Below are 124,259 nucleotides of genomic sequence, written 5' to 3'. Positions count from 1 at the left end.
ATAGTAGTAGGATAGTGTATAGAAGAATATATGGCTGTTTTTTTATTTAAGGACGACCAAGTCTACAGGACAATCAAACAAGACCTTTCCAAAAAATGCTGCTAAAATTTGTACAGTTGGCTCCACTAGTGGGATGTCAATGCCGCAACCGTCAGCGATGTGACCTCACACCTCCGGGGTTGTGAGTTTGGAGTTTGCATGATCCCTCCCCGTCTTGCCCCTAGCTCTCCGATTTCATCCTGCCATCCGAAAGCACGTACACTAGGTGGACTGGCGACTCTAAATTGACTGTAGGTATGAGCGAAATGTGTGTGTGAGTGTGTCACCCTGCGGTGGGTTTGACGTTCCACCGAGGGTGAGTCTCCGCCCTTTGCCCTAGTGAGTGTGAGTAGGCTTCACTATTTACTTGATATGATGGGTTGGGGCTTGGGAACGTCTGACTGAACAGCAGGTACAGCATCTCACGGGTGGGCAGGAAGTCCCTGGGGCTGAAGTGGTCTCAGCATGAAGACGAATAGGATCGAACTGAAACCATGATCTTGAAGCAGTGTCCTGAAGCAGCTTTTCTTCTTGTCCACAGGCCCATGTGTTCCCATGAGCAGAGCGGAGCTGCTTTCTCTCACACGCCATTTGTGCTTGAGCAACTAACGAGCTGGTGGTTTTCAGAAACCACCACAGAATGCCTCAAAACCTCTTGCGGCGTTCTCGCTGACGCACGCGATTACAATGCATGCCAGCAGCAATGAGTGCAATATGTGGCCTAAATGGAGCCTGAGAGGAAGGAGACTAGGCGCGGTTTCGGTGTCGGGCCTTTTTTGGACATAGGTATTCAGCAAGCAGGAGATTTCTGCACCTCAGCGGTGCGGAGGTGTTTGCCCGCAGCTGCCACGCAACCGTATGAGCTGTGCTAGGGGATATCACATAGCTAAAAGCAGATGGAATTATAATTATGTGCTTTATAGTGGAACAGTAACCTGCAGGCCATATTAAACGTGAAAGATCAGAGAGATGATTATTTTGCTGTGTTGGTCTTTAAAATTGGTTCAGATTCTGTCTTTAAAACACACACACAAATGGCAACGGTAATAGCAATTTTTAATTTGTGACTTTTTTTTTTTTTTTTTTTTTGGCTTGATCCAGATTTCTTGTTATGTGTGCAGCTTCAGTTAAAACCACCAGTGAACACAAACAACAAAAAGCGATGCCAGCATTTTACTGTAAACCAGATCATTTTCACTGCAGTGAAGCACGTTCTTATGATAAGATTCAAGATTGGTTGATTGCCAGTACAGCAATATACACAGTATAATGTGTATTTAAATAAGGTTTCACACAGACCCCCATAGTGCAATCATAAAAGAAAAATATATATGTACACAGACACTAAACTAAACTATACTAAGTAAAACTAAAACTTAAATCCTGTACAGGTAGAACTTTTCTGTGCAATGATCAGGTTGAACAGGACATAACTGGAAAACATCATGTGGGATGCTTGTTTAAACAGGACAAGACAAACATGTGCAGAATGTGGAAAAAGGTGTATAATGCTGGAAGTGTATTGTTGTTGAGTTTATCATTTCATTGGTGATGGCAGATGACAGTAACACACGCATAAGAACTTGTGTTTACTCTGCATGTTTCCGGAACACCCATATAATAAAGTTCCGTGGCGTAATTTTCACTAATTATACCCTGTGATATGACTGATACAGATCGGTTTTCTCTGACCAGAGCTGATGGGAGAGAAAAAAGCTGCATGTTTTTCTCCAGGACAAATGACTATAATATAGACAGAATTTAGACTATGAATCTTGTGGTGGAGGTCTCTTAACTGGTCAGGCCAAAGCCCATACTCTAAATATGTAATTTTCAATTATTTCATAGTAAATCATCACTAATGTGGTAGTAGCCTAGTGGGTAAGACACTCGCCTGTGAACCAGAAGACCCGGGTTCAAATCCCACTTAATACCATTGTGTCCCTGAGCAAGACACTTAACCTTAAGTTGCTCCAGGGAGACTGTCCCTGTAAATACTGATTGTAATACTGATACTGATTGTAAGTCGCTCTGGATAAGGGCATCTGATAAATACTGTAAATGTAAATGTAATGTGTAAAATGGTTGAAGCACAGACTAGGTTCTTAATTCACACCATGGATGTTTTGAAGCTTTTTTCAGATCTTTATTCTCCCATTTAACTGTATATGTTTGCAGAACATTTTTTTTCATACTACATGCCTATGTTATTAAAATTTCCACATTTGGTGCTTCTGATGCATTTCTGCCAATAAACGTTAGAATTGAGATGAGTGAGTATATGCATACTGCTTTGATGTGAAAATATATACAGTGGGGCAGCCACTGATTGGGCAAGTTGTCCCACTTAAAAAAAATGAGAGTGGTCTATAACTTTAATTATAGGTACTCTTCAACTGTGAGACAGAATGTAAAGAATTGATCTTCATATGGAACAGAATTATTTGGTCAATAATTAAGTTCACCTCAGTAGTTTACTTTACTTTAAAGTGAAGTGATTGTCACATGTGATACACTGCAGCATAGCACATGGTGCACACAGTGAAATTTGTCCTCTGCATTTAACCCATCACCCTGAGTGAGCAGTGGGCAGCCTTTACAGGCGCCCGGGGAGCAGTGTGTGGGGACGGTGCTTTGCTCAGTGGCACCTCAGTCGCACCTTGGCGGATTGGGATTCGACCCGGCAACCTTCTGATTACGGGGCCGCTTCCTTAACCGCTAGGCCACCACTGCCCCTTACTTTGCAGATGCTTTTATCCAAAGCGACTTACAAGAGGAAGACACCAGCAATTCTCGTTCGATTTCTATAGATTTCAAGTTTACAAAACTAAGAGCCCTGATAAGGTCTAACTTGTCAGAAAAAGAACATGCTTGGAAATTGTTAAGTGCTAGATGAGGAAATTTTTTCATTTATGCAGTGTGTGTGCATATGTGTGTGTAAGTGTTAGATTCATCTGATACTTTTTGAATAAGTGGGTTTTCTTTGTAATGTAACTTTGTAATGTAACCTTGGTTGGCAATGACAGAGGTCAACGTTTCCTATAGGTTTTCAATAGGATTGAACACACTGTAGCTCGTATTTTGGCCAGTTCTTCTGTGCTGATCTTCTCAAGAGCTGTGATGTTTTGGGGCTGTCGCTGGGCACAGATTCTCTGGATTAAGGTCTGTAGACTGACTCGGCCACTCCAGAACCTTGTAATGCTTTTTATGTAGCCACTCCTTCGTTGCCCGGGCTGTGTGTTTGGGATCATTGCCATGCTGGAAGATCCAGCCACATTTCATCTTCAGCTCTCTCACTGATGGAAGGATTTTTTTTACCCAAAAAACTATTTGTGGCCCCATTCATCCTTTCCTTAATACGGATCAGTTGTCCTGTCCCCTTTGCAGAAAAGCCGCCCCAAAGCATAATGTTTCCACCCCTATACTTCACAGTGGGTGTGGTGTTCTTGGAATGCAACTCAGCATTCTTCCCCCTCCAAACACGACTTCTATTTTGGTCTCATCTGACCACATTATATTCTCCCAATCCTCCTCTGTATCATCCAGATTGTCTGTGGCAAACTTTTGATGGGCCTTGACATGTGCTGGTTTCAGGTCATTGACCAGTTCCCCCCGTGGAGTTCTGGGCTGTTTCCTCACCGTTCTCAAGATCATTTGTACCCCACAAGGAGAGATCTTGTATGGAACCCCATGATTCCATTTTCTAATAATTGCTCCAACAGTTGATCTCTTCTCACCAAGCTGCTTCCCTGTTCTAGATGTGCTCATTCCAGTCTTGAGGTGGTGTACAATCGTGTCCTTGGGGTCCTTAGACAGCTCTCTGGTCTTGGCCATGGTTGAGGTTGGAGTCTGAAAGTTTGAAGATTTGGACAGGCGTATTTTATACACATAACCAGTTCAAACTGACGGCATTAATACAGATAATGAGTGAAGGATAGAAGAGCTTCTGGTCTGTGAGGGACAGAATTCTTGCTTGTTTGTAGGTGCCAAATACCTATTTTCTGCAACATATACAAATAAATTATTAAAAATCATACAATAAGATTTTTTTTAAGTTCTGTCTCTCACAGTTGAAGTGTACCTATGATGAAAATTTCCTCAATTTTATGTGCCACAACTTACACAATCGGTGGCTGCCAAATACTTTTTTTGCCCCAATGTACATGAATTTATGATTAGACATATATTGCTATGGAACATTATGCTGAGGTGATTAATTTAACAAATATTCCCAGAGAGTGGGTGGAGCTTCACAGTTTGATTTCCAATGGGATCTCCTGTTCCTCAAATGTATATTATGTAAAAGCTCTCTTTTACATGAAGGGACAATCTTTGAAACACCTCACTCAAACAACAGGCTTGGTGTGTGTGTGTGTGTATGTGTGCAGACTTAATTTATATCCTCATGTGTCTTGATTCGGGTTAATCCTGCATGTCAATCGCACAAAATGACTTACAATCTTATTATCAGCTAAACTCAGATCTCTACGAAGATCCGATTATCCGTCAGTGTTAGTTTTAAAATAAATCCCCCAAAAACACGTTGCCCAGTGACAGACACACAAAATAAGGAATTAAACCTATAATATGATCCATGCATCCGGCACATGTTCAGTGAAGCTGATCACCAGTGTCATTTAATTGTAAAATGTAATTTTCCATCAGGATGGTTAATTCCAATGATTAAGCCTTTAGGTTTTTTTGTTTAATTCATGAAATATAAAATCATTTCAAATGAAGATGAAGGTTCATTCAAGAGGAACAATTCATTTAAACAGGGTATTATAAACTGATGAAAGACCATGCCACACAACAAGCTTCGTACCATTTCCACAATAAAATGACAAGGGCGCTTCTTCTTTCAGGTCTGATCCTGGATATCAAAGTCGGCTTTAGATCAAACAGGGAAACCCACAGTGGAAAAAGGTCCAGCTTTGATAATTCTCCTTCTCTTCATCTCTTTATCTGCACTTCATCTGTCACTGCAGCATCTTGTTTTCTAATTGACTATCTGGAGGGTTGTCTGGCAGATAAATTCAGTAGAACAGTCATGATGACATCACATATACACTGTGCAAATTAGCCACATTCATTTTTTATAAAGAAAGAATTAGTTTATTGCTCTAGTCCGAAGTTGACCCTGACAGATCATCAACAATGCAAACCTCAAATCAGTACTGGCAAAATTCCATCGAAACATTCATTTAGCAACAGCATGTTAGACCTTGTTTACACAAATATCCAGCGTGCATACAAGGTTACACCCCTCCCCCACCTTGGACCACATCTCCATACTTCTCACACCAGCCTACAGACCCATCATCAAGCAGTTCAGACCAGCCATCAGAGAGGTGAGAACGTGAGAACATGTCCGCCCTCCAGGACTGTTCTACAGTCTGTTCTATTCTACAGCCAGAGCCATCCTGTCACGGGCCATTAAGGAGGCAAAGCGAGCTTCTGCAGAGAAAATCAGCAGCCATTTCATGTCTTCAAAGGACACACAGCGCATGTGGCAGGGGATCCAGACCATCACGGGCCACGAGCCAACAAGTCAGGCCTGCAGCAGCGACCCCTCCCTGCCAGATGAGCTGAGCGACTTCTTTGCACGGATTGAGGCAGAGATCAGGGAGCCACCACGAAAAACGACTCCCTCTCCAAACGACCAGGTCCTCTGTCTTTCCATGGGAGACATCAGGATGACCATCCGCAGAGTCAACCTGCGAAAGCAGCAGGACCAGACAACATTCCTGGTCGGGTGCTACGGGAGTGTGCTGACCAGCTTGCAGACATCTTCACAGATATCTTCAACACATCGCTGAGTTCAGCCATGGTACCTACCCGCCTCAAAACCACCAAGATCATCCCAGTGCCAAAGAAGTCAACTGTGTCTCATTAACGATGAGTCTGCTTACAGAAAGGAGACATCTGGTGGATTGCTGCCGGAGCAACAACCTGACTGTCAATGTCACCGAGACCAAAGAGATGGTTGTCAACTTCAGGAAGAAACCGACTGTCTCCACCCTACTGCACATAGATGGATCTGCTGTTGAGATTGTCAGCAGTGTGAAGTTCCTGGGTTTGCACATGACAGACGACCTCTCCTGGAGCCTCAATACCACCTCCACCACCAAGAAAGCCCAGCAACGTCTCCACTTCCTCAGGACGCTGAAGAAGGTCAACCTCCCTCCTCCCATCCTCACATCATTCTACCAGGGGACCACTGAGAGTGTCCTCTGCTGCTACATCACTGTCTGGTAGGGAACTGCACTGCCGCTGAGCAGAAGGCCCTGCAGCGGATAGTGAAGACAGCAGAGTGCATCATCAGGGTTCCACTTCCACCATCTCCCAGCTCTACGAGAAACATCTCATCCGTCGAGCTCGGAACATAATGAAGGACTCACACCACCCTTTACATGCCCTGTTCTCCCTCCTACCGTCCGGCAGATGGTTCCGCAGCATCAGAACTGCAGCTGCCAGACACTGCAAGAGCTTCTTCCCACAAGCAGTCAGAGCTCTCTATGCACCGCCATCACCCTCCAGGGGGACTGTCCCTGTAACTACTACCTTATGCACCTGATTTTTACACATCTCAACTCATTTTGCACATTCCTGCACATTTTGCACGTTTGTCTCATCTTTTGTGTCCTGTTTGAAATATCCAACATATCCACAAGCATCCTACATGATGTCCAGTCATGTCCTGTTCAACCTGTTCATTGTACATAAAAGTACTACTTTTCGCCTATAGAGACAATCTGTACAGTATTTAAGTTTTAGTTAGTATAGTTTAGTTTAGTGTGTTTATACTTTCATATTTTTCTGTTATGATTGCACTATGGGGGTCTGTGTGGAACATTATAATGTGTATACTTTTGTACTGACAATAAACCAATCTTGAATCTTTTTTTTTTTTTTTCGATTTTGCACAACCCGGGAAAAATGAAGTGTGACATAATGAGCTTAAATTGACAATATTACAACAGAATGAAATGTGCTTTATTTGGAAGCAGCCCACCCTTTCCTTTAGACAGGTGTGAGACTTCAGCCCAGCAGCAGCAATTTTACATTGAAATGTCTGTATTCATCGTAAATCTATGTGCACATAAGTCAAACAGGTATTAGTTGATATTATTTCTACACATCCTATTTTACCCTTAACAAGTGCGTTTATTTTTACTTTTTTGGTAAAAGAACGCCATTCATCAATAATGCAGTTTCCAATTGTGTCGGGCCAGACAGCTAACACTTGAAACCATTTCTAATAGTTCAGGATGTTGAGTGGGCACAGAGATCATCACCATATACAGATTTAAAACCTTCTTTATCTCTGATAAGGAGCTAACTTCAGTGAAAGTGAAGTGATTGTCATTGTGATACACTGCAGCACAGCACACGGTGAGACAACAAAATGTGTCCTCTGCTTTTAACCATCACCCTTGGTAAGCAGTGGGCAGCCATGACAGGCGCACGGGGAGCAGTGTCTGGGGACGAAGCTTTGCTCAGTGGCACCTCAGTGGCACCTTGGTGGATCAGGATTCGAACCGGCAACCTTCTGATTATGAGCCGCTTCCTTACCGCCAGGCCACCACTGCCCCTGTCATATTTTACTGGTTATTAGATGCCGCTCCAGCCAGTCAAGAGAATCTCCTGCTGCCACCCCGAAGCAAAATGAGGGCGCTCTTACTCCCCGCGCATGGGGAATAGAAAACTGATCGGTGCCCATGCAACCATGATGTCAGGGCAGCACGGTTCCATCACAACGCCACCCTGTTGTTGCCGGTCCCATCACAATGCCACCCTGGACAAATGCCCATGTCACCTATATCAATAACCGCCACTGAACCAGGCTTTAGATCGCACATCTCACCTTCTTCTGACCTCACCTCGAGGAGGGCGGGGTGTATCACTGGTGTAAGACTTCACACATACATACATTTTTTGTAAATATGGCACATGATGGCACGGTAGGATCTTCTGTGCTTTTCCAGGTTTTTAATGTCCGTAAGCACCCTGATGTATGATGTCTACAAACACATATTTACATATTACACATACAACATCCTACAACATAAATAAACCAAAATCGCCAATTATCCTCCAACCCAGTTTCAAATCAGCACTCGGAAATCAAATATCCCATATGTATTACTTTTAAAAAATGTCATGAAATTTACAGTAGATAATGTACCATTTATTAATGTCCATTTATTTCTACATTGTAAAAATTTATGGAGATTTTTTTAGTTTGTTTAAAAAACTGATTTTCTCTTCAGTTATGTTATACATTGGAAAAATGGTCTGAAAAAGAAAGAGGCATAAATTGGTAGGTATGTCCTGGTAAAGCACTGTCTCAATTTCTTAATAGCTACCATTTCCTCCGGTTCACGCACACCTGCTCCTACCCGAGTGGGATCATAGGTTCTCTGTTTTTGCGTCACACTGATTGGCACAATAAATCTGTCCCTGTTGCTCGGTTCCACCTGTCACTGTGCATACCCTGAAAATCCGTAATGGATACCTAACAGCCAACACAGAGGATCTGATTGACATATTCCACTTGGGTTAAAAATTGCTTTAAACCGGTGGAACATCTACGAGATCTGAGTAGGGTCCTTGTGTTTTCAGCGCAGCATACTTCCAGATGACTCCTCCTCTGGGTCCTCATCTGGGCCCTCTAAATGTCCCAGTGCATGCTGGGCATGTATCTGATGGTCCTCTCCAACCAGCGACCCAAGGGAACCCAGGCCAGAACCACCAGGGCTGTCCACCTCCGACCCCAGCAGCATTACCCCGGGGTCATCAGAGGGGTCGAGGCTTCGGAAGGAACGGGTCTGTGACGTCACCGCGCGGCTTCCGACGTCACCGTCCCACCGAGACGGGGTTGTGACGTCATAGCGGAGCTCCTCTGACCTCAGCGCTGTACGATTCGCACCGACCCGTGAGACGTTGCCGGTCGCGGTTGGTCCAGTCAGGGAGCCCGACGCCGGTTTCCACACCAGGCTGTAATAAACGGCCAGTATGACGGCGGCGAGAGACACCGACAACACGTAGGCGAACACGGTGGCCAGTCTCACCCACTTTTTATTGGTCTTAGCAGCCATTCGTGCCTTTTTATCCCCTGTGTACGTGACGGGTTTTCCCCGCATGAAGTCCCGGTCTCGCATGTTGCCCCCTGTCCTGGTTCAAGACGCTCCTCTCAGTGTTCCAGTGCCTTCAACATGTCCTGGAAAACCGACCCTCAGTCCCGCCGGGTCCCGGTCGAGCTCTGCTCCCGCCGGCGCTGCAGCGCGGTTTATATCGGTCCCGGCGGGCTGCCAGATCTCGCGAGAACTTCAAGAACTTCGTATAGCGTACATATGCTTATATAACACATCTGACTTGGTGGTTAAAAGGTTTTCACCTGAAAACAAATGATCTTCCATAATACGTATCTAAGACAACAGGAATGACCAACAATATCCAGACAACTGTCTGCAATACTGTAAAGCTGCTAAACTAATTTTATAACAATCCTTCTACATGTCGGTTTTTAACACTGTATAATAAGGGCATGATATAAATAGTAAAATATTAAGTTTCTGTTAATTGTACAGATGCAAACAATAACACTAGCCAAAACTCCAGGGTAGACATTTGGACATCTGGCAGGATCTTTATAGTTTTGATTTTATTTTTACCATATTGGGGACCATCAGGGAGTACGTGTAAACAGGTCCAAAAGATCTGTGCTTCTAAACACTTTAAAAGGGCTCCTAATCCTTGTACCAAATCTCCATAAACAGATGTGTGCTGTGAACACCCTCCTCTGCCGGGTGATGCTGCTGTGCGAGGGCATTGTCCATGATGCACCCGTCGAAGGTGGGATTTATTTCACATGATTTCATCATGACAATTCTTTTTTTTTTTTTTTTTTGGTTGCTACTACTCAGATACAGAGGTTGGGTTTCTAGGATATTTTGGCCCGCTTTTCTTCATGCAGGATCGTGCAGGACTGTGAATGGCATATTCAATTATTTAATCTTGTGTTTAATCTCCTGTTCAATCTTACAAATAAAAAGATCCCCTGCTCCATGCCAAAAACACTTCAGTCCTCCTCACCAGCCTACTTGTCAGAAAATAAAGCCACTCTGCCCTTTTCTAACCAGAGAGTCCAGTGCAGTTGTAGGGCCTGACCACCTCCATGTGGAGCCATCTGATGGAGGCAGGCTGCAGGTGGACATCCACAACATCTCACATCTCTTTGTTCTTGGAAATGTACAGCTGCAAAAAAGAAAATGCAGTTTAAGAACAGGCCTGACATAAAACATATGATACACCAGCCCCACCACAGTCATAATTCTTTTGAAGATTAATAGAATTAGAGGTTATTTAAAATTAATACGAGTTCCCCTAAGTAGTTACTCGGTGGACTAAGTAGTTCTTAAAATATCATTTATGTCAAAAATGATTGATGTCTTATCGATATAAGGTAAAAGCGTGTGATTTATGTCTTCCTTCCCTCTCCCCTTTCTCCCCCCTGGACACCAGCACATCCTCTCACATTCTCAGATGTCATATAATTACTTAGACAGGCTTTAAAAAAACAGATGTCTTATCACTTCTTTACAAACTAAACAAAATAAACCTACCATTAAAATGATACTGTTCTGAGACTTTTCATTTCTTTGTCATTGGACAAACTTACAAAATCAGCGAGGGGTCAAATAATTATTTCCTCCACTATATATATTTTATTTAGATCTCTCTCCATCCTCTGTTATGTGAGCTGACACTGACTTCAATTCTCCTTGAATACCCTGAATAGCACATAGTAAACATCAAATCTCGATGTAAAGTCCTCTTTTATCGTGTGAATGGCATATCCACAACCTTATCAGAGCTTTCTATCTGTGCTGGACTCGAAGAGGCATCTGCTTTAATCATTTTCAATGGCTGTTAACAGCATTTAGATATTATTTCAGTTTACACACAGATGTGGCTACTCATTCATTTTAGGGTCGTCCACCTATTCTTTTTCAGATGAGAGACCTCTGTCTGGCTAGGACTTAGAAGTGCATTTTGTTTGACTTATTTTTCCTTTTAATATTATACATTGTGGTGGTATTGTGGATTGGTAAATACATTTATTTATGAGTTTATATTTTGCTGAACGTTGATGCATTGTAGGAATTAGTTTTGGATAAAAGTATTTGATTCCAGTAATTTTATCAGCACTAAGCAGACTGAAGAATCCACTGGTGCTGCCCCCCACCCCCCTGGGTGCCACTCGAAAGATGGCCATTTTCTTCACTGTTTGATTTGTGGTTATGGGTCAAATTTATTTGAAGTTACTTGATAATAATATTAAAAATCATGTCTAAAATATATATGTCTGATATGAACTACATTAAAAAAGTGGTTAGAAGTGTGTAGTTATATTTTTCAATATTATCATTACATAATCCATAGTGGGAAAAAAAACATGATTAAAAAGAATAGTGGTTTTCAACGTTTTAAAGTAGGATTTGAATTTTTTTTTCTTGTTCATAAATATATCAGTTTTATAAACAGAAGTCTGTGTGTGGTTCAATTAAATAAAAAATATAGTTTGTTAACATTTTTGTGTGGCATATCTGAATACCATAGATGAGACACCTTTGGAGAAAGGTTTGTTCATAAAACAGCGTTATGATTAGTTTTATTTTAGCAAGAAAAAGAAAAAAGTCTGTTTGTGTGTGTGTGTGTGTGTGTGTGTGTGTGCGTGCCTGAAGGCTATGCAGCTTGTGTCAGTGATGTGATGCCTCCTACATACCATTGTGTGATGTATCTTTTGGAAAAACCACTGAATGAGTTGTATATTTAAAATAAGTGTTGTGTTTAAACATGTTTTGCTTTAACTAGAAATTCTTTTAAACCATATATCATTAAAATATGGTTTTAAAAAGTCTAAGTGTGTGTGTGTGTGTGTGTGTGTGTGTGTGTGTGTGTGTGTGTGTGTGTGTGTCAATATGAGACTCTGCAAGGTGTCGGGGAAGAATGTGAGATGAAACCGGGAAGGGAAGTGGTGTGGGGGAAGGGATGGCGTTGGGAGAGATGGGGTCATAAGCCATCAGCAATGGCCATAGTTGTAAACGAGTGGTAAGACATCTGTTTTAAAAGTTGGTCTAAGTGTATATGACATCTGTAATGCGACACAAGGGAGAGAGCGATAGAGAGGGGCGAGAAGGTGGTGTGATGCTTCCTACATACCATTGTGTGATTGTATCTTTCAGAAAAATGGGGATTCTACCATATTCAGTCAGTATATGAATAGCGTATGCGTCGTATTTTTAAAATAAGTTTTGTGTAAGTATTGTGTTTAAATGTGTTAAACACTGAAACAGTATGTTGAGTAAAACCATACACTTAAAAACAAGGTTTCTGGTTTTAAAGAATGCTTAGGACTTTAATTAAAATCATATATTAACGATTCTGTGAAATTATACTTTATACATAGTAAGTGTATGTGTGTGTGTGTGTGTGTGTGTGTGTATGACATTTGTAAGGCCAAACATTGATTCAGTGTTTGCGAGAAAGGGGTAGAGGTATACTGGTTTATGACCTCTCCCACACTAAACAACATATAAACATCCATAGTTTGTGAACAAGTGATAAGACATCTGTTTTTTTAAAGCCTGTCTAAGTAATTATATGACATCTGAGAATGTGAGAGGATGTGCTGGTGTCCAGGGGGGAGAAAGGGGAGAGGGAAGGAAGACATAAATCACACGCTTTTACCTTATATCGATAAGACATCAATCATTTTTGACATAAAGGAAATTTTACTAACTACTCCCCTAGCCTGTCTATGGTCCTGTAAAGATTGCTTTGGTCATTCTGCATCACCATTCAAAGAGCGGCAGCTCAGATGGTCTGATCTGGAATTTGTCCCCTTATGTTGTCCTAAGGGGAAATGTTACATGCTGTCCTGTCTGCACCAAACATTGTGGTTGGTGAATGGTGTTGATGACGTCATTTCCGCAAATGCCCCCTCAACTTCTATAGGCCACCCTCCTCCTCGTCTCGCCTCAGACTCGCCTTAGCCCTAATTTCCATAATTATATGTAGGGGAAGTGGTGGACTTGCCCTGTAATCAGAAGGTTGCCGGTTCAAATCCTGATCTGCTACTGAGCAAAGCTCCGTCCCCCCCGGGCACCTGTAATGGCTGCCCACTGCTCACCAAGGGTGATGGTTAAAACCAGAGGACACATTTTGTTGTGTCACTGTGTGCTGTGCTGCAGTGTTTCACAATGACAATCACTTCACTTTCATATTTAAGCAATTTCTGACTACTTGTCAGCAGCATTCATCAAATACATTGTATGATTTGCTCTAAGAAAGAGCAATATAAAAGCTTATTATAAAAATGGTGACAAGTTCCTGTTGAAAGTTCCAGGTTTTGTCACTGATTGTTGCAGTGAAAAAGCTCAAATATATTCATCAACCCTGAACTGTCTGCTTTGTTAATTTAATGAGTAATTAGGTTCTGGCTACATGGCCACCACTCCCGGAACTTCAACTTAACTCCTGGACCACTACACCCCTCCTTCTGGTTGTGTTCTTTGTTTGTCCGAGTCTTCCAGAGAGTTGGCTCTAAATGATGGATCCCTTTGTATATTTAACACTGGTGAGCGTCGACAGCTCTGATCCCAAGACTGGAATAAAGACTGATTTTTTTTTTGCTTTATACAAATGTAAACTTGATTCATTTGTAGGATCTGATTGATCATGTTATACATCTTTATTCTAAAAATAAGAAATATCGTTAATACTACAACGTGTCATTATTAGAACACAGCTATTCATAATCGACGGGGCTATACTGTACAGTTGCGCCCTCTGCTGGACTTTTTGGTATTTCTTCTATAAACTTTTTAAATGTCTTCTTCAGATTCATGCTGTCCTGGGTTCTTATAAGTTGAAAACCTAGTGCAGGTCAAGAGGGCCATTTTGAACCGGGCAGAATTCGTGCTAAACCAGAATGAATCCAAATCACTTGGAAATAAGACAACAAATGAACCTGAACTTCAGGTTTGCATCGCATGACTTATTTTCAGTTTTTTGAAACGGTGAAAGTGATTGTCATTGTGAAACACTGCAGCACAGCACACGGTGCTCAGAAAGAAGTGTGTCCTCTGCTTTTAACCATCACCCTTGGTGAGCAGTGGGCACCATGACAGGCGCCCGGGGAACAGTCTGCCTCTGTCCAGTTTCAACCAGTTAAACATTTATATACCTCAATTTTGACATCCTTAGACTTCATATGGTATAATATCAGTGCAGACTACTGTACTTAAAAATTCAAAATTATCTCACAAATCCCGTGCATGCGTGTAAATATGTGAAAATATCACTTAATATCCTGCCAGAATGCATGGAAAGTCACAAAATGTTGCACGAGATCCTTTGATATAGGCCAGGTACAAACATTTTATACAACGTGACTCGAACCTGCAGCCTCACCGGACGCGCGTGTCGTCGCACAGCTATTCTTCATCCGGAAATTAAAACTGCGTCAGACAGTAAAAAAGCCACCAACTTTAACTGCATGAAATTACTTTAGGCGTCGCTTACACTTGTGATGCGATTAAAAATAAAAAAAATCTTTACATTCATTTCCTTGTAACATTTAATTACCCTGCTATTTGCATTGCTGTGTTTTTTTCAATAATATAATATTTTATTATAAAAAAAAAGTCCAGGTGCATCCCTTTTCAGCATGCGGGTTCCTGTCTAAACCTTACTAGAGCGTCCAGAGAACGTTGCGTAAATGTTGTCAGGAGGCTTCTCAAAAACTTTCCGGCAACCTTTAGAAACCATTCCGCGAACGTACCTGTTCTTGATCGGTACCGGTACCGGACTTTATTACATTTTACGTTGTACAGATGTATAAAGTAACCAGCTCGTTTTTTTTTTTTTTTTAGAAGAACGCCGTCGGCCTCGTGACGTCACGGCGTCGGTGCGAACGGGTCCGAACTCGCCCGCCGGAACAACCCCGCCCTGCCGCGGGCGAGTTCGCGTATTTCTCCGCCGATTGTGATGGAGCCGTGGAGCGTCCGGAACGCGACGGGCTCCTGCCGCTCCAGCGGCGCCGTGAAGCCCGGCAGCCCGGCGCTCTCCGCCTCCATGTTCGCGGCCGGCCTCGCGGGGAACGTCCTGGCTCTGGGTCTCCTGGCGCTCCGGAGGAGGAGGAGGAGGAGGAAGAGGAAGGGCTCGCCTGTCTTCCACGTGCTGCTCGCCGCGCTCGTCGTCACCGACCTGCTCGGGACTCTGTCCACCAGCCCGGTGGTGCTCGCCGCGTACCTGAGGAACGAGTCTTTAACCGTGCTGGGAGGAGGAGGAGGAGGAGGAGGAAGAGGAAGAGGAGGAGGAGGAGAGGTCTGCTCCTACTTTGGCATCACCATGACCTTCTTCAGCTTGGCCACGCTCTCCATCCTCCTGGCCATGGCCGTGGAGCGCTGGCTCTCCATCGGACACCCCTACTTTTACGAGAAGCACGTGACCAAGAGGTGCGGGTATTTGGCCGTCCCCGTCCTTTACCTGCTGTCCCTGTCGTTTTGTGTCCTGCCGCAGGTCGGCCTGGGGGAGATCGTGCAGTACTGCCCGGGCACCTGGTGCTTCTTCGACATGCACCCAGAGACGGCGGCGCACCGGGCGTACGCCGGGCTCTACGCCCTGGTCATGCTGCTCATGATCACCTGCACGGTGCTCTGCAACGTCTCCGTCATCTACCACCTGCTCGCCATGTTCAAGAGACGCCGGCCCGGAGGGTCCTCTCGGCAGGGATCCGGACGGAGGTCCGTCTCCAGGGAAGCCGAGCATCTTCTCCTGCTGGTGGTCATGACCGTGTCCTTCCTGGTTTTCTCCCTCCCGCTCGTGGTAAGACACCTGGATTCATGGTATTTAGCAGGCACCGTGTTCTCAGGGACAGGGACAGTCCCCCTGGAGACACTCAGGGTTCAGTGTCCTGCTCAGGGACACAATGGTAGTAAGGGGCCTCTTGAACCTGGGTCTTCTGGTTCATAGGCGAGTGTGTTACCCGTTAGGCTACATCCACCCATGGGGGATGTGGTGTAAACGTTTCGAATCGGCGCAAATGGCAAGTAGTAAACGTTTGCTCAGTGTTGTGCCGGTTCACATAAAGAACTAACAAGTGACGCCGGTTCGTACAAATGAAAACGAACTTTGAGCTCTACAGTAGGACTGAGCAAATATGGGGGACTGATTGGTAGTAGTCACACAGATTTCTGATCACGCAGATTAAATCTGGTCATGAGGCTTCGGCTAGCGCGAGCCAGGAGAAAAAGCACAAGGCGAAGCTGGACGCCATTTCCAGGTCTCAAAAAGAGGACATGTCATTTGACATTTGTCATGGAGGTAAAAAAAATAAAAGTTGATGAAAATAGATGCAATCATTTAACACAATATTCGCTCACTTGTTGAATTGCTTTTTCCTGTTTTTGGATTTGGGAACGTTCTGTTCAAAAGTAATGCTGACGCCAACAAAAAGCTGGTTTTAATGCAGGGGCGTTTACGGGGGACTGATGTCCCTTCAACCCAAAGGGCTGGACCACAAAGAGCCTGGTGCAACATGACCAGCCAAGAGTCTGAGTCTTGTTCATCACTGTAACTGTTCTGTAATGTCGGGAAGTAGCTGGTGGAAGTGGTGTACCAACGAAACGTTAGGAGAAAAAAGTCGGAACATTTCACGAATACAGGAGCAGTAAGTGTAACATGCCTGGTTTAGTGCGTATAATACCAGACGTGTATATGACGTGGGAGCAAAGTGAGGAAGCTTGGTGTGTGAGAGAGCTGTCAATCATATCTACAGGCTCCTCCCCTTTTGTTTGTAATATCCACCCTTATTTCATCCAGTCCATCATCTAGGTGCAATAAGTAACAAAAAGGGCTGTGTGGGCTTTAGATACAGACACATTATCACTAAGTGATCTTTCGCATCAGAAGCCTATTCTAGAATTAATGAATCATTAAAAAAAGTTACATTTAAAAATGTTAAATAAAAACAAGTGTCTATAATTGGAGTCGTTTGAAGACTGACTGGATTTTTTCTTTTCCCCCCTAGATCCGAGTCTTTGTAAATTTTTCCAGGATTGAAGGCGGATATGAAGTAGACCTCAATATGCTGCGTCTCCTCTCCTTCAACTCCATCATCGATCCGTGGATCTTCATTTTACTAAACCCTTCTGTTCTGCGGTTCATGTGGGGGAAGATATTCAGGAAGAAGAGGGTGAAAATTTCCCGGGACAAGGTCTTCCAAGTCCAGTCTGGCCTCCTTTAAACCAGTCTCAGATTGGTTGACTGGTTTAAACGTTGGGAATGTTTCTTTCTTTTAAGAGTGCAGCCCTTTCTGGCTGGTCCAGGGGGAAGCGGTGACTGACAGAAACAGATGATGACATTTGTATTTTTTTATTGTTCCTATTTTAAATATATATATATATATATATATAATGTAATAGTTTGTATCCACCATATTGTCATTTAATTCAGGTCATTTTAGTAAATTTTTTAATCTAATTAATAATTCTGTATGTGATTCAACACAGGAACAATAGAGGGTCAACTCTATTGAACACATTACATAAAATGGATAATATTTTATGTAATTTTGTGGCACCCCTAGTATGTTTTAGTTAAAAGGTTGTCAATTGGATAATATTTTATTTTTGTAATTCATTATTTAATTTAATTTACCATCTTTATCTGTGAACATTTTGAAATTTTATGTAACAGCCTTATTCTAAAATTGAAAAAAGTTTTTTTTTCTTAATGCAAAATTTTACACACAATACCACATAATGACTAAGTGAAATAAAACATAATTAATCACAGCCGTTGCCATGACACTCAACCTTCAGATGTTTCTCTGGACCTCGACTGGCCAAAGGTTCATTTTCCAACAGGACAAGCAGCCAAGATAACAAAGGTGTGCCCTGCCCAGGCTTGACTGAACATCTCTGGACAGATCTGAACATGGCTGGGACACAATTTCTGCGAATCAGCGTGCTAAGCTTGTGGCATCATATTCAAAAAGTCTTGAGGCTATAATTTCTGACAAAGGTGCATCGACGAAAAAAATGTATCAAAAGAAATGTAAAGTAAAACTTATTTTTTCACTTTAAACTATGTTGTTGTTCATTTAAAACAAAGTATAACAAGTCTCTTATAACAAGTCAAATTTAGATATTTTATGCATTGACTTGAATGAACTAACATCTAACATCAGCTCATATGGATTTTCGTACTCTGTGCTGTATGCAGCATGTTGTTTCGGTTCACAGCAGCTCCATTTCCTTGATTTCCTGGCATTTCAAGTCTTTCCAGTCTTGCTGATTAATGTTTGCTACATGTAGCTTCCTGCCAAAAGTAGGTTGCAGACTTTCAGGCTAAATGCAAATTGCTTATTTCTGGAGTTCTACATTCGTGCACAGAGAACTGTCGGTTTTTGAACGTTATTGGCTCAGTTTGGCCGGTCTTTGCTTCTGTTTATTCATCCTTCATTCAGTTAATTAGGCAGTTAGATGGAGTCTCCTTTTAAGGTGACAGCTCCTATTCGGACTCTCCATCTGTCCATTACGGACTTCGTGTTTATCTCATATGAAGTATGCTAGACCTCCCTTGAGCTGGAGAGCAGGCTGAGAAAAGCACGGTTCTATAGCTTTTATTCAAATTCATGTTATTAACACACCAGTAAATAAGGTTATACAATTATGCAGCAACCATCTCAATGCAAAATGTGTCGGCAGCTTGTTTAATATTGTGTAATATTACACACCGTGGTGCAGGGTAGTATATCTGCTCAGTCTACATCTGCATTCTCATACTTCTAGTACATGGGAAAGTTGAGTGTCTCTGTGGTCACCGGGGAGGCGGACAAACTGGGGTCATGTAAGCACCAACAGCATGGTTTATGTTACGCAAGAACAGATGCAGCTCCTCAAAAGTGCACAGGACATGCCGGCTAGTGCTGCTTCTGTTAACACTGGGCTTTATTTAACAAACACGCCCCGGTGGCGTTCCCATGGACCTCCAGGGCTCCGGTATCATCGAGCGTAGACGACTTAAGATGCAGAGCGATCAGATGCTGTGGGCTAGTTTCATAGTTGGTTCATTACAGAACACAAATTTCATTAAAGCTTCTCAGATTTATTGCCATGCAATTAATTTTTGTCCTAAACTTGTTTTAATTTGCCCTAGAACTCATGACTGTTAATGCTGTGAATAATTTGCAAACTTTATCAAGCATGCAGATGCAGGTTCAACAACCAGACCAGAGGAAGCCCCTGACATGGCGGCCAGGATGGCATAGGAGAGGGTGGTAGTAGCCTAGTGGGTAACACACTCGCCTATGAACCAGAAGACCCGGGTTCGAATCCCACTAACTACCATTGTGTCCCTGAGCAAGACACTTAACCCTAAATTGCTCCAGGGAGACTGTCCCTGTAACTACTGATTGTAAGTCGCTCTGGATAAGGGCGTCTGATAAATGCTGTAAATGTAAATGTGTAAATGAGAGTCTTCCATCGTCAAATGTCAGCCTGCTGTTTGTGGTTCCGAGCAGTCTACAACAATGATCAACAATATTTGGTTGAGACTTTTAGCAGATTGTTCTGTTGATGTTGAGAAGAAGGTGAAAGCTCCCATAGTGGGCATTGTGGGTTTTTTTTAGAATACCAAATGTGGAGCTCATCAATAAACTAGTCAGTATTCAATGCACAAAATTGGGCAGGACCAGGACTATATAAAGGCAGATAAATGAGTTGATATCTTGACCAGGTTATGTATTATTGCTGTTATTCATTACATTTCATCTATAACATTTATCAGTCCCCCGTGGAGACACTTGGGCTTAAGTGTCTTACGTGTCTTACACAATGGGCCAGAGGGGCAGTGGTGGCCTAGCGGTTTAGGAAGCGGCCCCAAATCAGAAGGTTGCCGGTTCAAATTCCGATCAGCCAAGGTGCCACTGAGCAAATCACCGTCCCCACACACTGCTCCCCGGGCGCCTGTCAAGGCTGCTCAGGGTGATGGATTAAATGCAGAGGACAAATTTCACTGTGTGCACCGTGTGCTGTGCTGCTGTGTATCACATGTGACAATCACTTTACTTTAAACAATGGAAGTAAGTCGGATTTTAACCTGTGACTGTGCTTTCTGGTTCATATACACTGCTAAAAAAAATAGGGAATAAGGGAAAACTTAAACAACACAATGTAACTCCAAGTCAATCTCAATTCTGTGAAATCAAACTGTCCACTTAGGAAGCAAGACTGACAATCAAGTTCACATGCTGTTGTGCAAATGGAATAGACAACAGGGGGGAATTACAAGCACTTACCATGACATCCCAAGGTTCTGCAGGTGGTGTCCTATGCTTTCTGGCTGATGTTTTGGTCACTATTTAATGCTGGCGATGCTTTCACTCTAGTGGTGGAATGAGACGGAGTCTACAACCCACACAAGTGGCTCAGGTAGTACAGCTCATCCAGGATGGCACATCAATGCGAGCTGTGGCAAGAAGGTTTGCTGTGTCTGTCAGCGTAGTGTCCAGAGCATGGAGGCATCACCAGGAGACAGGCCAGTACAACAGGAGATGTTGAGGCCGTAGGAGTGCAACAATGGTCAGACACAGACTCCATGAGGGTGGTATGAGGGCCCGATGTCTGCTAACAGTCCACCGTGCAGCATGTTTGCCATTTGCCAGAGAACAAGAGAGATTGCTTCTGGCGCCCTGTGCTCTTCACTGATGAAAACAGGTTCACACTGAGCACATGTGACAGATGTGAGAAGAGTCTGGAGATGCCTGCTGCCTACATCCTCCGCCAGCATGACCAGTTTGGTAGTGGGTCAGTAATGGTGTGGGGTGGCATTACTTTGGGGGGCTGCACAGTGCTACATGTGCCCACCAGAGGTAACCTGACTTCCATTAGGTCCCGAGATGAGATCCTCAGACCCTTGTGAGACCATATGCTGGTGTGGTTGGCCCTGCGTTCCTCCTAATGCAAGACAATGCTTGACCTCATGTGACTGGAGTGTGTCAACAGTAAGCAAGCAGTAAGCAGTCAGCAAGACGAAGGTTTTGATGCTATGGACTGGCTCGCCCGTTCCCCAGACCTGAATACAGTTGAGCACATCTGGGACATCATGTCTCGCTCCATCCACCAGCACCATACCCACAGACTGTCCAGGAGTTGGCGGATGCTTTAAATAAAATAAATAAATAAGTGAAGTGATTGTCACATGTGATACACAGCAGCACAGCACACGGTGCACACAGTGAAATTTGACCTCTGGGGACGGTGCTTTGCTCAGTGGCACCTCAGTGGCACCTTGGCGGATCGGGATTCGAACTGGCAACCTTCTTATTACGGGGCCGCTTCCTTAACAGCTAGTCCAAGTCTGGGAGGAGATCCCTCATGAGACCATCCGTCACCTCATCACGAGCATGCCCAGGGTTGTAGGGAGGTCATACAGGCACGTGGAGACCACACACTCTACTGAGCCTGGTTCTGACTTGGATCAACCTGTAGTATGTTTTTAATTCTCCAAATCCAGACCACCATGGTTGATAAATTTGATTTCCATCAATTATTTGTGTGTATGTGTACTATGTAAAGTGTCTATATAAAAGTATTATTATTTTATTCGCAAACAGGGAACGCTTGCAACGTACAGCTCAGTAATGTGAAGACGTGACTTTTATTTTGATACAGTTTCGCTCCGTCTTCACCGGAAGTCATCATATCATTGATCGTTTCGGGACTTCAGGCTGGTTTGCTTCTACACGAAAATAAAACCGAGTAAAAACGACAACTTGATGCGCGCAACGAATTTGCTTTAGAAAAAGCGTCCGAAAGTAACGCGTTTCACAAGCTTCAAAGGTCGAAACGTTTGTTTTGCACAGCCTGGGATTCTCCTCTTCTCCTCGGTGTGAGTGTTCTCATGTCGCTCGTGTGCTCTTCCGAACGCATTTCTGACTTCAGTTTCATTTAAAATCCTCCCAGAGTGCTGCTGCTGCCGGGATGGCGTCTGCCGCAGCGCAGCAGCCCACCCTCACCGTGGAGCAGGCCAGGGGTACGAGCGTCCGGGTAAAATCTGTCGGTGTTGTATTTTTTTTTTTTTTTTTTAATCCCTCCATTTCTTTATTTTTTATTTTTGCAGTCGTGCTGAGCGAAGTGATCCAGGCCTTTTCTGTGCCCGAGAACGCGGCTCGGATGGACGAGGCGAGGGAGAGCGCCTGTAACGACATGGGCAAGATGCTGCAGCTGGTCCTGCCCGTGGCCACCCAGATCCAGCAGGAGGTCATCAAGGCCTACGGCTTCAACAACGAAGGCGAAGGTGCCCACCCCACGCGCCCGACACCGACCCCACGCGCCCGACACCGACCCCACGCGCCCGACACCGCCCCCACGCGCCCGACACCGCCCCCCACGCGCCCGACACCCGCCCCCACGCGCCCGACACCGACCCCACGCGCCCGACACCGCCCCCACGCGCCCGACACCGCCCCCACGCGCCCGACACCGCCCCCACGCGCCCGACACCGCCCCCACGCGCCCGACACCGCCCCCACGCGCCCGACACCGACCCCACGCGCCCGACACCGACCCCACGCGCCCGACACCGACCCCACGCGCCCGTCACCGTCCCCACGCGCCCGACACCGACCCCACGCGCCCGACACCGCCCCCACGCGCCCGACACCGCCCCACGCGCCCGACACCGACCCCCACGCGCCCGACACCGACCCCACGCGCCCGACACCGACCCCACGCGCCCGACACCGACCCCCACGCGCCCGACACCGCCCCCACGCGCCCGACACCGCCCCCACGCGCCCGACACCGACCCCACGCGCCCGACACCGCCCCCACGCGCCCGACACCGCCCCCACGCGCCCGACACCGCCCCCACGCGCCGACCACGCCCCCGCCCACCGCCCCACGCGCCCGACACCGCCCCCACGCGCCCGACACCGACCCCACGCGCCCGACACCGACCCCACGCGCCCGACACCGACCCCACGCGCCCGTCACCGTCCCCACGCGCCCGACACCGCCCCCACGCGCCCGACACCGTCCCCACTCGCCCGACACCGTCCCCACTCGCCCGACACCGTCCCCACTCGCCCGACACCGACCCCACGCGCCCGACACCGACCCCACGCGCCCGACACCGCCCCCACGCGCCCGACACCGACCCCACGCGCCCGACACCGACCCCACGCGCCCGACACCGACCCCACGCGCCCGACACCGACCCCACTCGCCCGACACCGCCCCCACGCGCCCGACACCGCCCCCACGCGCCCGACACCGCCCCCACGCGCCCGACACCGACCCCACGCGCCCGACACCGACCCCACGCGCCCGTCACCGTCCCCACGCGCCCGACACCGCCCCCACGCGCCCGACACCGTCCCCACTCGCCCGACACCGTCCCCACTCGCCCGACACCGACCCCACGCGCCCGACACCGACCCCACGCGCCCGACACCGACCCCACGCGCCCGACACCGCCCCCACGCGCCCGACACCGCCCCACGCGCCCGACACCAACCCCACGCGCCCGACACCAACCCCACGCGCCCGACACCAACCCCACGCGCCCGACACCGCCCCCACGCGCCCGACACCGCCCCCCACGCGCCCGACACCGCCCCCACGCGCCCGACACCGCCCGACACCGCCCCCACGCGCCCGACACCGCCCCCACGCGCCCGACACCGACCCCACGCGCCCGACACCGCCCCCACGCGCCCGACACCGCCCGACACCGCCCCCACGCGCCCGACACCGACCCCACGCGCCCGACACCGCCCCCACGCGCCCGACACCGCCCGACACCGCCCCCACGCGCCCGACACCGCCACCACGCGCCCGACACCGCCCCCACGCGCCCGACCCGCCCCCACGCGCCCGACACCGCCCCCACGCGCCCGACACCGGCCCCCACGACGCCCGACACCGCCCCCCACGCGCCCGACACCGCCCCCACGGCCGACACCGCCCCCCGCGCCCGACACGCCCGACACCGCCCCCACGCGCCCGGACACCGCCCCCACGCGCCCGACACCGCCCCCAGCGGCCGACACCGCCCCCACGCCGCCCGACGCCCGCCCCCACGCCGCCCGACGCCGCCCCCACGCGCCCGACGCCGCCCCCACGCGCCCGACGCCGCCCCCACGCGTCCGACGCCACCCCACGCGTCCGACGCCACCCCACGCGTCCGACGCCACCCCACGCGTCCGACGCCACCCCACACCGGCTGACACCACCTCCACACGCCGACACCGCCTCACACCATCCCCACACGCCCCGACACCACCTCACAGCGCCTCACACCACCTCATACCACCCCCACACGCCTTTCACCGCCCCACAACGCCTTACTATTACTTTAACTATGCAGTCAAATTGTGAAATATTTTGACACATTTTCAATTATTATTTTTTTTTTTTTATAATTCATGTCATATTGAAATAATTTTATGTTTTAAATAAGTCACGTCACATTTAATAATTGACTCATTAATTTTGGCACTCGTAGCCCTCTATAGTTCTGGTTCATGATGTCATTGTTGACTTTTCCAGGCGTTCTTAAATTTGCCAGGTTGGTGAAGATGTATGAGACTCAGGACCCTGAAATTGCAGCCATGTCCATCAAACTCAAGTCTCTCCTGCTGCCCCCCCTTTCCACTCCTCCTATTGGTGGAGGCATCCCTGCATCATAGAAACAGGTTTGAATGGAGTACAGTGGTGTATCTCATTTATATATTTCAAATTGAAAAAAAAAGTCAAACTTGAACTCTGGTATTGAAACTTGCTACGTCAGTCCAGTGTTGTCATTGTCATTGCCAACCCCCCTAGGTCAGAAGATCTCTACATCTCTGCCTTTCTCTGTCTTTAAAAAAATGCCATACTTATTTCAGGAAATTCAATTCAGCAAATGAATTATATGAAGTTATATTTTAATATTTGGTGGATCTGGGTGCGGTCCAGTGCTAAAGAACCATCTATTGGTTATAAACCTTCACTGTTATTCTTGAGAAGACATATCATTATGTGTAAATATTCCTATTAGTGACCTTGTCAGCTTCTCTCCGCTTCTTTCTGTAAGAACTCGATACTCTTCCTACTGGGACCTGGCAGTTTTGACACATTAACTCGGCTTTAACCGAATATGTTGATTAAATGAGATATATATTTTTCCCTAAATGTCATCGGTAATAACAATATAAGTTTATACATGTATTTATACAAGTATGTACACAACATACTTATATATTACACATTAAAACTAAAACCTTAAAAATTGGGAATAAATCTTTTTGAAATGTAATATGTACTTTGCCATATCATTGTCATGAAAGCTGATTCTGCCTCACCTTTCTTAATGTGTCTTTTATTATTATTATCTCTTTCTCTCATGTACCATTTGTCATATGCTTTATTTCGTTGTCCATAAAAATAAAAAGTCTTTCACAGTGCTGTTCCCGATGATCTGTTGGAGTAAATTTCTAATATCTGATTCAGTAATGAGTTTTTCAGGATGCCAGCGGTTTCGAAACTGATCAGCCCCCTGATTAATAATAATGAACGATACGCAGCAACCTGGGGTTGTAATGTGTAACTTCAGATTTCAAGCCGCTTCTTTTTATTTCATTTTTTCATACCTGCATATCATCCGTAATAAACCGAATTCGATGATTTTTTTTTATCTGCATCCACTTACAGCACATCATTTTACTCAGAGGGATTGGAGGACATCGGTTCTCGGTGTTCCGGATTGTGACATTTTGTATTTGGTTTTTGGGAAATATTCGTGAAGGGGAATAGGTGATGAGGAGCCCAAATCTCATTTAAACATGTTGCATATGCCTGCAGTTAAATACCTTTTTTATTATTTATTTTTTGTATTTTGCTGCTCTTTTAGATGATTTTGTGATCTGGTATCAGCCTGGGTCCAAGAAATTTCTAACACTTCACTTGCAAACAATGGTAATGGTCCAAAGGTTCTGAAAAGGTGAGTTGATCTATTCACCCACACACTCACCTTCGGTAACCACGTAGTTCTGTTACTTAGTGTGGCAGCTGCTGGAGCCCATGCATCTCCTAACTGGACTACCGTAACGCACTCCTGGCTGGTCTTCCTCTTCCCTTCAATCTCTGATTCAGATCCAGAACCTTGCAGCCATTCCACCGCTACGTTCACTGCTGCAGTGAAAGGGAAAGTTTATTAGTTGTCACGTGACACCACAGCACAGCACACAGTGAAATGTGGTCTCTGCATTTAACCCATCCCCTGAGGCAGCAGCAGGCAGCCATGAAAGGCGCCCTTTCTTCTGTAGCTGCCCACATCAGATGCTCGCCTACAAACCCAAGGAAGGGTCACACCCTCGTACCTCAGGTCGCTCTGCACCTCAATCTCTCCGATTCTCCAGCCCTGCAACACTGGATCCACCAACGTTCGTCTAGACTCTTCTCTGTTTCGGAGACGAGGTGCTGGAATGAACTAGATGTTCAGATAGCGGAGTCATTAAAGATCTTCAAAAACAAGCTAAATGTGAAGGCCACGTTGCTAACCACCATGCCACCATACAGGTGGAGTTGATTTTTACACAGTTTAAAAAAAACTTAAAGCTGAGAAACTGGCACATAATTTTATTTTTACTCAAGATTTACAGGTTACAGTAATGCATGGCTTTTTATTTTATTTCATATTATTATATTTCATATTTTATTGTTTTGTAATCTGTTATCAGTTGTAAAGCTTCCTAGAATGACTTGGATTTGGTGTCTTGTGTCAATACTGTGAATAGACCAAATCCCACCATCTGTGGCCTGCATGTTCCCAAAAAACATCTCATTCCTCACAAAATGCAAGCGAAAGACTAGTCCACGGAGCTGACTGAAAATAATTATTGTCAAATAATTGTCTTTATGGATTGTGACACCAGGCTTAATGACACCAAAAAGAATACAAAAAATGTTATTTGTGAAGTCCACCTCTGGCTTATAACTAAATAATTACTTTAGGAATACAAACCATATACAAGTTACATTTCATAAGGCTGTATTTAGAATACAGTTATTAAAAAATGTATATCATCTGCTTCATGTAGGCCTGTCAAAATGTGCATGTTAATCACTGCAATTAATTTATAAATACAAACACATCATAACCTGTTAATGCAATTAACGTAACATGTTTTGTGGGGTGGGGTTTGACCTTTGACAGTGAAAGGATTTAGGCCCGCGCATTCAAGAACCAAGTACCCCTGTCTGGACACCTCAGTTTCAGGCGGTCGACGCAGATGGTGGAAATCAGGCACAGCAAAATGAGAATATTACATAACATAACATTAAAATATCTATATTTAAGTACCATATACAATGATTACACAGCGTTTTGGGGTCATAAAAAATTATTGTGATTAATTTGTTAAATTGTGTGATTAACTGACACTTTTAGTACCATGTACAATTATTACTCTCTACTGTATACCAAAGACATTTCTGGAATTTATTCAGTATCACCTACTTTTTCTAATTAATTTTTTCCAATCCTGGATATGCTTAATCCACACTCATACACATTCACTTGAACCTTTTTTTAATACTTCCTCAGGCATTATTTCCTAGATTAAAATAGAACTGTTGGGACCAAAAGGCCCCCAGTGGCACCAGGTACACAGGTAAGGCAAAATGTTGGCCTGAGGTCACTTCTCATCTGAAATATTGACTTGTACACGGCGACCCCTGGTGTCAATATTGTAGATTACAGCAGGCGCAGGAAGGGCTTTCACGTGAATTAGAGACTGAACGACTCAGATAGGAGGATGGATTGAACCGGTAAGACCCCTGTCTCATTTCCCCCCACATTAGAATGAGATGATTACTCAGTCGGGGGGGGGGGCTGATGGATGATGTGCTGCTGCAGTTAAAAAAAAAAAAAAAAAAAAAGGTGGGGTGGTGGGGGTGGGAGCACGAGTGTGAGAGCTGCAGAATCCTGAATCCAGCCGCTCTGGCTCCCACGTTTTGCTGCCAGCCAGTGGTGCCTGTGGAACATGCAGTGGACGAATCGGTCTCTCAGTCTGCTGCAGTGGAGGGGACAGGCACGCCGCTCAGCGCTGGTCCAGGGGCGACTCGGCATCACACGGCTCTCACGACTCTCAGGGATCAGACCACATACGGAGGAAGGGAGGGGGAAATCGGGGGGAAAAGTGCTTGTCATTATTTCCTGCTGGGCAGAGACTCGGTGGCTCCCCACGTCCATGCCTTCGGCTCTTCTGCTGTGTGAAGACGCGGCTCGTGCTCTCTGATGTCTCCGGAGCGGTGTAGTCAGATTGTGAGGTAAGGAGTGATGCTCTGCATGTCAAGTTGGAGGTGCGGTAAGATGAAGGGTCTCCAGTTGTGCCCGACTGTGGTCAGTTACAGGTACCTGTCTGGGGCTGGAGGGGGGGGTGGAGTTGCCTGTGCAACAGTCAGTTGGCTGAATGAAGCGATGACCTGAGTGACATCTGAGCATCCCCCTCCATCCTCGGAGATCTGTCAGCATCCCCTCCACAGTATGACGGCAGGCAGCGTCCCACGGGCGTGAGGGGCCGGGAGCGAGATGAATGGGTGACAGACACGGGAAGAGGGGTGGGGGTGGTGGGGGGTACATGGTGGTCTGGTGGTAACCCTCCCCCATGCAGCTGTGATTGGGGGGCTTCCAACTGTTTTTGGGGCTGTGTGTGCCCCCCTCCATGCCAGCTGTGGAAACTTCACGCTGCTCTGTGCCACAGAATCATCTGTGTTATACAAAAAAAAAAAAAAAAGAATAGAGATAAAGGTCCAGAACGCGTTCAGAAAGGACACGCTCTGCCTCTACATCCTCCTCTCCGTCTCTGACAGTACACAGGATGGGATGAGCCATGCTCAGCCTGTTTCCATGGAGATGTTGAGGAGCCGTAGTGGGTCTTGTTTATTCCTTTTAGGTCCGTGCATTCCTGCGAATGCTGCTGAATCTTAAGATTGTTGCAAGATCATAGATTCGGTGAGCGGAGGTGGTGGTATTACTGAGGGTAGGTGGTGTGTGTGTGTGTATGAGAGAGGGGGGAAACACTGTATAAATTACCGAGAGGGGGTGGTTCCATTTCATTTTAAGGTGAATGAGTTGATGCCCACATCAGTGGGAGGGTCGGAGCTGGTATCCTATGTGGATGTGTATGTGTGTGTGTGTGTGTGTGTGTGTGTGTGTGTGTGTGTGTATGTGTGTCTCAGTCTGCTGTTACCGCTCCAGTTGTGGCATATGTAGCCAAAATGTGAAATTTGCCAGATCTCACCACTCCCGGTGGCCACATCCAACATTAAAAACGCCCGTTCCCACCGCTACCTGCATGCCGGCGTACCAATCCGCGTGTGAGCAGTGGCACAATTACACTGAACCTGCGTTCGCCCCAAAATGCTGAGGTGAAATATGCAAACCTGGGTGATAGACCTTGGCTATTTTACAGATGCAGAGTGCAGGGCGCCCCCTGCTGGCCATAGCCGGAACGAGGATTTCTGATGCAGATTTCTGCTGCCCACTCAGTTTCATCACAGATGCCGTGCTGCCAAGTGTACAATAATTACCTCATTTTATGTGTTGTTGGGTATATATGGTCTTCTATTAGGCTTCCAGATTATATTTGTCCGATCCACTGAAAAACGAATGCAAAAACGCTCTTCAAGAACAAATTGTTCAATTATCACAATAAATATAATTTCTTATATAACCTGCACGTCCCTGCTCCCACTTGCACTGCCTTCTTTCCCGATTGCAATGCAATGAATAGAAACAAATTAACGTCCAACTGTCGTGGGTGAGGTGCGGGTGATGAATTTACAAATTTGAGTGCAAAATGTGAGTAAGCAGTACTGAGGTGATCAATCCCAATCTAATCAATATAGTTAATTGTTTATTAGTTAAATTCTGAACTCATCCAAGGATAGTTTTTTCATTATTCCAGAAAGGGGAATCAGTATTTTATGCAATATTTGACTCCTTTCTATTTTTGAAAAGATCATAAAGCTTTACTGGCACAAACGATTATAACAGTAATTTAACAGCATTCATACAAGAAGAGACGTGAAAGAGAAAGTGTCTTGACGAACCCCTGACAGTCTGAGCTGAAACTTGATGCATCAGTGATGTAGCAATGCAGATTATTGTGGCCCGTGCACGTTCCTGTGGGAAGAGCCTCTAATACACATATCTAATACACATCCGGCTTCTGATTATATTGAAGCCATACTCTACTTTTCTCGCAGGATTCTGTGCAGGTTGCCAAATAAATGGAATTGTACTAATTAAAGCAAATATTGTTGTGGACTATTTTATTACATATTTTACTGTCGTAAAAGCATTTAAATTTAACCCCCAGAGATCGTGAAGTGGATCCTATAAATAGCACTAAACATACAACATCCTAAATCAGAATAATTTGGGAAAATAAACGAACAGAACTTTTTTGTTTTCCTCATCAGGCCGTATGGGGAACATTCATGTCAGGACCGCTGGATCTGCGGTCTGCAAGGCCGGCTTATTTCCTGTGTACATTTAAGATGTAATTGGGTGGGAGATCAAAGCATGAACATGAAATGAGATTGCCACTAACTTCACTTCTTCTGTGATCATTTCCAGGGTTAGGTAAAAGACTAGACATGGCTGAAAACTGAATACATTATTACTGTATCATTCTATGTTCATTTTTTATTCGCAGTACTTCAGGCCTAATTTCTTTTATGTTTTTTTTATATTTGCATCAACATGAGCATTATTAATGATTTACTGTTATCCACATTTGCATTTGAGTGTGTGAAGAAGAAACCTCAGTCCTTGTAAGAAGCCACATCAAACACTCATTAAATATGATTCTGTCATGGTCAAAATAAAAAAAATGAAAGTGTAGATGGGAGACGTCCTGGCTAATACACTACAGATAGCAACAAGCATACAGCATCAACATGAATAAAATATACATGAATATGATTAGTTTCTTTACTGTGATCAATGTGTGACTTGCAAATACTCATAAAATACAAATACTCATTCAGGATACAAATACATACATATTTGTATCCTGTGTCCTGTTCCATAACAGTCCTGTGAATTTCAGATCACTGCTCTATTATTCTTTTTCATCCCATTTACAGTATATTCTAATGAAAAGTAGAACCTTGAGTAGAACCCTGTAGGGGCTGCGTTCCATGTTACAATCACTGCTGATAGTGTCTGTCCTCCTCGAGCACCTGACAGTTAAGTTGTTTGCTAGGACACACAATGGTCGTAAATTAACGTTCAAACCTCAAAGTTTTATATTTATTAGGCTCCTACCATAATGAATTAGTTATCAAATACATGTTTTTTTAAATGTGTGTATTTTTTTGTTACTTTAAACTACTGTTTTGAACGTAACATGTTTTGAAACACATTCGGCATAATGATACCATTTAAATTGTGCATGATGTTATAAAAGTGCTCTATTACCAAGACAATTAAATGTAAACCTTTGTATTATGTACTATACAGTGGAATAATATATGCATAACTTATACAGAAGTGATGTGCTATTCAGAAACAAACTTGTCTGTTTGAAATTGTCTTTACAGTGAACTGAACATACTGATTCGCTGGCCAAAATTATTTGTTTGCTTCAGTCCACATTGGTGATACAGTCTTTATTAGGAAGCAGATTTTCACTAAATAGCGTAAGAAACACAGTCATAAAGATACCTCTCCAGTAGACAATCGAAAGTTCAGCCGTAATATCCAATCTATAACAATGATCTATTTACTATCCAAGAATCAAGACTGTGACATCTTTTTACTCTACCAAGAGATGTTGTTAATGAAATTGTTTAAGAAGTGAGAAAGCAGTCACTGTGCTGATACATTTCAGGGGTCTTGACAATAAAATCATCATCTTGCATCATGCACCCAGTCTCTTAACCTCATCTTTGTAGACTGTTTTCCTCATTCAGTCCCACAATAGCATTTAGAGCTGTGGATGAGAGTCATATGTAAAGATTCAACACACGAGTGAACTAAAGTCACAGCCTTGCTTGTTGTATAGAAAATGTGATGAGCTCTTCTGGCTGGGGTCTGCTTATAAGAAATTCCCTAATCCATAGATCTCTGTCAACCTGATCATGTTGTTCAGGGGCTTTTGCGATGTCCGTTCTCAGTTTCCCTCTACTTTTTGGGAACCCCTTTACCGACTTTCTTTTTGCCGTCGGTCACTGTCTGCCAAAGACTTTTTTCGGATCCACTTCCAAGTGCCTGCAGTTCTGGAGCACCCTACAAATTGCTTGCACTTGGTGATGTAAAGCTTGGACCCAGCTGCTCGGCCATGGAAACCCATCCAATTAATATGTCTGTTCACTGTTCTTGAGCTAATCTGAGGACCCGATGTGAAGTTTGAACGTCTGTAGCTATTGACCCTGCAGAAAGTTGCAAACATCTGTGCACTTCAGAACGCGCTGACCCAGCACTGTGGTTTTACATGACGTACCACTTCGTGGTTGAGTTGCTGTTGTTCCCAATCGCTTCCACTTTGTTAAAATTCCACTAACGAATGTGGAATATTTAATAGTAAGTACATTTCATCACATTTCATCCATATCATCTGCCATTGGTGGCATCCTATCACGGTACCAGGCAGGAATTCACTGAGCTCCTGAGAGCGGCCGATTCTCTCACAAATGTTTGAAGAAGCAGTCTGCATGCCAAGGTGCTTGTCTTTATACACCAATGGCCATGAACATGAATTGGATTTTTCCACTTCAATCCAGTAACATTGTGCTGTTAAAAAAAGACCCAAAGCTAAATCCAAAAGATGAATGATTTTATATTTTCTCCATAAAGGCTGCCTATCAATTGTATGTAGCTGCTTTGCGAGCACATGGACTTTTATTTTGAACAAGCAAAGCTAAGCCAGAAGTGAGACGGATCTTGACAAGATCTTTAGCAGTAGATGAAGTAAAAAAGCATATTAAGTTGGGGAGTTTTACCAAGCTTAATAAGAGTCCTGAATGTCGGTCTTTTCCCTGTTGGTTATGGATGGGATTCTGCACCACCATTCCAGTTAACAGTTTATAGGCTGAATGGTTTCATTCTTTCCCTTAGCCAGTGTAGTAGGGCAGACTGAAATGCCATCATGTTGTGGTTTGTGTGGAAAAGTCCATGTGAGGTCTTCAGTGCGACTGACTCTCTCCATTGTAGCAGTGGTTATTGGGACAGGAACAATGGTGTTGCTCTTATTGCACATGGGGACCCAGGAATTGGTGAAAAATTCACCTGGCTGGCAAATGAATTGAGATTGCATAAATGCATTTGTACATGTTTTTTTGTAAATATGTGATGTGTTTTTCACTGGTTTTCTGTTGTGTATTTTTTGAGTCAGCTCTGAACTGGCTCAGTACCTTATGTGCAGAACATTCACATTAAACCTACACCGGTGACGTGTTGATGCATTTCCTAGCCTTTAAACACTATGCATGGAAATGTAACCTCTTTTGATTTTATAAAGTGTTAAAGCCCCTTGGATGTCACTGAAATGGACTAAAAGAACAATGAGTGTTACCCAATCTTCTCTGTGAATTCAGTGTCATTATTCTATGGGTGTAACATTTCTACAAGCACCAAATCACTGGGTCTGTCAGTTACTATAGAAACTGCATCTTTTGAAACCAGATCTATTTTAACCCTTTTAGTCAGTTAACATTGGATCCTATTAAATGAAGTGTCACATTTATTTTAGGATCAAGCTACAGATATGATTCTAGATACAATTAATTTTATACCCCACTTCTGCACAAAACTGCAAAACCAGGTTTTCTATCCAAAATCCTTGAGCGCTGTGTCTACAACCAGCTATCACTCCATCTATCACAGAACAACCTCCTGGATCCTAACCAGTCTGGCTTCAGAACAGCTCATTCCACCAAGACTGCCCTTTTGGCGGTTACCGAGCAGCTACATGCAGCCAGATTGGCAAAAATGTCATCGGTTCTTATTCTCCTCGACCTCTCTGCTGCATTTGACACCGTTAACCATTGGACACCGTTAACCACTGTCAATCCTGAAGAAGCTTGGAATTCGGAGAGGAATTCGGTTTGCTTCCTACCTTGATGAGCAATCTTACCAAGTGACTTGGAAAGGATCCACCTCTGCCTCATGTAGACTCTCCACTGGTGTCCCTCAAGGCTCGGTGCTAGGTCCTCTCCTTTTCTCCCTCTACACGAGATCACTTGGTGAGGTAATTTCCTCACATGGATTATCCTACCACTGCTATGCTGATGACACACAACTCCTCTTCTCCTTTCCTCCCTCTGATTCCAAAATCTCTGCATGTCTAACCAACATCTCGTCTTGGATTGCAGCCCATCACCTCCAACTCAATCCCACCAAAACTGAACCAATATTCATTCCAGCAGTTTCTTCACAACATCAGGATCTTGCTGTTTACCTAGACAACTCGCAGCTCTCTCCTTTTTCAACAGCCCGCAACCTTGGCATAACAATAGACAACCAACTCTCCTTCTTGACTCACATCAGCAATCTTTCCCGCTCATGTAGATTCCTTCTCTACAATATCAGACAAAAGCCTCCAGTACTGCTCGCCTGGTCCCTCCATCTCTGAAGGTAAAAGGAAGACACTCATCTAGACTCTTCTCCGTCTTGGCCCCTTGGTGGTGGAAAACGTCCCCTCGAGGTCAGAACAGCTCAGTCACTGAGCACCTTCAAACGACAGCTCAAGACCTTCTTCTTTAAAGAATATTTAGATTAAATTGTAATTTTCTTGTTGTCGAACTTGTGTACAGAATCTACGACAGAGTGAATAAAATTGATGTTTTCATAGTTGGGGTCCTAGTGAACTGGAATTGATCTCTTCATCGATGGTAACTTAAGCACGTTGTAAGTCGCTCTGGATAAGGGCGTCTGCCAAATGCCGTAAATGTAATGTAAATGTAGGTCACACACAACCAGATGAGTCTTAGATCCTAACAAGATATCCTTATACAGAAAACAGAGCAGAACTTGGATTCATGGACATTTATGAAGTCAATCAAATCGGCATTAACTTTAATTAGTCATGTGTCACTTCTGAGAAAATGTTCTGAAATTATTTATTTAATTAGGCTGCTGGGAATGTAAACTGGAGGAAGTTACACACAAGCCAGGATCAAATCCAAAGATATTTAAACACACAAATTCAACATCGACTGCAACAGTCTAGAAGGGTTCAGAAGGTCAAAACCGTGACAACGGTATACACATGAGCATTCCAATACACTGTACAAACCTGCAAAATGTCTGTTGAAAAATGTCAGCTTTGTAGATTCCATTAGTAAAGTGAAGATTAATTTAACATTTTTTTATTGTAAATATGGAGGCTTTCCTGTCTTGTTGTAAAAGAAGTATTTTATCAAAGATTGATGAATTGCAACAATCTTCTCTCTTGACTGGCGTTCATGACATCTATATATATATATATATATATATATATATATATATATATATATATATATATATATATATATATATATATATATATAAGTTAAATGAACTCAAATTCAATTTCTTTTTTACAATCATTTCAGTTTAATAACTTCACTTAAAAAAAGTTAACCTAAATCTTACACTATCGCTCATGTCACCCTCAGGTTAATCTGCTTTTGTATTTTCACTTACATACTTTTTAGTTTTTTAAGTTAAAAGTATTTATTTTAATATTCCATTTTCGTACTTTGATTCAAGATACATCACTCCATGCATCTTAGTTAAACTGTTCCATTCCATTGTCCAGGTTTTTTTTATATATCGACTGTTTCATTCTTTTAAGGTACGACACAGCAATGGCTGAAAAGCTCATGCAATGCTGCATCAGTGCAACCTGGTGTTAGCAGAATACTAATGGTGCACTTCTACACACTGTCACAACATTACATGTGAGTGTGTCGTGGAAGTCTGACAATAAACCAACTTCTGGTCATCTTCTAAAAATAACCTATATCAGGGGAGCACTCTCAGGATTTAGACTGGTTTTGTGATCCTGTAGGAAGGAAGAGTCCTGGCATCCCAACTGAGGAGCTGCACACTGGGAATTTTTCCCAGACCCGGCAGACCTTCTTCATCTTATAAGCATCCAAGCTGCTGGTCACATAGGCCTATTTACTTTTTCAGTGTGTATTTGCTACCCTTCAGCCAGACAAAGCAAATTTCTAATATTAGGATACCAGACTGTGCAGGGATATATAAAAATGTGTGTGTGTCTGTGTGAAGGTACTGAAAAGCCATTGTGCAAGCCTGAACTTAGGAATTCAGTTCTCCGCTGAGATAATTAATGAGATAATTAACGATAAGTCGGATAAGTCGGCTGGTTTAAATACAATAAGTATTAAATTCAAGCAGGTAGTTTATGTAGTTTGTGTTTTCATACATCATTGCTGCAGATCTGTAACTGAAACGCTGAGTTCACCTTTCTGGAATAAAAAGTTCTGTTGTGAAGCTAGTAGGAACCTTGCACTGGACACCGGAATGATAAAACCCTGACCGCAAAAAAACATTTGAGCATTTTAAAACAGGATGTAGAATTGAATTTCATGCCCAATATTGAGACCAGACTGTACAAATGTAAAAGTGTTTATTTAACTCTTGTGTGGTGTTCATATTTTGCAGGTCCTATTGAGGAGGCAGTGTACATTTATAGCATTTGGCAGATACTTTTATCCAGAGCGGCTTACATAAGTGCTTTAAAATGTCCATCATTGAAATCCATCATCTGGTTCACTAGGAATCAATCTGTAATACCAATAGCGTAATAACTCAAAACCCAAACTTTTTATATAATATATAAACATATATATATAAACCACAGTCTGTAGAAGCCAATAAAGCCAAATGAAACCAATTGAAATAAGGACAGACAGAATTAATCAAACTCCTGTTGAGATCAATTACTGAAATTCCTGATGCATTGTATAGATTATCTTGCCATTAGCTTTTGCCCACAAATGGCAGCTCAGGGCACCATATGCAAAAATGTTCCTCATCATAATGAATATTGGATTTCTTGCAGATGCATGGAGTCCTTTCGTCTTGTACGAAAGGCATTCAACTTTCTGAAATGCACCAGGAAAAGTAATTGCGAGATATGTAAATTATTACAAAAGTAATTTTATTGGTTTGCATGGTACCACTGTGGTTAGTGACGTGGCCTCAAGATTGTGGCTCAGACTCTATGTGTTGAGTTTGCATGCTCTCCCCACTGTCTGAACCGGTGACTCTGAATTTTCTGTAGTTGTGCATGTCTGAGCGAATGCTGTGTGTGTGTGTGTCTGCAGTGGGCTGGCGCCCCGCCCGGCACCTGGTGTCCTGGGATGTGTTCTGGTGGACACAACCCTGGTTGTGGAAAGTGAGTGAGTGAGTGTAATTGTATTTTTTTTATCTAATCTTAAATTCAGGGTGCTGTCTGTACTGCAGTTCTAAAAGGTCATGAGCACCATAAGTGGAACTTTATAGTCCGTTAGTCATATGAGACAATCGAGGCACTGATATTCTTTTTTCACCATAACAGGTATTGGGTGATGAGAACTATCTCATCTAGCAGTACTACTATCATTATTATCTTAGTATATTGTATACTATATACACGAAATATATCCATACACTGATATATTATCATATTGCTACTTGTCTGTCTGGTTTGTCTAGTTAGTCTCAACCTGCACTATATTATTGGTTGGAGACAATTCCCTTTGTCATGTTTTTGTGTTTCCACTTGCACTTTGTCTTTTTGCACACCGTGAATCCCCCAAGCTTTGCAATCTTGTGTCTCTGTGTACTTTTACATGGTGAGGTGACAATACAGTTTACTTTGACTTGACTTTGACTAGTGTTGTTTTCATCAACAAACCTTATTGACATTATGGAAACAAGATGAGACGCAACGTTAATAAAATATATTATGCAATATTGTTGATGAATAAAAACAAGGCTAAATATAGTTTACAAAATAAACACTGTACTAATATGTCTCTTCATTTTAGTTGACAAAAACGAGACAAGACATTATATCATCCTGTTTTTTTTACTAAAACTAGACTAAAATGGTAATGAATAATTCTGAGTAAAATATGACTAAAATGCTCAGACATTAAGTCAATTGAAACTTGACTAGACTAAAATGAGTCTGGACGTGACTAAGGCCAATAAAAAATAAAATGACAGCTTGAGGCAAAAGCTAGACTAAAACTAAAATTAAGACAGGCTGACAAAACACCAAACTTTTTTAATTTGCCACTCAACCCACCTGGGCTCCATTTATGCTTAGAAGATGCAAGCTCCTTTACGGCTTTCTGATGAGGTCCACCATTTGCCTTTCTGACGTTCAGTTCCATGTAATTCTCCTTACACCAGGCTATTGATCTCTTGTTGTTTTTAATGGCATGGCTGTGTTATTTTTCAAAAATTTTTGGATATTATTTCTTTAACAAGTTTATCACTAAATAGTATCTTTGAAAATATACTCTGGTGTCTGAAGGGGTTGACTACACACCTGCATACAAGCACTGAGTCACTAAGAAAAAATAGGACACAATGTGGCAGAGCGATAAAACGATTAGACACCTTGCAGTGGAGTAGACACATCACACCCCCATAACCCAACCCATGAATCTTATTGGAATTCACAAATATGGGACACCCTACTAAAATATCCTGTGCATTATCATTCAAACTTCTTATGTTGTATGTGCGCTGTAGTGGTGTGGTGTGTGACTCAGCTTCAGTACAGCAGGTTAAATGCAAAGGCTTTTGATGCGGATTGGGATTTGAGCCGTAATGCCCACCAAACTAGACTTGGCATAAATTAACTAAATGCTCTTACAGGCACCAATGATTAATTGTTATAAATAGGCATTTAAATAACCAGGAAAAAATACCCTTCAGCAGGTAAGTAAACCATTACAATAACAGTCCACCATAAATCCTGTGACCATCTTCCGTTTTGTGTTTGTGCAAAGTCTGTTTTTTTCAGCCATCAAAATTACAGAATGGACTTGCATACGCCCATTAATGTTATTTGCATTTTTCTGTCTCATATTATATTTTAGATTTCTGAAACACAGATTAAGGCCCATGAAAGCTATTTACGTAAGCTGTGGCAAGTGTCTATCGAGTGATTGTATCTGATGTTTAAGATTACTCTCCCATATGTTCTTTTTTTCTTTCCTTGTCTCATTTTCTGGACAGGTCAGCAGTAATTTGTCCACTAGTCGTCTTCACACTTCGATGAAGACCATTACTTGCTCCCAGACAGAAAGATGAAGGGCTTATCTGGCAGTCGGGCACTGCGGCAGATCCCTTCGCCACACGGATACGGCCAAGTGGAGTATGAGCGTCGTCATGACATGCGAGGCCATCGCGGCCTTGACTCTCGTCACTCCACATACCTGCTCAGTCCCACAGACAGCGGCTACCCTATGGACTTCCACATGCATTGTTCCCCTCGCAGCTCTATCCATTCTGACTGCATGGCAATGTCCCCTGGCCTTGGCCCCTCCCCTTCCTCTGTAGGCATCATGGCCTCTGAGCATGTGTCCAGTAGCACATTTCCAAGAATGCACTACAGCTCACCCTACTACGACTCAGTTAACCGGGATGACTGCGCCACCATTGCTGCTTCAGCCACTTCAGCCTCTGCTGCCATCGCGCCCACGTCTTCTCTGCATCACGTTGGCTACAAGGGCAACCGTATGCCATCCAGCCTACTGGACCAGTTTGAGAAGCAGCTGCCTCGTCACCGAGATGGTTTCCACACACTCCAATACCAGAGGACCTCCACCACGACCACCTCCACAGAGCAGCGCAGTGAGAGTCCCGGCCGCATACGCCACCTGGTGCACTCAGTCCAGAAGCTTTTCACAAAGTCCCACTCGCTAGAGGGGTCCTCTTCCAAGATGAATGGCACCAAAGGGGATGGCGGAGGAGACGGCCATCACCACCAACAATCAAAACACGGCAGCAAGCGAAGCAAGGTCAAGGAGCGCAAGCATCGCTCCGGTGGGTGGTGGAGCTCTGATGACAATCTGGACAGTGACAGCATGCACCGATTACATGGAGTGATGACCAGGCCTCCCCAGGCCACACATGGTTACCCACTTGTGCACAGGCACGGTGAGCATTCGCTGAGAATGTCCAAGAGCAACAACGATGTCAAGTGCTTGGCGTGTGAGAGCATGGGCCTGTTGCCCGATGGGAAGATGAAACGGAGCTCATGGTCTACGCTCACGGTCAGCCAGGCGAAGGAAGCCTTCCGTAAGTCCTCGCTCAATTTGAACAAACCCTCCACCTTACACGCAGACCTCAAAGCTTCACGAAGATCAGCCCACTTACTGCAGGTAAGTGCAGCAATTTACACAAGGCTTTACTGCTGATGTCTTATTATCTTCTTCTGTAGTATTGGGTTTTACTATGTTTTGTGCCATGTGGTAAAAATATGGGGACTCTTAAGACGGATATGGTTGATATTTCCAAAACTGTTAGAAGGTGGACCAAACTGAGGTGGTTTGGGCAGGTCATAAGGGTGTCTCCCATAATGTTGACTTTTTTGGGCACATCATACTGGGCGGAGAGCCCAGGGAAGGTCCAAGAAGCACTGGAGACATTATGTCTTCTGGTTGTCTTGGCAGCACCTTGGGATCTTTCAGGACTGTTTGGGGAAATGGGTGCCTCTATGGAAAACTGACTGACCCAACGACTTTTGATTAAATATTTAACTCGTGTAAAAAAATATGTTGACTGTAAGAGAAATCATGAGTGGCTTGAAGTCCAGGTGTTGTTCATCTGATAAGCAGAGTGGACCAAGTAGTACAGATGTCCAGCTGCCTTGTTCTGAATTCTCTGTGGTGCTTAGATGTGTTCTGCTAACTGACCCCCAGAGATTTGTACAGACATTACAGGGGACATTTCACGGTGGAGCTGCAAGAACAAAAATTGGTAATGCTGAATCTATGTCACATTTCAGGAATAAATAAAGGTGACAGTCTGTAGAAACAGCCTTTCCAAAATGGCCAGATTGGTTGGCAGGTTAGAGGAGGAATACTGGCAACGCTTTTAAAACAAACAAGTCATCAAAAGTCTTTCTCCACCAAACTCCCTCACCCCCCCTCACCCAAATATGTAAGGCGCCCACATGTTTTCTGCCTTTTGCCTCTGTGGAGGCTTTGGGATGATCTGGTGGGTGGTTGTTTGGGTGGAGGAGCATAATATTTATTGTACTTCCAACGAGGAGCAGAAAAGTAGTTACTTGGTTAGTAGAGATGACCATTGCCTGGACCAGTAGCTGGGCATGACCCTGACCTGTTTTTGTAAAAGATGTAGTCTGAGAATCATAGGGTTTGATAATTGTGCTGAAAATATATATTGGAGAGCAACATATAAATCCAACATTAGAGGTGTGAACCTTCACTGGTTGTGATATACCCCCAAAATTTTCTACATTACTTCACATCATATTTCACAAGAGTCACGTTCACCTATGTAGATGTTTTGATTTGCTACAATGAGCAGAAAAATTGCCTTCGTTCAGTCCGCACTCACCTAACACCATAAATGCTAGAAAAATGCCTGGTTCATATGTCCGTGGCATCAGGTGAGCACAGACTGCATGCCAACCTTCTTTTTGCTCATCATAGCAAATCTAAAGCCGCTTTCACAAGGAATGTGGCATGCGCTGTGCTTGCTGCAAGGTTTGTGTTTCTTAAATAAAAAGCGAGTTGAGCTCAATGCGCCACGCTTGCCGTGGGGCTCAGCATAAAAAATAGGCATGGTTTTAACTTCTGATAATGTTGTGTTTTAGATCTCTGGACACTCAGAGACTGATAACATCACCTTTCCTCCATTCCCGCTTTGTCTGTGTGTTTCGAAGTGGCAGACTAAACACTAGCTTGCTTCAATTCTACTGGTGGGGTTCAGAACTCGCTTCCATTTTCACATCCAGCCGCATTGTGGGGCCACAGTCCGCAACTACTTTTTAATGAGAATTTTTATGGTGCCGCCAGAATATCACCAAGCAACATCATTATGATATAATCTTCACTACATCTCTGCAATATCGTCCATGCCTGCATCGCAATTCTTCGATTATGTAAATAATTTCAACACCCCTACCCTACCTACATGTTTTTAAGCCAACCCTTCATTGGTTACCTAGTCATCAGTCACATTGCCCTATTTCCACACTCATTGTCACCTCTCTTCTATTCAACCACATCCATTTCACAAACTTGCCCGTCAAAAGCCCTGGATCATTAGGCAGTGGGAACCCTACTAGCGGACTCTTGATGGTGGAAGTTGATAGGTTGGTAGCCCCCACATTTTCCTGCTGAGTCGGTGTGAACGTCCGGGAGAAGAAGCAACATGCATGGCATTTCTGGTCCAGACTGCATTGAGATAGGACAGCGCCAGCGCCAACATCTGAGGCATCTACTTCCACTATGAACGGTAGTGCAGGATCCAGGTGCTGGAGGACTGGAGCAGAGGTGAAGTGATAGCACAGTGAAAAAAAAGCCTGGATGGCAGCGGGAGTCAGGGGAAATGGTTGTGCAGAGGTCTTTGTGAGGGCAGTCAGGGGTGCGGTGACTGCACTGTAGGCACGGATGACACGCCGATAGAAATTAGCAAACCCAATGAACCGTTGCAGTTGTTTGAGCATCATGGGAAGGGGTCATGACATCACTGCCTCGAGCTTCTTGGGCTCCATGGCCACTCCCTAGGGCAAGATGGAGAAACCCATAAATGTGGTGGAAAGCACATTTTTCCAACTCACAGTACAACCGGTGGGCGAGCAATCCCTTCAGGACCGCCCTCACATGCTGGGTTTCCAGGGAAGGTGAGTAGATAAGAATATCATCAAGGTACGAGTACACCCACCGTCCGAGCATGTTGTGAAGAACCTCATTTACAAACTGCTGGAAGACGGCAGGTGCATTGCAGAAACCAAAGGGGATGACCATGCTTTTTTAATGACCAGTGGGGATGATGAATACAGTCTTTCACTCATTGCCCTCTCGGATGTGGATCAGGTCGTAGGCCGACTGGATGTCCAGCTTGGTGAAATAAGCTGCACCTGCTCACGAAGCTGAGCCTGCTGGGCCTGAACACCTCCCACTCTACTGGATCTTCAACTTCCTGACTGAGAGCCCTCTGTTTGTCTGGATCAGATCTCCAGGACCACCACACTGAGAACTGGAGCTCCTCAGTCCAATGCTGTTTACCCTGTTGACTCACAACTGTGCAGCGATGCACAGCTCCAACTACATCATGCCATGACATGACCGCGGTGGGTCTCACCAGCAAGAACAATGAGTCAGTGTACAGAGAGGAAGTGCAACAACTGATGGACCGGTGTAATGTATGATGGTGTAACAATCTATTTCTAAACATGGACTAAATAAAGGAGATGATTGTTGACTTCAGAAGACAACAGAGGGACCACTCTCCACTGAACATCGACGGATCTTGAGTGGAGATTGTCAAGAACACAAAGTTCCTCGGTGTTCATCTAGAGGAGAACCTCTCCTCGAATATCCTGTGGTGGCTGAAGAAAGTCCGTCTCCCATCACCCATCCTCACCACCTTCTATAGAGGGAGCATTGAGAGCATTATAACCAGCTGCATCACTGTCTGGTTTGGGAACTGCACCATATTAGACTGTAAGACTGCGGAAAATGAGGACGGCTGAGAAGATCATCGGAGTCTCTCGTCCCTCCATAACAGACATTGGGGCAGTGGTGGCCTAGCGGTTAAGGAAGTGGCCCCGTAATCAGAAGGTTGCCGGTTTGAATTCCAACCCGCCAAGTTGCCACTGAGGTGCCACTGAGCAAAAGCACTGTCCCCATACACTGCTCCCTGAGGGTGATGGGTTAAATGCAGAGGACAAATTTCACTGTGTGCACAGTGTGCTGTGCTGCTGTGTATCACAATCACTTTCACTACTTCATTTACAACACATGCTGCGTCAGGAAAGCCACCAGCATTGTGAAGGACTCTACACACCACTCACATGCACTCTTCACCAAAAAAGGTACCAAAGCATTCGGTCCCTCACTGCCAGGCCATCAGACACCTGAACACTCGGGAACTTTCCACTTTGGTCTGACACACACACTACATCTGTTATATTGAGTTTATATTATATTAATATTATTAAATGTTATTCTTGCACTGCCTGTGTCCCCTACTTGCACTTTATGCAACCCAGTTTGTCTGTGTTACACGTGCACTTTATGACAATAACTTTGTTTAATTGTTCAAATTTTACATGCAGAACCAGGTTCCGGAGAAGTGTTATTTTGTTTCACTATGTACAGCCTAACACGAATATATCTGAAATGACAATAAAGCTCAGCTTCAACTTCAACTTCTTGGAGATGAAAAAGAACCCTGTTGTGGCTGGTGAGAGAGATTGTCGGATGGTCTCGTTCTTTGGCGCCTCCGATAAACTGGGGGGCACATTTCCCAGATGGACAGGACAGACCGCTCGGTGATGAGAGGGGGATGCACAGTATGCGCAGAGACCTTCTTGGTAGCGCCTCTCTCACTTCGTGGCTGGCAGGGGGGTCCGGCCAAGCTGCTATGGTTCCCCCAGGTGTTCCGGTTGACGATGAGAGGGTCTGGGTGGTGATGGCAGAGGCCGAAGGGTTCAGTGCACTAAGACAGAGCTGATGGTCCTGGGGTTCGAGGAAGGCATATCCCGGCTGACCATTGCGCTCCTGATGCGCAGAGCCAGATCTTCTTAGACTTTTTTATAATGTTTCTTGAATATTTCTATTATTCCATTGAAGATGTTTATGTACAAATGAGAATATTTTTTTCTATGTGGACAACGTTTTCAGACATCTCACACAAGCCTGGGACAAAGTTTCTTTTTTTTCTGACCTCAGAAAGTGTGGTCATGGTCATAATCCTCAGAATTTCATCATGTTTCCACAAAATTGACAGTTCCTTTTCAAGAACATCAATTTCACCCATTTTAAGAATTGAAAAAAATAAATCAGCAGGCCCACATGGGTCCAAATCCTTTTCATTCTGTCCAAAAAGTACATTAGCACAACATTACATTTAGCCATTGGCAACTATGGGATACTGTTCTCTCAACAGTGCAGGAGAAGAATGAAGCCATTTGTTGGCTGCAAGGCCTGGTTCATCAGCAGAAGCAAGTTTGCACCACCCATGACTTCCACCTGCCCAGTTCACTGGCCTTTGCTGGGTCCCCCATCAGGTCAACCCAGTCACAGTCACGCTTGACTGTCACACTCTTTCTGTGAGGCTTTGCAAGGCTCCCATGACCAATTCATACTCTTTGTCCCAGAGGCTTCTGAAGTTCTGCATATTTTGGTATGGTCCAAAATAGGTATGGTCCACAGCCTTAAACTCCCTCTTTTAAACAGGATGTGTCATATTTCATATTTCAAGTATTACAGATTGTGATGGTTTTATCTAGCCTCTGAGATCATTTTTCTGCTAAAGTATTCACAGCAGCTAATTTAATAACCAAATTCAACTGCATGACCATTACTAAAAAAATGTGTCACAGTATAATCTGATTATTTCCAAAACCTGAAGCAGTGGATGAAATGTTAAGTCTAGAGTCTTATCATGAATTGATTTACATTTTGTTGTGTTGGACAGTTTAGTATATTAAGAAGCCTTAGTTCCAGCTAAAACTGGCTAAAATATATTATAATATAATGTAATTATATTATAGCAGGAGGGATATTAGTTGTGATTAGTTTAGATTAGATTCATGAGAATAAATTGCATACTGATAAATATGCATAATGCATGCTGTGTATCTTAAAACTCTAGGCAGGTACAAAACTGCCAGTTTTGGATGCACCCACTCTGTGGCAGGTATGGAGCCATCTTGAAGAATCCAGTATGTTTGATTAATCTGTTCACCTCTTCATGGCTGCTTTGTGCACAATTGTACACAAAAGTCACTTCATAAGATCCTCATTTATAAGAAAGTGTTCCGTATAATCCATCCCCATTGTCTAACTGTGCTTTTTGTTGTTGTTGTTGTTGTTGTTTATTACATATCTGTACATGTGTTTTTTCATATTCCTATGTCTTCTGTTTGGTTCTGTTTCTTTTGGATGGAGTTTTTTGCTGGATGCTCTTCCTGACGCAACCCTCAACATTTACAGTACCTTGTCTTGGAACTGTCATGAAGAAATACACTTTCACAAGACTTACAAATGAGTAGGCACCTCTAAACATTTGACTGTTAGTGTAACTAACAGTCTAATGTGTAGACTAGTAAAGCTAGTCTATCTACCCCCTTGTAGAGAAGTTGTCTTAGAGTACAGTCCGATCTTGTTGCTTGTGTAAAAATTGACCTCAAGTGCTACGGAAATATATTTCTAATCTAATCATATATTTCTAATATATTTCTACAAGAAATGGCTCATTTTATTCCCAACAGCTTTTGTAATAATGTTTCAGTGCAAAACGAAACTGTCAAAAAGTATTCTAATATTCAAAGCTCGGTAAAGCCCATTGAGTCAATTTTTGCAAAGACATATGTGTTGTCGTCTTGTCATATGAGTATCAACTGTGACTAATAATGGATCAATTAGGTCTCGGGTGTGTATAAAAAGAACCCCAGAACACTAGATCTTCACATCAACTGCAACTAGACCTCTGCAAACATGCCTAACATTCACCCTGAGACTAAAGTGTTGATTATCAAGAGCCTGAAGACCAGATCCACTGCTCATGTGGCAGACACCTTCAATGTGTCTCAGTGTAAAGTACAGAGGATAAAAAAAAAGATCTGAAGAGACTGGAGACATTTTTGACAAGCCCAGGTCAGACAGACCCCACAAGACAACTGCTCGAGAGGACAATTTGTTTGCTCAAAAATCCAAGAGCAGCCCATTTTCCACTGCAGCAGAGTTCCATGAGACCTGGTCACCTGAAGTCCCTGTGTCACCTGAACAGTTTGTCTCGATTCTGTCTCGAAATGGCCTCCATGGTTGAATCAGTGCCCAGAAGTCAGCACTAAACAAAAGACAATTGAAAAAACGTGTGGCATTTGCCAAGGCACACAGCCTACTAAAAGGATGGGCGCTGAAAAAGTGGCAGAAGGTGGATTTTTCAGATGAATCTTCTGTTGAATTACACCACAGTCGCCACAAATATTGCAGGAGACCTACTGGAGCCCGCATGGATCCGAGATTCACACAGAAAACAGTGAAGTTTGGTGGCGAAGAAATCATGGTCTGGGGTTACATCCAGTATGGGGGTGTGTCAGACATCTGCAGGGTGGAAGGCAACATCAATAGTCTGAAATACCAAGAAATCTTAGCTACTTTTAATATTCCAAACCATAAAAGAGGCCAAATTCTGCAGCAGGGTGGTGCTCCATCACATACTTTCATCTTCACATCAAAGTTCCTCAAGGCAAAGAAGATGCTCCAGGATTGGCCAGCGCAGTCACCAGACATGAACATCATTGAGCATGTGTGGGGTAGGATGAAAGAGGAAGCATGGAAGACAAAACCAAAGAATTCTGATGAACTCTTGGAGGCATGCAAGACTGCTTTCTTTGCTATTCTTGATGACCTCATCAATAAATTGTATGAATCCTTGCCAAACCGCATGGATGCAGTCCTTCAAGCTCATGATTTAGAAGTCATACAAGATATTAGATTTGGATCTCACAGCACCACTCCTTAATTGGCTGACATATTTTTTTTTTGCAGTAAGTTTGTTCAATTTCTGTATAGGCGACAAAACGTTTGTCTTGCCAAATTTTGACCTTCTGTCTCTTAAATTATAAATATTTTTTTCAGTGAAACTAATTCCTTTCAATGCATTAAACATAATTTGGTAGGGTTTTAGTTTAGCTATTTATATGAGCTATTTCTAACAGCAATTGATTAATTAAAAGTCAGGTTAATAGCAGGTGTTGAAAAATAGATAAGCGACAACACTTTTGTCAGGGACTGTAGTCCCAGTGCTCCCCACAAAGGTCCATTCCACAGCCAACCATTAATAAAAAAAACAATGAACCAGATCAGTTGAGCTACAAATTCCCTTTCCTTCTTTTTGGTTTGGATTAGATGATGGATTGACAAAAGATCCAAAATGTGGTCTGCTTGAGATCTTTCTCTATGTGAATTCCACCTGCTGGAGCATAGGGGAACATCTGTAGAGCACTCTGCAGATCCACTAAGTGCACATGGGCAGTGAATATGCACTCATTGAGTTATCGTAATAAAATCAGAAGCATTCCAACCTAATTTTATGGCTTTCTTTCAGAAAATGTGTTATGGTCCAGATAAATTGATTTAGTGTAGTAAGTTCAACCAATTTAGAACTTTATTTTCAATCCCCTTGGTGCAATTCACACACCAGAAATTAGATTTTTCTCACTCTAAATCAGTACCACGTTTTCTCCTTATAACATTTTCATAATGTTTTTGAAAAAGTACCATAACGATGGTTCATTTGTATAAGTGCATTTTTCAATCAAGCATGTATGAAAGAGCTAGATCAGGCATACATTGCTTGTGGTAGTAGTGCACTTTTCCTGCATTATGGAAAGTGAGTGGGTGTGTGAGTGTAATCACAGACTCTCAAACAGGGTCAACCGCGATGTGCAGAAGCGCATGTTTTCTTGCATCTCTGGTGTAGCTCGGGTTCTTCTTGGGGATGGAAGGTGTAGGATCACCAGTAAAAGAATTTAAAGTGGCTACCAAGATATCACCCATGAGGCCTGGATGCGTTATGCAAAGATTTCACCCTCTGTGTTTCAGAAGGGAAGATCTGGCCAGAACTTGTCATTAAAGTAACAGTCATTTTTGAGATTTATTATTTTACATTTACATTTACAGCATTTATCAGACGCCCTTATCCAGAGCGACTTACAATCAGTAGTTACAGGGACAGTTTCCCTGGAGCAACTTAGGGTTAAGTGTCTTGCTCAGGGACACAATGGTAGTAAGTGGGATTTGAACCCGGGTCTTCTGGTTCATAGGCGAGTGTGTTACCCAACAATGTGCACATAAATTTCATTACCTTTTTTTCTTAAAACTTTTTGCCAAGCTAATCTTTTAGTCATTATTAGTAGCAACAGATATTTTGTGGAAACAAAAAAATAAACATTTGAAAATACCAAAAGGCACTTGTGAGAAGGTTTCATTCATTGGTGACTTGTTTTATTTGTTCCTTATTATTACCAAGGTTCGTTGTATCCACTGAGCTATATAGTGGCATAAAAAGTACAGGCTCTAAAACATACTTAAAGTATAAAGTAGTGGTGGGCCGTTATCGGCGTTAACGTGCTGCGCTAACGCGAGACTCTTTATCGGGCGATAAAAACGTGCTGCGTTAATGTGAGACTCTTTATCGGGCGATAAAAACGTGCTGCGTTAATGTGAGACTCTTTATCGGGCGATAAAAACGTGCTGCGTTAACGTGAGACTCTTTATCGGGCGATAAAAACGTGCTGTGTTAACGTGAGACTCTTTATCGGGCGATAAAAACGTGCTGCGTTAATGTGAGACTCTTTATCGGGCGATAAAAACGTGCTGCGTTAACGTGAGACTCTTTATCGGGCGATAAAAACGTGCTGCGTTAACGTGAGACTCTTTATCGGGCGATAAAAACGTGCTGCGTTAACGTGAGACTCTTTATGGGGCGATAAAAACGTGCTGCGTTAACGTGAGACTCTTTATCGGGCGATAAAAACGTGCTGCGTTAACGTGAGACTCTTTATCGGGCGATAAAAACGTGCTGCGTTAACGTGAGACTCTTTATCGGGCGATAAAAACGTGCTGCGTTAACGTGAGACTCTTTATCGGGCGATAAAAACGTGCTGCGTTAACGTGAGACTCTTTATCGGGCGATAAAAACGTGCTGTGTTAACGTGAGACTCTTATCGGCGATAAAAAAAATATCGCCGTTAATCTATTCACAAAGTTGGGTTGGGAGCTGGGTCTATACTACGCAAGCTATTGTGCCGGAGTTAAATGGTTACACTAGATTTATAAGTATATTTCTTCTTTCTTGTGTCTTTTAGTTTCTTATTTCCTAAAGACCTTTATTTTTTATTTTGTATACCCAGCGCGGATGTATACCTAGCGGATGTATACCTGCACTGTAGGGGGCGAGAACGAGTCTTCGAACTGTGAAATTACTAGAGCTGTAATACTCGGATCCTTTTTAGGATTCGGCTCCCTCTGAGTCACTCACTAAACTGATCCGGGTGTGTGAGTCACTTGAGTCACTTGAGTGGAGCGCTAACCCGCTCTCTGATCCGGGTACGTGAGTCATTGAGTCACTTGAGTCAGTACGCACCCGGATCAGAGAGCGGGTTAGCGCTCCTGGCGGTTAACTTCCTCTACAACCGGACTCATGTTAGCCAATATATTGGAGTTTACAATTTAGACATGGTGTAGTTAGGACTCGAATGATTCGGTTCAATGGAGACCTCAGATTCGTGACTCATGAGTCATTTGAAGGACCCGGGTGAGTCATGAATCGCACAGCTCTAGAATTTACCACATCACGTGTCGTGGAAACATGGATGCAGCTGTGAAGCCGCCGGGTTTGCTTCAGGGAAAAATTTTTTTTTAAGATTAATCTAGATTCATTTAGATGGCTATAGATTAATCTAGATTAAGAATTGCTATAGATTAAAGACTACTGTGAGATTAATCTAGATTAAGAAAATTAATCTATGCCCACCTCTAGTATAAAGTAACTTTTTGCAAAGGACAAAACCACCATCTTTTCCAAGAGCAAGCAGAGAAAGTGAAATAAATTCAAAAAGCTTAGCTGGCCAATCTATTCTAAATACAATCAGGGAAGGCAAGAGAACGACACATCGAGTGATGTGGTTTTTAACTCTGAATTTGCACACATCGTCATTCAAAATTCCCTTTTAAAAACAGGCCAGTAACTACACAACCACCAAAAACCACATATATAACTTTACATTACAAAACGTGGTGTGAAAAATGTGTAAGAAAAGAAAAGTCTTAAATCAACAGCGTTTCCACAGAAATCTGAAGCCCCTTGTAAAACATCAGTACCAGAACCCTTTTTTTTAAATGTGTCTGTATGTGCATTGCCAGCACACACAACATTAACTACCTCAAGAAATGAATGCCACAGAGTAGTGGACTGGTTTTACATACTTATTTCTCTCTCTGGCTTTATGTAAATACAAAGGAGGTAAAAACTAAGTTTTACGTCTATGGAGGAAAGCTTTGCAGAGAGTTCGTATTCCGCAGATTTTCACAGCATTTAGAGTAATGAACCTGATTTTAAAAATGTAGGGAATAGAAAGTACGAGTGCTCATGCTACATTGTACAAAGTAAAAGTTGAAGGTTGTCACACAAATAGATACCCGAAAATTCTACTAAAGTACAGTTACAAATTATTTCCCATCTCTGGATGTGTGTGAACAATTGGTGTGATTTTAACATGGCGTACAGCTGACATCTTGATCCAGTCTTTTCATCTAAATGGGACCTCCTGGTAAAATAAAGGTAATTATGAATGATTATTGATTGCTGTTGGAGTGCAGCATCTATCTTGGAGTAATTAAGAGAAGCTGGACCCTCATTACTGTGTACATTCAGTGGTCTCTGGCAAAGATACCACAAAAAAAAAAGATCTGAATATGGATCTGGCTGTTGGCAGGAATGGTGAACTGCAGATGCGTTGTCACAGGCTGCTAGTAAGGAGCCATCCTCAACCAGCAATAATCTTATGGAAGAGAGAATCACCTAAAGTATATACATGGAGCGATGGATCCCTTGAGTGAAGACGCAGCTCTAATGTGCCAACGTACGTTCTAACTAGCGCTGCACAAATGGCAGATTGCTTTTGAACCAGTCCCTGTGCCAGCGCGAGAAAAGGCTGGGCCAGGTTGATCACGTGTTTCATACACGGTGGCACATAATCCACACTGTTGGCAGGAGAAATGGGGACAATCATTCTTAAACACACTGGCAGGCGGGGCAAGCCCAGACAGAAAGAGTGTCTAATTTTACATGGAATTCCTCGAAGGCCGACGTGGAGGCCATCGAGTTGATTGTTGACAAGAAATGTCCTGGAGCACTTAGCGCCACTTGTGACAATGCACCGATTTATCAACTAAATGCATTCAGCAGCCTGCTGCTGTGGCAAGCGTTTGAAGTGAAACGGCGTTGAGAATGTTCAGTTTAATGCTCAGGGGTCACTCAAAAGACACTAAAATTACAAGTTCAAGCTGATTAACCGTTAACCCCTCAAACCCCAGAACTGAGCTCACCACAGATCCTTCATTTTCTGCTGCGCGACCCAGTAACATACTGGTTCTTACACCTCTTAACTTAACGTTGGGCCATGATCTGTGTTTTCTTGATCCTTGGTGATAATAGACAGCTGCTGCTGTGCTATATAGCAACAGGGTGTGCTGTGGGGTTGTGAGCATTGTAGAATGACGTTGGTGCTGAGTTTCTGTTGTAGCCAATCATGGGACTGAATGATTGCTTAATGTTGTTGATTTCCAGGAGCCATAATGTTTATCCCTGCATTGAATTATTTATTTCCAATTATTTAATTTTCAAGTTTGACTGTAATGTATGATAGTGTTTTGCTTTTTCTGTTTAGGTTCCTCATGACGAATGGGGTGGCTACACTGGAATGGAGAAAGAAGAGGAAATCCCATGTCGTAGAATGCGGAGCAGCAGTTATGTGAAAGCCATGGGTGATGATGAAAGCATGGTTTCAGACACCAGCCCAAAGACCTCACCTCAAAAGTCTATCAGACCAGATGCTCTTGTCCTCAAATCTGCCATTCAGAGACCCCACATAGACAGCCACAGGTAAATCCCACAGGGATTGCTAGGGTGGTGTGAGGTGGTCCTGGTAGGAAGATAACAATAAATCACATCCTGAATGGGAGAGGAATTATGGACTCTGAGGGGTGAAGGAAAAATTAATTTCTTTTGCACAACAGAAATAGAATCAGCCAAACAAGCCTGAAAAGGGTGTGTCTTTGCCTGCATAGTCAATCTCCACAAGTCCTACGCCTTGACTGAGTTCAGGAGAACGTCCCAATTCACTGGTAACGAATAGTCCAGGAGACTCACGTGACTCTACACAATCCTAATTGAGACAAGCAGAGACACACTTTGTTCTGAGCACAAACACGGGACACACAGGAAACAGCTCTGTGTTTTAGGATCACACAGGTTTAAATAGGGGAGCAGAGGAGACATAACAGCTTGAGGATTGCTATCCATGCCGAAGGGTCTTAGGAAGGGAATTTACTAGGAAGGGACTTACTAGGAAGTTGGCGTCAGGGAACGACGCGATACGCAAAAATATTTTCGGTGATTCCATTTTTCCCACAGATTCCACTTTCATCACTGGCTGCTATATTAGATCATGTTAAAAGGCTATTACACCTAAATTCCTTTCACAGTCAGTGCTTGTCAGGACACCTCACTTCTCTTTGCTGATCTTCAACCTTCCCAAATTCTGCCACACCGCCCCTCTGCTACGTTCCCTCCACTGGCTCCCAGTAGCTGCATGCATCAGATTCAAAATACTGATGCTGGCCTACAAAGCCAAACATGGAGTAGCCCCATCCTACCTCACAGCCCTTATTATACCTCACACTGCACCTCATATACTCCGAGCCTCCAGTACTGCTCGCCTGGTCCCTCCATCTCTGAAGGTAAAAGGAAAACATTCATCTAGACTCTTCTCTGTCTTGGCCCCTCGGTGGTGGAATGAACTTCCCCTCGAGGGCAGAACAGCTCAGTCACTGAGTATTTTCAAATGACAGCTCAAGACCTTCCTCTTTAAAGGATATTTAGATTAACGTGTAACTTTCTTATTGTCGAACTTGTGTACAGAATCTACAACAGAGTGAATAAAAAGATTGAATTCATAGTTGGGGGTCCTAGTGAACCGGAATTAATCTCTTCATCGATGGTAACTTGAAAGCACATTGTAAGTCGCTCTGGATAAGGACGTCTGCCAAATGCCGTAAACGTAAATGTAAATGTAAAACAGACGTGCAGACAGTTGAATGGTGTTTGGTTTTGGAGGCAAGAGAAGAAGATGCTTCTGACCAAACCATGGATCTTCTGTGACTGTACACTTCCTCAAATGCTTCTGCCTCTTGTGTCTTGTTGCTGTGTTTAGTCCTGCCATGGTGTGTGACCTGATCTGCTTCAATGTTTGAGTTGAGGAGAGGTTATATGAGTAATATATAAGAAAGAGGGAGGTGGTCATGCCTGCTGTAACACATCCGTCAGTGCACACTGACCATGCCGGCGGAGCTGAGTCCGGCAGCAAGGGAGGGAGTGGGGTGTGTGTTTGGCTGAGCGCAGAGGTCAACGTGAGCGCGTTCCAATCACCACAGTGATAAATGGGACAGACAGAGAGAGTAGTGAAACAGGCAGGAATCAGTCAGTAGCACAGAGAGAAATTCAAACTTCGAGTGATGGTGCTTATTATGGTGGATACGTGTCTAAGTGAGCAGTAGAAGAAGGCATTTATGCATTTGTTTAAATTGTACAGAATAGGTAACTTTTTTCATGGAAAAAAAAAATTATTAAACAAAAGAATTGTTTTATATTTATGCCAGATTTGCATAATAATATGCAGACTTACTGACATCTTATCAGAACAGAACTACATGTAGGAGACGTTGCCAAGAAACAGTTTGTTCTTTGGACAGCTCAGATTATGCAGCTGACATAAAGGTGGTTTTGTGGAAGGGAAACATGCATTTGAGAACCTGAAAAAAGAACTTTGAACCACATGAATACTGACGTCCACATATTAGAAAAAAACAAAATGTGGTCCGCAAGTGGGTGAGAAACCTGAGTGGGTGGCATGTAAAATACAAATAATAAGAAAAACAAATGTGCAGTAAAATCATTTCAATGCTCATCATATCATACGGACGTCAACTCATGAGCTCATGAAGAGATTTCACTCAGTGTGGCTGTCAGGTGTATAAAAGCCAGCTTGAATGCCAGCACTGGCTGAATAGTTGAATTACAACAGTTTTATATAAGTTGGGCAGAATAAGCAAAACTCAATTCATTAAAAAATAGTCACATTTTATTATAATTATGTGAGTGCTTTAAATCAAAGTACTAATAAATACAACATAGAAATACTCATGAGCACAAATATAATTATTTTTGTGAGCAATTTAATATGTTATTAAATCTATTACACTTAAATGAATAAAAATGCTTGGTTCTGTAAGTGTTGAGTAAGGTATGTCTAATGAACTGAATACTCAAATCTTTTCGGCGAGGTACTTAATGATATTCCTAACAGATATAGTAAAAAATGGATGTATGTTGAAACCATAAGAACCGCAAAGCGATCCTGCATTGCATGTGTGCATCACTTCCTGTGTCTCAGGAGTGATCAGGGTAATATTCCACAATGTTTTTAAAAATATATATGTCTTCAGTGCTTATATATCACTTTCAGTATTCAGACTACTCCCATTTTTTCTCCTATTTTTTTCACTCAGCCAAGGCTACCATCTGCAAACCGCACGAGACATGCGAATCAACCCCAACGTAACCCTCGACCTGGCAACTCACTACAACCCTCCCCAGTTCCGTTCCCGAAACCAGAGCTACATGCGTGCAGTCAGCACCCTCAGTCAGGCAAGCTGCCTCAGCCAGGTGAGTCTGATCAGACCTCTTCACAGTGCTGCTGAAACTGGCCTGGACACCAGGGCAACGTCTGCGGAAGGTCATGGTACTACACCCATTCCAGTCTGATAATTCAGGATCAGGAACGTCTGATTTCTTTTATTTTCCTTTTGGGTTGAGGATTCATTGTTATTCTTGTTTAACATGTACTTCTGCACACCAACAGCAGCCGTGCAACATGGATCTCGAAATGCGCACGGTATACTTTTCAACTTTATAATGTGTTAAAATAAATTTGCACTGTGTGGGGTCTGACCTTAGGCATTGATGTGAAATTCATTCTAGCCAGAGATCATTTATACAAAAAAACAGATCAATTCTCTCAGTCTCCATCTGTAATAGCTTTAATATGCATTATAACAAGCTTTTGTCTTAGAATACCTATGATTCATCATAATTCGTTTGTTGCGAAATGTTTGATTCATTTGTAGTTGATTGACAGCCAAAGCTACAATATATTTGGATGCCCTTTAACTACTTTGCGAGCTACTTTTAATTACATTGAAATATGAAAAACAAGCATTTCAGAAGGGATTTAGCACCACTGTAATAACCCATCATCTCACATGGCCGTCTTTACATACCTGTTGGCATTAAACAAATACACTATTAGTGTAGAGGTGCCTTAGGGATTTATATTTATCAAAAATACTGAAACTGTAAGCCATATAAGGCAATCATACTACTGTTCAAAAGTTTAGGGTCATTTAGAAAACAATTATTTCTCCAACAGGAAACTGATAAAAAAAAATCCTCATAAATAACTGATAAATAAAAAAAACATTGTTAATGTTATCAGTGACTTTGGTAGCTGGAACTGGCTCTTAATGAATGGAATATCTGCATAAAAGTGGTCAGACCCATAAACAATTAGTGGTGATCATGCCAGTGTGTCACTTTATTCATGAATTGTTACAAATTAATTTTTAATGATAGGTACAGCTGAAATCTGTTGTTCTGATTTAAGCAATAAAACTGAAGGGACTGAAAACGTCAGTACCTGGTGTGTTCATAATTTTTTTTTTTATTCCCCCGAGTAGCTCTGATTTTTTTTCTCTCATTTTCAAAACCAAAATTGACCCCAAAACATTTCTACAGTAGTTTAAATGTAAACAATTACTGACTCGTTGACTTTTTTTGCTGCTAACCTTCCTTCATATTTATTGTACAAAGGGGAAGAATCAAAGTGAAAAAGAGAAAGGAAGAGGAAAAATTAAGGACTGCTATTCCTGTTTTTGTCTCTCAGGTGAGTGAGACTGAGATCAATGGCCAGTTTGAGTCAGTTTGCGAGTCCGTTTTTAGCGAAGTAGAGTGCCAGGCCCTGGACCTGCCGGGCGCTTTCCGCACTCGAAGCAACAGTTACCTGCGTGCAATACAGGCTGGGTATTCCCAAGACGACGACTGCTTGCCGTCACTGACATCCTCCACTGTTACTTCAACTCTCAGATCCACAACAGGTAACAGTAAATCCCCACCACCCCTCCCTCAGAAAACGACTCCGGCGACTTGTCCTCATGCATCATACATGCGTTAACACACCTACACGTGCGCAGCGGGGTGCCCTCGTGCTTGAAGAGGTTAACTGTCGGCGCCTTCAGCTCCTGTTCTGAATGCCTGTTCCACTGTAAATCAGTGTTGGTTGCTGGGTTAGGTGTGGGTGGCTGCCTTGTGCGTCCCTTTCTGCACGAAAGCAAACACTTCATGGGCTGAGCTTTTGCTTGGTGATTTGGGGGAGTGAGTTGCGTTGGGTAGCTGCAGGCTGGCTTTATTGTAAATTCAAACACAAGTGCACAGCATGCATCTGCAGAGACCAAGTGTTCTGAGCATGTGAAACACGCTGGGGTGTTGGTGTGGTTTAGTGTGTTCCACTGAAAGTGTCGGTCGGGAGACTTTTTCATGTTCTCAGAACAAACAGCTCTGAAAACACTCATCCCCAAGAACAACATTCATAACGCACAAAAAGCAGGCATACAGTTGTTCTCAACTCCAGTCCTGGAGACCCCTGGTCTGTAAATGTTATTCGATGTTACTAAAACTCAAATGCCAAATGACAGTTTTAAAATTTGTCCTCCCAGCATACTAGAACATCATGTGACCTGTAAATTCCAAAGCAGTTTTGCAAAATGTGCCTTATTCTGAAATACCATCTCCTTCAAGCATGCGAATATTCTTCAGAACATATTGCTAAAAGGTCTTTAAAGACGGTCTTTTGTTTACCAAGGCAGGTCCTCAGGACTGGCGCTGGGAACCACAGTCCAAACAACTGAGGATCCTTAGATTTCACATTTCCTGTCATTATTAGAGCAGTCAAATTGCAATTTACTATTGGATAACATAACATAGCAACACTACTTTACATATCAATATGTGGCCAGTCAGTCTGTTGTGTTACGGGAATGGTAATGAGAAATATTTTTTCATGAACGCACCTTCAGACATATTTGTAATCCAATCAAACGTCTAATTATTATTAATAAATAAACAATATTCCTTCATTTCTTGGTTGGTTAAGATTAGCACAAACCAAATCTCATCTCTGTGACGAGTAAACCTATGAACCCTATTGAAGTAGGACATGATGATATGTCTTCAGTTTGTCTTCAGTTCTCCTTCTAAGGTCAGGCTGGACATTGAGGAGTTTTTTATTGATTAGCATATTTTTCTTGCTTCATTCATTTCGATGGTCATGCTCACTTGGGTTTGCTGGATTCAATCCCACCGTCTTACCAGCTGAAATCAATTTTTTTCCATCTACTCTGAGCATCAACAACGTCCAGTCGGCTTCCTAAACTTAGATGACCCTAACACTATAACCGATTCCAGTCTCAGAAGACAATACTACAAGGAACATTCCTGTCTGAAAAGAATGCAAGGATGAGGAAATTGTATCTGGCAATTAGAAATCTTTCTTTCCTTTTTGTTTTTTTCCATTTTTTTTTTTTGGAAAAGCATCAAACGCTTCTTCTTCTGGGTGGCTGTAAGCCAGTTCTATATGAAGGAGCTAGCTGACCCTCAATGATTCTGTAGAGGGGCAGACGAGTGCCACTGCTCCTCCTCCCGCCATCGATCGATCTCTCAAAGGATAACCGGGGGACAGAGCAGCTGGAGACTACAGTGGTGCCTGACAGGTATTTTAATGTCAACACGCATACATATATCTATGTATATGTGTGTTTTGCACTGCCTTCTCAACTGTAATAATAGCAAAAAAAATAGGAAAAATATTTTTTATACATATATCTGCTTATTCTTTAAGTATACACACCGAGGGTCTCGTTCATAGAGGTAGGTTGCCAAAAAAAAGTTAAAGTGGTGCAAAAAAAAAATGTCATTTCTGGTCGGATTTAATTGAACGTTCTGATTTTTTAATAAAAACCGGAGAAGGAAATGCCCCATAGAGGTCATCAGCCGACTAGGACAGTGGGATTGCAGCCCCTCCCTGTTGCACGTCCTGGTTAAACAGCCTCTTCCAACACCTCTTCACCCTCAATGTGTCCGCACGGACCATTTTGCCTTATAAAGGAGGACCTGACCTGTTCAATAGGGTTCATATTTACTCGCTCTGTCCTAGCATGGTATTTTTAATCTTTTGTTTGGTGTTTTTTAAAATAATCAATCCACCAGACTGTTTTGGTTCAGCGTTGGAATCTTTAATTTGGAAAAAAAAAAGAGCTTTGCATGTTTCCAGTGGACTGTCCAGTGCAAAGATGGAAAGACAGTGAGAAGGCAGTGTAAAACCAACACAAACGAGTATGTGAGACGGACGGGAATGACAGCAGGATTGGCTTCATTTACACAAATAGATTTTCATTCATGTAAGTTTTAATGTTTTTTTGTGTACACATGTATACCGTTTATGGATGTTATATATGTTTCTCTTTTGTCAGCATGTACAGTGCTACATCAGTAAGTAACCATTATAAATGAACCATAACTGGAAAGTAAGTATTCATGAAGACATTTTTTATATCAAGATATGTGGTACAAACTTTGAAAAAGATTATGTAGATTATGATTTATTTTTTTCATACAGTCCTGTATGATGACTTGGTGCTCACATACTCAAGGCTTGGGATGTCCAATCATGTTGTCTGAAGCCCAGTGTCCTGCAGGACTTTGGCTGATCAGCATGTTATTGGGCTTCCATGCCTCAGACATAGATATTATTTATGCTGCTAATGCCTGTTGACACCTGGTTCAGGCATCAGAACTCTAGAACTGCTCCGTTCGTTTGATTATCCTCTCTATTTGCATATTTAAATTTGTCTTCCAGAGGGATATGACGGCCTGGAAGGCACCTCTTTGCTAAATGAAGACATGATCGAGGACGATGACGGTGCCAGCTCCTCGGCCTACCAGGAGCTGGAGAACCTAGAGAGGGAACACGCGGCCCGCAGCCAGCACAGCACCAGCTCCACGGTCACGGCCATCTCCGTCCCACCCACCTCGCCGCCGGTTTACTGCGTGCCCCCACCGCCGCCTCCTCCTGCCCCCGAGCCACCGGTACCCCAGGCCATCCAGGCCTTTAAAGAGTCGGCCAACATGGTGGCTGCTTTCAACATGCAGTGGAAGGAGGAGATCTCCGCCATGCGTTACGAGCTGGCAGAGCTCAGGCGCGACGTCTGCTGCGAGCTTAAGACCTTCAATAGCAACTTCTTCAACTTCACCCAGTGTTACAACATGTGGACCATGTGCCGGGAGGCGGCAAGCGGCTGGCAGGCCACTGACCGCGTGTCTGTGGGCATCCAGGCAGGCACCAGCGGCCCAGCCAAACACAGCACCACCGACGCCTCGGTCATGTGTCAGCCGGAGCCCGTGTCCTTCAACATCCTGGACTTGATGAAATCTCCCAGGAGGTCAAAGGTCCCCGAGGTCAAGGTTACTTCGGAAAGCCCCCCCGGATCTCGCCAGCCTGACCTGTCACCGTGGGAGCCCATCAAAAGGCAAAAGCAGCCGTGGGCTCGGACATGTGGCAAGCGGAGCGCCAGCCTGGAACTGTGGAGCAGGAAGTACACCAGTGGACCCATGTCATACCTGTCCATGTCATTCTGACCCTCCCAGTCTGAGTCGTTCGTCCGTCCTGGAGAAAAGAGAAGCGAAATAGAGAAAGAAACAGCCAGACCACACACACAAACACACTAACACACACACAGACACAAAGAGGTGCAAATTCAAGACAGTATTCTTATTACAGAAGTATACCTATGGACAAAGGCCAATTAGACAATTGTGGCCAAATAGAATAATTTCACTGTTGAAAAGAGGAAAAAAGGAAAGAGGTTATTTTCATTTATCCTGTGCTAGAAAGACAACGCCTGCTGCCGCTTGGAAAGAAAGAGGAATTTCAATTCAGCCCCCAAGTAGCTTTTTTTAGGCGACATTAACCGAGTCCTCCTATGTTTCACTGATTCTGAATCAGCCGAGCGGGGAGAACGGGGGAAGAGATCACTGTGTTCCTTTGGCAGACAGCATATCTGGAAAAATGTACAGTCTTACATATACGATGATATATTTTACATTTAATAAAATACTATCTGTATTTGAAAGAAAAACACGTTTAAGGGAAATATTTAAAGCAGTCGAGGGACTGAATGAAACAGAACAAAATGAGCCCCTATTTTTGTAACCGTGACACTGTTTCAAGAACACAGTTATGCAACGATGGTGCATCTGAGAGGCGCGGATGTGGTATATTTCTTATTCCCAGCATAACCTACAGAAAAATGAATGGCTACTGCCTGCAATATTTTCCTCCTGAATCCAATTCCATATTTGGTAAGTTCGAGGCAAACATTCTATTGCTCTTTAGCCCATCAACCAAAAGAAATTCTGAAATTATGTATTTGGTGCCATTTGAAGTAAATTTTGTTATGTTGATGTGTTTTAGAGTTCATTTACTGATTTTATGCTTTAGACCTGGCCAAATTGTAAAATTATTTTTTGTTCATATGCACACAATAGTCTTTTGGAAACACTGCAGATGAGTAATGTTGAGGAGAAAATGTTGGAGCAGCCTGAGCATCATGCGTATTTGCCCCTCGACACTAGAGCGGGATTCATGCGATATTCTTCCTCTTCCTTCGCTGTCTATCATTAGAGGTTGCCACAGTGGACGATTGTCCAATTGAGGCCACAGAAGATTGAAATGAATCCTGCTGAATGTGGTTAAAGGAACCTCCAAAACTGACAACGTCCGTTAAATGGTCCATATCCAGCGACATCTTGTGGCTGTTATGTGAGATGCAACAAATAGATAAACAAATTAGTAAAAGTGGTTTTTGCTATGACAAGTTACAGACTGTGATCTACAATGTGTTAGCATTTAGACATAAATATAAATATTTCTATTATAAATATTTTTCTACTCATAAAGTTGATAAACTAAACAATATTGATGTCAGATTATTATAAAACACAACATACCAAAATCAACACAAAATAAAAAGTTTTAATAGTAATCTAAACAAAAGTATTGTTCTCATTTGTAAATTCAGTAAACTAATATCTGTTTGAGCTGAACTACATCCCAGTTGGTAATACATAGACACACGCACAGATCCACAGATGCCTTCTGGAGCTTCTGGTGGACAACCACAGCAAGAACACACAGAGAACACTTCACTTTGTTCTGTTCCTACTCAATGCTTCCAAGATGGCCATTGTTAATGTCCCACATTAGGTAAGATTTTGTTGCTTGTGAAAGACTAACATCACAGCAACCTCGCAACAACATTTAGTCTTCTGCACTGATGAGCTAGTTATGTATTTTGTAATTCCTTTGAAAGCAGTCCTTTTCTTCTCAGACTTGTACAGAAGGCACTATGCACCATGGGTAAATACCATGGTGTGTGTGCGTGTACTTTCTTTTCTGACCCTGATGCACCCATCACTCAACAGGAACAGGGTCAAAGTGTACTTTAGATTAGATCACGTGACCCTTTTATAAGGATCAAGAGTCCAATCTTTTTACACTTAGGTTTTTTTAATTAATAGGAGGGTTCATTATTCCTTCCCAATCTCTTATTGCATATTGCGTGTGGAAACATTTTAACTGGTACTGGTTCTGAATCCTTCCATATTTTAACATTGCACTTTGTAATCTCCTTTTTTTATTTGCTCAATGCAGTGCAATAATTTTACATGAGAAAATTGGTAAATATGTAATCAGAAGACTTTCCCTGATTCCCTTTATGTATTTATATATGTTCCGATTATGAGAAATGTTGCGGATTTAATATACACAAAATTTTTACAAAACAATTTAAAAAATTGGAGGACGCAGAGAAGAAAGAAGAATAAAGTCAAACTTGTCCAGTCTGACCGTTCTGTCACCTACATGCCCATGCATTCTATGTAAGAATCAAATTCAAAACTTTTTACATGAACATAATGTAATTTGGCTTTCAGTAAATATATTGAGTGGAGGTGCATTTTTGAAGTGTATACGTGCTCTTTTTTTAGTTTTTGGGCATTTCGATTTTTGTGTCGAACCACAAAAAGAAAGTCAGTCTTTAAAAGACTCAACTAATTCAGTAAGGTCTCTTTGTGACTTTCTGTTGCAAATTGTGCCTTGACATTTCACTGTTTGACGACGGCACTACCGAGCACAGAAATGGAGATAATATTCTCTCCTCCGGGCTTCAGAATATCACAGAGAAACATTATCATCAGAGATTGTAGGACGGTGCTTTGTGAAGCACTGGGCCGCTCAGGTGAAGTAGGTGCACATGGGTAGCAAGGCCAAGGCTCGTCGTTCTTAGTTTACTGGCAAAACATGGAAATGACCTACAGTCTCCTGCTCGAGGTCTCGAGACCAGCCCTGCTTGTTTTTGACTGTATAATTTGACCTGACAATTTGATCATTTGCAGTGCTTCTGGTAGATTGCGCTGGTGTCAGATGTGAAGAATAATGTTTACGACCAATGGGCCGTTTAAATGGGATACAAGCAAATTGCAAGACTGTTTATTAAGTGGCTTGATAACTGGCTTGTTCAACAAGTTCCACTAAGTTCAGAGGGTTCAACACAGCAGCAGAGCCGAGAGGCAGGCCTGGGTCATGGCAATCGATAGATGAGCAGCTGTAATCTGTAAGGGTAGCAGTGAATCACATCAAGCAGAATCATTTTTGTGCATGCAGGGATGGTCTAAACAAAGAGAAAACAATATGTGTGAAAAAAATAAGGTATTACTAAAGGTTAATTAGATATTTACTGTATTGTGATAGATATTTACTGTACAGTAAATTTTGTGACGCTATAGGTCACTCTTCGCATCTGTCTGTGGATTTTAAAATGCCTATTTAAACCAACTAAATATAGCTTGACTATTTTATACCTTGTATACTATACCTTGTAACTCCACTGAAACCTTAAACCTTGCATTTCGACCCCTTCTACTGCCACATAAGTGCTATTGCTCTAACATATGATTACATACATCTGCTAGTACTTTACACACATCTGTGCTTTTCTGCTGCCTGACCTACTTGACCTGAACACTTACTCTGCACTCGCCCTGCATGCATTTATGTGCTCCAGCATTACTATTAATAAATGGCAAAGGAATATATCCAACGCCCTATCCACATCCGCATGCTCATTCCTCTCTTTTAGGCTTTTTTAGGATGCCGGTCTGAGGTCAGCAAAGTTGATTTCATCCCTAATCAGCTTCCAAACAAATATATTTTATATTAGAATCTCTATAGTGGTCATTTATTATCCACCAGGACAGATGAGCTTATACTAGCTAATGGGCAGTGGTGGACAGTAACAAAATATGTCAATATAATCCTTGCTGAGTCTATCCACAGTTATGAATATTCAACGACAAGCTGCTTATGTTGTATTTTTGCCCTGGTGCTATGCAAACGTCTCGTAAACTTATTTTCAATCACGATGCTAGCCGTATTTTTCATTTTGTGGGAGGGAAGAGTGAGACTGATATAAATAAAGGTGCAAATCAGTAATTTCAGTCACATACTGAAATTGTAGTTACAAATGCTCACCACCAGATGCCAGAACCTGTGCTTCACTATAGTAGCTTTCATAAATCTTTCAAGTGTGTCTTAATAAACAAGCCTGCATGCAATCTTTTTCCATAACCGCTTAGTCCTATTACTGTCGCGGTAGCAGGAGCTCATCCTGGGACACCCAGGGCAAGGTGCACACACACACACACACCATGCACTCACACACACCTACAGTCAATTTAGAGTCGCCAATCTAACTAGTGTACAGGCCCTCGGATGGTGGGTGGAAACCGGAGAACCTGAAGCGCCAACATAGAGAGAGCATGCGAATTTATAATCTTGGAGATGTGAGGTTACGTCACTGTGCAGCCACAGTCTGCATGCAGTTAACATTAAATAGATGTTTAAATAATATAAGTTTAGCACAAATGTCTAGTGTCTGCCACAGTTTTACTTACAGTATACACAAAGGATCCTAATATCGGCAGCTTCACTGAGGTTTCACGAGAGCTCAGTTCCCCAACTGCATTCCAGTCTTTTCCCAGACAGTAGCATCTCTCAGCACCAGTGGGAAATAGTGAATAACATTTAACAGGTAGAATTGTCAAGTACTCTCATATAAATATTTTCATATTAGGTTCTTAATATTAGGATTTTTATAACAGAGCAGAGCTCTGTTAAATGCAGAGCTCACATATCTGTACGTACCCTCTAACGCACTTTCCACCCCCTAATGTTTTAATGGTATAGAGGTGTGCCTGATTTAAGAGTTAAAAAACAATGTAAACTAGTATTTAAACTAAACTAGTATTTCAACATCCAACTTACAGTGTGCTATATAAATATAGAATAGAATCTCTAGAATCTATGCAATAAAATTGCACACATTTTGTTTAGCCTTTTTATATTAGCCTTTTTTATTAAATAGTATCTTACATTTAAAGTTAAGAAATACTCAACCAAACGAGGTAAAATCTAACTAACACTGCATATTCTTAGTAAATAGTAACTTATTCACAGTGTTAAGAAATACCTAAACAAATTAGGTAAATTCTAACTAATACAGTAAACTATGTAACTAAAACTCAAAGAAAGAAATTGAGTAGTTTTTACACATCCAAGATATCTAAAGATAGAAATCTTTTGAATCCTACCTACTCCATGCAACTACTCCATACCCATGCAAAGAAATACCGCTCCACATTTTGGTCCAGAAAACATTCAGTTTGGGTAAATTTTATTCAGTTTTTCATTTTGCAACTGCTCTTACACTTAAAAATTAGTGTGGGTATGATTTACACAATTATTTCAAATTTAGCTCATTGACTGATATAATTAAGTGTATTTTACTCAACTTAAATTGATCATATTTACCTCCGGAAATTCTTTTTACAGTGGGGTTTGAAAATGTCTGTGACTTTGTTGGGTCTGCCTGTTAATGACCCTGAGCTAATTGACACTGTTGGTCATTATTGCTATGAATCGACTGTGTCTGTGGTAGTTCAGCTTTATTGTAGTCAGAAGTGGGCAGAAACTATAGCCTGTTTAATAAACCTTGGCCAAAAGTGCTTTGTGTTTATAGACTTAAGTTAAATGTCCATCCATCTGAGCAAGATAATTCAAACCTAAATTTTATGGATCCCTCCCAGAGCAACAAGAAACCAGGTGCTGGATTTCACAAAATGAAGTTCTGGGATATGATGGGTTTGGCATTAACAAGACATCAGGCATCAGCATGCAACTTTATGTTTATGTTTAACCATTTAACAGCTCCGTAGTTATGGCCAACACTACCAGCATAGCACTACACATGCATTCCTACAGTTTCTTGACTGTTGGGCATAGTGGGAAGATCTTAAGTTACTATGTTACTATGTCAAAACCAAAAATCTTCAATTAATGCAGAGTGTGCTAGCCACTGGACATAATTATAAAATTATTTATTTTTATAAATGTAGAATTTTTTTAAGATTTGTAAATAGATTTGTTTTTATTGAACAAATAGCGACCTCATCCTTAACCAAAACACTGAGACCTATATGTAGACAAACACACACATTATGTAATAATTTCCAGATTCCATCATATTCTTTCTAGCAAACTGATAGTACTTTTCGGCTTGCTTCGTCTAAAGATCCAGCATTGTCAGCTTCCATCTTTTTCTGTTGAAACCTGTGACATGACCAATTAGTGTGTGTCTTATTAATTGCCTGCTAAATTGAACAGTTTGTATATGTGTGCCCTTTCCTGTCTATGATCCTTAAAAAGTATGCAAATCTATTATTCATAACAACCCCTTTAGTGCTGGTTAGAAATGTATAATTGCATTTTATATACAGTGGGTACAGAAAGTATTCAGACCCTCTTAAATTTTTCACTCTTTGTTATATTGCAGCCATTTGCAAAAAAAAAAAGTTATTTTTTCCTCATTAATGTACAGACAGCACCCCATATTGACTGAAAACCCCAGAATTGTTGACATTTTTGAAGATTTATTAACAAAGAAAAACTGAAATATCACATGGTCCTGTCACTCCATGGTCATGAAGTCACTCCTTCGTGTGCTTAGCGGCATTGCCTTCGGCCCAGTCCTGGGCACTCTAGAGAAGGTTTTCGAAATTTTTTCTATCAAAATGTGAAAAAAATGTATCAAATTTTATCAAATGGCTGCAAATTACAAAGAGTGAAAAATTTGAGCGGGTCTGAATACTTTCCATACGCACTGTATATGCATAATATTTTATTTCCGTGTTATGTTTAACTGTATACATTGTATGCATTGTGTAGACTGTTTATTGCTATTATAATATACAAAACCATGCATATGACAGAAATGGCACTAACTTTGAAATGAAATTAGTTGAAGACTGGGGAGGTAAGACCAGTCACTTGATCTGCCTTCATGTTGTGTGTTACATTAACAGAACTCCCCTGCTCTTTGTAGGGATCCAGTTTCGTCTCCCTACTTCATGTGCTGCAGACAGGACTCAACCATCCTCATCAGGTATTAAAATCCAGCTTGTCCTGTCTGGTGTTTGGCTTGCTGTTATTGCAATAACCATTAAAAAATTCCAGTGGTCCCGGGATTACACAGGTAAAGTGTGATCATCTGGATTGGCAGGTAAATATGGAGGATTGGGTTAAATGAAAAATGAGTCCTGGAATGAAAATACAGTAAACAGTGTGTCTGTCACACAGATACTGATGTCTTTTAACTAGTACAGGGGTCAGTAACCTTTTACACTCAAAGTGTCATTTGGACCCAGTTTCCACAAAAGAGAAAACACCGGGAGCCACAAATGTAAAATGAAGATAACACTGAATATATTATTTTTACTTTTAAGATATATATAAAAAAAACAAGCTAGAGTGTTTCTTGTGAAATTTTATTTACGCAAAAGAAAAATATTTCGCTTGCACATGTGCAGATGGGTTGAGGGGTGAATTACTAGCAGGAATATGCGTGTAGAAGCCAATGACATGAGGAATGTTTAATCCCCCAGACAAGTCTAAAAACAACGTAAACAATCAGAAAGAGGGACGGAAACACCACAAACGTTTTAATGATGTCATTTTAATTTTAAAAAAAAGGACAATTCAAGCCTTGACACCAGAAAACAAAGTATACAGGCCATGAAAAAGCACAGGGTAGACTACTGTGAACAGGGCATCTGTCTGGCGTATTTCCCCCCTTTTGCCTTCTCCCTTCTCCCGTCGCAGCAGACCCACGCCCTCTTAAACGGCCTCACTACGATGGGAGCGCAAATCAGAGTCAGGTATGGGAGGAGTTCCGTAAATGACAGGCTCCTCCTACTAAAAAGGAAAATACAAACAAGACAGAGAACGCAGCCAGAAGATCACATGACCACAGGACGTAACACTGACCCAGATACAATTAATGTGAAACTCACAGAGGTGTGGACTCGAGTTACATGACTTGGACTCGAGTCAGACTCGAGTCATTAATTTGATGACTTTAGACTCGACTTGACAAAATGTAAAGAGACTTGCAACTCGACTTGGACTTTAACATCATTGACTCGTGACTTCACTTGGACTTGAGCCTTTTGACTTGAAAAGACTTGCTGTTTCCCAGAAAACCCAAAGATTAAAACGTTCTGTATCTTTCAATGTCTGTGTATATGTGCGTCTGTGCGCGTATTTGCTGTCGGCAAGACATCCAATTAAATTAGATCCACGTTGTTTTGAGCCAACAGCATCCATCCAATCAAATTACAGGACAACCAATGCAGTGGAACTCTCAAATAACGCGCCAGTTAGACAAAATGATACCAAAGATAGTTTCGTTCGGATATAAAAACTACGAGGTGGTCAACAAAAAACGAATAGCAGTATGCAAAACATGCGGGTCGAAGATTACAGACGGAGATGCAACAACTTCTAACTACGTTCGACATTTGAAGTTACACAAAGAACGGTAAGTTCTGAGTGAATGCTAACGCTTATTTGCTAACTTTTCTTTGCTGTGTAGTTAAATCAGTGAGGCTGTAAACTCGCTGTTAACGTCGCAAACTGGTAATCTGTCCACTGCGAGTTCACTCCCTTAATTCGTACACTTATAAAAGTGATTTTTTTTAAACCTGGTAGGATGAGGTACTTATACATAACATTAGTACAGTATCGCACACAGTAGACGGCGGTCAGCAGCAACGTGTATTTTAGCCACCAACAAAGACATACAATACATACATATTAGTGGTGGGCCGTTATCGGCGTTAACGTGCTGTGTGAGACTCTTATCAGGCGATAAAAACGTGCTGCGTTAACGTGAGACTCTTGTCGGGCGATAAAAAATATCGCCGTTAATCTATTCACAAAGTTGGGTTGGGAGCTGGGTCTATATTACGCAAGATATTGTGCCCGAGTTAAATAGTTAGATTTATAAGTATATTTCTTCTTTCTTGTGACTTATGTTCTTATTTTCTAAAGACTTTTATTTTGTTTTTGAGATCCGGTTCTCTTGGACACATGGCGTGAGCTGTGAGAGGTTCGTGGGGTTTGTGTGCAAAAAGTTATTTCTTTCATTTTAATTTATGTACATATTAGGAATATTTTGCATGTGTGTTATTTTGTGAATATTTTTTATGTTCTTTTAATACTGTATATTGTAGAGAGAGGTGCAGAAAGACGCGATGTTCTGACGCAACCTTGCTTTTTGTACAGGAATGCAGTATTGTAAATTGTGAATGCTTTATGTTAATGTTCAGTTCTCTTGGACACATGGCGTTAGTTGAGAGAGAGAGAGAGAGGTGCAGAAAGACGCGATGTTCTGACGCGACCTTGCTTTTTGTACAGAATACACTTTGCACAGAAAATCTCTTGGGTGTCAGCTCATCAAGAAACGAAATCAAAAAGTTACACAACGCAGAAGAAGAACCGCTACACTATGATGACTTTCACCTTGATATTTTAGCGCGGATGTATACCTAGCTGAATTGCACTGTAGGGGGCGAGAATGAGTCTTCGAACTGTGAAATTACCACATCAAACGTGACGTGTAACATGGATGCAGCTATTTAACTGAATAAACAGTTGGTAAACACAAGTACATCTTATTTTCCACTTCCCACGGTTAAGTCTGTTATGTTCATGTATTTGTTACAGGACAGGACAAACTGCTGTGGAACTAATTGAAATGCAATATGTCATGGAAATACAATGTTAGCACTTTTTGTTCAAATAATTACAGTTGCACTTGTTTTTTCAAATGCGTTTATTCTGTAAAGCAGTGGTTTAAAATGAAGAATATTCTTAAAAAATATGAGTTAAATGTTAAAAATGAAGTTAATAGTGCAATGTCAGCACTATTTATTTCTGCAGTTTCAATTGCACTTGTTTTAATAAAACAATAGATTTTAAAAGCATACACGATCGGTGAAAATATATTATTATTGTGCGGTTGAAAAGACTTGAAAGGACTCGAAACTCAAACTGCAGGACTTAGGACTTGACTTGAGACTTATCAGTCTTGACCTTGGACTTGACTCGACACTTGCCTGTCTTGACTTGGCACTTGACTTGGGACTTGAGGGCAAAGACTTGAGACTTACTTGTGACTTGAAAAGCAATGACTTTGTCCCACTTCTGGAAACTCACATATAAAAATGCTAAATATGATTATATGCTGGTGAAATGATTATAGTGGAATATAATGAATATAATGAAAAAAGCACAACAGTAAATGAATAAACCGAAAATGGATATAAATTACTAAAGGATAACATAAAATGAAACATTATTCTCTAACATTATTGCTATATGCATGTACTTGTTGTAATTATATACAATGTAGTAGCTGTTAGCATACTAATAATGAATTTTAGCATTTATAGTAGTTTAATTTATGGAAAACAATAAATGTGATACACAATAAACAATGTAAAAATCATACTAAGATGAAAATATATTATGAAACATAATCATCCAGCAGTAATTATCCAAAGGGAGTCTCTCTTCTACTTGATTTAATAAACGTTGTGGTTTTTTTTTTTTTTTTGGACAGACATTTTAAATATAAATACGAACCGGTTCTTGGCATAATGCTGCACTTTCGAAAATAGTGACAATAGAGACCCTACAATCAATCATTAGTCTAATTATTAACAAATCCCATGTGTGTGAAGGTGAGGTGACCAACAACAAGGTTGAGTTTCTGCTTCACACACGCATACAACCAAGTATTGCAAAAGTAATGAATGAACAAGTAATGATACACAGCAGAAACTGTTTTATTTGTATTTATTATAAAATGTACTGCGAAATTTATGTATATATTACCAAATATAACAATAAATGTATTCACTATTCATGGATTCATTCTTTTTCAAATATTCTTTCCAGCTCTCTCTGCAAAAAAAAAAAAAATTCCCTCAAAAATATACTGATAACACATTGCATTAAAAATGTAGAGCCTCTGCATGAATACTGTAGATCTCAGGTACAGTTTTGTCTGCTGAAAAGAATGTCTGTCATGGGAATTTATAACATCTGCCAGGCACTGAAGCATTTCATTCTCAGAGAATGTCACAAAGCTTTTGGGATATCGTGTGAAGGCTTCTGTATGACAGCTCACAGTGTTCTTGTCCTCTTGTCCCTAGTGTAATAGAAAGTGTATGCATAAATATTACACAAAAAATACATGTGAAATCTTGCATGCTCTTCAATGAAGGGAAGATTCTTCACCACCACCAGGGGCTGTTAAAGGGAAGCAACCATTTTAATGTAAACTGTAGTGAAAAGTTGCGACAAAAGTTTTTTTTTCCTGGGAAGGTTGTACAGGTGATCAGCAACAACGTTGCGTTCGGTACAAAACAGTGTAACGGGAAGTGCAAGCGTGACGTTGGTGTCAGCGAATTGGCGCGTAGTGGTAATCTAGTATAGTAATAGTTCCTGAGAAGCAGGTGTGGGTGTGTTTTTCTGTGACGAGTCGCCGGCCTAATATCGAACTTGAGTTCAGCACCATGCGATTTGCCAGTAAAGCGTACAGTACATAGAACAGTATTCCTGTTTTGTGGTCCCTTTCCACACTGACACAGCAGCATCTGTACACCCATAAATCCGCCCAGTAAGCCCAGTGAATATTGACCTAGCCGCAGCAGATATTATTTTACTTTACTTTAATTTATTTTGCAGACGCTTTTATCCAAAGCAACTTACAGGAGGACGACACCAGCAATTCTTTATATTATAAAGAAAAGATACACACAACAATAGTTTACCCCCACTTTCAGGCAGAACACTTGGAAACTGTTGTGCTCAATCCTTGGCGGAACTTTTTGAGGGTAAATGCGCAGCATTCCTGTCTCATACGTCTGTATGTGCGGTAACAAAGGAGTAAAGTTCAGCGATAGGTCAAAATAGCAAAAAAGTTTTGGTTATTCAAAAAAAATGCAAAACACAAAAAAATTGCGCTGATTGGCTGAATTTGCGATCGCAACATCTCAAATTTCTGGAGGGACTGGTCCATTCCCTTTCAAAGACACGTAAAAAAACATCCACTAACTAAGATCTGAGAAAATGAACAATGTCTCTGAATGTTTGGAAGCGATGCCCCACAGAAATGAAGAGATTTACATTTACAGCATTTATCAGACGCCCTTATCCAGAGCAACTTAAAATCAGTAGTTACTGGGACAGTCCCCCTGGAGCAACTTAGGGTTAAGTGTCTTGTTCAGGGACACAATTGTAGTAAGTGGGATTTGAACCTGGGTCTTTCTTGTTCATAGGCGAGTGTGTTACCCACTAGGCAAATGTGTAAACGATGCAACTATACGTGACTATTCTCCCTCCAGCACCAAATGTTGTATATATCTATATTGCTTAATCTAGAATCAGAAACACAACGTATTTTTAATCAGTAGTTACAGTCCCCCTGGAGACACACAGTGTTACGTGTCTTGCTCAGGGACACCATGGTAGTCTGAAGTGAGGTTTGAACCTGGGACTTTGTGGTCATCTGGTTCACGTGTGAGTGTGTTTTCTGAAACTGCCGATATCATTAAACATACCTCTAAATTTAGGTAGTGAAAATGATTATTTCCCATGTGACACATCACAGCACCCAGTGCACAAAACGAAATGTGTCCTCTGCTTTTAACCATCACCCTTGGTGAGCAGTGGCACCCGGGGAGCAGTGTGTTGGGACGGTGCTTTGCTCAGTGGCACCTCAGTAGCATCTTGGCAGTTCGGCATTCCTTCTGCTTATGGGTCTGTTTCATTACCACCACCCCATAATGTGTTAATGTGTAATGTGTTAATACAAAAATGTAACAGAAACACAAAAACTCAATGTATGAAAAAAAGATTTTATCTTACTTACATCTTCAAGTACATACAACTACAAGTTCTCCAGTATCGTGGATCGCTTTGCAGAATATCCTGTAGAATCGCATATTGCTTCTCTTATGGCATTAAGGCCAATTCAGAATAGCCAGAGGGTTGTAGTGGTGACTTTAACCTCAGCTTTAGGCATGCTGTCTACCAACTTCAGCAAATCGACTACAATGAAAAATATTGGTAATTCATTACATGCGGTGTTAGAATGGGAAAAGATTAGAGAGTTGATAGACAAAGTAGATGCACATGTGACAGAAAGTGAGTTGATGGACAAACCACAGGAAACGCAGAATGTGTATGATAGCACTTCTCACCATACTTCCAGTTCAGTTGAAGGTCTCCCAAAACCCTTCATCAGTCTTTGTGTAACAAGATACTATGAGTATCTGCCGAATTTCAAATAAAATTCCTCAAGAAATTGGCAGTAGGAGAAAATTTGCACTTCAGTCAACACATTAAACAGTTAAATGTTTTGTAGCATGAATAGTGCTTAGCTGGTTCAACAGTTCCATGATTTATCTTGTCTCCTTGTTCCATTGTTCTTTCTCATACCTATCCTCCTCTCGCCTTATCCTCTTTACAGTGGTGACATACACTCCAGGCTACAAGAAGACGCCCCCTCCTGTTCCACCCCGCAGCGTCACCAAACCCATCATCTCAGTGACAGCACAGAGCAGCACGGAATCTGCACAGGACACTTACCACGAGGGTCAGCACCCGAGGGGCGTCCTGTGGGCTCCTGACGGTCGCGCTCTGTACACTTCCTCCGAGAGTTTGGACAGCGCCAGGGCTGTGAGTCTGGCAATGGAAATGGGAGCTGGGAAGCGGCCAGCCTTCACAGGGAGCCACACGTCCGTGCAGACGTGTGACAAGGCTGTGCTGGTCTCCAAGGCAGAAGAGTACCTCAAAACCCCACGTTCCTCTGTTGGAATACAAGTAAGCCTCATTAACATTAACACGTCTCATGAAAATGCACTCGAGTTCGAACCCTACTAGTTTACGTAAAGAGCATGTCATCAAAATAAGAAATCTTTTTGCCAGGGTTTTGCGCTGTCTGTGGCAGGGCACATCGTTAGCACCACATATACACCACATATACACCAATTGTGCAAGTTCTACCACTTAAAAAGGTGAAAGAGGCCTGTAATTTTCATCATAGGTATACCTCAATGAGAGACAAAATGCAAATTATGGGGGAAAATTAGTGTTTGGTCACTGACAAACAAGCAAGATTTCTGACTCTCACAGACTTATAACTTCTTCTGTAAAAGGCTCCTCTGTCCTGCACTCATTATCAGTATGAAAGACACCTGTCCACAACCTCAAACGCTGACTGAATGAAAACTGAGCTGTTTTATTTCATGGAGGCTGCAATGTAATGAATTGGCATTTTATGTGAGAATATAATCCACAATATAATATATTCTGTTTATATATCAGGTTGAAGCACTGACTGACTCAGACCCTGACAGCAGAAGGTTTCCTCTCTTTCACTCTGTTGGAATTCAGGTGGAGGACACCAAACGGTATTCCTTCCAAATCAATGACATTTATTTTTAGGATGCTTTGAGCGCTATTTTAAAACCAGCCCTGCATGCTAAGCACGGGATTTGTTCTCTTGTGTAAGGTCAAAGGTCATCCTATGGATATGCAAGAAAGAACAGCTTGATAGTTACCTGTATCTATTTTTGGAATTACCTGTATCCTTCTGGTGGTGTGCAATTCTTTATGTCACCCAGAACATAGCCATTAATGTGGGAGGAGACAGATGATTGACAGCTCTCATGCATGCTACTTCCTCGTTTGGAATGATTTACACCTGTGCCCGTCAACATGTCACATGCATAATTAAACATGGTTTCTGTCCTCTATTTATTTATGCAAATTCTGAGCACAGTTATGACCTTACACTAGTGAACAAGCCTCACATTTAGTGCTCTTTGAAAGTAGTGCCCTTTATCATATTGTCATTTCTTCAAAGAGTCAAATGTTCTTCATTAATTTACTCCACTGCCACGTGTCACTTGACTAAGGCAAGGAAGGCTGAGGCGATCAAACAGCGTCACCACAGCGGTACAAGCTGACTTGGAGCTGGAGGGCTTCCCATCCTTGGAGGACAAGAGCCTTCAGTATGGCGCCGGCTTTCAGCGGCACTCTGAGCCCAGCACGCCCACCCAGTACAGCGCTCTACGCACTGTCCGCACACAGGGCCTGTTCAGCTACCGGGAAGACTACAGGGTTTCCAGTGGACCACCTAGTCCTCAACCTGAGCCATGGTTGGGCGAGGCCGTTCAGGAAGAGACAGAGACAGGCAGGGTGTCCCCGTTACATCTAGATGGGAACTGGTTCATGCAGCTTCTCCACAACGAGACCAAGCAGTTGGAAGAATGGTGCAAAGAGATGGAGCTTGAGGCTGAGGAACATAATCTGACAGAAGACAGTAAGTGTCAGCATGAGCTCCTAGAATTTTCTCTAAAATAAGAAGATAAAGAAATTGTTGTAGAAATGTTGTGAATAAGAAAAAACATTTCTTTGCCTATTTTCTGTACATAAGCCTCCAGTACCCAAATCAATATTAGTGATTAATATCCAGTTGTACAGCTGTCACACGTTACAATGATAAAGATTACTATGAACATTTATGCCGGTTCGAATCCCGATCCGCTGAGGTGCCACTGAGCGAAGCACCGTCCACACACACTGCTCCCCGAAGGGTGATGGTTAAATACAGAGGACACATTTCGTTGTGTCACCGTGTGCTGTGCTGCAGTTTTTCACAATGACAAGCACTTCACTTTCACTTCCACTGCCAGAGTCATGGGCTGTGAACACAAAATCAAGAGCTAATAGTTTTGAATCTAGGGCTGTTAGCTTTAACAGGTATTGATCCATTTGTGATCCATTCGGAAAGCGTGTTAATGTAAAATGGACCAAGGACACGTCAGCCACAGCCTGCTGACCAGCTGCCCGCCCCTTAAACTGCAAGAGCTGAAGACCCCGAATATGTTTTGGGAGGATGTTGGGACCAACGTACAGAATTAATTGCTGCTGTTTAAAGATGCATCAGATGCATTAACATATTGCCAGTTAATCCAAGACTGTTTCTTTTTTTTAGCCAGTACTGAAAAACATTTACTGCCACACGCTACAGGGATCACAGAAATTGTTATATTAACCCTGTAAGACATAAATATAGAAAAAAATGAGCAAAATTTTTTTTGACCTCTCAGATATTGTTTTAGTAGGCCTCTGAGGTAGGAATTGAAGATTTTTCACATTTTTTATTTTCTAGTAAGTTTTTAGGGAAATGTTGTAATATTGCAACGTTGGGCCTAGTTGTGAGCAGAATTTCTGTATTTGTACTCACTTTGCCTGAACTGGGATACAGAACATTTAAGCATTCATTTGCAGGGTTGTTCACTTATTTAGCTCCATAGCAGTATATAGCATAAGTAATAATCACATAACAATCATATTTTTATGAATAAGCATTTATTAATAAAAACATTTGGAAATAATTATTTGGTCACATTCAGTGGGGTTTGAATGAAGTCTGTGTTTATTTGCAGTGATAGTCCCTAAGACTATCTTAGAAGCACAGACGAAGATTGCACTTGCTACACAGTGTTTGATGTTACTGAAACTCCCCTTGAAAGGAATCATCATTTCATCCACAGAGTTGTTCTTCAGGTACCACCTGCAGGCATCTTTCCCTAAATGAATTTAGCCATGGTCTGAGTTTCCAGAGTTTGTCCTTCTTTTCCATCTCTGACACAGTTAAATTGTTTATAAAGTGTAATGAAGTCAACAGAGATTGGAATCTGTTCTGGGACATCACATCAGAAACAGGGGTGTACCGTGTGTCTGTCTCCCAATACATTCGGACTCAATTTCCTTATTATTGGTGTTTCTCAATCATATCTTCCGTCACAAACTTTTGGAAGTACTCCAGTGGGGTCAGGAGGGAGGTGGCATCATTGGTGATTTCTGAACCAGAAAAATATGTATTAGGACTGATAAACTCATTTTTCAACCAACAAAACCTGTCACGAGGCACTGTGTGTTTTTTTGGTTAGGGCTTGATGTCCACAGCATCATTAGCTTGGCAGTCAATGGGTTGGTGGTTTTCTTTGTCCATTTCACCTACATCCTCATTCTCTAAATCAGTGTTTTCTCAGCATCAGTGTCATCCAAGTCCATTTCAAAATCACTCTCTCCATTTTGGACTGCAGCAATCACATCCTGCACACTGAATATATGACCTTTCTGCATTGGTGGCATTCTGAAACTGAAAAGGTTTGGAAAAATGTAATTAAATATGTGAATAATACATATAGATCTTATATTGTAGCCGATAAACAAAGAATAGACAGGGTAGAGAGCTAAGTATTATCCATCAAAGTATAACCATTTCAATGCAAAAGCTGATCAAAATTCCACTACATTCAAACAATGCTGTCTAATTGGCATATTATAGTCTTATCATACTAAAAGGGACACATGCATCCCCCCCAGAGCACTAACAGGTTCATATTCAAGACCATTCACACCTGTCCCTAAACAATGCAACAGGCTACCACTCTGACCCAATGTTGTAGAATTATAACATAGACATTATAAGCTCTAAATCAAATTTGATCAATGTTTTCTAAAATAACTAAATATGTATATGTTCTAGACATTGTAATAAACACACAAAAAATATTTTAGAGATTTTACTTACTTAATTCTTGACAAATCCAGGCGTGCAAAAACAAGAGATCAGCTCAATGCGAAGTTTGCAAGTAGAATAAGTTCACGGCAAGATGACCAGACCTATAAACACCTTTTCCATCCAATAGCATCATGAGTACAAACAATAGGACCCATTAAATATATAAATGTGGTTTTGAGAAAAACAAAAACATTTGCTAGCCTTTTTTTAGAATTGTTAAAAGTGGGCTTTACAGGGTTAAAGCTACAGTGCCTTGTGCAGTTCAGCATTTTTTACATTTCAATTTCATTTAGGCCACAGTAATCTGAGTAACCTACCATTTTTGTTGCATGATAGATTTAGATGATATTGGTTACAGTATGCTTTCCCTGAATCAATATTCTAAAGCAGGAGCTGGACAATAGAAACATCCCATTAGCCTCGCAGTGCCTGTGATGTTACTGTGGTTTTCTCTTTCAGTTCTAGGAAAAATTCGGAGCGCAGTGGGAAGTGCACAGCTTCTCATGTCACAAAAGTTCCAGCAGTTTTACTGGTTATGTCAGCAAAATCTGGTATGTATCCTAAACATTTCAATACAGTTACTGCACTTGCTGTGTACAAAAAAACTTTTTATTAGTTAATTTCCTCATGTTTTTTTTCTCAGGTTCTCAGCTGTGTAATACAATGAATAACAATTTATTCTATATTCTGAACAGTGTTGGGCACATTACTTTAGAAAGTAATAAGTTACTAGTTACTACTTTCTAAAAGTGTTAGTAACTGAGTTACAGCATTATGAACTACTTGGGAAAGTAGCTTAAAAGGTTCAAATATGTCAAAAATGTGGATGTCGTGGCTCCGCCTCCTCCTTCCTTAGCAGAGCTCATGTTTCAACTTCCAGGATCTTGGCCATTCATTTTGATGAAGCGTGAGATGATGAGAGGAGCTTCATCAAATTTGAATTGCTCATTACTGACGTGGATATAGTTCCATGGCATAATGTGCCTGTGTGTGTGTGTGTGTGTGTGTGTATAAACGCCCATCCATCTCTGCGTCTGGTTGGCAGACCATGAAGTTTAACTCAATATTAGCTAAGCATCATCATTTGAAAATTTAAATTGTGGGACTAATAAAGGATTGTTAATATTATCACTTTTGAAAAGAAAAAAGCTTTGCTGCTCCTGTGACTGGTCAGATGAAAACAGCTTAATTACAGTAATGTGCCGCATATTATTTTCAGTAACGGTTATGCAGTTGTAACCATGGAAATAGTAATTGGTTAGAAAAATTACTTTTAGTTACTAAAATCATTTTCATAAGTAACTTTCCTGATTGTAACTATGCTGGTCCATAAAATTTTGTAGGTCCTTTTATAATCACCCAGGACTCATTTTTTCTCATGCATTTTTCTTAAAATTATTACGCAACATTATGACAGGCACTTTAAATTAACCTTAAAAAATGTGTTTTTTAATATTATAAACATCTAACAACCTTCCTGCAAAAGTCCTCATCTGCTTCTCATATCTCTTAAAGCGTATCACTTAAACCATCAATGGGACGAAAATCATAACCACAGTTTAAATAACACAACACACTTAATTCCACGTGCAGCTTCAGGCATTTGCGGGGGAAGTGTTTAAAACTGTTCCAATATGAACATGCAGACAGCATGGTGCAATGTTTTAAAATTGCGTGTCCTTGCAGGACCCCAGCGCAATGCCCAGACCCACCACTCAAGACCTGGCTGGCTTCTGGGACCTCCTCCAGCTGTCAATTGAGGACGTCAGCACGAAATTTGAAGAATTACAACAAATCAGAGGCAATGACTGGAGACTTGTTGAAAGCCCAGAAAAGAAGGTACAATTTTTCTTTTTTTCATCTGTGCCAATGACGTGCCAAAAGCAGGAGAAATGTGGCATGTCCAATGTCATTTAATGCAAAGAAACAAATAAAACAAAGACATTGTGCCCCTTTGTGTTGAGGCGTGAGCATAGGCAATTATAACATACACAAAACAGGCATGGTGGCCAAAAACACAAACTAGGCACTGTCTCAGCTCATAAGACAGCCGGTTAACATAGCAGATGAGCAACAATGGAGCAGGGCTTTAATAGTAACACCAATTAAGGATCAATCAGGCTGGAACAGTGACAGAACAGAGATATAGTTCCACCAGAACAGCCAATGCATGACAAAATATGCATTCCTATTATAGATTGTGACCATTGTCACATTCTGTAATGGCTGCTTTGACAAACTCAAACTGTTGTTTGTCATTGTGATAGACAGCAATAAAGATAATAAAGTGAAGTGATTGTCACATGTGATACACAGCAGCACAGCACACAGTGCACACAGTGAAATTTGTCCTCTGCATTTAACCCATCACCTGAGTGAGCAGTGGGCAGCCATGACCGGCGCCCGGGGAGCAGTGTGTGGGGACGGTGCTTTGCTCAGTGGCACCTCAGTGGCACCTTGGCGGATCGGGATTCGAACCGGCAACCTTCTGATTACGGGGCCGCTTCCTTAACCGCTAGGCCACCACTGCCCCTGGAGCAAGCACAGCACACGGTGCAACAACGAAACGTGTCCTCTGCATTTAACCATTACCCTTAGTGAGCAGTGGGCAGCCATGACAGGCGCCTGGGGAGCAGTGCGTGGGGACAGTGATCTGATCAATGGGACCCAACCCTTCTGTTACGAGTCTGCTCGTTTACTCTATTATGTAATTACAAGTAAACAGGTAACACAATTTTTTTTTTTTTTTTGGTGTTTTTTTTCTCAGGACACAAAATGGCCACCACCTCTACCCAAGCGGGCCTCTAAAGGCCGTGGTGCTGTGATTCGTGAACGTTCCCTCGACCTGCAGGACCGGCAGCGGCAGGAGGCTCGGCGCCGGCTCATGGCAGCCAAGCGGGCAGCTTCATTCCGCCAGAGCTCCACCTCCGAGCGCGCAGACAGCATTGAGATCTATATTCCTGAGGCACAAACGCGGCTCTGAGCGACAGACTGTTTCACACCCCGCATCTCACCATCTGCTTCATGTTTATATCCATAAAACAATATTCAGCGCATACGGTTTATTATTACTATACCAATAACAGTTACTCGATCTATAACGGAACATTTCACAATGCAGAATAGTATTTATTTTCTTTATCATTTCTCTAAATAATTCTATATGAATTGCCTACTTGTATAGCATTTGCTGCTTTTTTACACATCAGAAAATACAGTTATTTCCTAAATCTCACCAGCCATGGTCTTCGGTGCTTCGGTAGAATGAATGAAACAAAAAAAAAAACCTTTATTGATTGATTTAAGATGGCTTTCAGCCTTCATGTATACCTGGCTGAACAGCGGTAGCTGTGTTTCACCTTAGGGCTCTTGAGGAAATCTTGAGGACACTTTTTTTGTGGAAGGTTTTTTTTGTAGCCATGTTGACGCACTTTGTTGAAATTTGGTCTGTTTTAAAACAAGCAATTTATCGGTTAACGGTCAAATATTCTCAGATTGAAAATAATACACATCTGTGGATTTGTCTGATGTAGAACCTATGTGTAAAATTATAACAACCCCCCCCCCCTCCCTAAAACGCCACACTCAAAGCAATAATATCTAGACCGAAAATCGAATAAGGTTACATCTGAAGGAGCCAAGATGGCCGGAAAATGTCACATTTACCTTCCTGAAATATTTTGCACCATCTGATCCATTTAAAAAGTATTAGTATACTTCTGCTATAGTCAATATGAAAACACAGATTTAATATATCAAATATTTGTATGAGAATACAGACGTCTCTACATTTTTCAATAAACAATAATGCATTTAATGCTTTATTATGCACCTCAAGTGATAATAGGTACCTGCTCATATTTCCAAGGGAAATGTTAGTATTTTATGCTGACTTAATATCATTGCAGTTAAATTGCAAGACTTGCTAAGGAGTCGTCTCAAGGCTGGACTTGTTTTTACCAGTCCGGTCTCGACCATTTCATGTCTTTCACCCAAAGTCGGTCAAAGGGGGTCATTTTGTTAGAAATAACATTAGTTTACTTCGTGCAGCTGTACACCTGACAGACTGGCAGAAAACCTTATGAACTGTATCGGACAAATAGGTGCAAAAGACATTTTAACTCAATGAGTGTAAATGGTGCTGCTTTTTATTCTCAAAAGTTTGTCCTTTACCCAACCCTTTGTCCACAACAGCTTAAACCTCATACAAACTTTTTAACAGAGACCTTTTTCTTACCTGATGATTCCCATGCTTCCGGGATCAATGTAACAAGGACAAACAATGAGGACATATTTAACTGTTTTATATACATTTCCTTAGACAATTAAAGCATTATGAAATGTTTAATTATTGTTTCTACCAATCACCCACCCTCCCCATCATCTGTAAAAGGGAAAATGGATAAAAAGCATGGTTAATACAGTAACAGTGCTAGAGAAATCTGTCCATTCAATATGATATTTCTGTTATGCTCTTGTTTTCATGTAATACTATTTAAGAGTTTATTCAATGTAGGCAGTCGAATTTAACAGAAAGTAAATATCTTCCATATTTCAGTCATCCATACGTGACAATATGTTGTTGGATGTTTCAGAATGAACTACATACTAACCTGTGCATGATCATTTACAATGCTACTTCCATCATGGATTTCATTTAAATCAGGCTCCTACATTGAATAGCACTCCAAAATAGCATTCAGGTTGTTTTAGTTGAGAAGCCATGTGGCTTTCTGTAATTTTTATGGATTTTTTTTTTCAAGATTAAAACAATAAATTCAATTATTTTGTACCAGACAGCCTTAACACCTTTTAAAGCAAAAATGTTTATGAATGTATTTCACCTGTTATTGCAAAAATAAAATAAACCATTGGATGCAAATACAAACGAGAGACATAAGGGACACTGGTAGGACACTGAGGTGGAAGTCTGTAGAAGTTTGGTGTGCTGTGATTCAAATTATGGTGTAGTCTGTTGAAGATTGAATGACGAAATACATACAGATTCATGTATGGCAGGTGCCACCTATTGTTATGTAGGAAATGCACAGATTTCACCTTGTCGCTGTATTCTAATGCTAAAGGCCAGGCGATGCATAAGAAAAAGCTTTTTTTGACAAATGCATTTATTCTAAAGCAGTGCACAAATTCCACAAATTCACCTATTCCACTCATGTTCTTATCACCACATGGTCCACACTTTGGACATGCTTGCACAGGTCCATAATTTTATAGCTTATAAATATGTGTCTTTGGTTTAAAGACACGATGAAGGTCGGCATGATCTTCTTTTGGTTAACAATACATAAGTGTATGAATTAATTACTGTGTATGGATTACGATTTGTATGTGCCTTTTCCACACAATTTTAGTGTGACAGTCAGTATTCAGAAGGTCTGTGCCAATATTCTATATAAACTATATAAGATCACAGCAGTCTTCGCAGGCCGGCTTTTGTCGTTTGAATTTTAAATGTTCTGTACTGGACAGGGACCAAATCGGGCCTTTTTCAATTATTCACTTGTGATCACTTGTGAGATTAATTGTCTGTATTTCACTCATCCAATAATATGTAGTATTCCAAACAAAACAAACAAACTCTCAGCATCAAAACTAGAATCACATTTATTAATTATGACTCATGAAATTTGGCTCCAGACAGGTGATGTCGGCCAGACGATCTGTATTACACAGCTTCATAAAACAAGCAGTAAATTTAATAAATTAAAAGCTGGCCAAATCACACAGAACAGAAAAGCCACATAGCATTGACAATGCAGGACAAGGGTCGTGAGGGAGAAAAGCAGCTTATAACGAGTTGTAATCTCCCACACTGAATGAGCTGCAGCTCGGGAATGGTACAACCCTTGTGTGTGTGTGAGTGGTGTGCAGCACATGGCTAGTCCAGGTTTGAACCTGTGATCATTTCATGCATTGGAGTAATTATTATAAAACCTGGGTCCTATTTGGAGGTCCCTGGTTAAAAGTTTTACACAGAGTGATTTATGCATCTAGAAAGGAGCTGTGGCAGCTGCAAACCTCAATCGATCCAGGGTACATCATCTTAAGCTTAACCTGTGTCAGAAGACAAGTATCTAAGTGGACTTTTCAAACTGTCCATTTTGGCACCATATGTGCCATTTGACATTTATTAGGACCCAAACTCATTTATATAACTTTACTCGTCACTGTTGGAGTGTCACGTCCGCGAGGTGATGGGGTAAGGAAGCGCAGAGGTGGGACATTCAGGGAAATGAGACATATTAACAAACACAAATCAAACCGGCGCGAGGGTCGAAAAAACAGGGGAAAAAGGGCGAGAATAATAACTAAACCGCAGGCGTGTGGCGATTGCCAGAACTGAAAACACATAAATCATACGTTGTATGGTCCACAAAAATGTCGCAGTCCCAGCCGGCTGCTCCAAAGTTCCTTATAACCACCCTTCTGATAGATCCCAGGTTTGTCTCCAGGTGCAGCCAGTCCTGATATGGAGTTAATCACTCCATCTATTACAACCTTTTTAGGTATTATAATATAATAATTATTTAATGAAAGTTACAGTAAAATAAAAAAGCTTTGCATCATAAAACAATCAATACAATTCAATAGAAAGAGCGCTCCCCGCTGTGCACTGGTCGTTCTTATTTGTAATTTACATCGTTTGATGCTAATGTAACATGACCAGTAGTGCTTCTTATAGCTTTATTTCACAGTTGTTCTCTTTGCTCTGAAGTGATTGGAATTGTGTTTCGTTTATGCAGATTCAGTTTTTTGGAGATTCTGCCCATTAAATGGAAATGTGTTCAGTGGGTGTTTAAACCACTTAAATGGCAGCACCTCTGCGCTGCCCCCAGGATCTGGGTCATTAGGCCCAAGGGGTTTTAACAAAACTCGGTATTTTATAACTGAGTGATATTTTTTTGTTGCTACTTTATTTGTGCCATAGTGAACATAAATAATAGAAGTGGGGTTCAAACGTTGTGGCAAGTTGATTTAAATGTCCACTACCCCCTGGCGGACTCATTTTGACACCCGCGCTCCACCTTATTTTTTACCTGTTCCACCTGTTTGCACGATATCGGAAATTTAAACTATTGTATCGGTAATATTTCTAACTTGCTGTACTGCCTGCTGTCCTGGCTTGTACTGTGGTAATAGTCTGTGGTTTCCAGGGGTGTCTCTGTCCCCAAGCGTTAAGGTTTCAGCCCACACGACAATGTCACTGTTTTTATTAACGACAAGTAGGATGTTGAGGCACTTGAAGGAGTGTTAACTTCATATCTAACAGGGGCAAGAGTGAGATTCACTAGGTTGGCGGAGGGCAACAGGAGACCCTGCCTCCTCGGTTGCCTGGGAGCCTGGCAAGGGGCAGGGATGGGAACTTTTTGGGGGGGCTCCGATGTCTGTGTGGGAGGGACTAGTGGAGAAAGCGCGCACCTGATTGTCGAAACGGTGACGGCTACTGTCCTATAGACGCCTATAGAGTGTTGGTGGCTAAAACCTGACTGCTTCATCTTTGTGGCATAAATATACAGCACTGCAGCCTCCATTAGGACCGGTTCAGTGGATTCAGAAAATGCTGGCGGGTTTTTATTTATGCTTGGCACCTTCCACTGTATGAAGGAGGGCATTGCCTGGTTGACACCAGAAGCAGGGCTTTTCATCTTCTGGCAGCTCACTTCATTGATGACTTCATTGATGGTAACATGAAAGCATGTTGTAAGTCGCTCTGGATAAGGGTGATCCGGAGGGCCGGCTCTGTTCTAGGATGCCCTCTGGACCAGGAGAATGGTGGACAACATCTCCCACCCCATGCAGGAGACCCTGTCAGCCCTGAGCAGCTCCTTCAGTGGCAGGATGTGGCACCCACGATGTGGGACGGAGAGGTTCAGAAGGTCTTTCCTGCCAACCGCCAACAGATGACCACACATCCAGTACACCATCTCCACTTCACTTAAGTGCAATATGTCTAAAAACAATTCATGGTTTTATTTAGCTATTTTAAGACTATTAATTTGCTTATTTGTACATTGAACTTTTTTGTATTTTACACTCAACATATTGTCTGTGCTATTGTTTTTTTATTTTATTTTTTATCTTGTACTGCCCACTTCCTACCGTGACAATGTACATTTCCCACTTGTGGGACTATCTTATCTTATAAAACGACTCTTTTGAAATAAAGCTGAATTTGTTCTCCCCGGTCCAGTAGGTGGCGCGACTGCGCTGCACGCCGCCCGCCGCAGCCGCCACCCGCCGCCGAAGAAGCCGAGTTCGGCCGCTGTCGCTGGCGCGGCGTCGCTTCTCCAGCCTGCGCGGCGTGAACGGAGCGGCCTGCTACTCGCCGCCATGGCGGAATACAGCCAGGCCGGCATCTTGACGGCGCTGCTCTTCTTCTCCGCCGTCACGCTGCGGGACGTGTACCTCGGTCGCGGCGTGACTCAGCACCAGCAGCAGCAGCAGCAGCAGCAGCAGCAGCAGGCCGCCGAGGTGGCGCCGGAGAGCCTGCTGGACGAGCTCCAGCCGCCGAAGCCGAGCAAGCACAAGATGTACGCCGGACCCGTGCTGCGGTTCCAGTACTGGTACGCGAAATGCGAGCGTGAGGCCATCACGACTCGTGAATATTTGATGGCGGTCCGGATTTAGAAGCGGCTCCGCGGTCGGCACCGCATGCACGTTGTCTCCCGTTACAGGCGCCGCGCCGGGGAACGATTTTCCCCGCAGTGTCGCCCACTGACGCGTCACCGAATTAACGAATTCATTCTGGATTACGTGGGAAGCAAGAATCCTCCACGCAGCGTGCCACGCTATGGCGTCAAAACGCGTTTACCGCAACACAAAAAAATCAGCTTTTTTTCTCTAGTTTTTGAAGTAAGTGATATAAATTATTATATACTCTCTTTTGTTTCATTCCCCCAGCATATCCTGAGGTTACAGCAAGGTGTTCCAGGAGTATTCCCGGGCCATCGGCCAGGTGTACCCGGACATCAGGATAGAAGGAGACAACTACCCCCCCAAAACCTTCAACAAGTGAGTGTCCGTGACGAAGGGACCGAAGGACGATCTGTCGGTGGATCGACGGGGACCGTTGTTTTCTTTGCCCTGCCGCGGGAATGTGTTTTTCTCGTTTAACTGTTATACTTCCGCGTGTAACGTGTCGCGTTGTGTTGCATCGTTGCCCCTGTAGGTACATGGCAAACTTTGTTTCCTACTTCAAACTTCTCATCATCGCCCTGGTTGTAAGTGGACAAAATCCTTTTCAGATGTTTGGAATGGCGACGCCAAGACTGTGGTCATGGGCCCAGGACAACAAGGTACGTGACCAACCAACCACGTCCAGGTTAGTGGGAGTAGCCTAGTAGGTCACACGCTCGCCTATGGACCAGAGGACCCAGGTTCAAACCCCACTTAACCCTGAGTCCGGAGGGACCGTCCCTGTAACTGCTGAGCGTCTCTGGAGGGAGCGTCCCTGTAACTGCTGAGCGTCTCTGGAGGGAGCGTCCCTGTAACTGCTGATTATAAGTCGCTCTGGATGCTGTAAATGTCAACTAAATGTTCATCACTCATCAATTCAGCAGTAGGTTGTAGTTGTAGTTTTTCCGTGCACAGTGGTAGAAAATAAGATTATTCGAACAGACAGAGCAGTGGAGAGCGAAAGGTTAATGATGAGTTTTTTTGTGAAATACTACTCTGTGGTTATGGGACACTCTGTACTGACATTTTGAACCACTTTGTCACATGATCATGGGTGAGTGATGCTTCAGTGCATTTTTTCCTTGTTTTGACGTTACTTCCCTGCTTCTCAAATTAAAAAAAAAAATTTTCATTGGATTAAAAATCTTTTTCCTTTTCTGTATTATGTAGTACTGATGGTCTGCAAAAGTGCAAATAAAGAATTATTCGTATGTGCTACGTATGTGTATCCGTACACAGTTGTGTTGTTAACGTTACTTGCATCCGTACTGTGTTGTTAACTGTAGTGTGTACTCCTTACCACCAGGGGTCAGTGTCAAGGCCACAAACCATGTATATGAATGAATGAATGAATACCTGTATCTGTTGAGTGTGAATCTCACAACACTGCCCCTATAAAATTACACAGGTACTGCATCCATATCTGTAAACGTTGTTTATGTGCACAAAGAACACAGGATTCGGACTGCGGATGTATGTACATATGTAGTTAACAGCATGCATGTTTCTGCCTTTAGAGTCATTGAAAAAATCATTGAAAAATGTGTAAGAACCTTGATTTATAATATTGAGTTATCTCTTTTCATCTGGATTTGTTGCCCTTATCCAGAGTGACCTGCAATCAGTAGTTACAGGGGACAAGTGTCTTTCTCAGGGCCACAATGGTAGTAAGTGGGATTTGAACCTGGGACTCTGGGGAGTTCATAGATGAGCATGTGACCCGCTAGGCCACCACCAGTTTTGGACTCCACTAGACTTTGGAAGTTTTCTTGCAGTTATAGGAAAATGTATGTATTGGAATATCACACTTATAATGTGTTTTATGTTTCAGATTTTCTCTTGTTTGATGGCATTCTTCCTGAGTAACATGCTGGAGACCCATTTTCTGTCTACTGGAGCTTTTGAGATCACTTTAAATGGTAGGCACAACTACCAAAAAGTTGGTGTCCTTATGGTTGTGGGGCGAAATGGTCAATTTGGTTGGGGGAGGATACAAGAAGCTACTTTCAGGTAGACTGACATGTTTTTTTTTATTTATTTCTTTTTCCCTCTTTTCTTTTTGTTTCCAAGATATTGTCGTTTGGTCCAAACTGCAGTCAGGCTATGTACCCAACATCCAGGAACTCTTCCAGATACTTGATAATCATCTGAAAATGAGCCAAGGCAACTTTCAGTAGTAGTGCTGTGAATCTCCAAGTAAAATAATTGGTAAGTGAATGGACATGGTATATCTCATGCACAGAAGTCATGTGATCTGGCATTATTATACATGTTCTTGTCTGCCTGTGGTTTATCAGTGTAAAATGCAGCAAGCAAATGTCTTTTTATACACATAAACACTATAGGGCTTTATATAATGTAGAGGGGGTGTGGTGGCCTAGCAGGTATGGAAGCGGACCGCTAATCAGAAGGTTGTCGGTTCAAATCCCGAGTTGCCACGGTGCCACTGAGCAAAGCACCATCCCCACACACTGCTCCCCGGGCGCCTGTCATGGCTGCCCACTGCTCACCAAGGGTGATGTTTAAATACAGAGGACACATTTCACCGTGTCACTGTGGGCTGTGCTGCAGTGTTTCACTTTCTCGTTATAGCATGTAATATTAGTAAGGATCTATGGAAATAAAATGAGAACACTGCAGGAAAAATATTAATTTGATTTAAATTTGTCATTAAAATGGTTGTAAAATATGGTACGTATATTCTGGAAGGAGAAGGGACTATATTTATGTTTGTTTTTTTTTTTTTGTTTTTTTATCCAATCCCAGGTAAGATGTTTCCTGATCAGAGCTACTGTTTTGTGGAGTTATGAAGGCCTTCAACGCAAACAGGTCACCTGTGGGTGAGGGCTGGATGTCCCTTCCACAAATACAAGCTTCCTCTGCTCCGGGAAATTATCTGTCCAGCCCCCAACCAGCTTCAGCTTCTGCTTTTTTGTTATTTTCTATCTTTTATATAATGTAATAATGTAATGTTAATGTAAAGTTTTGACTTGAAGTCTGCACTGCTGTCAAGAGTAGAGCAACCTCCATCAGTCCAGTCTTATGCAAAATGTGTTTTCGTGGTTAGTTTAAGGGTGTGGTTGTGATAGTACGTGGGTTCATTTATCACTTTTCCAGCGGAATCAGGTGATTTACTGTTTGAAAATGGGAGAACTGTTGACCTGAATGTTCCATGTCACAATTAAAATCTCATTGTGAAATATTTCATGTTCAGCGTGACTGACATTTGAGCACAGTGTAATCTTGTCTTTAGCTTATTTCTGTACACCAGATAGGTTCCACACTTACCGCCATACCGCCAGTTTAAAAGTAGTGCCCTTTGTGAATATTCCTTTAGTGTTTGGTTACAGATATAAAACTTTGTTAGTTATGGTTAGTCATGAAATATGCACGATCACCGGTTCATATCACAGCATTTCTACGTTTCAATCAATAATTGCATAACATATTTTAACCCAACTGAAACGCATTTCAGAATTCTAAAAATATCAAGAAACCAAAACTGAGTGTGACTGTGACAGTACAACTTTATATTTTAGACAACACATTTTGGTAAATAATTGCACACTATAAGTTCTAACTAGATTGTTCATTCACAGTTCATAACCAGGTTGGACATTAAACCTCCCGATTAAACTTCCCGTGTTAGTGTGTTAACAATCTGCTTGATGAGTGATTATTCTCTCACTTTTAAACACTGTATTTTTGAGCGGGCTGCAGCTTCATTTAGCTCACGGAGCCTGTCCAGCATATAAAAGACTGGAATTCCGTTCTGACCCAAGCTTCTCTGTGGCTTTTGCGCTGTGGATTTTCCAGCCCCTGCAGCACTTCTGGTCTGCTTTTACACCGTCATTTACAACTAAATTCACTGTAAATGCATGTGCGCTCCACCCTGTGTGTGGTGTGTTGTCTGTTCTGTATTTGCCCTGAGTGGCCAGCAGGGGGCAGCATTCCTGAGCATCGCTTACCAGGTGTTGCCAATATGGACCCAATTGGAGGGAGCTTTAAATTAGCTTTAACAATTTCACTTAATGAGATGATTTAACATTAATACGAGTTCCCATAGCCTGTACATGATCCTGCAGTGGCTGAATTTCAGAAAGAGACTTAAGATACAGTATCGGGACTAACTAAGACCGATAAAAAAGCACAACAAAAAAAAAACGGGACCTTTAATTTGTCTGCCTGCTGATAAATCAAGGCATGAAGAGATATCTGTCCAGTATTAGTTGTTAGCACTTAATATTTAGTGCATTTTGCTAACTTTTGTTGCTCACTGTAAGTTGCTCACTTATGAAATTCATTTTTTTCCATTTGAATTCTTTTGAATTCCATGTCTCACCTAAAACTGTGATTATGGAGTGGATGGGAAAAAGAACTTGCAATTTGATAAATCACAAAAGACAGAAATATGAATAAGTACAGAATGATTAAACACATACAAACAGCACATTCAATATGACATTATATGTCATGTACATTACTGGTCAAAAGCAGTTTTTTTATGGCATTTACCAGACGCCATTGTAAAGAGCGCCTTACAATCAGCAGTTACAGGGACAGACGCTCAGTGTCACGGTGGCAAGTAGGTGGGGTTTGAACCTGGGACTTCGCGGCCTTCTGGTTCACTGGCGAGTGTGTTACCTGCTAGGCTAATACAACAAGTTCAACATCTCATTGTACTCTAAAATGAAAGCACCAATCAAATAAACAAGTGAAATTAAAAAAAAAAAAAAAAAAATCAATTTCTGAGGCAGTATGTTGGTGGGAGGAGATTTTTCGGGGCAGTGGTGGCCCAGCGGTTAAGGAAGTGGCCCCGTAATCAGAAGGTTGCAGGTTCAAATCCCGATCCGCCAAGGTACCACTGAAGTGCCACTGAGCATGTGCCACTGACATGTTTTTTTATTTATTTCTTTTTCCCTCTTTCTTTTTGTTTCCAAGATATTGTCGTTTGGTCCAAACTGCAGTCAGGCTATGTACCCAACATCCAGGAACTCTTCCAGATACTTGATAATCATCTGAAAATGAGCCAAGGCAACTTTCAGTAGTAGTGCTGTGAATCTCCAAGTAAAATAATTGGTAAGTGAAAGTGAATAGACATGGACATGGACTGGTATATCTCATGCACAGAAGTCATGTGATCTGGCATTATTTGGGCCTGTCAGAATGACAGACCATTTACTATTGTGCTGGGAACACGTTTTTGGCTCCCTGAGGCTAACCGCTGAAGCTAGCGACCTGAGGCGCTAGCCCGGAAAATTGGGAAAAAGGCAAAAAAGGACATGTCTTACACTGAAAGCTGCCACGCAAAGACCATGAAATGCACAGGAACAACGGAGATGACATATTGTTTGTTTTGGTAGGTCGTACAGCCCACCCACAAATCGGGTTCAAAGTGTCAAAAGTACAGTTTACTATTGTGCAGAGGAAGAGGTTTTCAGCTCCCTGTGACCAGCCGTAAAAGCTAGAGACACGTGAGGCGAGGCGAGGCCGAAGGCACACAATCTGACATATTGGATGTGTTGCTACCACCAAGAATTGTCAGGAAAACTTAGAAAAAAAGGAAAAAAGCAAAAAAGGCCATGTCTTGCATTTGTGGCTGCCACACTAAGACCGAGAAACGCACAGAAACAACGACAAGGTCATGCCGAAGGCCTGACCCCACCGCACGAAATGACATATTGGTTGCTTCGTTGGGGACCACAGGACGGCCACAATTTGTGACAAAACTATTAAAAATGTGAAAAAAATTGGTTTCTTAAAATTTTGCGATGACATGGTTCACAGAACACACATGACTATTCGTTCCGCACAGTTTGACATATGGCTTGGCTCGGTCAGATTTACGATCTGCGCGCAATTCCCCAAAAAGCGTTTTCGGAACGCGTTTATTATCCTAGTACAAAATTTGACTTTTTTGGACTTTGTGTCCAAATGGTTTGACATACAAAAATGTTTTTCATGTTGTCTCGTAGATCTCACCAAGACCGACGGTTTTACATATGGGTTGTCTCTGTCTGATTTATGGATCAGCCACAATTTAAAAAAAAAACAAAAAGTGCCAATGGGCAAAAAAAAATATTTATTATTATTTCGGACTTTTTTCGGCACTTAATGCGGGTCCTACCGAAGCACGCACACATCACAAATGCTACATATCAAAAATTACTTTATTGTGCGAGGTGTGCTATTACTTTTATAAGCGATCGGACTGGGCGTGGCCAAGCTATTAACGTTCAAACAGGGTCATTTCCCATTGAAATGTATTGAATGCTAATTTTAGCATTGAAAGTGAAAGTGAAAGTGAAGTGATTGTCACACGTGATACACAGCAGCACAGCACACAGTGCACACAGTGAAATTGGTATCATTTGTAAAATGGGGCCCCTTTTAAGTGGTACTGCTACTGTGTCATTGCCAGCAAAGGGGTCCTACAAGGGGTACTGATACAGCAGCAGCGCCAGCACTGTGATTCAATGGAATCTCAAACCAGCAGCTTCATTAGGATGCCAATCAACCACATTATTAAGACCCCTAGTCCTTCAGCCAGTTTATTAGGGATGCACTGTCCTTCTGACACTTCATTAGAGACACCCTGTCCTTCGGCCGCTTTATTAGGGATGCCCGGTCCTTCTGCCACTTTATTAGGGACGTCCTGTATTTCGGCCACTTTATTAGGGACGCTTTGTCCTTTGGCCACTTTATTAGTTACGCCCTGTCCTTCGGCCAATAACATGCTACGCCTTGAGCTAACATGCAAATTTTTTCAACATTGTCCAAACGTCACCAAATTTAACATGACGCATCTTGGCCACGCCCTGTTACATTCTTGATGTTAGCATGCTACCATTAGCATGCTAACATGCTTATTTTTAAACATGCTCAAAACATCACCAAGTTTAACGTGACGCATCTTGGACACACCCTCTTAGCGTTTTTTTTATGTTAGCATGCTAGCATTAGCATGCTAATTTTTAAACATGCTCCGAACGTCACCAAAGTTACAGTGATGCATCTTTGCCTTACCCTGTGACCGTTTTTGATATTAGCATGCTAGCAATAACATGCTAACATTCTATCTTTTCAACATGTTCTAAACGTCAACAAATTTCACATCACTGCCTGCTCTATCGGATACTTTAATAACACCGCCTGATTTCACAGCTGAGACCAACGCCCGGACAGGCCCAATGACTTCACTTCACTTTCTCGAACATCTCTGGAGAGATCTTAAAATGGCTGCACCAATGCTTCCCATCCTTCAGAGGTGCTGCAAAGAGGAATGGCCAAGGATAAGTGTGCCAAGCTTGTAATATTCAGAAAGACTTGCTGTAATTGTTGCCAAGGTACATTGACAAAGTACTGAGCAAAGGCTGTGAATACTTATGTACATGTGATTTCTCAGGTTTTTTTATTTTTAAAACATTTGCCAAAACCTCAAGCAAACTTTTTTTCATGTTGTTATTATTGGGTTAGTGTTGTGTGTTGAATTCTGATGGAAAAATGCATTTAATCCATTTTGGATCAAGGCTGTAACATAGCAAAATGTGGAAAAACAGATGTGCTACAGGCTACAGACACTCAGCGTTGAAAAGCTGATGCTAATCATCTGGGCAACATTCGCTAACAGCAGTCATTTGTGTCAAACAAATTGTGAATTTGTTATGACATTAAAACAAAAGATGACTTACTTTGTGCTTGAAGTGATGCGTGCAGCAACATTCTTTGGGTCAGCAACATTTTAGGGAGATTTCATTATTTAGATTAACTTGTAACCTTCTTATTGTCTTACATTTGTATAGAAACTACAACAGTGTGAATAAAAAGATTGTATTCATAGTTGGGGGTCCTAATGAACCAGAACTGATCACTTCATCGATGATAACTTGAAAGCACAATGTGCAAAGCACGCTCTGGATAAGGGCGTCTACCAAATGCCACAAAACCCCCATAAAATTAGAAAAAGTAAAGAGTAATCTTTATATGACAACGATGGTAAAGCATTCCACTCACCTGTTTATAACCTACAGGACCGATTAATTAAATAAATTAATAGAGCTGAATTAGATACTAGTCTACATTGCTCTAAATTATGTTGCAAGGATAATAATATATATTGAAATGTTATTGCGCTGGAAACAATTAGAAGTACCTGGCAACTGGTGAAGAAAACCGCGCCGAATTCACACGAGGCGTTTTACTGCCTCCTAGCGTATCGTAGTGGTACAACACCTGCTTAATTATTATTAATTATCATTAAAGTGTGTAGTTATGTCTGTAATCTTTGTATTTATATGTGTATAAGATTTAGACTATGTCGCATATTGATGTTTGACTGTTGTGCTTGAGAGACACCATCGACTGGAATCAAACTGCTTGTATGTGTTTGCTCCCAGATTCTGATGATTTCACATAACGTGCTGTAAGGTCATGTGGGGCCGGGTATCGTGTTGGCAGTGCAAGGAAGCTTGAGAACACAGACAAAACTAATAAAGGCTTTATTATCCAAAGTGGAACTTTGGAATAACAAAAGCTTCTTTAGTTATAACCAAACGTCCAGTTATAAATATTATAAAATATTTAGATGTAATAAATAATAGTTTAGATTTTTTGTGTGACATTTTTGTGTGACATTTTGGCTTTGAAAGAAAAAATATAAATTATAAATAAACTATATACAAATTACAAATGTACATGGTTAGGTTAGGTTTTATTTGTCACATACATGATGTACACGTGCAACATGCAGTGGAATGTGTCCTGACCGCGCCATACAGACTGTGTCTTACGGAAATAATATATATACACACAAACACTCACATTAAGTTTGGGAAATTGTTATTTACATGAGTGCTTTTCCTATTTGCTCTGAATTTTAATAAGTAAAAGTTCCCTTTTATGTTACTAATAATGTGTGAGAAAAATACAGCATTTTAATTAGTTTAATTCTATTTATTACCCCCAAAATTTAGACAACAACAGGGATAACCCCAAATAACAAAAATAAATGTTGTTGAGGCAATGCATTCCACTCTTCCACAAGTGCTACACACAGTTCTGCCAGGTCACGTGGGGGTGGGGTACATTTACATTTATGGCATTTATCAGACGCCCTTATCCAGTATTTACAGGGACAGTCCCCCTGGGACTTAGGGTTAAGTGTCTTGCTCAGGGACACGATGGTAGTAAGCAGGATTTGAACCTGGGTCTTCTGGTTCATAGGCGAGTGTGTTACCCACTAGGCTACTACCACCCCATACGATCGTTCGTCGTACGTCAGGTACGATCATTCAGTCTCTGCTTCAACTGGTCCCAGACCTGCTCTATGGGGTTCAGGTCAGGGGACAACCAACTGAAATCGAGCTGTGACAATTCTGCCATGATGTGGTTGAGCATTATCATCTATGAACAGAAAGTCAGGGCTGGGCTGGTGGAATTGGGGGATGATGATGGGTTCTATGATGTCTCTGAGTTAAGAACATGCAGTGACTGAGCCATGTACAATAACCAAATCTGTTTTGCGCTGACTGGTAATGCCTGTCCAGACAGTGGCACCTCCTCCAACAAAGTAAACCCTGGGGACCATGGTGACCTCAGCTTATCGCTCACCTCGCCTTCTCCAGCAAAGCTGACTACCATTGAAATTGATGTCACATTGATAATGTGTTTCTTGGTATTGGCCCCAATTTAAAGCGCACCTGTACACAATGAGACCATTACATGGAAAACACAGAATGAGGTGTGTCACTCACCCCAATACTATCCCAAAAATGTCTGAAGTGAAACAAACACCGAATGTATGACATCCACTATGTCTCTCACAATATCCCTAACTTATTGTGAGTAGTGTATATAAGAAAGTGAAAATGAAGTGATTGTCATTGTGAAACACAGCACACGGTGACACAACGAAATGTGTCCTCTGCTTTAAACCATCAACCTTGGTCAGCAGTGGGCAGCCATGACAGTGTTTTAATGTGACAAATGTGACTGTTTACCCCAGATTTACCTGCAGCACCTTCAACTCATCTCTCAGCCACACACCCAGCCATCCATGCAATATTTATTCATCTCAGGTTTAACATTCATTGTATGAAAGACTGTGTGCATTATTTCCTACTATTTGCAATACTATTTAATGTTCTTACCAGGTACTAAAACATTGAAACATCATATGTAGTTCTCTAAAATCACATTTTCACTGATTTCTCATTACGCAATATTGCTTATTTTTGTGTGTTGTGCCAGTAATTACATAAGCAATTTTCTTCATGGATCAATGAAGTATCCTGATTCACAGCTCATCACAGGCAGAGCGGATCAGGGTTAATCTTGAATAAAGTCTGTTTTACCAGATCTGGCCGAATTACCTTGTCCTGTCATTGCTTTTGTTTAGGGCCTTGTTATGCTGTTAAAAGCCGTTTTCCCTGAACTCCGATTCCCAGTATCCCCGGGGGCATGGGCCTCCGCATCTGGTCACCTCGCTTTCCCGTACCTCGGTTGAAACATTTATATTTATGGCCCCATCAACCAACCTGGTTGCTCGGCTAGGTTCCATAGGAAATTCTACATTGAATGACTTTTCACAAATGAGGCCTGGAGAACAGATCCTTGCCACGTTCTCCTGTACCAATGCTTAGACCTACAAATATTTAATCACTGGAAGGTCATTTAGAAATGTTTTTTTTGTTTGTTTTTTTGGATGGGAACCATTTTAGGTGCTTTAAGAAAAAAAATCTAGATGTTGTTCTGTTCATGTTGTAGCTGGAAATGTCTGCTACTGACGGAACATCTGCATATGTGTAGACAAGAACTTAACCAGCAATTATTAGTTCCAGTGGAATGCGGTTTATTAACCCAAGTCTGTCACTTTTAAAGCTCCATTCATTAATTAAAATGGGTTTTCTCTATTTTAGAATGGCTGGAAGCAGATTTACAGAAGCAATAAAATGGGCTAACTTGGTCAAATAATATTTTGTATTCTTTTTTTTCTGTTTTCGTTATGGAAAACAAGGACATTTCTAAATGGCCCGAAACCTTTAAATTGTACTGTACATGATTGTTACATGATTGATCATGGTTAGGGTTGTTTTGATGGATTACTGAGCGGCTTTCTGCCACATAAATCATTTAAAACGCATATTTTTGTTGAGGTTCTGGGGATGTCGGCATGATGGAGAACAAGACCGAACACGAGTCCGCAGATTTCAAGATGTCGCAGTTTAACGTCTGGCCACTGGGTGGCAGCAGGGCGCGAGGGTCCGCGTCACGACGCCATGCGTCACGTTCTCTTCTCACACGGCCACGCAAATTTTATTACTCCTGATAATGCAAAGAAAACTATTCATATTCATCCCCCCGATGCCGCTGGTTTCATTAAAGGAAAAAAAAAGTTTATTTCCAACCCTTGCTTTTGGGACGGCGATTCAGCATAACGGTGCCGTACACACGTACTTAAAAAAAACACTTTCAGTGTAAATCATCCATTGTATTACGGTTACGTGATATCAGTGCCACATTACTGTATTGGAATGCAGTGTGACGACAAATGTGTGTAATCAATTATTTTGCCAGACCCGTTTAAGCGTAAGTGGCTTTAAAAGGCCGTGCGGGTGTCTGAATGGAGTGGATGACGTGTTAAAAAACTTCGCTTTTTGCTGCAGAGCTTGCGGAATAGCAGTTTTGATTCTGAACACACACACACCGTCTTATTTTATGCCGCCGGGCGACGCGACGCAGCCCTGCAGCCGCGCGTTCCGCGTAGATTACCGCACTGCTGTGTTGCCAAATCCGTCTTTTCTACGCGAGAACTGACTTTGACAAACAGGGCTTATTAGGCTGGTAGCAAAGAAAAAAAGTCTTCTTCCCTTCTTCTTGTCCAGTTTTGATGACCAAATGTTTTCTCCTCATAGTGTGGTGCCCCTGTGAGTAAGCATGTTTGGATAAAATAGTAAAACATAGACATAAAAAGGCTTGTTGGCTATTGGAATGGCTGTAACACAAATAAAACATAAACATTTCTGTTGACTGATATCTGAATTTAAGCGATAACGTTTTATTTTGCAACAATATAAATAATTTAAGTTCTGCCTTTCTGTATTATAAATCCTGCGTGAATACAGAGTACATAATTCTTGCTTGCCAATAGTTGTCACCGTCACATGTGTAACAAATCTCGCGTAAAAAAAATAACACGTGTCTGGTGTTCTACACACGTTGACGCTCACGTCGCGAGATCTGGCAACACGGCGCGATGAACTCTCGGAAGCAGGGGAAAAGCCAAACGAGGTGACGGCCGCGATCCGCCGGCGCTAGGACCGCGCGGCCAGCGCGGCCATTCGGGCGCAATTCAGACCGACGGTTCCTCCGCTTTAATGGGAGTACGGAGTCGCTCTCCGGGCTTCTCCTTCGCCGAGCCTCTCCATGGACGCCGGGAGCGCGCCAGCAGCGAGACGGAGTCGCCTGTGAAGAGCTGGGCCGGTAAAGTTGGGGAGTCCCGTGTTCTCGTAGTAGCCCGGGGTGTTCCCCGTTGTCGTCAATGGGATGCGGCAGCTCTCTCTCTCTCTCTCTCTCTCTCTTTAAACACCGTAGTTATCGTCGTGCCGAAAAGAAAACCCCTCTAAATGAAACACGCCGGACGTGAATAGACCATGCGTCCCGGTGAGCGTCTCCGAGTAACGCCGGTCATTGTACAGGGGGCGGAATCGAGTGAGTTGAATTGAATCGGATCGCTGAAACGTTACTTTGCGCCAGTTCGGCCGAGAGCCGAATAAGGCAGACCGGGCGAGTCGGATGCGGGGTGTCCAGGTGAAGTGGCCGGTGCGCCACCCTTTAGCGTCCTCGCCTCGTTTGAGGACACTGCAGAGCAGGCGGCTGCCTTGATCCTTGCCATTGCTTGCATTCCGAGGTACTTTTTATTTTTAGTCACAGCCCCCTCCCTTCACCGTGTGTGAGTGAGAAAGAGATGCTGAAGATACGACTTCTTTTGCGCCGTGTGCGTTTTTAGTCTGCTTTAGGACGTCGGTTTGCGAATTCGGCCGTGACTGGTTCGTTCAGGTGTCAGGTCGAGTGAACGATGCTTTATGACGGCGACGCTGCGAGAGTTGGTGGCATCTTGGTGACCCGGTCTCCTCGGCCACTCGGGCAGCGTCCAGAAGCCTGGCGTGCAGTTTTGGATTATCCCAAGGAGATAACATCAGCTACAAGGAGGTCATCTAGTGCTCAGAGATTTTCTTTTTGCTATTTCTCACACTGAATGGGGCTTAAGCTACCGACTTCCTGTAATCATCTAACTTTTCCCTCGTTTTATCTAATCCAACACAAAAATACAGCAGTAATAAAATATTGCAAAATGATCATAAGAAAGTGAAGTTTTGTCCTTACATCAGTGTGTTTTAGAGAAGCTTCAGTTTGAAGGTTAATAAGGTAGCAGTGGTCCGTCCTGTAATACCACCGTGTGCCTCTAGAGGTGACCGTGAGTTCCCCTGTTTTCAACATGTAAATATTACAAGTTTCAAATTTCATAAACCTGGAAAGAAAGAATCCAGAATACAATTTCATGTATTCTTGTTATATTGTTTTCTGAATAGCTGCGCAGGTCTGGTTCCAGCATAGTGAAGGGGCGGTGGTGGCCTAGCAGGTAAGGAAGTGGCCCTGTAATCAGAAGGTTGAGGGTTCGAATCCCGAACCGCACAGATGCCACTGAGCAAAGCACCGTCCTCACACACGGCTCCCCGGGGACCTTTCATGGCTGCCCACTGCTCACCAAGGGCAAAATCAGAGGACATATTTCGTTGTGTCATCGTGTGCTGTGCTGCAGTAGATCACAATCACTTCACTTTCACTTTAGTGATGAAAAGTGTAGGGGATGATGTACTTTTTTTTAAACATTTCCTACCACTTTAGTCTCCGATAAAGCAGATTTAGGATGCTCTGCTGGCATTTAATAGTTGACACTAGGAATGTAGTTATTCATAGGGAATCAACTAATAATCAGTGTTAATGTGTGTGGACTAAAACGGGCTGGGGTGAAAATTAATTGCTATACAGTTTGTATGTTCATGCGTTACTTTTGCATTTACTTGAGATTTTGTGTTTTGTTAGCCTTTTTGTTGTTTTTTATACATTATTTAATTCTTTTTTTTCTTATAAAATGCCATTTTAGTTGCAAACTGTCTAATTATGTTTTGCAGTTTATATGAATATATTTACATTCATAGACATTGTTTTAGCCGGTTGTTGTTATAAACTGCTAGTTCATAATAGGACTAATTTTTTTAACAGCCTGACACATTATGTTAAAAAATAAGTCCTATTAAGAACTAGATCATGAATGATCTACTAATTATATACAGTGGATTAATTTTCAAAACCTTCACGGAAATTACTTTTAACAGTGAATTCTGACAGTTGCTGGAATGTTGGAATAAAATGACAGTTTAGGCTAATTGGTAACTTTTAATTACCATGTATATGGGCATATGAATAATCAGATTTCTCTGGTTTCTCTGGGCAGAGGTGGCCTAGCAGTTAAGGAAGTGGCCCCTGTAATCAGAAGGTGCCACTGAGCAAAGCACCGTCCCCGCAAACTGCTCCACGGGCACCTGTCATGGCTGCCCACTGCTCACCAAGGGTGATTGGTTAAATGCAGAGGACAAATTTCACTGTGTGCACCGTGTACTGTGCTGCTGCTTATCACAAGTGACAATCACTTCACTTTATCTTTTAATCACCATATCGCCAATGTAATTAAAACCAGGATGAGCCTCATATCTGGAGTTCTGGTGGGCATATAAGCTCAATCACTGTAGTGTTGTGATGTGATGGTAATGAGTAATTACACATACTGGACAATTCTGCGTTACTATAGAAAAAGTAACATCTGCCAAAAATGTAACTTCTTTCTATGGTCACTGTGCCAAATAAATCATTTCAGCACCAAGTAGCACTTAGATAGTCATAACTGTCCAAGTGTCCACTCCTTGACAAAATATGGAACAATGACATAAAAATGAAGGGGCGTACTTGCGTATTTTTTTAAATGTATTGTCCAGACTGTAACATTTTTGGCAGCTATAATGTTTTCAGTAGCGACATTTGAGCAAAGCCATTGGAGTTTGACTGCTTTTGGGTTAAACACTGCCCCCCTGTTTGCTGCAGTGTAAATTTTTCAGATGGCTATATGCGCCTTTAAATGGCTTGAATCATAGTGGCAGACTGAGAATTGTGATATGGGCCAAGTATATAGATTCTTGTTACACCGGCTGTGGCCAACCAGCCTGACTTCCTTCTTTCTTTCTGTTGGCCTGGGGTTTTATCTTACAACTGATAGTTAAAAAATAAAAAATTCTTAATTTTGAGCGTCATTGTGAAATTGTTGAATCTCAATAAGAAGCACATCTGTGAACATTGGTCACTATATGTGAACATATGCTGATATACAGTATTGACAGATCAAGGATTTAATTGAACAGTTGAGCCTGAACTTTTATGAAGACTGCATTTGTACTATATTTTACAGCACACCTTACGAAACATGTCATTTTTACACTTTGATCAGCAGTACAGTGGTATCGCCATAATCAATGGGGAACACGTTGGGATGGTGCCATGGTCACTTCTTCCCCGCTCCCACCCCTACCTACTGGCTATTTCTCACTGTGATGTCTCCTGCATTGGTATGGCGACACAATGTTACGTGCCATCAGGGTCGAGCATGTCCAGTTTACACAAAACCGGACCACTTGCTCAAAAAAAGCCTTGGAAGTGTTTTTGTTGTAGCAGCATGTTCGAGCATTATAATGTCATGTGTTTCCTTTTCCCTCCCGGCACAGGTATGATTTGCATACAGATGATTGGCCTGCGTAATGCACGAGGGCGTCCAGAATTCCCCTCAGGAAGTGCCGCCGTAAGAAGGATCTGGATTTGCATCATCGCTAGTAGCATGACACTGGACCGGTGTTCAGTCGGGTCTTCTGATGCTCTCCATGATGTGATGTTAAATCGACGTGGTTATTGTCTTGTACTGAAAGAACATTTCCAAGTGCTATTCTCCAGCCCCGTTTGTAGCCTGAAAAATGTAGCGTCTCGCTCAAGGTGGTCCGTTCGAGGAGAAGACGGAAAAAAAAAAAACACGAGGGGGACTGCGGTTGCTAAGCTACCGGACATAAAAACAAACAGGTCTCTAAAAGCGGTAATTCAGAATGGTGCTGCTCAGTCTGGTGTAATTAGAATTCAGGAGATGGGTCTGGAAATGAGTTTTATATTTGGGGGATGTAAATACGTTTTTATTACGTGGGTGGTTCGGAGCTGGTCCAGAGTGCTGCTGGCGTCTAAGATAAAGATAAATGCATAATTATTATTTTTTTTATTATTATTATTTTGCGGGTGTTTTCATCCACGGACCTGGGGAATTAGAGGACAAAGAGGACGGAGCGGACATGCCACCGTTTGTTTTCATGTGTCTGCGTGTTTTATGTGGCAGGCGTTTAAACATTAACCGCGGTTTGAGGCAAATCAAGATTGAATTTGGTGATTTGAGCCTCAGGCCTGAGTCTGCGGTGTTTTGTTGGATAGTAGGATTGTTTTTGGACTGGTGACTATTTTGGGCAACACCTCTCATCTAAAAATAGCAGCTCGCTTCTGGACATTGTGTCTGTTTTTGTATCTATTTTTAAAACTATAGTAATATTGTCCTCTTCTTATTGTATTATGTATTCATGTATTCATCATTATTTGTATTTATTTAGAAGATTGACTAAAATGGCTAGAAAATTATATTTAGTGGTTTTTATAATTGGAAAATAACTAAACAGTTTTGTAATTGTTCTAATTATTAACATTGTACAACGTATTTTCATCTCTCTAGGTGTTTATAGATGTACCTGCACGTTATATTAAGTGTATCCGTGTGGCTGTTGGGGTGATGTTCGGTCGACGGAGGAGCTCGGCAGCGGCCCCACGAGCCTCTTACACACGCTCTCTGCCTTTTCCGCCGTTTTCCCCCCTCCCTCTGGAAGCGGAACGTGACCTCTGGCGAGGGCGTTGAGTTCATTCAGAGTGCTGCAGTGAGCAAGGGCTTGGCGGCCCGCCTGCCTGTCTAACCCCCCCCCTCCCGCGGCATGGCGGCTTTGGGAGGGGCCCTGGAGCTGGAGTCTGCATCAGCAGCACCGCGGACCCACAACGCCCCCACCCCCTGGGACTGATGGTGAATGCTGGTGCTGCTGGTGGAGGTGGCGGTGGGGCGTGTGTGTTCTGGTCTGCGAGTGCAGCATTTGTTTGCACATCTGTATGCATTTGATGCAGTGTGTATGTGTGTGTGTGTGTGTTGTGGTTGTTTACTGCCGGTAATTTGTGAGGGACTGTTCAGTTGATTAAAGCAGGAGGCGCGCAGGCCCGTCCATGATGCACCGTTGCACGATGCCGCTCTGACATCTCGGGCGCGTTGTGATGAATAGGAGCCCAACCTCTGATTTTGGTCGATGGGGGAGATGGCGGCAGCCTTTGAAAAACATCCCCCCCCCCTCCTCCAAGGGCTGAGGGAACAGTGTGTTCCTTTCTCGGTGCATTCCAGGCAACCAGAAGCCGGGGGCTTGCAGGGGATCACACAGGAGCGAGCGAGTCTTTCTGTTAGGACGCGGCGTCGCTCTCGAACGCCCTCCCGCCCCGCACCCTGCCCCGGCTTCCCCTCGCGTTAACGCTAGGAGCAGCTGTAGTGTCTTGACTGACTGTTGGGAAAGTACCTTCGTTGCCAGTGGATGTTGTCATTAAAGGAAAAGCGTGTCAGCAAAAAAAAGAACAGAAAAAGAAAGGAAGGCCCACCTTTTATATGCTGGGTTCATTTTTTATTTTTTTTTTAAAGCTACAGTGTTCCAGAGATCTACTATATTCACACACCTCCGTCTACATTCAGTTGGGGAGAAGGTCAATGGTCATTTATGTTTATGAATAAATGTTCATCTATATGTGTATAATGAGTTTGTTGATTCATAGTCCGGTGTTTTCATTTTTTTTCTATAATATATAGTATCATTCTATAATAATGAGTAGCGGCGTCCAAACTTTTGACTGCCAGTGTATTTTTTTAATATGATGCACATATTTATAAATAGTGATTTTAAACTGTGTTTTAAATAGGAATTATTATAGAGAATTAAAAGTATAAAAATGTATATAATGTCCAAAAGGCAGAAACCTGAGGTCGCTGGGAGGTGACCAACTGAGCAACTTCCTGCTAAAGCTGCCGCAGCAGTCAAAACATAGCATGTTAGCTTTTTTTTTTTGAAGAAGAAGAAGAAGTGATGCAAGTGCACCTTGACCTTGTTCCCTACTCCAAACATGGCAAGCTCGGCATGGAGAGCGCTTGACTATTTTTATTCTCTAGAGTGAACGTGGCTGCTTACAAATGACAAATTTTAATTCAAGATTTAATTTACATTTAAGCCATTTATCAGACGCCCTTATCCAGAGCGACTTACAATCAGTAGTTACAGGGACAGTCCCCCAGAGCAACTCAGGGTTAAGTGTCTTGCTCAGGGACACAATGGTAGTAAGTGGGGTTTGAACCTGGGTCTTCTGGTTCATAGGCGTGTGTGTTACCCACTAGGCTACTACCACCCAGGCTACTAGCAAGATTCACTTTCCTACAAACGTCCAGATTTTTCCTGGGCTGCTTTAATATGGTGGATATATGTTATTTCTCTCCAAACTCTTCCTAAAGAACAAACCTTTATATGTTTATGTGGAGAGCAATTCATTTTGACATAACATTAGAAAACATTGAATTATTGTGTTTAGACAAAAATTGACGTTTAAAAGGGTTCCAGAGTCTTGCTGGCCATGTTCTAATTTACCTCATTTAAACTGGCTGTTTGTTCTTTTGGTTTATGACCTATTAGATGAAGCAGAAAAAAGCACACAATTGTCAATCATTTTCCTTCCGCTGCACTTCCCGTGATGGGGCTGTTGGACACTCGGATAAAGTGTTGTACCAACCGCCACGTCACGGCAATTGCAGCTGTACCGCCTTCATCTGGTTGAACAGGCTTGACCAGTACCTGGATGGTCTACACTACCTCCTAGGATGGCTTAACTGATGCGGGACACTGAGGTGTTGGAGTTTCCAGTGGAGGGTGGATATCCGATGCCTATAAGCAGTGCTCCAGTGGAGGGTGATGAGGGGGATGCCACCCCCTCCGAAATAAAAATTCGAAACAATCCCCTTCTAAAACGAACATCCCCAGTCCCATTCATTGTGCTATTTTAATCAATGAATGCATAGGTCTATTGAGTAAAATTCTGTGAACCAACGTTTTTATTTATTTATGTATTTATTATTATTATTTTTTTTTTATTACTTATCTCTGTAAGCGGCATAGCGGGTGACTACAGGGCCATAGGCCATATAGGCAAATGCTAAGGGTGCCGTCCATTCAGCGGGCACTAAATGTGTCTAAATGTTAAAAGAACAAGACCACATGAATTTAACTGGGTAGCAAAGCCTATTAAGTAGTTAAAAGAATAATCATATGTAAATTTCCTATGAAGACACCCTCCGCCCTCCACTATGGCAAGCCAACAGGACAAATAATTATTGCATTTTTTTAAAGGTAACGCCGTAAAACAAATGCATTATTTTTTTGCTCAAACTATAAATAATGACCTTTCTTGACTTAATAATAACCTTTTTTTCAGCTCTATTCCATTCAGTTTCTGATTTATTTATTCGTTTCAGCTTACAGTGTTGCCATGTAAGATATTCTGCCTGAGGGTTGTGATTTATGTGCTTGAAAAGCCTGACTATTTCAACAATAATTATAATTTTCTGAGAATACAAGTCAAAGGAATTGTAATCATTCTTTTCCATGACATAGCTGTTTTCCAAGCACTGACACAAACACATAAATCCTGGAGCTGGGTACCAAACGTCTGAATTACTGTGCATGAGAATAAATATGGACATTAAAATGACACTATTTATAAGAACCATAATAATAAGCATGCCAATTTTGATTGGCCGAGAGCCATCTCTCAGCCTCGTTCTATTGATTAAATGATGAGAATAGCACTGCATGTTTCCAGTTAGAGCTATTTCATCACAGAAGGTTAAATAAAAAGTTTCTCTGCCACTGTTTTGTATGCTGGGTAAGAAAGTTGGCGAAGAAAGATATCACTTTAAGATATGTATGGAAAGTATTTGATAATATCATCTTTAAGAATGATATGTCAGTAGTCCTCTTTGCTTGTGTAGAGAATTGTAAAAACCTCTAATTATTTGTTTTTCTCCTCTTTTTCTGGACAGTTTGTAGAAGGCTGTAGACGCCTGCCCACCTGGCCTGGTTCAAATAGAAGGGATCTAGAGCTCCCCTCCATAGTCGAGACCCCAGAGGGCCACCATGAGTGAAGTCATCATCGTGAAGGAGGGATGGCTTCACAAACGAGGTGAATGTCCCCGTCCTGCTGGTTCATCTGTGTTGTTGCTCAAGTTGGGACGGGCTGTGGAGCGATAAAAGATCCCGGTGACTGCGGCAGAAACCAGCCTGGTTATAAATTCATATGATTTCATAAGTGTTTTGGTGATTTAGGATGATTAATGGATGACCTCACACTTCATAACAACCATATAGTACCAATTAGCAGAAGAAGGCAATTAATATACTTACACTCAGCATATCAAATGAACTACAAATTGGTGTTAATCACTGTAAATGTACCATGAATTGAAAGGAAGTTATGAACTGTTTTAATGATTCTGGTATGCTGCTGATCTTACAATATTGAGGGAAACACAAACGTCTGACAACACCAACCTAAGACTGCAAAGACTGCACACTTAGTGTTAGGAACATGCACACCGCTAATATTAAAATTGTAAAAGAATAGTATAGTATGTAGTACTGTTAGACTCATTCTTTATATAAAATACAATTGTGGGGAAGTTAGCATGGTAACCAACTAGCATAGGACCACACTGTCCTGTAATACCACTCTTCACCTCAGGAGGCATTTTTTCACCTATATATTTCTGGGAATATTTATTTGATGACCTGATTATTGGATTATTTTGTCTGTGTATTGGAACAACTTACACCCCTGCTGATGTCCAGTGTGTGTGCGCATTTAAACACTGCACTCAGACTTTAGTGAGCGCTTGCTCTTTATTTGACGGATGAACTCCCTGTGGAGATGCATGTGTACAAGAGGGGCTGCTGAAGCAGACAGATGTCTGTTACCATGGCAGCAATCGCACAAAACAGTCATTAAAACGACTGCTGTAATATTGTGATATACTGATATGTTCCAGCGAGTGAGCGTTTGATCGGCCGTTTGCGTATACCTGACATTGCTGGAGCATTGCAGCTCAAAATATGTTCCCAGCAGGCTGGTAAAAATTCCAGGAACTGGAATTCCTGCAGAGGCTCTTCTCCAAAAGGTGTGGGGTCATTGAGTGTGTCTCTCCATGCCTCACATTGTCTTCTGAAACCAGAGAGCCTGAAGAAAGCCAGCAGGGAATAAAGGCAGCCAGGAGGCAAGAAGCCAGCAGAAACCAGAGGGTGTGGCCATAAGAAAATGGCAAAGGACCGAGAAAGGTGCCATGCAGACCGCTCCCTTTTTTTCCCCCCTCCTTCTCTGGCTTCTTCGCTCCTTCGCTTTCTAAAAAACTCTCTTCAGTTTGAGTTTCCTGAACCCCGGCGAACTTGTAAAGGCGGCCGGACAGTGCAGCGTAGTGTATGGTGCCGCTGGCGGGGTCAGCCCAGTTCAGCTATGCAGACAGACACCACCCATAACGGCTCTCTGGGCCAAGATGAAAAGGAACGTGGCCGACGCTGGATTTGCGCTGCTTAGTGCGGCGGCAGGCGTGTTTTGCCCACAAGGGATTTGGGGAGATTTTTTTTCACCCCCCCCCCTTTCCTACTCTGTGTAGCCGCAGGGATCTCTCGTAGGGAAAGTGAATCTGATCAAAGGTAGCTAGTATTTGCATTTTTTTGGCTTCCTTTCTTTGTCTAATTCTTTATTCTTCACTTCTTCCCAGTTTGTGGCTCTTAAACAAGTTTGCTTCCAATTTTTGACTTTCCTGTACCCCCCTTCATGAAACACACCCCTAAAACTATATGTGGCTAGATGAATTGTGTGTCATCAAAGGAAATTGGAGCTCTGTGCTGATCAGTGGAGGATCGTATAGAATTGGCTCCTAGTGAAAGTTACCCAGAGGGAGTTCTTCCATGGATAATCAAGGCCAGGATGGGGACGGATGTTAGGACGACCTCGCTGGGAAAGCTTTTCACGTCTCTGCACATCTGGGGCCCATGCCAAAAACATTACTCACCGGTCAGGGAATCCGGCTCGGGGTTCCGGAAAAAAAAAAACAGTCTGAACTCTCTGGAAATGCATCTGCTTTTCTCCCTCTTTTTCTTTCTTTTTTTTTTTTTTTTTTTTCCTTCTCTTCTCTCCCCATCTTGGAATGATTCACCTGCTCAGGAAAAAAAAAAGGCAAGCGTTTCATTTGCATAAAGGAACCACAGGTGAAGCCCATCTGCTGGTAGTTCAAGCTTCTAAAAGTGCGTGGATGGGATGCATAAATGAATGAAATTAATTAAATTCTCGGGCCAGCGATGGCATAAGGGAGTTCAGGTTCTTTTGTGTTTCCCCAAATCTGGTTTAATTACTGTCATTCTCCTAAATAATAATAATAATAGCCTTGCAACCATGTCTCATATGTTTATAACTATATTGCAGAATGCAAACATTTTTTCATTTTGCTTGAGGGATTTGAGGTTCAAGCAATTTCATATTTTTCTAACTATGTTCTCTCTCTCACACACACACACACACACACACCTTCACTTGCTTACACACAACCTGTTCTGCGAGAGACACAAAAAAAAAACACACAATGACTCCTTTATCTGAGCTCCATCTAAAGTGACTTTTTTTTTTTTTTTTTGGGTTTTTTTTTTTGTTTCCTCGAGCCTTTGCAACCATTGTCACAAAGTGTTGTACAGATGCCTCAAAAGTGTCTTTGTCTTATGTTCCTAGCTAGAGCTGCTTTAAATGCGGTTTGTGAGTTAAACTATTCATCAGGTCGCCTGCTGCTTAACTGCTGCTTCTTTTTTTTTGTATTTATTAGATGGTGTTTGCCAACACTATCTTTTATGTGTCATTTCCTGTTTTCTAAAATCTGTCTGTCAATTACCAGAAGCGCCACTGTGGTGTGGTGACACACACACAAAAAAAAAAGAGAAGACGACGAAAGTGAAAACAAAAAAGACAACAACAACAATTTTTTGCAGGAGTTGCGACTTTGTGTTTTATAGTTGCATTCATGTTGCATCGCCGGCGTGTGAACAGCAGAACAGGTGGCCTAACCGTAGGGACGTGACTTTTTATTGGCTCCTGGCTGACATGGACCTGTAATATCTACAATCTGTTTCTCCAGCATTTAAATTTTTTTTCTTTGTGGCTGCTGTGATATGTCGATTAGTTCTGATTTTTATTGGCTGCTTTAGGCTCCTCCGTCTTTGTTTGATTGACTATGGTGGTAGTAGCCTAGTGGGTAACACACTCGCCTATGAACCAAAAGTTGCAGGTTCAAAATTCACTTACTACCATTGTGTACCATGCAAGACACTTAACCCTGAGTGTCTCCAGGGGGGGACTGTCCCTGTAAATACTGATTGCAAGACACTCTGGATAAGGGGGTCTGATAAATGCCGTAAATGTAAATGCTTCTGTTCTAAGAGAAGCTCACCTCTCCAAAATGCCAGCATGAGTGCCGGCCAACAGAACCCGCCCTGTGTGGATGTGAAGATCCATGTTGGATTTATGGATTTGCCACAAACTCCCACTGTCAGGCATTAATGGGACACGTACATGCAAATGCTGTCTTATGTAACAGTCTGTCATTCAGCAGAAGGGACGACTGCGTTTTGGGTTTTTTTCAATTCGTTACATTCAGAGTTTGTGTGGAATGCCCCCCTTAAAGCGACACTTCGAACAGAGCTGTACACTACCTGCAACGGACCGGAATCTCCCTCTACTGACAGTCAATCAGTGCCGTTTTACACTGTCTGTGTGTACATGTGGGCCCTTCCCTGTCAGAGGGAAATCCCGTGTGTGTGTGTGTGTGTGTGTGTGTGTGTGTGTGTGTGTGGTTTTCCTTTCTCTGAATATGTACTCTGGTACAATTCATAAAAGCCAGACAACTTGGCCAGATGTCATTTAAAAGAAAAACCATGGCAGCTATGGCGAACCTGTTTTCAGAATGAATGGGTGGCCAGAGGTGGCCGGATGACCACAAATATACTTTTGACATATGTGAGGTTTTAGCACATTTCTGTTTCTGACTCAGCCTGTTCATGTCAGATATAAAAAATCTCCAAACTACAAAGAGTTGGGAAATTCTGTCTGAGTTCAGATATGACTACGGACTTGCTGTACCTGCCTTTCAACAAACTGTTTTTAACATCACGTCCATGCACCCCGCTGCCCGAACAATTATAACTCTGACCAGTTGGAATGATCAACATAGATCCTCACTGTTGCTTTTGCTGGACCTGCTGGAAATCCCATTTCGCTCAGTGCTGGTTATTACTGCTACTGCTGGCTATACTGGTTGACCAGCATGGTCATGCTGTTGAGATGACGCTTAGCTGGGTATTCTAGTTCTTAATCTGTTGGATATAAAGTGCTTTATAAAGCTGATATCACATTGTATACAATTTCTATACTTAACAATTCATAAAAATTCAATAAAAAAAATTCACAGAAAACTGTAAAATACGCTTTACCTATGATGAATAAATAAATGACCGCAAAAACCAACACATGCGCTGCACCTCTCAACTGTTCATATTTCATAAAGCCTTCTTTTTCGAACTTAGGTTTGACCATAAACACTAACCAAGCAAAGGAAGAATGAAGCTCAAGTACCAGTTTCACAAATGATCCATCCTTATAATCCTTATAATTCTCCAAGAAGGCATTTATAAGCATTTGATCCATTGTTCCACAAAGTCTGATTGTTGAAGCCGTGTCCTTAGAGTTCTCCAAGGAAGGAGGATCTTTTTTGCTCCACCTCCTGGTAGTTGCTTTTTTAGCTTTAAAGAGCCTTTTAAGGAAAGAAAATTCTGTCAAGAAAATTCTGATTCTGACCCACCATGTAATATCAAATATTAATATTATATAAGACACTTCTCCCTTAATTACTATGCAAAATATAAATCAAGAAGTATGTGGTGTAAATATGTGCAACAGAACTGTCAACTATGCAAGACAGTTACACATTCTAACTGATTACTAAAGTCAATATCATAAGCATTTTATTCATTTGTTATGTTTTCTATAATTCTTGAGACTCCATGAACAAAACCAGAGAATGTTAGCCTTCTTCACCAGTGTGATAACCAGTCTAATCCGTGAATCCACAACCCTTCGATACAGAATCAAATGACCTTTGAACCAGCCATATCATCTATGTTGGTTTCTGAATCTGCTGCTATCATTAAATAAAATGTTCTGTTAACAGGAGAGTACATAAAGACGTGGAGGCCGAGGTATTTCTTGCTGAAAAGCGACGGTACGTTTATCGGGTACAAGGAGCGGCCGCAGGACGTGGACCAGCTAGAGACGCCGTTGAATAACTTCTCAGTAGCACGTAAGCCGTCTTTCTATTAGTCCAGTTGTCTGAATGGTTTTGTCTCTCGTTGGCTGCTGTTCACATTCTGGTATGAATGTCTTGTTTTTTCTCTAAAATATCTTGATAGTTTTTACAAGTTATGATAAAAACATATAACATACAATAAAAACAGTATAAGATAAAGATTAAGAAAAAATATATATTTATATTTGAACAAAACATTCTTTCATCTCAGTGGTATCAATCAACACACATGCAGAATATTTTTTCATATACTCAGTTATGCTCGATCTCTATATTTTATCTCTATATTCTGTCTTATGGCAGTGGTGGCCTAGCATGTAAGGAATCTGACCCGTAATCGGAAGGTGGCCAGTTCAAACCACTGAGGTGCTGCTGAACAAAGCTCTCCACTCACTGCTCCCCGGGCACCTTTCATGGTTGCCCACTGCTCACTAAGGGGATGGGTAAATGCAGAGGACACATTTCACTGTGTGCACTTTCACTACTGTAGGGAGGGATACCATTCAATATATATTGGATGACTTCCATAAATGGTTAACATATTTTTTCAAAGACGTCTTGTTTATCCTTTCAAAAATAAGTCATTTTAGAGTGATCTGAGGTCCATTTGTCCTCTTCCAGAACATTTCTATACATATTTTTGCATTTAACAGACTGAGGTCACTCATATTATATACATGTTTGTCTGGGTACAACCCAAGTAGGAAAAAAATGCTTTTAATCTTCTCTATCACAGCCCACAGATCTTTCCAAAACTTAATTTTATTACACTCCCAAACACAATAAAACAGGGTTTCTTTAAACACACACTTATTTTAAATGTCTGGAATATTTTGGTAAATCTAAATGTAAATTTGTTATTAATATGTTTATGTTTAAATTAGCCATTTGTATTGTAGAAATCTAAAATATGAATTTATTGTTTGTTTATTGACTTTGACACATACAGTCTGATCATTTTCAGAAATTTAACATTATCTTGCTTTTCTGACATCAAATGTACCAAAAGTGTGTCGTGCCAAATAACTGCCATCTTTCTCATTTCTCCTCTGCTTGTTCAGAATGCCAGTTAATGAAAACGGAAAGGCCGAGGCCGAATACCTTCATCATCCGCTGCCTGCAGTGGACCACTGTCATCGAGCGCACCTTCCATGTAGAGACCCCAGAAGAGAGGCATGTCTCACACACACACCCACCTGCTGTTACAATATTTCTGTTGACAACATAATACAAATTATTATACCACAATTAGTTCTGATCTGTGACTCTCTGACATGTACATTATTTATGATCAGATAACTAGTTGTGTAGGAAGAACTGGATGAGAGATTAACTATTTCAGTTCAGTCATGCTGTTCCATGAGATTTTGGCTCCGGTGGCCTGACAGTGTCTCTCACCAGCTCTGCTATCTTGTGGTTTAGCACTTCCACTTGTGTAGTAGTCAAGACCGCCTAAACTGAGACCAAGACATTGCAGTGACCAGAGGGTATCAAGACCAAGACACTAAGTCAAGACCAAGACCAAGGCTGGCCGAGACCGGGACCTGGAAAACAGACTAGAGCTAGAATCAACATCACTTTAGGCATTGCTGTAAAGTGTCATTACTACTGTTACTGTTATCTTTTCAATTAATTTGTCCATATGTCTCTCATTTAAAATCTCCATGATTTATCATAGTTATGAGACCCAGTGGAAAATAATAATCTCAGCAATCCTCTCCTTTAACCATTTTATTAGACCTTTTCAAGGGAAAGATATGGGATGTACCAGAAAGATGTTCTTTTAAACCAGGGACAGAGGCCTTGGGTACGCTATGAATACAGCTATGTAATGATCCCTTGCTTTGAATTGAAGACAATGGACATTTTGCTCTCAAATGTTCACTGACACTCTTAAATACATTTTCTTCCATCAAATTTGTCAAATTACAATTATTAAAGACAGTGCTGGTTCACTACAGAGTTAACAAGGGTATTGTACTGAGCCCCTAAAGTACCATGAACTGCGCACAAATTATTAAAAATAATTGACTAATTTTCTGTGCATACTTAAAAATAACAGGCTCAACAGAAGGACTACACAGACTTGGGTCGTGTTATCGACTTCATCCAGGAACAATACAAGGTCCATTCACAAGACACAGTACTTCTCATTGATTCATATGACAAGTTAAATCCTTTTTTGCTGTGTGTTTTAATGGATTTATCGACGGCTTCTCATGAAAAATATTTGTCAAAATTCCTACATAAGCAGTGACCCAAGAGTTATTAGGGGTATTTTATAGAAGCTTTAGAATCAGTGAATAACAGACTGTGGTACAAAAACTATAATTTTTTTGTATTTCATGGTACTTAAGGGGCTCCATAGTAGTGATCTAGTTGCTCATAAGAAACTGTACTCCGCATGCGTACACTACATTCTTTTTCAGAATGAGAAACTATTCCCTTCTAGTTTAACAAGAAACGCAGAGCTGTAGTTGTAGTTAGGACTATATTACTGTTCATGGCACACCTCATTTGAATTGAAGGGCATAATAAAAAATTATACTTCTCTGTGAGGATGTGCGGTTTTCACTTCTTTTCTTCCCCCCATCCCATTGAGGCCGCTGTGTCAGAGACCAAGACAAGACCGAGTCAAAATAGCGCTGAGCCCAAGATGAGACTTAGACCGGTCTTGAAAACTACAGCACTAGAATTAATGCTTAAATATAATTATATTTACTGTATTAAGATTTGCAGGTCCACACAAAGAAAATATACTAGATATTAAATCGCAAACATCCTCACTATTTGTCACCGGTTCCCTGTGTCCCTACAAGAAAGGTACTACACAAAAACACTTATTTGATCCTTCCATCTTTGTGAGAACCATGGTATTAAATATGTAACTTGCATTTCATAAATATGTAATTATATAACTACACCTGCTTAATTTTGCTGACCTTTATGGGTTCCTGTGCGTCCTCACAAAGATAAAAGTGCAAGAGAAGGAACATGCATACAAACAGAAACTTGTACAACCAAACTGATTCATTTGATTATGAATGATTGATTTTGAAACTGACCCAGATGCACGTTACTCCGAAAACTGCTGCCAAGAGGTTGAGGTTCAGCTCTCAAAACAGATCTGGTTCTTCCACTTGTTGTCCTTTTGGGTAATTATGGCTTTTGGATTAAGTTATCCTGCTACCTGAGGGATGCTGTTTTTGTGGAAGAGCCTCAGGATCTGACCAAGGCAGTCATTTGTTTTTTCTTTCGGTCTCTAATGGTAGGGGAAGGCTTTTTGGTCTTTAATGATAATCGTAGACCATTATGGTCTCAGACAAGCAACTCTTGTTTTGCTTACATCCTTCGCTCGATCCTTCTTTCTGTTTTTCTTAGGGAGGAGTGGACGAAGGTCATCCAAGCAGTGGCTGATGGATTACAGAAGCAGGAGGAGGACAGGATAGATTCCTCTCCAGACCCCATGGACGTGGACCCCATGTGTCCATCGAAACCACGGCCCAAAGTGGTGAGGTTCTCACTGAGAGGTGCTACAGTGGACACTTTCACTGCAAAGAACCTGCAAAAGCCCATGGAAGCACAAATATTAACATATATGTACGAATGTGTGTGTGTATGTATGTATGTATGTATGTATGTGTGTGTGTGTGTGTGTGTGTATATATATACACACACACACACACACACACACACACTGCATTGTCCATATGTGTTGATGGAAATACAGAATCCTCATAAATTAATATGTGAATGAAATTAAATTCTGATTGTGAAGCAGCTTTTCCATCTGCATCGTTTCAACTCATGAGCTGCTAAATTAAATGCTCAGCAGAACAATTCTGAAAACATTACTTTGTGTTTTGTCAGTACTTTTTTTTGTCATTTTCACCTGATAAAAATATTCTAGGACAATATTATTATTTTAAAATTCTGGTTCAAGTATGAGTGGGGGGGTGGGGGTGTTATCGTAATTTTTTTAAGGCTTCATGTATGAGGTAATGGCAAAGTAAGCAGAAGAGACATTTTTATAAGGACAAAAAAAAGGCCCTGTATTGAAAACGGTGGTCAACGTCTCCAATAAGAAACTGATTGTGAGTTATTGTTCATCTCTTAATGCTTGACGTGTTTCTCTCCTCAGACTATGCACAACTTTGAATACCTCAAACTTTTGGGAAAAGGCACTTTTGGGAAGGTCATTTTAGTGAAGGAGAAAGCCACGGGAAAATACTACGCGATGAAAATCCTCAAGAAAGACGTAATTGTGGCAAAGGTGAGTACCGTGATTTGGCCTCGTCTACTGGGCTTATGTCTTTCCAACCAGGATACCAATCCATTTAACAATGTGTGTGGACCTCGGAATATTTGGGTGATTTATTCTTCCCCAAAAAGTGTTTCTGCACATGATGTGTGACATTAGATGACTGTTATTTGTGTTAATGTAAGCAGAGTTGGCTGTTGCTTGGGTGCTTTTGGCACATCTCCCTGCGTTGGGATTCGAGAGTGCGCTGAACAGGGCGTCTCTGCTCTTGATCTCGCTCTCCTCAGGATGAAGTGGCCCACACGCTCACGGAGAACAGAGTGCTTCAGAATTCCAAGCATCCGTTCCTGACGGTGAGTTTCTTCACGATTGTAACCTTGAGGTGACCAGTTTTTTTTTTTTTATTAAAAAAAAATCTACTTTAGTGAGCATCATGTCCTCCCTGATTTGTTGATTTTAATTTCTTCTATGGGTGAAATATGAGGAGTATGGAAAAAAATCACTTTCTGTTCCAGGGGCTGAAGTACTCCTTCCAGACCCACGACCGCTTGTGTTTTGTCATGGAGTATGCCAACGGCGGAGAGGTATCTGTGTGTGTATGGGACATTACCAGAAATTATTTGTTACCGAGCAACACATCCACTACGAAAGCCCGCCTTGCCCATCAACGGATGCCTTTGTCTTGTTGTTTGACTAATCCATCCTGCTATTATGAGGAAGCTGACATTTATTTTAGGTGACCACAAAGCAGCTATATGCTGCTCATTTAGAAACCGCCAGGAAGCTTTCAAAGTGGCAGGTGAAATGCCACGGTCTTAACAAACCTCCGAAACCACCGTCACGGGGAAAGCAAATCAGAATAAAGCTGCTGCAGAGCTGGTAAACTGGAGGGAAGAAAGGAACAGGAGGCAGCGTGGCATCTCCTCTCAGGCTGGATGTTGCAGCAGCTCTCTAGTACCAGTGTGGGAGAGAGGCGCTCTGGTCATTTCGCTGATTTATAGCCAGGCAGCATTTGCTGCTTCAGATGACACTATGAGTCGAGTGTCGCATGGTAATGTGTGCGTTTGAAGTATTTTCATCTGATTTGGGCTCTTGTATCCAGACACCGCAAGCTCCCGTGTTTCTAGCACGTCGGCAGCCGTCTGTCTCCATTTGAAAATAATGCACAATAACGCAAAAGATGCACCCTCTGGACCGGCCCTAAACCTCTGTCACTGTCTGTCTCCATCTTTATGTAGGGGTTAAAGGTATTGACTCTGGCTAGGATGAATCTTGCGTCTATGTCAAAGGTCAGACACAGGAAGTAAAAAAAATAAAACATAGCGGTGTTAATTTTCATCGTTTTGCACGTTAATTTTCACTGTCCTAGTACACGAAGTCCAACTACTGTGCCAGTCAGGTGTGTTATGTCATCGTGTTATTTCTCCTTTTTCAGCTTTTTTTTCACCTGTCGCGAGACCGCGTGTTTTCAGAAGAGCGAGCGCGGTTCTATGGCGCCGAGATCGTCTCAGCGTTGGACTACCTCCACTCAGAGCAGAACGTGGTGTACCGGGACCTCAAGGTGAAGCTGACTGTGCTCTCCAAAACATGGCTATATATCATTATTATTATACAATGTTGAAAAAAATTGCACTTATTTCATTTTATTTCATTTGTTTTTGTTATTTCTTCTCTTTATTGCATTCTTCAGTACATTTTATTGTTATTTATGCAAATGGGGCTATATAAATGTCTCATTGATTGAGTGACTCTGTGACATTTGCCACAGTAGTACAGGGATTCTTAAGTGTGGTTCTTTCATCGACAGAAGCCAGAATGATCTCTTTCAGTACTTTCTGCTCTTATTTTGTACACGTCCAAACATTCCAATAAGTAACATGACTATTACATCAGTTAGTTCAGGGTGCTGGTTGAGATCATACAGGGAAATGCCTCAAATACCAGCAGCTGATAAGAAAAGGGTAGTGTGATTTGTAGCAAAAACAAGTTCTCTGGGTAATACTTTTCATGACCATGAGGCAATGAGGCAACGGAATTTCTTTTAAGCAGATACAATAGAACATTTTCCAGGTTTTCATGTTTTATGTGCTTGTAATATTGTCATCAACGCAGTTCTAAAGGCTTTTTGTCTGTTTTGTGGTTCATTGTGCAGCTTGAGAACCTGATGCTGGATAAAGATGGCCACATAAAGATCACAGATTTTGGCCTCTGCAAGGAAGGTATCACAGATGGAGCCACCATGAAGACTTTCTGTGGCACCCCAGAGTATCTAGCGCCAGAGGTCAGCGTCATTTCCATCATGTGAAATTTGTGGTCTGAAAGATCTTTTCTAGTGGCCTAGTGGATAAGGAAGTGGATTTGTAACCGAAGGGTTGCGGGTTCAAATCCCGAACCGCCAAGATGCCGTCTACACACACTGCTTGCTTTGCATGGCTACCCACTAAGGGTGACGGGATAAATGCAGAGGACACGTTGTGTGTCACAGTGACAAAAACTGTTTATTAAGAATGATATTTGATAATATTTGTCTCCATGGTGATCAGCAGTCCACCCACCAAATGAGCTAAATGCTCATTTGTGGTTCATAAAGTCCCAGATACTTGACGTAAGTGGCTCTCTGCCTCACCAGGTCCTGGAAGACAACGATTACGGGCGGGCGGTGGACTGGTGGGGTCTGGGCGTGGTCATGTACGAGATGATGTGTGGCCGCCTGCCGTTCTACAACCAGGACCACGAGAAGCTGTTTGAGCTCATCCTCATGGACGAGATTCGCTTCCCCCGCACGCTGGGCCCCGAAGCCAAGTCTCTTCTCTCTGGACTCCTCCACAAGGACCCCAAACAGCGGTAAGATGTCCTGTTCAGCGCTGCACGATGAGGACGACATGTGCATTTCCTCTACATGCATCGCGTCACACACACACACCCATCAGTGGACACGTTTATAGTTTTTCTGAAGAGCTCTTTGTGCATTGAGTATATTAGCTGTTGACAACATTGACAAGGTAATTGTGAAGTGAAAGTGAGGTGATTGTCATTGTGAGACACTGCAGCACAGCACATGGTGACACAACGAAATGTGCCCTGTGCTTTTAACAATCACCCTAAATATGAAAGGTGCCTGGGAAGCAGTGTGTGGGGACGGTACCTTGATCAGTGGCACCTTGGCAGCTCGGGATTCGAACCGTCAACGGGTCCAGTTTCGAGTCTGTTTCCTCACCCGCCAGGGCACTGCTGACCATAATTCTCATTGTCTGTGACTGTGACAGATTTTCAGGACTTGTGCTGCTTTGTTTGCTGATAAGTGTGACATGGAGATTACGGGCACTGTTTTCCACATTGTACTCATGTCACGCCAAGCAAGAAAGGACTGCTTGCCAGTCACCTGATGTTGCCAACCCAACCATGCTAGTACGGTATCTCTTCATTTCTGTCACCCAGAGTACACCCAGTTTTTTTTTTTTTTTTACATTTATGACATTTACCAGATGCCTTTATCCAGAGCGACTTACAATAAGTAGTTAGAGGGACAGTCCCCCCCTGGAGACACTTAGGGTTAAATGTCTTGCTCAGGGACACAATGTTAGTAAGTGGGGTTTGAACCTGGGTCTTCTGGTTCATAGGCGATTGTGCTACCGACTAGGCTACAACCATCCTGGAATTGGGATTACTGACATTATTACTAAATTATTATGTGAAATAGTTTTCCCTTCCCAATATGAGCTCCCAGACTGATTATCAGTGTGAATGAACTAGTGAAGTTTATGTAGCAACAGCATGGTCGCTGTTGCTTGGGTTTTTTAGTAGGTGAAAATAATTTTTTTTTAGTTAATACTTTACTCTATTTTACTCTGAGTCTTTTACATGGTTTTATGGGTCTTGTTAATATTAATATTATATTTTAGTATCACTCAGGGAATGCTACAGAAAACTCACGGCCTTTCATGACTCTGAGACCAATCTTCCCTCGATCGATCTTGGACTAAGATGTGTTGGACTGATCAGACATGAATAAAGCATCTCAGCAAATGTCTCTGTCCATGGTGCAGGTTAGGTGGTGGTCCTGACGATGCCAAGGAAATCATGCAGCACGCTTTCTTCGCGGGGATTGAATGGCAGGACGTTTACAAGAAGAAGGTAATGCACGAATTTCTCTCAAGGCTTTCAGATCAGATGCCTCATGCAGCTGGTTGGGAATATATCCCCACATATTCTGGATTTTTCTTTGGCGAAACTCGCCTTCATTCTGTTTTTTTTTTCTCTCTCTTCAGCTCGCGCCACCCTTCAAGCCCCAGGTGACCTCAGAAACAGACACGCGATATTTTGACGTGGAATTTACGGGACAAACCATCACCATCACCCCACCGGGACAAGGTATGTTGTCCCAATTAAGTCAATTTTTTTTTAACTCACACAAACATAAATAAAGCATAATATATTATAGCAATAGCAGTAATATTCTGAAAGTGGCGCTATACCATGGAATATTGCCACTAGTTTGATTTCATCCAGACCCCTTGCGTGAAGGACTTGTTCAGTGTGTCCCTGAGCAAGACACTGAGTGTCTCCAGGGGGACTGTCCTTGTCACAACTAATTGTAAGACACTCTGGATAAGAGCATATAATAACTGCTGTAAATGTAAATAATAGTTTATTCCATATTTGCAGTGAACCACAAGTATTTCAGCATCCGCAACTATGTGTTTTTACGTTTGTAAAACCGTGTCCACAAAAATCTGGGAGTGAGGAAACAAGTTTTGCCCATTTGTGGATCACTTCACATTACATCTGACTTCACTTGTGGATTTTTGTCCACTTCATACCACAGCTGATCTGTAGAAGATTGCCAGAAATAGTGATTTGATTTATATTTATATTGAGTAATATGAAGAAAAAATGATTGGGATGAGATTGTTTTCTATTTTTGTCTCTATTGCCCCTGTCCTGTGTACAAAATGGAATATTTGTTGATCACAGCACATATTTATGTGGATTTTTTTCTCCGTGGGAAAGTAGTACTGATTAATTAGGATTTTATTTTTTTAAAAGGACCATATAAGTTGTCTGCCTCTGAATGAGAATGTAAACAAGTACAGAATTACTTAAACAGTTCTGTGTGAAATGAGCGTTGCTTAAATCTGGACTTACCAACAGCCTAAGATGCTTCTGCGGTTCATGTGTTAGTTGTGAGATGTGTCAGATTTTTATTTTCTTCATCAGTGACTCATTTTATGCCCCAGGCTGACATGTTCAGTGCTTATTGAAACTTTCTTTTTGAAGTAATTGCTAAGTTCCCCTTTCATAACATTCTGGCATTTCTGCAGTCAGTGCAGGTCAGTGCAGGTTTGTCGCCCCCTTGTGTTTGCTTACTGGTACAAGCCTCTCTGCAGACAAATAATAAAGGATTTTAGAAGAAATAAAATGCTTCCAATCCCAATGATAAAGGATTGCAAGAGCCACATTGTGATATTAGATAAATAAAGTCTATCCACAATCTGTCAATTTTCAGCACAATATGTATGTTGGTCTATAGTGGTGGCCTAGCGGGTAAGGAAGTGGACCTTAATCGGAATGTTGCAGGTTCAAATCCCAAACAGCCAAGGTGCCAATGTGGTGCCACTGAGCAAAGCACCCACCCCCCACCCCCCCACCCCCCCACACACACACCCCACCCCCACCCCGGCGCCTGTCATGGCTGCCCACTGCTCACCAAGGGTGATGGTTAAATACAGAGAACACATTTTTGTTGAGTCACCGTTTGGTAGGCTGCAGTGTATCACAATGACAAAAACAATAATCGACTTCTTCACTTAATTTTGGACTATTTTTACAGTATAAAAGTGATTTAGTAGGCAATAAAATATAAAAAAGTGCGATGTTTGAGGTTCTTGAATTCTTTTGCCATGATGACAGCATTTCACAATCTTGGCTTCCCTCAACAACCTTAAATTAGGTTATAGAATTAAAAGGTTATAGGTAAAAAGAAGTAAATCTACTGTTTAAAAAATTGTCCCCTTTGTGGTATCCATAGCCAATCTTTTAATCATTTCTGTTTTAATTTTCATGTGTTGCAGATGAAAGTATGGAGTCGTTTGACAGCGAACGGAGGCCTCACTTCCCTGAGTTCTCCTACTCTGCCAGCGGGACAGCATAGCCCTTCCCTGAATTCTTGATATTTTTATTGCTCCTCCATCATTATTTTTTTTTAATCCTATAAATAATTTCCCCCCGATTCACAAAAAGCCTAGCTTATGTGATCTTCTGCCAGACTTATCCTAAAAGGTCAAGATTGTGATAATCTGAGATCACTAACCTGGCTCCAGTGAGTTGCCTTGATGAGCTGTGGTTGGTTAGTCTGTGGACAGAATTTTGCTGTTGCGTGGCAGGACAGTGGCTGCCACCCTCCTCCCGAGACTGAACTTTCTGACTGGGCAAATTGTGACCTGGTGTAGTGTAACAGCGTTCTTCAGGCAACATCAAATCTGTAAGAGGCAGGGTTGGAGAAGACTGCATTTTTATAAGAGCTCACATGTGACCAGGTACTGTATAAACACGTGATAACAATATTTTTATTTTATTTTTTTGCAATGTTGAATTGTCAGAAAACATGAAATGTTTTCCAACTATTGCAAACACTTAATTGCTGTAGATGTACATCATCCAGACTGTTTCTTCTTTTTTTTTTTTTTTGTGTTTTTTTTTTGGGGGGGGTGTGTCTCCTCTTCGGTGGGATATAGTGGTAGAACAGTCACCTCCCTAAACCCCCTCTGCAACAGAACCTCAATAGAACCCTGTTCAGATCAGAAACGTGAGGTCAACATGCTCTAATAATGCTGCACAAGAACATTCTAACGACTTGAACAGAATCAGCAAACCATAAATACTTCACCTGAGTGTCACTGAGGGACACAATGACATATCTGAGCTTTGTATTAGACTCAAAATGTCATAAACCATACCATTGAGCACAAACAAATGGAATGTTTTAATGTAAATATATAATTTTTTTAACGAGATTCTCATCAATTTAGATCAAATTGAGATGTTTTAATTACCAAAATTCCAATAATGACTCTGTAATTAATAATAAATTAACATAAACATGAAAGAAAAATCTACACGAGTGGAGGTTCTCTCCTGTTATCTCCTCCTTCCATAATATGGAATCATAATGGACAAGCAAAACCAACATGAAGTACATCTGAAAGCAGTCAGTGGTGCAATATTCTGCACCGCAGGTTTC

General features: G+C 42.2%; 6 protein-coding genes across 16 annotated transcripts; 5 read left to right on the top strand and 1 right to left on the bottom strand.

The window, feature by feature from the left end:
* Positions 1-7,637: 7,637 nt before the first annotated feature.
* Positions 7,638-15,524, bottom strand: LOC114763871 (putative transmembrane protein INAFM2). Of its 2 annotated transcripts, XM_028953681.1 has the most exons (3): positions 14,891-15,524; positions 9,118-10,299; positions 7,638-9,039 (listed from the first exon to the last, which is right to left on the bottom strand). In XM_028953681.1, exons 2-3 carry the CDS (start codon positions 9,201-9,203, stop codon positions 8,661-8,663), a joined length of 465 nt encoding a protein of 154 aa, XP_028809514.1. In that variant the 5' UTR covers positions 9,204-10,299; positions 14,891-15,524; the 3' UTR covers positions 7,638-8,660. The 2 variants fall into 2 exon arrangements, with proteins under 2 accessions (XP_028809514.1, XP_028809513.1); XM_028953680.1 differs by having other exon boundaries at positions 7,638-10,299.
* On the top strand, positions 14,814-18,198 carry LOC114763869 (prostaglandin E2 receptor EP2 subtype-like). Of its 2 annotated transcripts, XM_028953679.1 has the most exons (3): positions 14,814-15,936; positions 16,317-16,434; positions 17,141-17,313. In XM_028953679.1, the coding sequence occupies exons 1-3, from the start codon at positions 15,097-15,099 to the stop codon at positions 17,170-17,172; spliced, it is 990 nt and encodes a 329-aa protein (XP_028809512.1). In that variant the 5' UTR covers positions 14,814-15,096; the 3' UTR covers positions 17,173-17,313. The 2 variants fall into 2 exon arrangements, with proteins under 2 accessions (XP_028809512.1, XP_028809511.1); XM_028953678.1 differs by lacking the exon at positions 16,317-16,434 and having other exon boundaries at positions 17,141-18,198.
* A 3,610-nt stretch (positions 18,199-21,808) lies between these two features.
* grcc10 (gene rich cluster, C10 gene) lies at positions 21,809-25,570 on the top strand. Its single transcript, XM_028953298.1, has 4 exons — positions 21,809-22,005; positions 22,080-22,149; positions 22,237-22,413; positions 24,669-25,570. Exons 2-4 carry the CDS (start codon positions 22,098-22,100, stop codon positions 24,806-24,808), a joined length of 369 nt encoding a protein of 122 aa, XP_028809131.1. The 5' UTR covers positions 21,809-22,005; positions 22,080-22,097; the 3' UTR covers positions 24,809-25,570.
* Positions 25,571-27,883: 2,313 nt separating this feature from the next.
* On the top strand, positions 27,884-83,292 carry dlgap2b (discs, large (Drosophila) homolog-associated protein 2b). Of its 4 annotated transcripts, none has more exons than XM_029002284.1 (12): positions 27,884-27,929; positions 39,358-40,505; positions 52,781-52,995; positions 55,680-55,836; positions 57,113-57,323; positions 67,779-67,838; positions 74,274-74,626; positions 75,131-75,216; positions 75,724-76,130; positions 78,864-78,955; positions 80,091-80,243; positions 81,172-83,292. In XM_029002284.1, the coding sequence occupies exons 2-12, from the start codon at positions 39,429-39,431 to the stop codon at positions 81,385-81,387; spliced, it is 3,027 nt and encodes a 1,008-aa protein (XP_028858117.1). In that variant the 5' UTR covers positions 27,884-27,929; positions 39,358-39,428; the 3' UTR covers positions 81,388-83,292. The 4 variants fall into 4 exon arrangements, with proteins under 4 accessions (XP_028858117.1, XP_028858119.1, XP_028858116.1 ...); XM_029002283.1 differs by lacking the exon at positions 27,884-27,929 and adding an exon at positions 28,090-28,430 and having other exon boundaries at positions 81,172-83,199; XM_029002285.1 differs by lacking the exons at positions 27,884-27,929; positions 57,113-57,323 and adding exons at positions 28,092-28,430; positions 57,040-57,112 and having other exon boundaries at positions 81,172-83,199.
* A 3,364-nt stretch (positions 83,293-86,656) lies between these two features.
* Positions 86,657-90,304, top strand: selenot2 (selenoprotein T, 2). The gene is made up of 6 exons (XM_028953008.1): positions 86,657-86,989; positions 87,327-87,437; positions 87,595-87,721; positions 88,933-89,020; positions 89,172-89,309; positions 89,868-90,304. Exons 1-5 carry the CDS (start codon positions 86,757-86,759, stop codon positions 89,276-89,278), a joined length of 666 nt encoding a protein of 221 aa, XP_028808841.1. The 5' UTR covers positions 86,657-86,756; the 3' UTR covers positions 89,279-89,309; positions 89,868-90,304.
* Positions 90,305-99,377: 9,073 nt separating this feature from the next.
* Positions 99,378-123,688, top strand: LOC114803166 (RAC-alpha serine/threonine-protein kinase-like). Of its 6 annotated transcripts, none has more exons than XM_029002530.1 (15): positions 99,378-99,581; positions 107,401-107,540; positions 112,624-112,752; positions 113,820-113,931; positions 116,140-116,269; positions 116,900-117,031; positions 117,307-117,372; positions 117,535-117,603; positions 118,258-118,308; positions 118,455-118,580; positions 119,172-119,300; positions 119,649-119,863; positions 121,066-121,153; positions 121,288-121,390; positions 123,091-123,688. In XM_029002530.1, the coding sequence occupies exons 2-15, from the start codon at positions 107,495-107,497 to the stop codon at positions 123,168-123,170; spliced, it is 1,476 nt and encodes a 491-aa protein (XP_028858363.1). In that variant the 5' UTR covers positions 99,378-99,581; positions 107,401-107,494; the 3' UTR covers positions 123,171-123,688. The 6 variants fall into 6 exon arrangements, with proteins under 6 accessions (XP_028858363.1, XP_028858364.1, XP_028858367.1 ...); XM_029002531.1 differs by having other exon boundaries at positions 99,378-99,586; XM_029002533.1 differs by lacking the exon at positions 99,378-99,581 and adding an exon at positions 104,181-104,307.
* Positions 123,689-124,259: the final 571 nt, after the last annotated feature.

Source organism: Denticeps clupeoides, chromosome 14 (genome assembly GCF_900700375.1).
Source record: "Denticeps clupeoides chromosome 14, fDenClu1.1, whole genome shotgun sequence".
Taxonomy (NCBI): Eukaryota; Metazoa; Chordata; class Actinopteri; order Clupeiformes; family Denticipitidae; genus Denticeps; species Denticeps clupeoides.
The sequence above is the reverse complement of the archived record's forward strand: the minus strand, read 5'-3'. Positions and strand labels throughout refer to the sequence as shown.

Bases quoted from the DNA above. Each gene is read 5' to 3' on its own strand.
- dlgap2b (XM_029002284.1), top strand. From the start codon at position 39,429: ATGAAGGGCTTATCTGGCAGTCGGGCACTGCGGCAGATCCCTTCGCCA. The intron at 57,324-67,778 runs GTAACAGTAAAT...TGCTCTTTGTAG, and splicing joins AACTCTCAGATCCACAACAG to GGATCCAGTTTCGTCTCCCT. The intron at 74,627-75,130 runs GTAAGCCTCATT...TTTATATATCAG, and splicing joins GTTCCTCTGTTGGAATACAA to GTTGAAGCACTGACTGACTC.
- grcc10 (XM_028953298.1), top strand. From the start codon at position 22,098: ATGGCGTCTGCCGCAGCGCAGCAGCCCACCCTCACCGTGGAGCAGGCC. The intron at 22,150-22,236 runs GTACGAGCGTCC...TTATTTTTGCAG, and splicing joins CACCGTGGAGCAGGCCAGGG to TCGTGCTGAGCGAAGTGATC. The intron at 22,414-24,668 runs GTGCCCACCCCA...TGACTTTTCCAG, and splicing joins CTTCAACAACGAAGGCGAAG to GCGTTCTTAAATTTGCCAGG.
- LOC114763871 (XM_028953680.1), bottom strand. From the start codon at position 9,203: ATGCGAGACCGGGACTTCATGCGGGGAAAACCCGTCACGTACACAGGG.
- LOC114763869 (XM_028953678.1), top strand. From the start codon at position 15,097: ATGGAGCCGTGGAGCGTCCGGAACGCGACGGGCTCCTGCCGCTCCAGC. The intron at 15,937-17,140 runs GTAAGACACCTG...TTTCCCCCCTAG, and splicing joins TTTTCTCCCTCCCGCTCGTG to ATCCGAGTCTTTGTAAATTT.
- LOC114803166 (XM_029002530.1), top strand. From the start codon at position 107,495: ATGAGTGAAGTCATCATCGTGAAGGAGGGATGGCTTCACAAACGAG. The intron at 112,753-113,819 runs GTAAGCCGTCTT...CTGCTTGTTCAG, and splicing joins GAATAACTTCTCAGTAGCAC to AATGCCAGTTAATGAAAACG. The intron at 116,270-116,899 runs GTGAGGTTCTCA...TTCTCTCCTCAG, and splicing joins CGAAACCACGGCCCAAAGTG to ACTATGCACAACTTTGAATA.